This window comes from Xiphophorus hellerii, chromosome 1 (assembly GCF_003331165.1).
Source record: "Xiphophorus hellerii strain 12219 chromosome 1, Xiphophorus_hellerii-4.1, whole genome shotgun sequence".
Lineage (NCBI taxonomy): Eukaryota > Metazoa > Chordata > Actinopteri > Cyprinodontiformes > Poeciliidae > Xiphophorus > Xiphophorus hellerii.
Genome location: NC_045672.1, coordinates 13,603,198 through 13,714,177, shown reverse-complemented (window position 1 = coordinate 13,714,177; position 110,980 = coordinate 13,603,198). Strand labels below are relative to the sequence as shown.

The window sequence follows — 110,980 nt, the reverse complement described above, 5'->3', positions numbered from 1 at the left end:
CCTTCCTCCTTCAAAGCACCACGCTGCGTTAACTCTGATGGGACTTCCCTCCGCTTTAGGCGAGCTCCTGCGCCAGAAGCTTCTAAAATCTACTGCGGAGGAAACGTGACAGGCAGTTGTTTAATTAAATCTGTTTTGTGGCCTTAAAACAAATCCACAGTGCAGTGCTAGATTCCTGCGGTATCACCTTCAGTTTAGCTGTGAATCTGTAGAAAATGTGCAGAGAAGCCCAGATAGAAAAACCGGTAAAAAAATAAAAAATGGAAATGCTGCGTCTGAGCATAGAGACAGTGGACCGGTGGGGGGTTGGGGTGGGAGAGGCAGGAGTTGGCACACAAACAGAACAGCCTGTGTTGCAGCTTCACCACCTGGGCAGAGTCTTGGCACCGCATCAGACGGCGCCCTGCCGTCCTGGCAAAGCAGCGCCGCCGCGGGGCCCGACGCCCGCCTCTCCACGCCCTTCCTTTGGCCCGGCTCAAAGCTGCCACAAAATAGCTCCCTCTTTCAAAGCCTGAGGGGAACTGCAGGTGAGCACATGTGCAGAGGATTTACTTCCATCCATCACACACCACAACCGATTCAAACTTTTAATAATAAGAATGAAAAAAAGGACACAAGGCGCCACAATCTGGGGGTTCCTGAACATTTTCTGGGTCAATAAACTTACATTATGATCTTATTTGTTCTGTACACATGAAGCGATACAAAATTCTGAAGTGGAAAGTCCAAAAACACACAGTGAACCTCAACGTAACGAACTCGGAGGCTCAGTCTTCGTCAGACAGCTGCAGGTCTTCGACCACGTCTTCCTCTCCCTCTGCCAGTTTTATCAGAGCAGCAGAGGAGAGCGGCTGGGGAGCCGTGGAGGCTTCTTCATCCTCATCATCATCGGCTGGAATATAAATTAAGACATGTCCTTTAAAATCTCAACCCTGATACACAAAACCATCAATAACAGAAGGTAGGAGCTACATGGTGTGAGTTTGTATTGTTCAGTATTGCATTAAGAGTCATCTTAAGTCCCTTTATAAACTGTATTTTATTATTTTAATGTAAGGGTGGCCCGATCATCATTTCTCATCTCTGACTTAATCTATGCAAGTTAATACTGTTATTTCTTTTTATTATTCTGTATTTTGATTTCATTAATCTGACTAACAAAAATGAAGACTTTTTTGATGTTTTCTCTTTTCCCAAATTCATGTTCTTCACTACTCTGACAATAATTTTGCACATTTTCGTCTGTTTTTGACCCACTAGATGAAATTAATTTGAAGATCAGATGGAGATAACCTCAGTAAGGATTACTCAGGAAATAAACTAACCAACCAGCCTTCAGGCTCCTCTATTAACCACATTGTGTTAGCAGAGTTTTGATGTTCTTGGTTCTTTTGTAACCTCCCCAATGAGAAACTAAGGGACTCTTGGAGTAATTTTGGTAGAGCAACACTCATCAGAGGCTCATTGTTTCATTATTTGTGGCTAGTGGCTTTCACTGTGGTTTCCTGGAGTTCCAAAACCTTAAAAACAACCTTCCAAGCCCTTCAAACAGTTACTTTGTTTGCAACATTTTTTGAATTTTCTATACATCAGAGTATGAGGCGTCACTTTTTGATGAGCTCCAGTCTGCTTCATGATGTCAGACAGGTTTGTTTTAAGTTGTTTCTATAGATTTAGCAGTCATTATCTTCAGGCTGTTGTGAGTGAAATTTAAAACTCACTGTCCAAAAATGGTGATTAGCAACTATATTTAACAATGGAAAGATTTATATTTCCGCATATGTTCAGGTTGATTTGAACCGCGTTGTTCCGCTCAAACATCATCCTCATTTGGAAACCACAATTAGTGTTTTCTCAACTTTGTCTAATATTGAAAGTTGCTGATCAGAAAACATGCAAGTATGACAGATGAAAACTGAATAAATCTGTCCTTCACACTTATGTTTAATGCATAATGACATTAATAAAATCTTAAATTACACATAGAATTATTTTTGATTAAATGCAACAATATCCATGAGAATACAACAACATTTTAGTAATGTTTTTTTTTTTTTTTTTTTTTTAACAAACTAAGATTCTTAGTTTTTCTAATTGAAAGGATTCAGGGATCACAAACTGATCAGATTAGAATAATCCAGCACAGATTTGTCACAATCTAAGGTGATCCTAGCTGCAGAAAAGCTGTGATGAGCGTCTTTATTAGTCGACTGTCATCCCTAATCGGTTAATGATACAACTTCCTGTCTTACTTCAAAATAAAAGCATGTTTCAAAAACATTCACACCCTCCATATCAATGCTGAAAAACAGCAGCTGACCCTTACTTACTTCATCTGACTGGCATTTTGGCGGCAGCTAATCAGATATTCAGGAGACATTTTGCGAAATTTTTTTTTTTTTTTAATTGCATCTTTAGATGTTGTTGGACAACAAATGAAAACTGGCAAATAGCTCACAAAAACTATTATGCTTGTAACAGCAGTAAATGAAACTGTCAGACAGTGCTGTGTCATTTCATTCCTGAGACTTTCTCCCACTGATGTATATCAAAGCTATGGCTGCAGTGCCTCAGAAATGCTTTGCTAACGCCTGCTAGTATTGACACACCAATTATCCACACGTTCATTCCCTTTAATCTATTATTTTAGCAAGTTAGCATTTTCCTAGAACTCCAGCTCTAATTGGTTAGAGTGTAAATGAGGTTCACAGCAGCTCTTTACCCTGTAAAGTTTAAATGTTAGAAACGTTTTAAATAGCTTTAATAGCAATATAAAGCAGTGAAATAGATTTATCCTACTTGACTTTTTTCTTAAAATCTTATTCAGTTTTAATACTGAAAATGAAGCTCAGATTTGTTTCTCATTTGATATAATTTCTGTATTTGATACATTTAAAAGACAGATTTTCCTGTAAACTGTAAGGCCTGTCTCACAAGGCCTGTATCTTAATCAGGATTTAAGATACAGGTTCCAAAAATGAATTAAAAGACTAAAAATCTCGCATTTTTGCTGAATTATTACTAGAGGTGTGCCGATCGATTGGCCACCGATCATGATCGGCCGATTTCCATGAAAAAGTGTATGATCGGTGATTGCCGGTCACGGTCTCTTGTTGCCGATCACCTGCATCTCATTCACAGCCTGCGTGTGCAGCTCATCTCCTCTTTCCTTCACACTGCGCCACAGTAAGTCCTAAGCAATGTGGTGTGGAACTATAACGCTCTGAGAGCGAACGGGGTAGTTTGCGTGTTGCAGTGGAAATTTACCTCGGGGGTGAAGCACGTCAAAATGCGTCAACGCAACGTATCTAATGTGACATTTAAAAAACAAGCATTTGACGGAGTTTGTCTACATCGAGGCTCAACGCAGCAAAAAAGGACTTCCGGACCAGAGCGGCCAGTGAAGCAGCGCACAACTACCAACACTCAGCCGAATTAGAATCATGTCCGGAAAGCTAAACAAACAACCTGAAAAAATAATTTAAGTCTTTGAGCTGGCGGTGTAAGATGCCGGTTCTGCTCTCGTTGTTGAACTACCGCTACCGCTGGCAGTAATATTTCACAGACGTGGCGCCGTTTCTGCTCCACCTGCAGTGACCTCTCACACCGAACCTCTGCTTAAAGCTGCAGCACGTAACTTAAAAAAAGGAAAGATTTTAAATATATATTAAAACTTTTGTTGTCCTAACACAAGACAGATAATCTCTGAAAAAATAATAGGTCTCCTCTGCCTCCTCCTGTGTTCTGCAGAATTACTCCGCTTGGTCAGAAACAACCAATCAGAACCAGCACTAATCAGCTAGCCAGGCTCTCAGGAGGGATTGTTTATTTTGATGCAGACTGCGTTTGACTTCGAATGAATGTTTCCTTTTTTACTTGACCTTATTTGATATAGGTAGATTTATTTGAGTCATGTATAATTTATGGTACTGAGAGCCTTACTATTAAATATTATGTAACTGATTGCAGGTTTTTCAGTCCTATTGACTGAATAGCTGCTGTATTGTGCCTGCAAGTATTTTGCATGTTTTATGCCTAAATTAGGTGAATTTATTGTCAGATATTTTTTAAAATTTTGTCAGATCACATAGCACCATTTATACCTAAAGCAAAAAATTAACAGTCAATCCAGGCGATCGGCAGAGATCGGCCTCATTGGTGATCGGTATCGGCAGCAGAAAACTTGGTCGGAGCATCCCTAATTATTACATTAGTATTTATGTGTACTTAAGTAAATTTATTTTCATTGGTATTTAGTTCATTTCTAAAGATCAAACCCTCCTTTTGAAGAAGAATTTAAAATTAAACTCATGTTTCATTGCAGCGTAATCTCAAACCTAGAGAGTGGCCTTTAATTTAATTTCCATACGTTAGTTAAATTGGGAAAAGATTAACTTGCTAAGAAATCTTGTTTTGTAGGTGAAGATAATGTCAGAACCGTTTCTGTTCTACTGTCACAAATGTGAATATGTGTAGTTTGTTCAAGTGTACTGAGAATTAGAAAACAAAAAGCACTCCATGTGGGGTTTGGGTAAAGTCCCTCAGGTTCACTGTAAGGCATGGTGGAGGATCAGTGATGCTGTGGGCCCGTTTCTTCTCCAAATGCCCGGGAATTACCTTTAGAGATCCCAGTGGCACCATTGAGGTTTTTAAATTACCAACCTAAATAAAGATCTGGTAGAGTCATCATGGAGTTTTTCAGTAAAATATTGATGCAAAATTGGCCAAATCAGCAGAGAAAAGTCTCAGTTCTGGATCAAGTGTCATCTTGATGGATTAAATGGGGAGTAGTAGGAAATGGTACAGTCAATCGGACGACCAGTAACTGTGCATATTTGCCTAAAATGAACAAAAATCCTTTATTTTACACATTTATACTTGAAAGTTTAATCAAATTACTGAAATTACCATCAAATAACCAAAATAAAACCTTTATTTTTTTCGACACCGATACTATAACTGACCTGAGTCTTCCTCCTCTGACCCTTCCTCGTCGCTCCCGTCTGACAGGTCCTCATCTTCGTCTGATTCTTGGTTGCTCTTCTTACCTGCGAGAAAATAAGAGGCAGAAAAAGAAAACATCAAAGTGCGCTGATTTTTGTCTCGCGTTTCTTCCCTCAGATGCTCCTAAAGCTTGCACCGCCGCATCGCTGACGTCTGAGGACTTTGGAGACGCGGATATGTGGGCCAGGTATCAGAGGCAGCTGGAAGTGTCTATTTCCTCCTGAGATGGAGCTGAGAGTCGATTACAGGCGCCGCTGCCGCTGCTGCACAAACACCCATGACAGTTTACTACCGGCAATTTCAGACATCTCCTGCTCACGGCCTAAATATAGCAAATGAAGATAGCAGACAGGTTCCAGAGCTACAATCAGGACGGCAGTGTGTGTGTGTGTGAAGTTTGGAGTTCTTCTGAACTTGTCCTCAGAGGAGATTGTGTGTGTAGGTGTGTGGGGGTGCACGCGTGTGTGTTGTCTTGCCAAAGGGACAGAGCGGGGTCCACTGGCTTTGAAGTTGGAGACGTGATGAGAGGCTGACGGCGTGATGGAGAGAGAAGCAGCGCTGCTTCCTCTGCGTGGAGCTCCACACACACACACACACACACACGCAGAGAGATAAACAACGACTACTGAAGCATCAGGTAGTGCTCTGCTCCCGTCTGAATTAGAGACAACAAACGTGCGCTCACTCTTTGAGGCTCACACGCCGCACGCAGATTTCCGCAGCGCTGCCTCAGAGCTTTGCCCCCAGATGACCTGGATGACTTATAACCGCCACTGAATCATCAGTGCTCGCTTCCTCTCCCTCCCCCCACCGCTTCTCGCCAGACCCGGCCTGGACGGCGGAGTGGCGGCCGTGCGTTCAGAGGGAGCCGCCACCTCTGGCTGTTCCAGCAGGCTGCTTTGAATTAGAACCCCCTCCCTGCTGGGATGCAAGCCTGTACTTCCTGTTAGGGGGGAATTTCAGCTCATGCGTGTGCGTGAGCTCGCCAGCAGCGGCCCATCCGTTTGTGGGGGCTCTCCCTACAATGAAGTCCAGATGCATTTCAAAAAAAAAAAAAAGGAGAGAGAAAAAAAAAAAAGGAAAATTAAACCCTGCCACAACCTCCTCCTTTCCTCCAGAGGGATTTTTCTGGTTGGAGCACGTCCGAGCGCTATGCTAGGCTGTGGGAGAGAGGCTCCAGCTGCATGTGACCCGCCGACGACCCCGTGCGCTCAGATCGTACGGGGAGTTAAAAGGATGAGCCGCCTCCTGGTGGAGGGGCAGCGGACCAAAGCGTCTGATAAAGCAGAGGTTTTAATTTCCACAGGAACAGCCTGGGAGGACGTGCTTAGTAAACGGCGACACACGTGATCTGGACCATGGAACAAAATCTCAAGGCAGAGCAATCAGAGGCAGCCTCATCAACCTTTTAACTTTGCTTTCCAGCCTGGTGTGACAAAACACTGCCCCCTAGAGGCTGAGATTGGTACTCCCCCCGTCAGAGCAAGAAGTGGTGAGGCTTGTTCTGCATCGAGTTTTCAAAGTGGGACTTTCCTTACTTTTGATTTTGAGTCCTGTGTCGCTGTCGTCTGAGTCGCTGTCGGACTGGAACAGACCCTTGAATTCCTCCTTGTCCTCCGCCTTCCTCTCTTGGATCTTCCTGCGTTTGATCTCCGGCAGGTCCAGATCCTCCATCTTTACAAGACAACACATAAAAGACGATGGTGTTAACAAGGATATTGCTTCCAGTAAAGAGGCTCCGCCATTCAGCGTGACTGGTTTATGATTAATGCACAAGAGCAATTGTTGTGGGTAACAGTGAGGCTGATAGCAGAGACGAGCCAGAAGCCATTCATGATGACTGAGGCTGATGTGGGTGGGGCTTTTAACGGGATAATTACCCTCTCTTTGCCAGAGATCTCCAGCTGGATCTCCTTCTCCCTCAGCTTCTTCCACTGGCTGTAGTACCTGGAGAGGGGAGTCCCCTCCTGCTGGGTCTGCTTCTCCCAGGCCGCCTGACACAGAGCACACACATGGCGGACATATTGAGGCGTGGACGGGCACCAACAGAGGAAAACTACGCAGAGCCTCGCAGAAACTTTCTAAAGCTGTCAGCAGGTTCACTAAAGCCCTGAAATCCTCTTAAAATACATCGCCTTGAACTTTTTTGCATTTTTTTTTTAATTCATTCCCGTTTGAGTTTGATTCTCTGTAGAACTACTTTTCTCTTAAGTTACAGCTAATTTATTCTTTTTTTTCTATCAAGAGTTGCTCTAATATCCTGCCCATATCACGCTGTCAAAATAAGAATTGTTCTTTTTCCGCCACATCTGATATTTTACATGGAGGCCAGAGTAGCTTATTTCTAGTTTCATCTGCATGTTCTTCTAGAATCTAGAAGTCTAGATTATGGTTCTGAAGTCTTTAACATCCCAAAAGACATTTTTCCCCTCAGTCCGGTTGAATAAATCTTATTTAGAGCAGCAAATGGACACATGAAAAACACAAAAAAATCTTAGAATTTTTCATGGATACTTACTGTGAAGACATTTGTTATTTTCAATAACTACTGTTTTATTATTTCTGTCTTCAGGTTTTAAAATATTTAACAAGAACTTTTTCATGGATTGCTGATTGGGTATATTATATTTTTAAAAAGCACAATTTTAAACCTGAGGACAATAACAGCAGATCTAAAAAATATTACTGGTACTAGTAATGTCATTTTTATTATGAAAACATATGATTTTATTTAAAAAAAACAAAACAAAACAAAACAAATTGAAAATCTTAAAATCTGCATTTGTTATGCAGTTCAGTCATTTTTTTGATAATGGGACAAAACATATTAATGAACATAATCATGTAAATACATCAGATTATAGCCAAGTAGCTAATTTTAGACATATCTATTTTCAAAACACGAGTTGGTTCTTAGTTCATGGTTTGTGCAAAACTGCAAACAAAACAAGTCATTTCACGGCACTGTCATCTCGCTCCTTTCTAAATCAATCCTACGTACTAATGAGACTTTTAAAGGCAGTTGGACACAGCATCTTATTTAGGTGCATGAGAGTAAAGGTGAGCGATATGGACTTTTATCGCAGCATTTTGTGGTGCTATTGAGACAGTAGTAAAAGTGATAAGAACTTACTTATTTTTTTTAGGTAACTGCATGGCTGTGACTGCATGACAGTAATCATAGCCCCACAAATACTGCTACTAAAAAGCATACCAACTTGTAATATGCTTATTTTAGACACCAGTCATATAAGAGTGATTTTTATTACTACACTACATAGTAACTGCATTTAATCATATTTTAAAATTTATTGATACTCTCACTAAACAGTGGAGAACAGAGTAAAAATAATTCAGACAGCGCAGAACAATTTGGGGGATATTAAAAATAATTAATTGGACTTTATTGTGACAAGAAACTTATCACAATAAATGACAAAGATATGGTAAATCCCAACCCATATGGGAGTAAAATAGAGTAAAAATTAAAATGCATCCAGTTGTTTATATTTGTATAAAACCTGGAAAAACATTTTTCATTCCCTTTCCCCTCAACAATTACATAGTACTTTGTGTTAATGGTGGTAAGTGGTGTGAATACATTTGCGAGGCACGGTCTTAGTTTTAAAAGCACCTTCACACCCCAGAAGAAACAGAAGACCGACAGCAGAGGGATGAAAGGAGAGATCTTCTCCATCTCTTAAAGGTCTGCGTGGATGATATTGATTAGAACCAATCACATTATCCGACCGACAAACCCAATAGAGCGAGCAGACTGCAGTTTGGTTCAGCCTTAACACATTTATCACAATCTATGGCTATTAAACATGAGCGACACTGACATACATTGGGTTTTGATACACAAGCTAAACTATTTTCACAAAGTCCAGCGAGAACCCTGGATGGAAGCAGGGCATAATTAATTAGGCTCGCTCTCAGTTTGGGTGACATGTTAGTAAGCAGGGGGCCTGGCGCCCAGAGGGGGGCCGTGGCCTTTTCCACGGCGGCAGCAGTGGGGCTGTCCCCTCTCCTCCGCCAGTAGTGACACCTCCACTGCTGCCATGATGCCGGGGAGTCCACGCCATCGCGACAGCCTCCGCTGAGCTGAGATCCGAGGCGACAGGCGCTGGCACGGACACACACACGCACACACACACTCTCTTCCCCACAGCTAGGAACATCCACTCTTTGTTGCAATTCTCCTAAATATCAATGTGGCATCAACTCGAAGCCAAGTCACGTAAAAACATTCATGTATGAATTGATTTGTAATATAAAGCCATAAAACGAAAACAAACCAACTGATGCTCATTAATGCAGCCATGCTGCTACCTTAAAAGCCTTTAAGAGCTTTGAAATAACCGCAGGATGATTTCTCAGTTTAAAAAGCAAACTTTCCTGCATTAGCAGCCGCGATGCTCCTGCACCTCCTTCCTAAACTACAGCACCACCCAGAGGAAAAATCTAACTTAACCATCTGACTAAACCAGTTTAGACAATTGTTATATTCTAGTTATAGAAAACAAATTTAAATCTATCATTTTAGAGGACTTCAGTTTTATCAGTAACTACTACTACTAACAGATTTTGTTGCAAATTAAAGCCTTTTACGATTGTTAGTGATTTTATATTTTTTTTAAAAAAGCCAATTGTATGTGTGTGGAAGTCTGCTTGAAACATGAACACCTCTCAGGGCTATAAAAGTAAAACCACAGAGCTACTGACGCAGATCATATATGGTCAACAGCTCAGAGCCTTAAAACAACAAACGTGGTACGGAGATAATGAGGGACAGTGATCAAACCATTAAATCAGCAGCAACATTTCAACATGCAGTAACGTAGGCTCTAATGTGAGTCAGTCTGTGCGCCGTTTAGAACCTCAAAAGTAACATGTGTCATAGCCCAGCACTTAGTTCAAAGTCCGTTAAATGTGACAAATGGTTAAACCGAGGTGGCAAGCGGCTGATGAGAGATGAACTACTGAGGCACGCCGCAGCAGAATATGGTGAAATTACAAAGCATGATTTTTATCAATAGATCAAACCAAAAATTGCAAAATTCATTACAGATGCAGATGGATAAAAACTTGAGCTGTAAAGTGACTAGCATCACTCTGCAGATGCACCCAAGTTTTACAAGACATGAAACCTTTTTAGGAAAAAGACGTGAAGAACTGAGGCTTCGTCTGCACAAAACCAACGGCATTCAGTCATTTACACATCAGTCACTTTGGCTTAGACGTTCCTCACACTTCAGAGACAGCTGTAAGAGTGACACAATAACAGGACATTACAACAGTCACAGGTTTCTAGCAAGAAGTAACAATTAAAAGCCTCGAAGAAGGTCAAGAGTGAAAGAAGTACATGCCCTGGGGTTCCTGGGGATTACCTGAACCATAGCAGCAGGTACAAGTTAATTTGAGAAAAATAACACTTGTATCACTGGCTGGCTGTGCATTTAAGAGTTCATTTAAGATTCTTTTATTTGTTTTTAAAAGTTTACATGAACTTGACCCATTTTACCTCTGAACTGCTTAACCAAAACTCTCCAGCTCAGGTCAGCTCTGTACAGCACTTTGTCACAGCTATTGTTGTTTTAAAGTGCTTTATAAGTGAAGAAGTAGTACTGTTTGAAGTAGCATTCATTTCAGAGGTCAACGTTTCCAACATTAAGTAATTCCTCATAAAAACATTGTGTAGCCTCACAGATACACTGTATTTAGCTAAGCCAGTGGAGGGACCCTCAGCTGCTTCCTCCTAATTTAACGGGTCACGTTTTGGAAGCTGGCTGGCCGTTACGGATGATTTTAGATCAAAACAATGCGGAAAACTGGAAAATGGAGGCAGGCTAATCAATCAGATGGCAAATAAGTTGTGTCAATCTTATTGATTTCTTTATTATTATAGACTTTGGCTGAGCAAACACTGCCAATAACAAGGAGGTGTGTCTGTGCTCAGTTCAGACATAAAAGGGGCAGCCTATGTGACCTTACAGTCTCATTTCAATGCAACATCTATATGCAGGGCGTCCAGGCAGCGTCTGTGTACTGTTCGATTGGAGGTGTGCAATCAATCAGGTGGAGTTTGGTGAGCAATGAGCTGCTTGGCAGGACGTCTCAGAGCAGAAATATCTGTGATCATGAAACGTCTCCACCACCTATAGAGTCATAGAAGGAAAAAACGAGCTGCTCTGAAAATACCCTTTGACCCGCAAAAAACCCCCAGAAAAATTCTGATTCAGAAAAAAAAGCAAACAAGGGAAACAATCATATTGGATCATCTGCCACCGACTGCCCTGATTTAGAAAAAATGTTAATTTTCAACAGCAACAGAAAACAAAACATGTTGCAAAATTTTTATTATTAAGAGGCATAATCTTTAAACAGATTAACAGACACCAAACTAACCTACTGCCAGGGCTGACTGGTTATGGTAAAATTTATTCTGATTAATATTGATTTAATTATTATTTAAAACTGATTAGTAAGAGAGATTGGAGAAAAAAGTTGTTTGCTCCCAGCAATATCTTTTTGTTGAATCTTCCCTTAAAATGATTGATATTTAAATGTATATGTATATCACAAACAAACAAAACAGTCTTATGAAAATTAAGTGCAAACTTGAAAAGAAAAGAAAGTTCACAAACTAAGTTTTATGTATATGCCAAAAACAAGTAACTTAATGTTAACCACAACTAAACACATTTGTTTACATTTTAGTGCAGCTACTCAAAGATCCTATTTATGCATCTCCCTTCCGACTTATTTCACAAAATACAACAATTTTATGCACAAAAGTTCACAATATGAAAGACGTAAAAGTCAGAAGACAGTTAAAAAATAAAAACATACCGTACTAGTAAAGTGGCATATTAGAAGCTAATGTTAGTCATCTGAATGTGATCTGTTAAAATTATTTAGATCTGAAGAAGCAGTTGACCATTATTTAACATTAGCATGTTAGCGAGTGATAGGCTGTTTGTTAATTTTAGAACAAGAACTACTATAGACACAAAAGCAGAACTAGCAATGCCTGTTGGGCACTAAAAGAATTTAAAAGATCACAATCAGATGGTCTGTCTGTGGACTCAGTTTTAGTTTCTGTTACTTTTCTTTTTCCAACACGCCTTTCAAAAACTTCTTTTATTTCTGCTACTATGTGGGCTATTCTTTAACAGGTGTCTCTGTTTCAGTTCTGCTGGGTTTTTTTATTTTGCGTTCATCCTACGTGCTCCTATCATATGTGGCTTTTGTAAGAGTTTGGAGCCAAAATTGACTTTGGACAATAAATCAGAATCCTAAACGCCACGGTTGTTTGTGACCTTTAGAGGAAACAACAATGACATGATTTGCTGGTATTTTCATCAAATGTAATTTTTCCTACTTGAGCAGGATTTTTTGGTTTGATAGATGATGCTGACTTCACACATCCAAAAATATATTCTAAAGCACATTATGCTCAATTGAATGTGATATTTATAAATTATTGGGACTGAACTGGTCAAATTTCTTTCCTAAAATGCCTCACAACAAAAGCAGAGGGTGACTGAGACATCAAACAAATGTCTCATTGGATGAATGAGAGCCATTCTTCTGAGTGCGATTTAACCTCAGATAACCTTTTATTTTCTACATGAATATGAAAATTGATGCGACAGTTTTAATATCAACTTTCTAAAACGTGTTGAACTAAAATGTTTTAGTATTTTCTATCTTACTTGTATACCTGAAGCTTGTCTACCTTAGTTTAAAATTTTAAGCTCTGCAAAACTTTAACTACTTCGGTACAAAATACAATTTTAAGAAAATAAATCCTCTTCCTCCTACACCTCCTGCTGTACTCACCACGGCAGCAGAATCAGCCACTCCGAAGGCGGCCTTCTGTCTCCGTCCTGTGATATAGCTGCTGTTTTCCTGTATCTTCTCCAACAGCTGCCGCATCGGCTTGGAGTAATTGGCCACTTTGCATTCCTTCAGGAAAGCTTTCAGCTGCAGGGACATGGACGAGATGCATGAGGGAGGAAAAAAAAAAAAGGAACCAGCAGAAGAGATGATCCCGTCTACTGATGAGCCGCATTCAGGCAGAGAGTTTGTGATTGTTTCCCCTGAGGGAAGCAGATTTAGCCTTCGTGAATCTTACATACAGAACATAAACCGCTGTTGCGTTCTGCATCACTGCTTCTATGCTAAACTGAATGTGTTTAATTGTTGCCCTGTGGATCAGTGACGGTATAGCTGTGCAGATAAATATCGATAAATGGGTTTCAGATCTTGATTACCTGAACAATGGTGGGCAGGGCGAGCTCAGGGAAGCCAATAGAGTAGGCCTGAGTGTGAAAGTACTCAAGCATCAAGTCATACAGCTGGTCAATCAGCCCGTCCTGGAATTACAGAAGAAAAGATATTATATTTGTGCATAAAATTCAAAGTCTCAATGGCTTTCCAAGGGTTTTTCATAATTTACCTAGCAGCTTCTCTAATGCAAATGAACATAGCTGGCAGTCAATCAGTATTTTTATTTAATTTCAAGCCTTTACAAAACAAATCACAAAAGATAATATTTAGCAGTTCATAATATGCCATTATTGGCATACTGGTGTATAGATTATTAGCATTAGTGTCTATGCTAGTAAAAGCATATTGATAGTGAATGTTCACGATCCAACATTTGTATATTTACTGACATTAACTCTCAAGAGAATGTTAGTATTTTAGCCAATAACAGCTAACTGCTATTAGAGTAGTAAATAGATAATGCCAATCTTAATGTTAGCATTTAGATAAAAATAATCAATTTGAACATAGATAATATTTGCTATTGATAGCCATTGTGTTCATGTTAGAAGCTAAAGTAAAGGCAGACTGAACATGAACTGGTAAATGTGAACAGTTTATGAAGCAGACTGACCATTAGCAGCATATAAGCTGCTGCTAACAGTTGTAGAAAAACTTAAAGTTATCCAATTACTCAGATGGTCTGTCTGCCGTTACTTTAGCTTCTGATGTTTAAATTGCTTGTACTCTATTTCTTAAACCCTTTTTTTAAATTACTTTGTTCATCTTGATGCTATGTAAAGAAATCTTCAATAGGTGTGATTATTTAAGTTCTTCAGCAGTTTTCTGCAACATTTTTAGACTCTGCCACTCAATCTGCTTTAATTATACACCGACAGATTTCCGACATGTTTTGCTCCTCTAACATTTCTACTACTTTTAACTTTTGAACAAATGTTTCTTCGTCATCTCAGCTGCCTTCAGCACATCTGCTTACAATATTTAAGAACAACAGTAAATGTTCTACTTATTATGACCTACTTATAAAAGTCTGATGCATTTGAATTAGTATGACATGACATTAAGCTAGTAATACTAGGATTTTTAACCATAAAATCCAATGTGACTGCTGCCCAGACATTTAATTTGTTTGAAGCCATAGATTGAGGCATTATAGTAATACATTTGTTGATTGGTATTGAGGGCAAAAATCTACAAAATAAGCAAATGCTAACAGCTAACATAAATCAGTTTTCTTTGAATGGATTTTTCATTAGGAATGTAATTTCAGTAGTTATGGCTTCTAGTTTCGCGTGTTAGAGACTTCTGTTTTTGCTATTAAAAAGGTAAGCCACAGATTTTTCTACAAACCTCATACACAGAATACAGAAGAACAGGAAACAACCTGAATTAAAACAAGGACATTCACTTTCAAAAGTAGCAACTATAAACTGATCCAATGCTGTAAATTAACATTACTTTATCATAGCATAAGGCTAAAAAGATTAACAAAAACATTAATGTACGAGATTATTTATTTTACTAATTTTGTACATTTTTGTTTATTATTATTTCCTCAAAACCCAAAGATTTTAGAAGGCCCTGCATACAATGTGTAATACAAATAAATGATTATTATTAGTCTTGTCATGGAAATACAATAAAAAACCCTTCAAGCCTGCATGATCTAATGTGTTCTAAAGTTTTAGGCAGATCATTTCGGTTTGTTGTGAGTTTATGTGGCGGCAGCTAAGGTGACAGCAGTACAAACAGTCCTTGCGAGCGGAGAGCGTGGGGGATAATCTCAGAGAGCCGTGCCGCAATCCTCTTTGCTGCCGCGCTCAGCTTGGCAACCCGGGGACGGTTTTAGAGCCCTGACGAGGGGCTGTCAACGCTGCCCTCAATCCCCTCCTGAACACACCCCAGGCTGTGCGAACTACTCCTCTGATCAGCTGTTTCTTCTCAGAAGCAACCAGAAATAAACACCCTCTCCTCTTACCTTGTAGGCCTTCTCCATTAGGTTGACCTTGTTCAGCTTGAGGATCACTGCAAAGTTGATCGGTTTCTTGCTCATTCGACCCGGTTTCTTGTTGAAATCAACTTGCTGGAAGATCTAAAAACAGGAGGCATGATTATAAAATACATCTGCAGAGAGAAGAATGATGCAAGCACCAAGAGCAAACATCAATTATGCTTCACAAGTTCATTTTATTTTTTAAATAGTTGTTTCAGACTATGAATGAGAAGATTAGAGACATGTTATAACTCATTACATTATCCAACCAAGAAACCCAGAGGAAGTTCACGCAAATTTCATCCAATGGTCTACAACTGTCTTAAATCTCAGCATTATACTGATAATCTACTTTACTATAATGTAATGCAGGGACAAAACAAAAGCTGTGTTAATTATTTAATTACTACATGACAAACTTTCCAATAGGTAGTTTTAACGTATTAAACAGAATACTGATAAAACCCTGTTCAGTCACCAACCATGCTTTAAGAAAGTCCGTGTTTTCTAAATGGATATGCAATTGTAAAGTACGGATATTTCCCAAGTTGTGGAGGCTTAAAATGAAGTTCAAGTATATTTTTGACTTTATACCTTATAGTACACTCTGTGCTCATACAACTACAAGAGTCTGAATGCAGAGTGAATTGTGTGTTTGGGTTGCAGTCTCAAATCAGACTCCAGTGATCGCATGTTGATTTCATTGGAATTACTCTGTCTTAAAACAATTATGTGCAACTATGCAAATTCAAACATCATTAAATTGTTTACATATCTATATTATTAATCTAGCTTTCAGTTAATCTAGCTTGCAAATTCAAACATCACTAAATTGTTTACATATCTATATTATTAATCTAGCTTTCAGTTATTTTATTCTTAAAAAATAAAGGGTTAATTATAATTGATATACTTTCAGCGATAATATCGCAATTAAAATTCTCCCGAAGTTGTATGGTCCTATTACTGGCCTATGCCTTGATGCATAAATAGGGATAATCTTGTAATTCATTCACTTTTCTGTTTCATTTAAACCTACAGTGTTAGTCTAAGAACCTGCAACACGGTTTTCTCCTTAATGTGTTCTAGTCTTCAGAAAACATGAAGACTGTTATTTATTATTTGTCGCTCAAACCTCAGAGAAAACTAGAAATCAGTGTCAACTTGGAAAAGACTGATTGGTGCATTTCAAATATTGTTGTATTGATATAAAATGAAAAGACAGAAAATGTAATCTATACACTTTTTGAATCCATCAGAGTGTGCGACACACACCAAACAGCATTTTATTAGCTGTATGTGGACTGCTATAACAATAACCAGGCAACATGGGTTACTCAAAAGCGCCGGTGCTGTAGAGGCAATGCTTTTTTCTTAGTTTGCAAAAGTACATTGAAGCTAACGTGTGGGCTATTTGTCTACGAGCTTTAGCTTCCACATCTGCCCACAGTGTGCAAGTGAATTTCTGTTTTTTGAGAAACAAGCTATTTCTGACTCCCAGTGAGAGAGTGTATGTGTGTGTGTGTGTGTGTGTGTGTGGTCGTTAATACTCTCTGCGTGCGCAGCAGTGCAACGCTCCTGGCCGGTGCAGTCTGTACAAACATAGGATGTGGTGGCGGTCTGCGGGGGAGCCAGGGGGAAGTGGGAAGGCATGGGCCAACCCTGGTGCGATTCTACACACACACACACACACACACACAGCTACAGAAGCAGGAAGCTCCAAATCATACACCCCCCTCGGAGATACGAGAACACACACAGGCACAGGGGCACGGGAGGAAAAGGGGGAGTGCTTGTGCTGCTCTAATTAAAACTGCAGCAGCACACCTCAGCCTGCCTTTAACAAGAAGGGAACAGTGAGGGAGGAAAAAGAAACAACAAAAAACAAAAAAAAGAGAAACACAGGAAGTGTTGTGCGTCACAAATAAACACAGCTTGCTGCGGGGGGTTGCGAGGGGCCTTTGAGGGTGCGTTGGAGGGGGGGAATTGGGCCATAGGCAGAGGATGTGGTCTGCACAGCGCGTTAGGACCAGAGTGTGAACCACAACCGTGCCTGTGTCGCTTCGGTCAAACTGCTGGATGCACACAAACACGCATACGTAGAGCCAGCAGTGACCACTCCCTGGTGGGCCGAGCCTGTTGTTGTCGCCAGCGTGCTGCTCCCATCCAGAAAAACCACAACAAAGACTCGCTATGTGTGCAAACACTTTGCAAACTTTCAGACACAAGGCGAACCAGCGCATGTGAGCACGTGATTAACACCTGACCCAGAGAAAAAGCTGTCGGTTGGTGACCCCTGATTGGTCTGATAACAAAAGGTGCCTCGAGCGCAGCTCTGCTCCTCGACATGTTTCCTCCTGAGCTCCTTCGGTTGTAGCCGTTGAGACCAAGATGCACTTCACATGTCACTGATGTTTTTCCACAGCCAACCACCGACGGAACATTTCATCACATTTACCTTTTCACTGTTTCCACTTGAGACAGAAACAAGCGACGCACTATTGTTGGTTCAAGATCATTTACACCCTCTGAGGTGCTCACACTGGGTTCTGATGGTGAAAACCTGATTTCACAGTGCTGGAAGCAGACTTTCACTCTGAGGTTTGGGTGGTGATTCCTGGGTTTGGGGGGCTTACCTCGAGAAGAAAAGGCAGAACAGGCACAAAAGTGTTGGTGCTGCTAGAAAGCAAGGTGAGTGCTCTGCAGCAGTGCATCCTGAGAGGGTAATATCTGGACGTCGGCACCAGTCTGAAAGCAGAAAGAGCGGTCAGTGTCGCCACCTGCTGTTGGAAAAATGTGTAACAGGATGGATTCACCAGAATACTTAAATAATCAATAACTAATTTAGACATTTGGGTTGTAATCCCTGTATTTGGAGAGCTGAAACATAAAATAAACAACTTCAATCTGCCTCATATCCATTTTTATCCAATTTCAAAGCTTAAAAGTCCCTCTGGGGAAGTCAAAGCTTTGATGTTACTACTTTGCTAGTGCTGATATTTTTCTTAAATCAGAAAAGTTTAAAAGTTAAAATATTTACGAAAGAACACAAGGTAATGCCACTGAGCATTTTGCATTCTAAATCAGATTTGTTCTTTATTCTCCTTTTTGGAAGTCTAAAATTTTGATTTACCATTTGTCAATGAATTTACCCTTCATCAGAAAAACTAAAACAAAGTAGAACAAACGTGAATCTCAAGGTTTTTAAATCAAATCCAAGTAAGTAAGTACTACAATGTTAGCTGGTCTAGTTAGTTTATTTAAATGTTTACAGCACAATCCAAATGTGTGTTTAAAAAAAAAAAAAAAACTATATCCAGCAATGCATGCAAGCAATGTATTTTATTGAATCATTTTAAGTCCTCTAACTTCTGATTTTTTATGTCTTTTGTCTGGGTATTGATGCTGTGCAACATTCATGCACAGATTCCACACAAATATGTTTATTGCCTTCTGCCAGACACCACTACAGAAAATAAGCAGAAAGGATGCCTCCTAAAGCTCTGCCCACCAAAGCAATGCATTCTAATGATGGACCAAGAAAAATGGAAATAACTTGGTGGCAAACGCCACCTAGTGTTGAAAAGTGAAATTTCAGATGAGGGAAGTTGTAAAATTGTATTAGATTGAAATTTTGTAAAACTTACTTTTGTCTTGCATTTTATTTTTTAACTAAAGGATATATAGCTTTAAAAAATAAAAATACCAACGCTTGGTGTTTTTATCAGGCATCGTTTCCATAACAGGAACCACTTTAATCCAGTGATTTCCATACTTGCATAACCAGTGATGCATGCTTTAATTCACGCTGAATTTAAATCTTTTGAAATGTTTACAAGAAAACAAACTCTAATAAACCCTTACTAACCAACCACCAAGTATGGTTTGTTTTCTGGTCCTCTGTAAAAACAATGTATTACATTGTCTTATCAAAAATTGAATATGGCAAAACCTGTAGAGAACCACAAACTCAGAATGTGTCAAAGTGCTTTGTGTGTATAACTAAGTTCTCTCAGTTTTGAAAAATGTACCATTTTTCCACAAATTTTATGTCTTAAAAGATAAAATGTCTTCACAGAGTATTCTGAAGCTCTTTAGAATATTAATGGTAAACGTATAAAATATTGATATTATGAGAGAGTATGATTAAAGAATTAACATTTTGTAGGTTAGCTTCGCAAAATATTTTAAGAAGCTAGCCTACTGACAACAGGTTAAAAACTGACCATTACTCAGAAAATTACATTATTCTGAGTAATACTGGAAGTAAAATTATTCAAACAAAGTAACATAAGAGCAGTTAACATTTCACTGTATAGTAAACATTACAATGAAACAAGATTCGAGTGATTCCTTTGATTATAACTTTTTGGATTATCCAACACATACTCAAAGCTGAATACTCACTTGATGGTGCCAAGTATGACTTGGCAAAGAGGGTAGATGAGCGGTTGGAGAACGTCACTGGGATACAAGGTGCTGAGGACCCGACACCACAGATACAGACAGTGAATAAACTGCCAGTTATACACCGCCTGATGGGCCTCCTAAAATAAATAAATAAATAAGTAAATACAACCAATGCCATACTTGTACACAGAAAGGATTTTTTTACTGTATTTGCTGTGGTAAAAAAAAGGGCAGGCTGAAATGTTTGTTGTTTTTTTTTACTTGCCTGTTAGAAACTAAAAATCAGATAATTTCCCAATCAATGAATGCAATACTTAAAGGCTACACTGACAATCTTCAGTGTGGAAGGTATTACTGAGTGCTGGAGAATTAAGTTTAGAAGATCAAAAGGTCTAACAAGCTATTTAAAAGAAAACTATTTTGTATGCAGGCATGTAGGTTGTTCATTCAGTCTACTACCTTAAAACAAGAAGATAAACAGGGCGACTGGATGATGTAGGGGAAGCGCAGAGGAACATATTTAATAACAGTTTTGAGCTTTATTCGTTGTATGATCTGATCAATTCCTTTTTGCTCCCTTGCCAATATCTATAATATTGACAAGAGCATAATATTGATATTATTCTATTTATATTATTAGAATATAAATAATATTTATGTTATTCTGAACTTTATAATATTTCAGATACAACCTGTTTTAATATCACTTAAATGTTTTAAAACGATATTCTATCAACAAAACCTGGTCTGGTAGGAAAATATAACAGCCCCCCATGTCTTTTATAATATATTTCACAAAATGCGGTTAGAAATGTATTGTATCTTATAATATTTGTAGAAACAAGCAAACAGGTATAGCTGCATCTCTAAGATCGCAACAATTACAAAAACATAAATGGTGAAAATGATCATGAACAATTAAAAGTAACGTGATGTCTTTCACAAATGTTTAAAATAAATCTTTATTTCTTTGAGAAAGTGGGGCTTGAACCAACCAACCTTCTTCTTCATGGTCATGGCGTTTCTGAGGTGAATGGCCAGCTGTCGGATGTAGACGAAGGCCTGCTGATAGGCGGCATGAGTGTCCAAGGCGTACATCTCTGTCAGAGTTCTTTGCATGAAGTTAATCATGGGAAGCGCATTGGGAGATGTGAACTTGCAGTTTTGCACATAGGAAATGTACATTTGCTGCAAAGAGGAAGAAAACTAACATGAAAAGAAGAAGTTTCTGCAGAAAACGACCTAAAACTCAATCCTGGCAAGATGGGAAATGTGGATTTATTGGTATAACAAAAGCTTGAGTCAACTTCTGTTGCTTACCTTTAAAATTATATTCAGATACGCCTCCTGTTTGTGTCTGCATGATCTTGTTGAGGGCCAGAAAGGAAAGAACCCGACTCGTTTCCTCCCCTGTGCTCCACTGCTTTAGAAGTTGCTGTAGACCAAACACAACTGGTTAAGAAACTGACCATGAGCCACTCTTTACTGTAACGAATCCGAGTTAAAGCTCAACCTTTAACAGATGCCGACACTGTTTGGGCAGACACAGGTAATACGGTACAAGCTGGTTGACGTGCTTCAGGACAGCAGTGATGACGGTGGTTTCTGTCAGGCAGGATAACAACTGCAGTCGGAGGAATGGGAAAGAAAACCAACAATTAGCAGGATGATAGAAAATGCATTCTCTGTTTTACTCTGCATTCAACCATATCAACCAAACCTGAACTACTCCACCCAGATACATCTTGATGTCACTCAGATTCCGCTGCCATCTTGGACTAGATGAAGGAAGCACCAATCTGAAAACAAAACAGGAATCAATCCAGGAATCAGAGCAATCTTTGTAAAGCTAAACAATAAGTAGTGAGATCTGCAGATGTTTGGGTAACTTCATACTTCTTCTGATCTTTGTTGGGCTTCACGTTGAGCAGCTTCTGCAGCGCCAGGTGAAGCTCTCTGATACAGAGCAGGATCAACGCATTGAACACTGCAGGGATGAAAGAAGGAAATGTCAAGATATTTGCATGGACTGCTTAGAATTATTTTAAGTCAGCAAAACGAAAAATAAATTGTCTAATTTCACAACACTTTCCTAGGCAACCTAACCACTCAAAGTCCTTCGCATGAGAGCCACATTCACCCAGTTCCACTTGCTAATTGGGTGCACATTCAGACGCCGAGCCGCAGATCAGTAGGCAATTTGGGGCCAACATGTGACAGGGGAAAACTGGAATCGAACTCACAACAGTTCAACTGCAAGTCAAATCACAACCCTGTATGTTCCTTATTCCTATGTTTGTTATGCTAAAGGAAACTGCATCCATTAAAACCTGCATGCACAAACACGTAGTTTATCAGTATTAGTCCTAAAGATGGTGTTATAACCTGTGATCTGGCTCTGATCCATTCTTTTCTTGAATTTGCAAAGTGTAAGCAAATGTAAAGTCACTCCTGTTGGATTCTGGACATCTTCTTTCAGGAGTTTGATCATACAAAGAAAGTCATCATGAGCGATACTTTTTCCCTCAGAGCTGCATGGAAACTCAGTGGAGCAAGCCGTCACCACTCTCTAGCAAAACAGCCATCTTTTGAAATGTTACTTTTCATAACTTTCTAATATGATAATATAAGAAGCCACAACAAATTATGCAGAACAGAAATGCTGTGAACAGAAACCAACATGATTTAATATGTGGAGATAGAATCCCTCTGTTGTTACAAGCACAGGCTGCATTCGCTAGGTGAGAACCTACCTGAACTGTCAGCCACCTTGTAGCGACACTGAACCCCTCCTTCCCCCTTCGTCGTGGCAACGGCAGCCTTAAAGGCCTGTGTGACCTCTCTGAAGAGGCGAGGAGTGGGCTCTTTCCTCAAAGCAGCTCTCCACTCTTCAATCATTTTGTCTGTGACTTTGATGGACTCCGCTGCCTTTTTGGTCTTCTTCGAAGGTGTATCTTCTTCATCGTCATCCTCCTCAGAGGCAGCTTCCTACATGGAAAACATGAAAGTCTCAACATCTTTAATTTCACACGTTTCTTACAGATACGCACAAACCACAGGCCGGCTTACCTCCAGTTTAGATGGTACTTTGTGGTACTTATTTCCATCATCCTCCTCTTCGGAGCTGTCCGTGTCATCAAAATTGAGCAGCGATTGGTCGTTCTCCTCCAGAAACTTGTAGAACTCCGGGTCTTTGTTCTTTAACCGGGACAGCTGCTCCTTATGCTCGGAGGCTTTACCCTTCTTTTCATTTCTGCTCCTAACATGATACAGAAACAGATCTACATTGGAGAGGTTTGTTCACAGCAATGATGTGCAGCACCTTAAGAAAGTATTGATATCCCTTGGACCTTTTTACATTTAGTCATAATTCATTATTGTGGTGACATCTGACCAAAGCATCTTCTTCCACGTGTTTGCTGTGTTGTCTATGATTGCAGCCAGCTGCTAATGTAGCTTCTACAGGTTTCGTTTGAAAATGGCTTTCTTCCTGCCTTACTATTAGTTGGTACATTCTTACGGATCACATAAGTAACAGTTGTCCTATGAATAGATTCTTATTCCATTTATTAATTAATGAACTCCTGAAGACACCAGGATTAGATTTTATGTAGTAATATCAGAGTAAAGTGGGTTGTAAATGAAGTCTGCAAATGTAATTATAAAACGTTTGCAGACTACATTTGTAATCATTTTAAAACACAGGGGTCAAACTCCAGTCCTGGAGAGCCACTGCCCTGCAACTTTTAGATGTGCCTCTGCTGCACCACACCTGAATAGAATAATTAGGTCATTAGCAGGACTCTGGAGAACTGATCTACACAAGAAGGAGGTAATTAAGTCATTTCATTCCAGTGTTTTGTACCTGTGGCACATCTAAAAACTGCAGGACAGCCTGCCCTTGAGGACTGGAGTTTGACACCCCTGTTTTAAAACCATTATTGCTTCTCCTTCTACACGACAATATTGCACTGTCACATGGATACAATAAAACAGACTAATATTTGTGTTTACAACAACTACTCACATCGGAGGCTCTGCTTTCTTCTTTTTCTTCTGTTTTGGAGTCTCTTCTTCAGATTCATCTTCCTCTGGAGAATCAAATCCTGAGACCAGGAATTCGTCCACATTGAGGTCTTCTAATTTCCTGGAGCAGATATAAGGTTAATAAACTTGAGTCAGAAACTCTCACACGTGCGTGAATAAGACATGCAGTGTAAAGCAACGAGAAATATGTTAGGAAGTTTGAATGTCTATTTGATAATTAGCCAAATGTATGTGCTAAAACTGTTGTAAATAACATCAGATATAAAGTGTGCTAGCATGTCCGCCCTAAGCTAACTGCGTGGATGGCTAAAATATAACCAAACTGAATTCAATTCGTTCTAATAAACTCCCCAGTGATTTAAAACTATTTAACCTTTAAATTACAACAGGTGCCGAAAGATGAACAGTTTAATTTACGAGTCGCAATAAATAAACCTCTAACAAACCTTTTCTGTTTCGCTGCCATGCTGGATTAAAAAAAACGTGACGCCGGTGTGACTCAGAACTGCAGTACCCATAATCCTCCGGTGCTCGGGGAATGGAAGCGCTCCCTAACATTGAGCCGCTGGGTGAATTGGATAGAAGTGGGGACGAAAGCGGAGCTGAGTGACTTTTCCTCTTGAAATGATGTTGAAAGCATTTTCGGTGGTGAGAGGGGAATTATTCCGGCCTGGATGTGGTGCATACCGCAACCTTTACACTATTTGCCAAAACAAACAATGAGCTTTCCTATTTTTTATTGTATTGAAATCTATCTGATATTAGATAAATAAGTATTATTAGACTGATTGGGGAAGCAGTTAACAGGGGACATGCTATAAATGCAACTGCCTGAAATTAATTGGATTCTTTGTGAAAGTACCAACAAATTTATGGTGGTGCCTTAACGGCTACGCTAATTAATTCACTTTGTTCAGGACTTAACACATATTTTCATATCTTGGTAACCAAACAACTCTGTTGTGAAATATCAAAGTAGTCAAGTGGGAGTCCTCCGATCTCCCCAAGCAGGATGGTGTATGCAGGACGTAAGCCTCGCCCCCCGCTTAACTCGCAGGTTGAAAAATGGTGCGCACCCACAGAATTGATTTTATGTTTCTCGTGTGCGGGTTTCATTACTTGTAATTCTAACTCACTTAATATAGTTATCCCCAAAAATTAAATGCTCTCAGTGTGACACTGGTAGGTACAGTGACTTGAAAAAAAAAACCGAAAGATAAAGTTCTTTCAAAAATGATGACTTAATTTGGAAAACAAAAACTAATCCAAGTGTTGACGTCAACCTTGATATTCAACAGCCAGAGCTCCGCGTCCGCACACAAGAGTGTTTTGATGCTGCACGTGAGGTTTAAATGAAATAATCCCAAACTGGGAGACTAGTTTTGCTTCTCACTTTCTATTTATCCGTTGCTTTACATGACCACAAACCTGGGCAAGCTTACGAACCGACAGAAATCAGCGCTGTCACATCGACACCGGAGGCGGCTGCGGGTGAGGGACTGCCTGCTTTATTTCTCGATCTAACCGTTGTCAAACTAAGGCAATGCTAGTTTAGCTAGCTAGCACACACTGTAACAATAGGTTTTGGATTAAATACTTCGTAAGTTGATGCTGATGTTTCAACCTAGAAAAAGAATGATATAAAATGTCTAACGCTTGTGCTAAAACAGCTTAACGTTACATATATAAATATTAAATCGCCTGAGCTAGTTGGTGGACGTTTGATTTTTGTCTGGGCCAACCGAAATGACCAACCTCTCAACAATAACACGGCTGTGGCAAACCCCGCCCTTTCGCGACAGCGTGGAAGTGTTTACCAAACGCACTTCCTGATCAGACCAAACAAAAGGTGGCTTTTAAGACTGTCTGTTATGTTATCTTTTCACGACCACATTCTTTGTGTTGGGTTACCAGTTACACGTATGATAGGACTTCATTAGGGTCACTTTATTACTGCGGCTTTACACTGAGGCAGCCTGAGCAGTTGCGCCATTGGCACTCTGAGCTGAAGTGGCTCCACCTTAACAAACCGATGTCTGCTTTCATGCAGTTCTTTTTTTGCATTGACGTCAGTGCATACAGCACAAAACAGGGGCTTTCTTCATATTTCCTATGCTGCTGTGGTCAGAATATGGACAGAACAGCCAGACGATGGTACCGATCTTAAGGCAGCCTGACTGCGACAGTTGGTGATCTTCTCTCCCATCACTTCGAAGAGGACACAGTGTCCAAGGATACCCGCAACACGACCACCGGTAAAGAAATTGGACATCCATTCTTTCCTGCAGCTGCAGCTGATGGGTGCTCCTGTTCAAAATAGATGTAGTGGAGGTTGAGGGTTGCTCAGATTTCACTCAAGAAAAACTCTTCTGCTACAAGACATTTGTTTTCGACAGGGTCAAGCAGGATGTCAGCCAGAGACAGAAAGGAAGAAAGGATGATCAGCTCTTATAGTTTTAACTGTGATTCCAGTGCTGTCACATCAGGCTCAGCCTCCTGTGTGTGCACGTCTCAGTTTGCAGCAGTATTCCCTCTGGAGCCTCAGAGGGGATTGTCTCCTGATTGTGGAATACAGTTGGTGTTTCTGTGGTCTATTGTGTCTTGGAAAAAATGGGATCAGGAGCTGGTCGCCAGGCAGCTGTGATGACATTTGAGATGTCGGTGGGACACTGGAGAGTGTGCAGTTGGGAGAGCTGGTGGATATTGTCAAGGTGCAGCAACAACTGTAGACTTGTGTTTACCTTGTATGTGAAACGTGGACTTCAGACTGGTCAATATTCCTTCAGGAAGGAGATTGTGGGGGTTGTGAATTTGCTCTGATATTCTTAGCGTGTTTCTTGAGCAAAAATCCCCTTTATATTCACTGACATGTCAACTGAAATCTATTTAAAAAGGGATCTTTCAAAACGGTTGTAATGCTGTCTATATAAAGGCAAAGGAAAAAGCCTGAACAGACATTTAAAAAGAAATAAAATAAAAATACCCACACAATTCTTAAATATGTGTAAATGTGCAAAATCCTTGATCAGCTCCTTAGCTGATCAAGGATTTTAACTTGGAGCAAGTTATTTTAACTTGGAGCAAGAGACTATCCAACTGAAGTGAAATCTAAAAGGTACATAGATAGCTCAGAGCTTGACCGTTTGCATGTCAGAAATAAAATCTTAAAGTTAATCCTGTGCAGACAGGAATGAGATTTTCCTGCTTTCTCATCCAAGTTAACAGTTTACCGATAAGATGGACCTACTGGAGCTTTGATAAGGATGGCTGGCTAATTCCAGTGTTCAAAGAACTGTACAAATCAAGTCTAAAGGTAATAAAATCACAAATCACCATTTTGAGGTCACTAAATGACAAGAAGCGTTTTATCTGAGATAAAGGCCTTGGTTTACAGAAACTTTTTCTAAAGGTTAAAATCAAGTTTAGATGTTAGCAAGCAAACAAAACACAGTACAAGAGAAAGAGAACTGTTAGACTTGCATATCGACCTGAGGGTTGTGATTGTTTCTTTAAGATGGAGCCAAAGGAGAGTTTGTGGAGTGTGAATGTTATGGGCCCAAGAAGAGAGCCTTGAGGCACTGTTCAAAAACGCAAAGAAGAGAGGACACACTCACCAAGCTCACAGATGGGAGTGCAACTATTTAGCTTCTAGTATTCGTGTCAAAAGTGGTTGTGAGGTATTAAAGCAGAAGAACAATAATACAACCAGAATCTAACATTCTGGTTATATGAACCAGAATGTTAGATTTGGACCTTTTAAAACGTCCGCTTCCTAAGTTGTGAAACTGAAACTCCCTCAAAGTGTTATGCGCATTTAAAATGAACTGAAGTTAAATGAACCTCGTGTATCTTGATAAAGGATTTTACAAAACCCACCGCAGGGGTGATTGAAGTGGCAAGCCAAGTGTTCTGCTATTATGTGTGCACAGCATTGTTTGGGCCATGAAGTAAATTTCCTGCCATTTGTTTTTTTCTTTGTGTTTCTATCTATGCCTTATGACTAGTGGAAGAAGGTATGTGAGGGACATTTACATTTGGGACCCGGCGAATAGACTGAGTGACTTAGGAAGGAGGTCTTTCATTTGTTTTCTACCAGTTGTTAGTTTTGGGCATGTTGGCCTCTAAAAAAACAAACAAACACATGAATCGGTCTGTGCTCATTAACTTGTATTCTAAGATTTGTTTTTTCTTTTCTTGCATCAGTTAATGTATTTGATGGAAGTTTGTGTCAGATTGTCGTTTTTGAATGCAACAGAAAAAGAAGGAAGAATAAGATTGTCACTATCTATGCATCAAAGTATATGTCTTTAATATTTATCTCATTTATCTCTGATGCACTTAAAGAGTGCATCAGAGTTGGTTGGTACATTTATTGGAAAAAAATGATTGCGTATAAAATATTAAATAGGGAATAAAATTGTATTTTACTATATTTCACCAGTCAATCACTGATAACACCCAAGGAAGTGAATGTTGATCGACTGGTGTATCTCTAATCAATTTTGAACACACTGATATTGCAATAGCAATGTATTGTGGAGCCTTACTGTGTTGTACTCCGTTTTCTATGATTATGGCAGCTCTGATGCTTCCTGTGTGTTTCCTTAAGATTCAACAAACACGTTTTCACATTTTCATACATTTTGCCTCGGAATCAATCAGAAGAAATTGTAAATAGTAAAAAAAAAAATTTTAAAAATCAAATAATTTCATTTAAGATTATTTAAGGTATAAAAACCTTTGACACTTCAGCTGTCAAAGTAGAATCTAATTAGACTTGACTCTGTCATAAAATCACGTCAGCACTTTGCGTCCAGCTGCACTTTGTTGTCGTACTTTTGTTTCTGCCATGCTGGTCGGGCCTCCTGTCACCGCTGACAAGATGGCTTCCACCACCGTGACGATATTTATGATGAAGGCTTAGGACACCTGTCAAAGCACCTGCCTCCATGCAGACAAGCTAATCCCTCAAGACTCGAGGAATCAAACAAGTAAGGAACTAATTAGACTTTTTTTTTACGTTTCAGTTGCCCAGTGTGCGGCCCAAACACAAACCCACCACGGCAGCGCCAGGCATCATGATGGAGGGGGGCATGCAGCTGCTCAACCGCGATGGGCACAGCATCTCGCACAACTCGAAGCGGCACTATCACGACTCGTTCGTCTCCATGAACAGGATGCGACAGCGCGGCCTGCTGTGCGACATCGTGCTTCATGTCTCCAACAAGGAAATCAAGGCGCACAAAGTGGTGCTGGCGTCCTGCAGCCCTTACTTCCATGCCATGTTTACCAGTGAGTTGACCAGATCATCTACTTTAATGCTCTACTTTAAAAAAAGTATTTAAAACTCTTGAAACCATTTTCACCTTTTTTTGTACAAATTAAAATGTGAATTGGGCAGTGTGCTTTTGTATTTAGTCCCCTTTATTCTGACGTCCTTCAATAAAATCCAGGGCATTTAATCAGTGAATAGAGTCCCCAAGCGACTAAATGAATCTCAGTATAAATCCAGCTGTTTTGTGAACATTATTATGAAGACTAGGAAGCACAGCAGATTGGTCACGGAGAAAGTTGTGGAGAAACTTAAAGCAAAAAAACAAAACGTCAAGCTTTGAACAATCCTCATGGAGGATTGCTCAGCCCTTCATTGTAACATGAATACAACTCCTCAGCCATGCTCTGCTCTCGCCTCGGCAGACACAATTTGAGTTTTGATGCAAACAACAACAAGAAATGTTTCCAAAGTCACACAGGTGAGAGGACAGTTGAACGCACGCAGCAACAAAGTCAAGAAGTTGTGTTTACTGACCTGTTGTCATAGTGGAAACACTGATACAAATAAAGACAAATCTCATTTGCAATTTATTTTCTACAAGTTCACATGCAGAGCCTGTTTGTGTGGAATTTTGTTTCGCACGTGACAATTTCACTCACAAGCTCAAATTGATTTTACGCCCATGTGACGATGTTGCCAGTAAATATTTAGCCGTGCAAGTTGAGATGTTTTGCTCTGCAACCTCTCGTATCGTGATGCACAGCTCTTCACATCCAAAATATAAGCACGGATATTTTGAAACATATCCATCTCCATATGGAAAAATGGGAAAAGATTGGATAGTTTATTGGCATGCAAAGCTTATACAAACAAACCACTAGCATCTACTATTGACTCAAAAGGGCTGATTACTAATGCAATAACATTTTTTATTTTTTTTAAGTAGGCTTCAAAAATTTTTATTCCTCTTCACAATTATGCACTATTGTGTGTTAGACCATTATATAAGATCCGAATAAAACACATTTAAGCTTATGGTCGTAACATCATAAAATATTGGAAAGTGTAAGGGATATAAATACTTTTGAGGCCCTGTTTTGTCTGAAATCTATCAAGGTCAGTCTTAGGAAGGCCGAGACAGCATACGCTCTGACTGCAAACGTCAAGCATTTCCTCTTGTTGTCGAGTTGAAGCCCCAACATCCTTTGCAGCTCATCGTTTCCTCAGCCCTGTTCCTGTCTGAGGTGCAGGTGGTCAGACGAGTTGCTCTTCAGACGTCGACTTCTACACCTCAAACTGCTTTGCAGGAGCTCCTGCGTATTTCTGCTGTTTATGTTGAACAAATTAGCAAAAAAATAAGTCTCTTGTCATAACATCTTATTAAATAGATGGGAGGAAATGAACGGTGCTTACATTTAGCAGCAGGGTTGTGTACGTTAGCAGATGCCATGCTTCAACATGACTGAAGAGGGAAGGGATTTTTATCGGGAAGTTTGAGGAGTAATGACTTGCTGGCCGCTGCTTGGCTGATTTGGTTCTGTGTGGGCGTGCAGATGAGATGTCCGAGAGCCGGCAGACTCACGTGACCCTCCATGACATTGACCCTCAGGCTTTGGAGCAGCTTATCCAATACGCCTACACGGCGGAGATCGTAGTCGGGGAAGGTAATGTGCAGGTGAGGTTGAGATTTTCATAAATTTTGGGCCAAATTGAACATGCAAATATAAAACCAGATATTACTCTTTTTTTTTTCCCACTTGTAAATTGCCTTGTTTCTAGACCTTGCTTCCAGCAGCGAGCCTGCTGCAGCTCAACGGGGTGAGGGACGCGTGCTGCAAGTTCCTCCTCAGTCAGCTGGACCCCTCCAACTGCCTGGGCATCCGAGGCTTCGCAGACACGCACTCCTGCAGCGACCTGCTCAAGTCGGCGCACAAGTACGTGCTGCAGCACTTTGTGGAAGTGTCCAAGACAGAGGAGTTCATGCTGCTGCCGCTGAAACAGGTGGGTGGGCTGCTGCCTGTCTCTGGCTCCCGCTGTGCGCTCTGCTGACTCATCCTGATGAATTTTAATAGCGGTTTTTCTCACTGTGGGGCCGTGAAGCTGCCTACCTTTCCTGTGTTTTTCTATGCGCCGGTAGTCGAATTGGAACATGTTATATAAAGTATTCCCATTTTTTTATTCAACATTTTTAAAGAAACATTGAAGCCAAAAACTTTATTGTATTTTATGTGATAGAACATAAAGAAACGCCCTGTGAAGTGCAGTTACAGCCATAGTGTAGAGCATCTGTCGATCAATTTTCAAGACTTGCTGCAGATTCTTAATCAAATTTAGATCTGAACTTTAACTGGGCCATTCTAACTCTAAAATAAGTGTTAATCTATAGCATTTGATGGCAGCTTTAGTTGTATTTAGGTATGTTTTGCTTCTAACAGGTTTTCTTCCATGATTGTCACATATTTAGCTCTATCCATGTTCCCACCAACTCTGAGCAGCTTTCCTGTCCCTGTTGAGATGTAGCATTTTCACAGCATGATGCGGCCACCACCATGCTTCCCTGTGGAGTTATGTTTTCAGGGATGGGGATAGCTGTGTGTCTCTGGTGGGACTGGCCTTGAATGAATGGCTGTGGGTGGGACATTCTGTAAAAAGCCTCTTTCCTCCCTGTGTTTTCTGTTGACTCCTTTCCTCCTGTGGTATTATCATTCCTCAGGGCTTGTTGTCCAGTTTATCTGCTACATCAGCTCAGCTGAAGCACCACTTACTCCTGTTTGGGCTCAGCTGCAGCAGTGCTGCTGCTTCAGTCCTGGAAGTGGTAATTAGGTAAAGCCAGTGACATTTTCACAGCTGCTCTACTGTTTATAGAGCAAACAACCACGTTTACGCCTCTTGCATATCAATGAGGGTTTCTATTCTGGCTCCAGTATGTTATTATCACCAGTTTAGTCCAATTTTAAAAGAGATTTATCCACCAATTTATTAGCTGTACTTATAAGTCCTTCAAGAACAGAGATAGATATGAAGGATATACAAGTTATCAACTTTGCAGCTAATCTGATTCTCAGATTAGCTGGTTAACTTGCAAAGCTGCAAATTGGTTTCATTTATCAGCCTGAGCTCCTCTGAAGCCTTTTCTTATTGGACGAACCAATACATTATTATTTATGCTGTTCCAGTGGTAAAATATACAAGGAGTCCTGCTTTAAATTAATATTTGGGTGTTAATAGGTAATAACACAATTAACACGTTAACTGACCAAAGACAAAGAAGGTTTAGTGAATAGAAATAAATGCAGTGCAAGTTTCATTAATATGTGCGGTAAACGGCAGGATGACCTGACACAGTCCGCCTAAATATGAGAAACATTTTGGGCCAAGGGCCTTTGATGGACTGGTGACCTGTCCTGGTTTCTGATGGACTCCAGCTTCCACTGTGACCCAGAGGAGGATGAAACAAGTGCAGAAAATACATGAAGGGTTTTAAGAGAAAAGACCAGACTCCTCTTATTTACTGTGCTAATTGTTGTCATTTAAAGCACTGCATGGCTGTGGTATAATCACATTGGCCCTTATTTGTGTATACAGTGGCTGAAAAATACCTCAAGTGGGAATTATTTTTCCATACAGGTGCAAAATGATTAGGTTTCATTTCATAATGGCAAATATATGATTAATGATTTATCTTTATCATTGGACTTTGGAAGACCAGAGGGGCCAATGGCATAAATGTGCCATCGGCCCCTCATTTAAGGAGGAAAACCTGGAAGCCATGACAATACAGCTACTTTCCACAACCTTTCAGATGCCATATTGGTGGAAGCGCATCTTCAAACTCAGCCCATTGTGGAACACTAATTCAGGAGTGGTAAAGGGGAAATGGCTCTGCTTTGGATCAGGTGGGGTAATTCTGCTCTATGTACCAGAGAAAAAGTGTAGGATGTCCTTTGTAATCTGCAGGATATTGTACTACATATGTCAGTTTTCAAACTTCAAAATTCTTACTATTAAATATGTGTATTTAATTATTGCAAGTACACTATTAAAGCAAGATCTTACTCATTTGCAAAGACGTTTTCTTTATTTATATGAGGACTGGCACTGTTCCTATTTTAAAGGTCATTTAAAAGTTTTTGGACAAATTAAATAAAATGTGGCATGATTGTTGGGATTTGTCAGCTAACAGCATACTGTTTGAATTTAGCTGCTGTAACTGTTTAAAAGAAGCCTAAATAGACCAATTATAATATAAGAGGAGTTTGTTTCTGCTTTAATGAGGATGGTCTTACAAAATGGGGCTGTCCTTACTGCACCTTCCCTTCAGTTTAAAAGGTGCATCTTTACGTTATAAACAAATTATTCCTTATCAGTTCTGCTTAAATCACTTGAATTAATTGTCTGGAGATTCTTATGATTTTGTCCGAACTGCTGATGATGCTAAACTCTATTCCACTGGATTTTATTTGTATGTTGTGTTTTCTATCTCCAATCTTTGTTGTTGTTTTTTTCTGTAATGTGTTGAGAGCAAAAAGCTCAGCACCAATGTCATTAGATTTAGAAGGATCTTCAAAAATGTTTGGTAAAATTTCAAATTTTTCTAAGGAAAAAAAAAAAGTCAGATGACAGTGGCTTAAAAACACACAGCTGCAGATACCGTTCCCCATTATCTCCATGGTTTCTGCAGCAGTGAAGCGATGACGCTAAGCCTCACCATGTTTCAGCTCTTCAAAGGCCTCAAACTGAATCTGCTTTTACTGTGTGGGCGCACGCCTTTAAAGCACCAACAGTTAAACTACATTAAAGCAGATTAAAGATATACAGTTTTCTTCAGACCCTTTCTTCTCTTCCCTGTGGCTTTTTCCTTTATTCTGTCCACAGCTGGTCCAAATCTGCACCAGATCTGGGTGTATATCCTCTCCGCTCTGAAAGACTCGAAGCTCACAGGGCTGTGAAATATGCCCCATATTTTTTTTATGTTGTGTGAGGGGGAAATCAAGAAGGCATGACAGGATTGTGACTAGTCAGCTTAGTTGATGGCTCACTGATTTAACATCACATGCATGACATTTTGAAGCGTGATGGCTGTGTCTTAATGTCTGCTGAAACTCATGTCGTTCATGCTTATTGCATTCCTTACCGCCAGTAAGAGGACGGTTACTGCTAATTATTTATTTGTAGAGTTTTTCTTCTTTAGTAAATTCATGTGATGCAGTATGTGCATGCAGAGGCAGTGGTGACTGCAGGGTGGGGCCTGGGCTGTCTCTCTCTCTAACTCTATGGATTAGAAGAGGCTGTGTTCCTCAGCGGCAGCAAAGTGTCGCTGTGGCCAGGAAAGACGACGGCTGGCCGCTCCTTTCCCCTGCAGCCCGGCCAGCTTAGCGCTGACCTGGGAACAGTGCCAGCCAGCCACTCAGACTGCTGCGTTTGTTTTTATGTGCTTGAATAATGGCAGCTTTAAATATATCGCGGTGACGACACAGAGACCATGACATAAAAACAGAAAGGTTTATGTGTGTGCGAGTTTAAGTGGATTTAATCTGGACCGATTCTATTTTGGTGGCATTTTGAAATGAAGACGAGGGGGAAGGAAGAGACGATAAAAAAAAATCCACCTGTTTAACATTTCAACAGCATTTATTAAAGGAAAGACAAAAGAAAATACTCAGTTGAGATCAATATGTAATCTTTGTCCTACTGCAAAAAACTAAACTAAGTTGAACACACCATCCACATGATGAGACATGTTGGTGGCAGTGTCATGCTGTGGGGATACTCTTCTTTGGCAGGGACAGGGAAGCTGGTTTGAGTTGGTGAGACAATGGACATCAAGTTAAAATATTCAGATCAGCTTTATATTAGTAAATTTATAACATAAATCACTGTTTTACAAACTAATAATAATATACAACTATTACCCAAAAAGTAAGAGGCTGAAGCAAACACCTCTACTTACCCAACCTATGCAATCGGGGCTTTAAGGGAATGAGGGCTATTTTTAATTTTATTGCTATTTTTTTTTAACTAGAAAGAATGCCCCTTTGGGTTGTGGTGAAGCTGAATTTTACTTGTCATGTTTCTTCAGGTGCTTGACCTGATCTCCAGTGATAATCTGAATGTGCCGTCAGAGGAGGAGGTGTACCGCGCCGTCCTGACCTGGGTGAAACATGACATAGACGGACGCAGGCAGCATGTGCCTTGGGTAAGTCAGGATGAAAACGCATCCGATTTTTATTCCCGCCCCCCTCCTCAATCACCTCTGCTGTGTCTCACCAGCTGATGAAGTGCGTGCGGCTGCCTCTGCTGAGGCGAGACTTCCTGATGAGCAACGTCGATACGGAGCTGCTGGTACGTCACCACTCGGAGTGCAAAGATCTTCTGATCGAGGCTCTGAAGTACCACCTGATGCCCGAGCAGAGGGGGGTCCTGAGCAACAGCCGGACGCGCCCTCGGCGCTGTGAGGGGGCCAGCCCTGTGCTCTTTGCCGTCGGTCAGTGTGCCCCTGAAGGTACCCGTCAGGGTACATTTGGAAAATGCATCTGGATTTTTTTTTTTCTTGCATATTTAATGCATTTACAAAATTGAACTTCTGTTGCAGGCGGAGGCAGCCTTTTCGCCATCCACGGAGACTGCGAGGCGTACGACACCAGGACAGACCGCTGGCACATGGTGGCATCCATGTCTACCAGGCGCGCACGAGTCGGTGTGGCAGCCATCGGGAACAGACTCTATGCTGTCGGAGGGTGAGTGATAACACCCACTGAGGTGACCTTTAATAAAACATGAACTGGTGCCAGGAAATAGAAGACTTGTGGACTAATCTTTAGTGCGCAGCTTAAGCGGAGGTCATTCCTAACCCTGACTGAAACACCTGTCTGTATGTTTTCTGGCTCTAACTGCTCTGCTGAACATAGGCGATCCCCGTCTTATCACAGATCCACAGATCAACACACTGTTATCTCAAGGTCTAAAAATGTCAGTCTTGTTTATTCAACGCTTTGACTTTTTACTCAGACTTGTGCTTAAATAAAAATAAAGACAGACCATGTCTTTATTTGTTTGTCCTGGAATCTGATTATAACCATCTAGTTTCCTTTACCTTTGAGGTCTGCCTCTTTGCAACCTATAGGCAGTAAGCAAAATTTCCTCAGAGTGAATGCAGGAAACCACGCTGATATTCTGTGACAAACCTTTCTCTTAAGGTACGATGGCACCTCAGACCTCGCAACTGTGGAGTCCTATGATCCCATCACCAACTCCTGGCAGCCGGAGGTTTCCATGGGAACGAGGCGGAGTTGTCTGGGTGTAGCTGTTCTGCATGGCCTGCTGTATGCTGCTGGGGGTTATGATGGCGCCTCCTGTCTGAACAGGTAAAAACAAACTTAGATTTAGACAAACATAGCTCCTTGATATTTTAAATCCACAGTTTATGTCCCTCGAAGTTTTCTTACAACCACAAACTCCAAGGTATTAAAGTCGTATGTCTGTGGAAGAAAAAAAAAAGAGATGACTTTCAAAATTAGTTCTGTTTTGATACCCCCTACATAAAATCTGTGAAACATGGTGGTGGCTACATCATGATGTGGCGAGGCTTTTCTTCTAGTCAGATGAGACCAGGCTTATGTTTTCTGGCTTACAAACAAAAAGTTGGGTGTGGTGGAAAGTTTCCGTTTTCACATAACAACCCCAAGCATACAACCAGAGCTACAAGGCTGGCCTATTTTCATATCGCTGTGTGGCCGACGTTCAACACAGGACATCACCTTGAAGGATGCCACCCTCAGAGTAAAATATGGTGCTGTCAGTGACATGCTGTGGTGATGCTACTTCAGAATATTTGCCCAATATGACTAAGCTTAAGCTATTTTGCAAAAAGGAATCGCCTCACTGGGAATCCTATAAAACAAAAATGTGAAAAACTGCAAGGAGGTTGTCTGAATGGTTATGGCAGGACATTGTGAATTTAATCTTATGTGTTTCTTCTGTGTGGACCTGATGTTAGACTGCCAGAGTAATTTTAGTAAACGCGGATCTTCTTCTCTCTTGTAGCGCGGAGCGTTACGACCCTCTGACCAGTACATGGACATCAATTGCAGCGATGAGTACCAGAAGGAGATACGTTCGAGTTGCAACTCTGGGTGGGAAGAGAGATTTAAACAGCTGATCTATTGCATGTTTATATCCACTGATTTTATTTTGGTCAGAGATACAGAGGGAGTTGCTGCCTTGGTATTTCTCTGCTAATATTTACGTACCGCGCTTACTCCCTGTTCTCCCTCCAGACGGCAGCTTGTATGCGGTGGGAGGCTACGACAGCTCCTCACATCTGGCAACGGTGGAGAAATACGACCCGCAGGTAAACTGCTCAAAAATTTATCCTCAGAAATGTTGGCTGCTTTAGTTTCACTAAATCTTCCAGTCGAAAACATATCACGTCAGCTAGATCCGCAGTGCAGACCCGTCGGTAATTCTTAGCGTCTCATTTGGACACGCAGAGCAACACGTGGACCGCCATCGCCAACATGCTGAGCCGGCGCAGCAGCGCGGGAGTGGCTGTGCTGGACGGCATGCTGTACGTGGCCGGAGGCAACGACGGCACCAGCTGCCTGAACTCGGTGGAGCGCTTCAACCCGAAGACAAACACCTGGGAAGGAGTCGCCCCCATGAACATACGCAGGTCAGAAAGCAGCAGTGCAAACACTGCGGGTGATGTCACGTCTAAAAACTGGAAGAAACCCAAAACGTATACATCACGGACAAACAGTAGGAGCCACGGCACTTAAAATATCTGCAGCATTAGTTATTTTAAGCAACAACCATCAACTAAAATAAGTAGCATAAAAATAATAGACATTTATTTGGGATATTCTACAGATTAGGGCAAAATAGAATTAATCAATGAAGCACAACATGGATATAAAATGTGAAATAAGTGCACAACGAGGAAGAAATGTAGTGAAGAACTCTGGAAGGTTCTGCTTTGGATGACAATGACAACATTTTTCAACCGGTTACAATGTACAACACTGAAACACTTCCTGCATCAGCTGGGACGCTTCTTCATTTTTAGCTCCTTTCACAGTCTTGTGCAGGGCAGCTTTGTCAGCCATATTGCAGCAGGAAAACCACGCTGACCCACCGTCGTTGCTTTAAATATTACAAAGTCAGACATTTATAAAGCTAAACGCCGTGTTTTTTAGTTTCTCTTTCTCTAAGTTGTTTTTGGCTCTATACTGCAACGTTGAAAGAATGTGGGAGAGACGATGAATAACCTGGATTGCTTTCAGGAAAGCTAATTAAATGAGACACACCCTAACCGGCTGAACCATCAGGATGACCCAGTTCTGCCTCCTGCTTTAGCAGTAGGAGGCAACGACACCCTGAATGGGCATTAAAATTTTATCCTTCAAACAAAAAGCTGCAGAAAACTCTTCAGTCATTCTAATCCAATAAATATTTTAGTCTTCTGTAAATAACGATTGACCAATAGTTTGGGGACAAAATTTTAAGGGAGTGTGTTGGAAATGTGTAGGGAATCAATTAGGAACAGAATAGAATAGCAAACCGCAAATAATTTATTCATGGATAAATTGAATGAGCAGTCATGAAGAAGTTCTATGAAATTCTAACAAGTTTATGAAATAAATAGATATTTTCGGTTCTGATGGTGTCTGCTGTCTCTCACAGAAAAGCTTGGGTTTGTTTAGGTTTACAGCTCCGATGAGTCTCTGTCTTCCTTTGATGGGAAATGGTAAAAACAGATTAATGTCGTCTCAGAATGTAGTCATCTTTTTCAGAGTCGGCCAGTGTACAGTTCATGTCTTTTGAGAGAAGACGGCGGTATGTTAACACTTGCTGCATGTTTTTTCTGTTTGGTGAAGGGCAGCTAGAAAACTACACTGTTCAGTAGGTCAGACCTCTCTCCATCACAGATTGGTAAACGTTTACCTGCAAGGGAGGTTAACTTCCTGAGGAAGTAATATATTTGTTGGGCTTGTTGCAACTGGTGAGTGGCTATGGTTCAGCAGAGATTACTGAAGTCAATGGCAGGGGGGTGCTTTCCTGTGTTAAACGTGTGGGGGTGTGAAGGCTTGAAGCTTACCATTATGTAATGGAGGAGTTCTTTTGTGATCATTTTTAAAAATCTAAAGGTTTTCTTGACAGGTAAAGTGATTTATTCATCTGCTTTTTGTAGCGTGTCCAGCAGAAAATCCTGGAGTTTCCTCTACTCAAACCAAAGGATTTCAGTCTTTTCATGTCTTCTTTTCTCTTCTGTCCTCCTCCAGGCATAAACATCGAATGACATCCCTTTCAGAAAAAGTCAACCTTTTCTCATGTCTTTAAAAATTAACAGTGGCAGAACAGGCTCGTGTGCACACGCTTCCAGCAGCGTGTTGACTCCGATCTGCCTCGTGGTGGAACATTTAGACCCAGCAGCCTTTGTGGGCACAGCAGCATATTCACTTGTTCCTACACAAACACAAAGGCTCACTCCTGGATGTGAGAGAACGAAAACCCGATAACAGCCCATGAATAACTCATGTTCGTCTCTGAGGGGTTTTTCTTATTTAGTTCCTGTCAGTCTCCATTTACGCTATAGAAAACATCCCACTGCATTGATATGTCAATGTGTGTAAAAGACACAATGTTTAAAAAAATCATGTCCAAAATACACCTAATATGTATTTCACTGTGATTTTCAAGTGGTAAACCAACACATAATAGGATACATTTAGGAGGTGGAAGGAAATTATATATCTCGGATTCAACACTTGAAAAGTGTTGTATTCTTCTCCTCTGAGCCTGTTGGACCACTTCTTGCTATTATCATGGCTGCAAGCTTTTTGGGAGGTATATTCTTACCAGCTTTTGCATATTTAGAGACTGGTGACTATTAATTTTTGCAAAAATGGTTCAAGCTCAGTCAGACTGGATAAATTCTTCTGTGAACATAAATTTTCAACTCTTGCCAAAAACTGTCAGCTAGATTTAGGTTTAGGCTTTGACAAAAAATGAGTTCCACTCATACTCAGAATAGATCTGGAAAAATTTAAGAAAAACATGAATTATTTCTTCCACCTCCTACTGTTGCATTGCTTTGTGTTTATCTAGAGAGCATGTGTCAAAGTCAATTCTCAGGGGCCAAAACCGGCCCGCCATACGTTTTCATGTGGCCTCCAAGGTCACATAAATCTGACCTTCAAGATAATAGTTGTGTTCTAAAATATTTTATAGATCAAATCAAAGCAATTTTTTCTGTGTACTTCCAAACTACAGTTATGTGAAACATGCTTATTATTATTATTATTATTATTTAATTTGAAGAACTTATCATTGAACATAGAGAAAACTATTTATTAATATTTTAAGTTTAATAGGTAGTTCTGTCAATACATTCTACTGCAGCTGGCCCTTTAAGAATATTTGTGATCTTGATATGACCTGAAATGAAAATGAGTTTGACGCCCCTGATATATATCATAAAATGTGGTTGGGAAGTGACAAGCTGTACTACAGTCTATGGGAGCATGCCACGATACGAAGACTGAGCAATATGGAGCTGTAATAAAAAATTCTTCCTGATGGAAGATCTACATATTGTAATATTTCTTAATATTCTAATTTTCTTAGGAGCACTCACGACCTGGTGTCTATGGACGGGTGGCTATACGCGGTGGGAGGCAACGACGGCAGCTCCAGCCTTAACTCAATCGAGAAGTACAACCCGCGGAGCAACAAGTGGGTTGCGGCCTCCTGCATGTTCACTCGGCGCAGCAGCGTCGGCGTGGCGGTACTCGAGCTCCTGAACTTCCCGCCGCCTTCCTCGCCCACCCTCTCAGTGTCCTCCACCAGCCTTTGACACGGGGTCACCGTTTGGCTGACTTCGGCCGCCGCTGCTACAGCCCAGACTGGATCTGGGAAGAGACGCAACTGTTCAGTGTGAGATGAGGAGGAGGGACTACTGGGAGCGCCGGGGAGAGGGAGAACTGAAGGCACGCCGCGTGAATGAGGCCTCTTTATTTGGTACGGTACACTCCAGAATTATTAGCAAACTTGGTTAAAATGCTAACCAGACATGGTTTACATAGCAACTAAAGATGGTAAGTAATTATAAAAAATACTTTATTATATGATAATAAAAAATATTATATAATATATCTTATTAAATAATAAAGAACTATTAATATTATTAAATTATGATAATTTTAGTTTTGATTTTTTTAGGTTTTTTTTTAAACTAATAATTACTCCCTATTATTCATTTTTCCTTTCTTTTTTTTTCCCGCCATGTTGCTGTTGGCTCTGAACTGCACCGTATCTAGTCTGGATTCCTCAGAGTCTCTCCAGAATATCAAAACCATACCCTTCAAAACTTATTTCTTAAAAAAATATATTAAAATGTCATTTAAAAAAAAAGGTGTGCCCACCATGATAAGTGTTTGACACACATATCGTAAAACAAGGTAGGCACTTTATTCTGTAATGTGTGCTGTAAACTTTTGGTTTGATGTCGTAGTTCCCTGCAAAACTTTTTCTTTCATGTCAAGAGTTTTTCACAATGATATATATATATATATATATATAAACAAACTGAATGATTTTACTTTTGGAATGTAGCTTTTTTCAGTGGTCGTACCATGCATGACTACGTATCGACACAGAAACCCTTCCACCCCAAAAGATGAGAAATGTAGTTGTAGTTCTGCTGTGCCACGCTAGGTGGCAGTAACGGGCAATGTTTAAAAGCGCCGCAAGAAAGCATGGACATAAACAACAAGCTAGGCCCTCAGAACCGCGAATGGGTTTGGATCTTTATTTATATAAAAGAACGAATAATACAGAAGTAGATGTATTTATAAAATCTAATATATTCAGTTTTAAAGACGCTCAGAGAAAGAAACAGATCCAAGCGATGACTATTTAAGAGTGTTTTAAATATATTTATTTAACGTGTGACGTGCATGTCATGAATGGAAATGACAAAGAAGAATGTCTTAGTCTGAGAGAGGTTTGTCTGGGTTTAGACTATGAGAGGACTGCTTGCTGTGTTATGATGTGCGGCGATTAATTTGCATTTCTAAATGTTTATTCACTGCCACATGAACCTGGACCTCACTGTACATCTAATAGCATTTATTGTGTTTGCCGAAATTATTTTTCAAAAACACATTGAGGTGCATTATTTTCCCCTCAAGATGGACAGACTTGGCTGGTGGATGCCATCCTATTCCACTTATTTAAATTGAGCCCTATCTATTTTAACTGTGGTTAATATAAGTTGAGCTTTGTTTAAACAGTTAAAATAAAAAATGCATTACTATTGCATAAATATCCCAAGGAAAATCTACCTTGTCAAACTGATCTACTCACAATGAATCATTTTGGCCTTTTCATAAGTAATAGTTGAGTTCAGCTCATGTGTAGTGCAGTGATATCATTCCAGACTTCTAAGAAGTTGCCTTTTCTCCTTATTTTGAAGGATTTATTTATCCGTTTAGTTTTTTTCTCTCTCTTTCTAAAACTACCTTCAGTTTCATTAAAGTGTGCAAAGGTGTATGAGGTAGAAATTGAGCTCTGATGGCCTTATAAAAATGTGACTACTCTGTAAAGTGATAAGATGACAAGCTGCACAAATTCACATAAGACTAAAAACCTCCATTCTCTGGATTGAAATGTACATATATTGCTTAGTTTCTGAGTTCTGTTTGTGAAATGTCAATGTGACTGTAGCCTCTCTTTTTTTTTAAGTTTGTGGTTGGTGTTGTGATACGTGTTTATTTATATGTTTGTTATTTATGACAGACTTTAATATGTTGAATTTTGCACTATTGCGAAGTGGAGCAATACAATACACTCAAAAATGGAAATAAAGACGTTTTCAGATGTGGCAACCGTCCTGATGTGCTTCACTAAAACTGCAAATAAAGCAACAGGCTTCTGTGGAACCTGTTTGCAACTGTGCATGGGAAGAGCAGCTGGATTTCCTTGAAAATGCTCTTACACACATACACACACACACACAGTAAAGGTTGAGCTGCAGAGCGAGGTCGTTGCTAGGTTCACTGTACACATTTCCTTGGTAGGTTTCCAACATACTCGTCTATCACAGTGATTTAAACAGACAGCTGAACACTCTCACTTTCCCCTTCCTGACCTCAGTCACATGGCATTCACACCTGTGGCTGCCCCTAGAAACTCTCGGCCGGATCGTCTGTAACGCCGCAAAACCCAAACATCCAGACGGCAAAAGTGTAAGACTGCAAGTTTTTCACTGGGAAAAACTAATTTAGTCATCCGTTCAGATTATTTACTAAAAAGAACGCATGTTGATGCAACAAATGCATTCCAAATGACTGATGCCACCCCAGAGGTCTTTGAAGTAAACGTGAAGCTCAAGGTTTTTTTTTGTTTTGTTTTGTTTTGTTTTTACTTTAAGTATGCCTTGGCTATTTGCCAAATAGCTAATCTTCTAAAACAAGAAATGTGGGTGAAAGTTAGATTCATGCATTCGAATATAAACAGTCTTCTAAACAATACACTTCTTTGAATCAGCAAATGGTAAGAGAAAGAGTTTAGATGCCCATTCAATATGTATAATGGGCATCTGAACACTCAGATAATTTTTGTACAGAACAACTGTGGGGCATTATTTTTAGAAATTTTGGACAATTACATAAAAAAAAAAAGTCTATCAAGAAAGTAGGATTTTTTTTTACATGCATGTCAGAAACAGAGAGTTAAACCTGTGTGCAAATCTACCACAAAAATAGTGAAGTCATGTGAGATTTGTGAATAGGGCTGATAAATGTGGAATTTTATTACGCCGATTCAGGAGAAGTTCATACATGTGGAGGAAGGTGGTCTGGTCAGATGAGACCAGGATTGAACGTTTTGCCCTACATGCAAAACATTGTTTGTGGACTAAATCTACCACTGTACCTTATCTTACACACACCCTCACCTTCTGTAAACACAGTGATGGTGGGATCATGCTGGAGGGAAGCAGTTTCTCAGGTCGGATGTGGCCAGAATTGTATTTTTCTTGCCTACATATAAAATGCGGTGTGGTGTTACATTCATCTTCCAATAGGATACTACCTTGAATCTCCACCCAGCGCTACAGGGGGAGGTTAAAGAATATCCTTGTTTTGGAATGGCCTAGTCAAAGTTCAGACCTACAACCAATTGAGAGTTTATGACAAAGTTTGAAAATTGATGTTCAAAGATGCTCTCTGTGCGGTTTGATTTAGTTTGAGGTATTTTTCAAAGAGAAAAGCAAAGAAAAATATATATATATATAGTCTGTAGATCTGCAAAGCTGGTGGGGATAAATATAAAGAAACTTACGTTTAACAGCAGAGAAAGGCAGTTTTTAAAAGTACCAAGTTAAAAAATATATTTTAAATGTCCCCCTTCTTCCACTTCTTATTTATACGCCATTTTGTGTGGCTTTTAACCCTTTCATCGTCCTAGAAATATTTGTGGTTGTAACCTGGCAAAATGTGAAAAGGTTTAACGTTTGAATACTTTTGCAAAGGTCCGTCTTATATTTTTTGATATGAGAATTTCCTTTTCAGTGAAAATCAGTACAGGACTTTCTATGTAACATATAGTTTCCCACAAAATCAGCCTCACAGATGTGTCATACTGAAGCTTTAAAGACTTCTATTTCTCAAAACAAGCCTGATTGATTTGATCACCGTAATGGATTTTATCAAAAGGTTTGCCAACATAAGACTGAAGCGCCCCTTCAATATACGATCCACCGCTTGTATCATAATTTAATCAGCTGCTGAGTGTCTCTACCAGTGGCTCATCTCCTCGGCTCTCTGGATGCTAATGAGGTTACAGCTTGTCTAGACCAATGTTCTCCCTCTGAAAGAGCTGCTGCAGCTTATCTGCCACAACCTCCTTTTTCTCACCTGGTGTCCCCGTCTGCAGGCCCTAATCAGGCTGTGAGGTTGGAGCTGTCTGCATGCCGACAATGCCTTGTCACCATGACACTTTCTCAAGCACTGGATAGAAACTTTAGTAAGTTGCAGTTCAATAAAATCTACTTTCAATGCAAACCGAGGGCAATTTGCTGGCGAGCAGAGCTCAAATTCCTCAGCAGATGACGATTATGTTTTACGAGATGATTTAGAAAACATTCGAATAAAACTATTCATAGTCTAGTTTTCTTTTTTTTTTTCGTTAGACCTAACTATAAAGTCACCTGAAATGAATTCTTGTATCATAATCGTTTTTTTTAATTAGTGCTGAGCTTGTTTTTGGAAGGATTTCCTGCTTCTTTTTTCCAGTCTCTGTTTCCTCGTAGATCTAGTTTTTTCCACCTGACAGATCTGGCTTTATTCATCAAGATGTTTTTATAAGTGCCACACCTGCTTTAATCTTCTGATTACCCCCATCATCCTTCCATTACTCCAACTTCCTCCAGCAGTATTTCACTACCTGTCATTATTCTTGTCGTGTGCACGGTTGCTCCCATGGTAGTGCTGCGGGTGGAGTTTCGTATCACACGTGCATTTTTACCATTTGGTTTGATGATATGCAGAGGTAGATAGTGTCTAAACCAAGACTGAAAGAACCAATTTAACTTTTTTCTATATAGTAAAAGCAAATTTTAAAGGCCTATAGTTTCCAACTGCTTTCTTGCCTCACAGTATTTAAGAGGATGGTAAGGAAAGAAAAAGGCTTTAAAAGAATTTTATATCCTGAAGTATCATTTGTCCCATTCAATTTATTTCTCGGTATTATAAGGGGTGTTGGTAATTGTGATGTAGCTGATTTTGTGAGAAATAATTACTTCTTAAAGTGAACCATCCTGAACCTTCACTGAATAAACTAAATACAGCATAACGATGGATTTTAAGGCTTTTTGTACATCTTTGCCAAAGATATCAATAAGCATGACACTGTAGTGTCGTTCCTCTTTAAATATGACTGATAATGATAAAGGAGATCAGATGCTTATTTACTTTAGAATATATTTTAATGCTAATCAAAGGTGTTTGCTGAAAGGTGTCTAAGCCAAAGTTAGTTTCAGTTGCACCTGTTGTATTTTCGTTTAGTTAATTTTCAAAAGACAATTGATTTTTGCACATTTCTATTTCTGACAAATCTATTGTTCTGTAGTAGATAATATTTGCCAGCAAGTAAAAGCGGCTTCATGCTCACTCATCCTTTTGTTTGTTTTGATCGTGTCCATGAGCAGAATGTGGGAAAGGATCAGAAACTGATACTGAATCAGACTAATCATCCCTTCAAAGCAAATCTGGGGTCTAATTACGCTTTTCTTTGTGGTTGTTTTCTGTGAGAACTTTAGCACCTGAGCCTCTCAGATGGACGCCTGATGTTTGGGTTCACATATCCAGACTCCGTTTTAGTGGCCTGAGGTGTCACTTCAGCACTAATGCAGTTACCCGCTGAGTCTGGAAAAACACAGCCGAGTAATTTCTCAGGGAGAGACAAAGTTCAGCTCACCACACACGGAGAAGGGGATCCAATAGAATGAGAAATGTTCCACCATTAGCAAGTCTAAAGCTTTCAGTGAAATGTGGTTCACATAAAAAAATTTTAAAAATGAAGTAAATCCAAATTTACTTTATGGCATACAAACAAGATAAATAAGTTTTTCAAATGGCTGTTGGTGCAAGCTAGTTGTTGCTGTTTGCAAATGAGTCAAGGGTTTTCCTTCCCAGTGAAAAATGAGGGACAAATATTAAGATTGATCAGTGTAGTCGCTATCTGCAGTCAGTATCTTACCATTGTTGCCATCAGTGTCGTCTCAGTTTGGAGAAACAGATTAGTAGTCGTCGAGCTAGTAGCAGTCAGAAGGAGCACAGCTGAAAAGAAGATTGATACAATCATGAATTCAATCTCAAAAGATGACTATCTGATGAAAAAGCAGGATAGTGTTCATTTGAAAAAATTTTTTGTTTGTTTTTGTGTGAATTCTTAATGTTTTTATTCAACCTTTCTTAAAATTGAGACATTGGCATACAATTCCTGAGTATTTGGTAGAAAGTACCTATAAACCGTGTGACCTGGGTAAACTTTTGGATATCCTTCCATAAGCTCCTCGCATTAGTTTGCTGCAATTTTTGCCGATTGTTTCTGATCTGGTTTAACTGATTCAGGTTTGTTGACTGCATTGATCCCACAGGTTCTCCGATATGCCCACACCTTTTCTATGGGACTGAAAACACATCTTACACCAACAACAACAGTTCACCTCTGGGAGACAGAGCACAGATGAGGCTGCATATAATATCCAGAGCAGACGAATGTGGCACCTGCAAGCATTTTGAAATGATCAGGGATAAACTAGGCTTGCAAAGTTTCACAATTCCTCTTCTGGATTTCTTTTGCTTTTCTCTTGATGTCACACAAGGAAGCAGTGTAGGTTAAAACATCCACAGATGAACCTCCATGCAATTAAAATGTTGTGAAATCACATGTTTACAGTGTACAGAGCTATGAAATCATCATCTGGGCTTTCCCAAACTATTTACAGGCTTGATGACCTAGTGTATGTAAAGTCTTTTTCCAAAAGCCTTTATGTAATTATTCAGGCATTTAGCAAATAGTACTGCCGTAATCTCTTCGAACTAAAACAAGATTCTGCTTGCTGACCACAAATTCATAGAATATCACTTCAGAAATTGTAATTATGCTTTTAACTTCAAAAATCAAGCAGCTTGCATTATCTAACATAAGGTTGTAGGTACAATAGTTGCAACGTACCACAATTGTATTCAGCGCTATGCTAACAACACCTGAAAAGGCAGTAATAATGCTAAATTAAACATACTAATGTAGGGAAGTATTGTTACGTTCTCTCTGTATTCACAAGTTGGATTTTCCGGGGTAAGCAGTCAGAAAAACCCGCACCGGCGCCACCGGGCCCTATGACCAACTGGACTGGTATCCAATATGGCTGCATGTGGACAGAATGCATAGAACATTGCTTGTTATTAACTTTATTAAATGAATTAATGGCTTGTAACCAGTGACACACATAGTCAATACATAATCACTTCATATTTGAATGCAAAAAAATGGAAGGAATACATTGTTGTGATGTATTGATAAAGTCGTTGGCAACAAAACAAATACCGGATCCCACTGTTCCGATCTGCGAGTAGTACAACAAGCTCAGCTTCGGTGGGACATCTGCCTACCCACTTTTACTTCGAAGCACAGCCTCTGGATGTGATTCCTTGGAAAATAAATATTCCACGCAGAGGAAAGATTCAACTGAAACTGATTGGGTATCATCATTACCCCATACCGGGTGGTTTCTTTTTATATGATGAGCTCACGGAGACATGAGTCACTGTTTTCTCTTTTTTATGGTTTGGTGGGGAGATGTCTTGCTGTTTTTTTTTTTTTTTCTTCCTTCTTTTGAACAGGCGGAACAGAAACGTGTGTTAATGTCTGCTCAGCATGTCTGCTGAATTTCATCACTGGCTGAGTTTCGCTTACAGGTAATCTTCAAATTAGCCAATCAAATTAGAGGATTAAGTTCCAACAAGGACTCAACGATCAGGGGCTTCAGTTCTGCTATTTTCAGCATGGTGTTTTTATGTCGGATTACTGTTGCCAATGTGTTTCTATAAACTATAACCAGGAAAGTACATGTTCATGCCTTGTTTACATTTAAGAAGAGGTTATTTAAGAAATGTGCAAAATCACAGCAACATCTTAAGCTCAAAATGAAGGACAACACACATGAAAACTAAAAAAGAAATGTATCCAAAGCATTTTCTTTTCTTTCTTGTTTACTACAACTGCAGCTACCGCACAGGTCTGTTTTTGAACTGTGAGATTATAATAAGTGCAGATAATACACCTAATAATGCTACCATTGTAATGTTGCCAGAGCGTCGCATTGAGGTTTTTAAAAGCCTCAAACTGAAATGGAAAATATTCAGGTGGATACGTTGAAGACACATTCATGGTTTTCTTTCTTTTCCCATGATAACGGGTTGCGGTTGGCAAGCGGGATTGGAAACATTTCTCATGAATCACAGCAATGCTTTGATGGCATTCCAAACACAATGCCTGTCGATGCTTTGTGTGACAAAATATTTAGGAATCAGTTTCTAATTAAAAGGTACAACATTCAAAGTTACTTTTTTTCCTCTTTTTTTACCCCACACAAAAACTGACTGATCTTAGTAACTCTGAAATCCATGATCATCAAACTAATAACATAACACAAGTATAACCTGGGTAAATACAAAAAGCAATTTTCAACATAATTTTTTTTTTTTTTATGAGAGAAGAAAACTTCTTGACACACCTGGCTTAATGAGAAAAAAAAACTATTGGCTCCTTAACCCTAACAACTGAATGTGCCAGCAGCAACTTTCATCAAACATTTGTAATTCATGGAAACAAGCCTTTTACATCACTGTCAAGAAATTTAACTTCACTCGTCTTTGCAGACTTGCTTTAAATCAAGCCATATTGGAGGGTCTTTAAACAGCCTATTACAGACCATGGTAGAGTATCTCATGAAGTCTAGACTTTGGATAGACCCCTACAACAGTTTTGCTATTCAGAAGGGAATTGGCTGGTGTGCTTCAGATCCTTTACCTTTTTCATAACCCAAACATGCTTGATGATAAGATCCTGTACTGACGGCTGGATGTTCTTAAGAATTTTCTTCTAGAAAGCAGAATTCATGGTTCCATCGATTACAGCAAGTTGTCCAAGGCCTGAAGCAGCAAAGCATCTGAGGCCCATCATGCTACCACCGCTATGTTTGACTGCATGATGTCTTTTCCTAGAATGACTGTATGCTGATGAGGGAATTCAGCTAATTGATTTCAGGTGTGTTGAAGCAGAGATGCATCTTAAAGTTGCAGGAGAGCAACTCTCAAGATCTGGACTTGGGCACTCATTGTCTACAAATGGTTTCTTTTTCCAGGCCTGTATTTATCTTTATTTATCAAAAGGTCATCAGTCAGGAAAAAAAAAAGAAAAATCAGGAAGTTAAAAATAAAACTTATCTTATATACAGCTCAGATAACTTTTGACTAACAAATAGGATTTTAAAAAAAAAGTGATCTGGACCTGATAAAGATGCTCCTGTCAACACCCTCCTTGTCTGTTGGAGCCTCAGGTGCATCAATTTTCAGCCGGCAACAGGTTGAACTGGTTGAAATTAACTGACAAACCGCAGCATGCATTGCTGCTGCATGACAAAAATGCAGCAGCTCACCAAAGAACAGTGACCTAAACACTGAGCAAAGCAAACATGACCATGACCGTTTGACTGATGTGATCAGTGAAATTACTTTAACATTGTCCATTTAAGGAGGTAGCTCTCCAAAAAATAACATTTTCTGTTGTGAGTCATCAGTGAAGCAAACTGGAATCTATTAGTGGAGAAAATGAGGGAAGTAAAAGAGCTAATCTGTTAAAATAGATTAATATTCCATAATGTTGTCTGTTTTCATCCAGTTCCATGAGTAGGAAATAATTAGGCTGGACAAAAAACAGTTGATTTAGGAAATAGTGTTGATTGTTTTTCTTGTGTGTCAAATTTGTATTTCATTAAGTAAAAAGCTGCCCACATGCAAACAAACTGAATGTACTTTCATCTTGATGAAATTTCTGACCTTTTGAGTGTTTAAGATCACACATTTCTCTCTCTCTGGACTTTAAAACAAAAACATATTTCATATCTGCCAGTCTCACGAACAGTATTAGACTGAATATATTTAAAGTACTCATACTCCCTGAACTGAACTGTACTATATTTTATCACATTCAAGCAACAAGTTTCAAAGTAACTCTTGGGGGGGGTTTATGTTATAGACAAACACAAAATGATGAAAAATTGACAATGATCTACATTTAATTTTTTTTTTAAATAATCTGAAAAATGTGTAATATGTTTATTATCACCCCTCTTTACTCTGATGCTCCTGAATAAAATCCAGTGAAACTATTTGTATTAAAAAATCAACTAGATGGGTAAACAAACAGCTCCATGGAGACCAGACAGGTCCAGGAGAAAGTTGTACATACTTTTATGCAGAGTGAGGTTATTAAACTGCTTAAGCATTTAGCATTTCAGGTTTAACACCTCTGAAAAAAAAATAAACCTGGGAACTTAGAACTATAACAATATCACTTCTTGTGAGACACCATTAACCTCAGAAGCAGCCAGGAAACCTGTGGTAACTTTAGATTAGCTGCAACTCAGGTGGGAAATTTTGTTGATAGGAAACCAAATAACTGCGCACTCCATAAACATGGCTATTATGAAAAGCTTAGAAGAATAAAGGCAATATCCTTGTATCCCTTTATTTCTATTTCACTGTTACATTCTGTCGTAAAACACACAGAAATTTGTGCTTGTAATGTGACAAAATATAAAGAAGTTCGTGGGAGTGCAAACATATTTATGAGGCACATCTTCAGGGGAAAACAAAATGCCCTGAAGTAGAACGAAACTCCCCAGATACTCAGTTCCAAAATGACACTTGTGTGATGAAGGCCGGTAATAAATAGAAAGCCCAAGTGTGTATGTGTTTTCATGTCTGGTCATGCCATTGGTAAGTCCCTCTATTCACCCCTTTGATTGACACACACCAACAAGTGAACTCCTGGTAGCACTGAGCGCCCGACAATAAGCTCCATTTGGCTCATGGAAGGTGTGAAATGGCTCACTTCTGCCCGAGTCCCCCTTGCCTTTGTTGTGGGGGCTGATTTTAGCAGACAGAGGCAGCTTCACAGGGAGTGAGAATCCTTCTGCTTATTCACCAGGCAGCCAGCCTGTGACACAGCCCTGAACTCCACCCCCTTTTACGCACAACACTCACACACTCTGACTTCATCAACGCTCTCCCTGCCCAGCCCTCACACAGAACAAGTCTGACTTTTGCAGGGAGCACAAGGTTCTCTCTGGACGCCGCTCCTCCATCACAGACGGGACAGTACAATTTATTTAAATTTTTTTTTGTCTTCAGAGCAGCGCTAAGCCCCACAGGTCAGAGCAGCATGGGGAGCAGCATTTCATGTGTCCCCCAACATAACTTCAGGTACTCCAGCAAGAGTTTCATTCGCAGAAACAGGTAAGAAGAGCTCACCTCATCCAGGTTTTCCAAACTTGCGTTGCTGTATTCTCCCAGCACATGTCATGCTTTGTTATTTTAGACTCAGTATTTCAGCTGGGAGGAATTCTTGGTATCTGTCGAGAGTTTGAGCTGAAGGTTGTGAATGTTACCAGGCTTGGTTGTGGATCAGGTGGTGATACTGGATGGACACCAAGTCGTGCCCGTGCACAAGTGTCAATGATCCAGTTACCATTCTTTTTGCTTCTGAGGTAACCTCTCAGCTGTCAGTAAATCTAGTTTTCTTTAAGAGAACATAGAACTTGACCTTATTTATTAATGAAAAATTATAATAACGTAAAATTTAAGTTTTGTTGCGCCACTAACATATGATAACTCCTTGTGGGAAGTGACCTACTCTGATGACTTTAGACTTGGACACATAAGTGGATTATATTTTGTTTTCTATATAGTTTCCTGTACCCTCCTTGGAATAAATGCCTGGGCATGTCCCAACTCTGCAGTTGTCACATCTGATTGTGATTAGCTTATTGTGGATGCTAGTTTTTAATCCACTGAGTGGATTTGATCTTAAAAGATCTGATTTACCCCATTTTAGATAAATAATAATCATTTAAAAAGCAGAAAAGGTTGTAGCTCAACAAGTGAAACTGGAACAGCGAGCTTCTAAACGGGATTCATGTTTCCTGTAGCCTTCTCTCTCTTTGTGACATTGTATCAGGTGAGGCTCAGGTATTCCCCAAAGAAAATGAGGACGAGCTCTGCTGAATGCCACAGCAGTGACTTGGGGAATGTTGGGTGTGCAAAACGATTACCTGTCTATTATTTACAATGCATACCTCTTTCGCTTTACAACTGCAAGATTGCATGACAATGTGAGGCTTTCATACTTTCCTTTGTGTGCGAGTCAATTCAAAATAAAAAGAGATCTTCAAAAAAGGAACACTATCACTCTCTTGACACCCATGAATGATTAATTCTGGATGTGGACTTCCTGAATAGACAGACCTTGGTTCCCAACACGCAAACAAAAGGCTGCGTTGTTGCACGGCGAGGACACTGGCACACATGTGCACAGATAAGCAGATAAAGTACGAACTGACACCGTAAAAAAGTAGCACCAGTTCTATCTCTGCAGCGAGCGTGCTTCCTTATAAAAGTGTGACAGTAATGGTAACAGATGAACCGCATGCAAAACAAAGGGGGGCCACTGAGTGCTGATTTTCCTATGCATATGCTCACCATCAGAGGCACAAGACCTGATTGTCCTTTTAAATGGCTGTCGTTGATGGAGTAAATGCAATGGAAGTGACTTTGATCAACTTGTAAAAAAAACCAAAAAAAAAAACACTGATTAGCGGTCATTAATCTGCAGCAAAGCTTTAACCGGATATAATCTGTTTTTTATTTACATGTATTCTCTCCACCAAGAGCAGGAAATTATCTTTCCCAACTGTGAACAATAGAAATCCACTTCAGCCATTATGGAGTTCAGACGATTATTTTTGCACAAAAAAAAATGATTCTGGAGTTGACATTTTAACTTCCTTGCAGACTTTGATGTGAAGTTACCTTAATCCATTTTGGGTCTATGTGTTTGTTAGTCACAGTTAGTGCATATTCCACACTTACCCAGGATTGCATCAGAAGAGCGTCAGCGCCATCTACTGGTTGGAGTTATGCAAAATTCTGTGTAATTTTTCAAATGTTCCAACTAGACAGAAAAACAAATTTTCTATATATATTGCAAAATATTTCAGTAATTATTTATTTGCAATTAGCATGATTAGCGAAGTTAGCATCGGAAAACAGCATATCTGAGTTTTCCGTTGAGCAGGTGTTCGCAAAGTTTTCACCTTCAAACTTGCAAAAAACTTTAAGACACTTCCAAGTCTGGCTATAATCATGACAATGACGGTGTATTACATTGCGATAAAATGGCACCATAAGCAGGATCCACAGCTAATGTTTCTTTTATCTTTTGTTAAAACAACGTAGCTGTACTCTGTTCTGGCTTCCTGTTTTCTGCTGCTTGCTCTCTCTCACTTTCCTGCAGCTTGAGTTTTATTTGAAACAGCTTGTTCCATCTTCGTGCTTCCTCTTACACAATCTACAAGTACATATCAATACTGAAATTAGCTAACTTTATGAGTCTAATTACTCAGTAACCACACTCAAACCAGGAGTATTGTTACAGTGACTAGATATGCTGCTTTCACTGGTAGGAAAAAGATTTGATCTTCGAGAGTACAACACGCCAGACAATCTGAAGATCAACCAAGTGATCAGCCAATTTTTCTGTGAATCTCTAATCATGGTAAACATCTAATTGTGAGCATTAACAAATTAATGCTTGTCTCTCATGCAGCAGTCGTCTGTTTCGCAAGAAGAATCCCCAAGAGGGACAGGAGAAATCCAACAGCATCATAAATATCTTGTGCACGGTCACTCCAAGGAAGGTAAGAAACTCCTTCATCTCCCCTGACACAGCGATAACAAAGCAATAAATCATCCATTCGACATGAAAAAATGCTCTACATACAAACATTCCTCAGTGATCTTACCCCAACTTTTACTATTAAAACAGTTTCTGGATGTTTATGTTTCTGTGACTGGTTGCAGGAAATGTCTCCTAAAGATCTACAGACGATAGAGAATATAAAATGGGACCCTCCTTTCGCCTATGACCCGGCCAGTGGGTGGAAGAAGAGCAGCATCAATGTGAAGAATTTCGGACGGATGATTCACAGCTCCAAAGTTCGTTTCCGTTTCCTGCACTGCCAGGTGAGCGGAACAAAATCATTTAGCAATGACTGCATGATGAAATGTCAGGAAAGCAACAATAAAAGAAAAACAAACATTACCTCTAGCTCCTCAATGCGGTTTGTGACATTGACCGAACCCAGAATGACACATCATCCCAGTCATCCGTTCGAAGCCTGGGAAATCCAAATCTGAACAAAACACGGGGAAAGTAACAGGCTTGCTCTACAGTTTCTGAGACCACACTTTGGTTTTGACGTGGTGGCTGGCTGTGAATAATCCACTCGGTTTCAATCAAACAAGATTGCAAGCCTGTGTTTGGACATGCTCTCATCTGCCACAGTTGTGAAACCTCCTCAACACAGTTAGAACCTCAGGGTAGAGAGAGTTGTTCTGATCACAGGGGCTGATAGAGGACATGCCGGCTCCCTGCGGTGGGAAATGTGATTTTTCAGAGCTGTGTCACAACAACATTGTCAGAAGCGTAGGACCAAAGATTGATTAAAGGAATAGCGTCACAATGGCAAAAGAACACAATGTATTTTAACAAATCACACACATACAGAGAAATGTCCAACTTGAACATTTTGTGAGTCATCCAATGCTGAATGAACTAACTGTACCATTTTTTTGGTTGAATTTTTGCATATTATGATTCATTTAAAACATTTCTCTCTCATCCTACGTTTTAAATTGACCAATTAATGGCTTTCCAACTCCTCTGCAGGACATACACGACTGCTACCTGGATCTCTTTGAATCACATCTTCATTTTGTCTCCAACAACACAACTGGGCTAACCTATCAGGTGAGGACTTTTCAAATACACAGTGACACACTGTCTCAGCTATGTCTATCTTTTTAACTTTTACAAGTTTGATTTTATGAATTCATAAATTTTGATGCGTACACCAGCTTGGCTACCAGCACGTTGTTGGTAAACAGAAAGTATGATTAAGTTACTTCAGCTGTCTCGTAAAGCGATTGCGGCCATTAATCATCCGCTTACTGTGCATGCTGGGAAGTCAACCCCCTGCCAAAGAGAGACAGCTACGCACCTGCGTGCGGCGTTAGTCAGACTGCAGACAAGCTCAGAAAGAAGACAAGCAGGGATTCATCACTGATTTACACAGGCTGACCTCAGTAACATGGTGATTTGTCCCTTAATGTTATAAAAATCTGATCTGAATGACATCATAAACAGAGCAGGGGAATGTAGTCACACAGTGGCTTTCAAACTGTGGTACCAGAACCACTGCTGCTGCTTGGGCTACCCTTAGTTTTACTCAGTGGAAAATGTGTACTTAAGTGCAAGATAAACCCAAATCTATTGTTTTGTACCAGAAACAAGCTTTTGTCACTATTCACCTGGGTTACATTTACCTTTGAAGTTGGAACATGGATCTGGGAATAACCTCAAACACAATCACGTTTCAGTTCCGAGTTAAAAAGCTGTTTAGTTTCTGAATGTTTCGCCGACTTAGTTAACCACTGTTAGAATCACAGGCTGAAACAATACATCTGTCCACATTTTATATATTGTATACTACGGTGCATGAACATTTTGTCAAAAGTTGAAATAAATTTTTACTGCATCTATCTTACAAGGTTTGCACGCTGAATTTTGAAATTGGAAGAGGTGAAAATCTTTTCTGTGCCACATACCAGCTTCTAAAGACTTTTCAGATTTTTCCCCCCAACTTCCAAACTTTGAAAATTAAACATCTAAATAAATCTGGAGCCCCTAGTTACGCTGTAGCCTTCCACCAATCCTGCATTGCCAGCTTCAAGTCCTCCTACTGTAGCTCCTACTGATATATTCTATGTGGTGGTAATTGGAAAACATTGTATTTACTGTGGTGGTTTTTCTAGAAAGTTTGAGAAGCACCCTGACAAAAGCAGAAACATCTTTGTCCATTTTTGTTTAACATCTATGATGATAATGAGGCTTTATTTTGAATATGTTAAAATTATTATCATTAGCAGTATTAGCATTGTTCTATTTGTAAGCCAAAATACACAAAGCATGCATGCACTCATGCATTTTCATCCAGTTGTATATAAATGGTGGTTTAGAACAGCCAATCAACGCCCTTCTTTCTCCCTATACTTTTCAGAAAATTTATTTTTTACCACTTGTTAACTGGGTCATGCTTCAGCATTGTTTCATTTTCACACAGTCACCCCACCTGCATAAATGCAGAATGTGTCTGGTAGCTGCTTGTTTGTGGCTTTGTGTCTAAGATATTCTCGTTACTGTTGCACAGGGAACTCTACCATTGAAGGAGCTTTCTATCTGCAACCTGCAGCAGAACTGTAATCACAGCCAACCAGAGGAATATGCCTTCCAAATAAACGGTAAGTTTGTCTTTGTGAGAAACAATCCAGGCAGTTGTTGGCACAGAGCGCTGGTATGTTATAATCATCGGTTGTGTTTTATTGGTTATCACTCTCAATAAAAATACAGAGGGTTTAGAAGTTACAGTGAGATTTCAACATCTTTTCTTTTTGTTTTTTGGTTTAAAACACACTATTTTCAGGTTTCAGCCTCTCCCGTTTTATCCTGTTTCAGTGATTGAAAGGTGCCGCGACCCTCCTCACCTCTCCACCTCCAGTCAAACTCCAGACTAACTAGAGCCAGGACCCCTTCACCCATCGGTCAGGCGAGGGCGGGGGGTAAACTGGTCTTAAAAGCCTTGCTTGTTAGACAACAGGTGCACCTCAGTCAGCCCAGCTGTCGTGCTGAAAAGCCCGGCTACCGCTCTTAACCTTGTCACTTCACATGATCTATGACACAGTCCAAAAACTGCAGATCAATATCTGCTGGAAATATAAATTTGCTGCTTTTCTTTTGAGAAAACGAGCAAACAAAAACCCCTTTGGGATAATCTTCCTCAGTCGTGACAGTGTAAGGTTTCTGTTATTGTAGCTCCTTATCATTTCCATCTGTCTAAAGTCTTTGCTGTCAAAATATACAAACTCTTTGGTGTTCCTTTTATCGTAAATTAGCCCTGCAGTTTCTCAGATCAGACTTTCCACATTCCAGTGTTATGTTTCAGCACTCATATTCTTTGGTATGAACCCTTTTTCTTGCCATTTGGGAGGCCTCACTGACAGGAAACATGAAGAAGGAAGTAAGGATAAGTTCTGAGTCAAAGGAAAGATATGACGTAGAGTTGCTCCACGAGATGAATGTTGGCTTGTTAGAAGGTGACGAAGCAAACGCAACTCTGGAGGATGTTGAAGAGTTCCCGGAAGACCCTGCATAGTTTAAATTAACGTGGCTGTGAAAGTCGGCTAATGATGGATAATTGCTTGTAACAACAGCTTATAACTTCTGTAAACTAACCGATGGTTTAAATACACACATCTTGCTGGAATTTAGTATAAAAAAAACCTTTAAGAGAGTGAAACAGTTCAAGTTTTGCCAGTAAAAGCCCTTAATTTAAAGCCAGTAAAAGAAAAACAACTCCCAGCCAAGCTACTGCTTATCTCGGAGCGGTCAACGTTCAGAGGTTCGGTTCCAGACTATTAAGAGTACAAAGCCACAGGCTGAAATGAAACAAAATATCTCTGGTGGTTATCTGTGGTATGTGCAGTTCTGATAGGTAGAGGGGGATTGCAGATTGGATCATCCTGGCCCTGTTTGCCCCCTCTGGGTAAGAGCAGTCTGTGGGAGGCAGCTCTTGCTCCAATCTTTAAAATACCAAACACAGCAGGTCAACGGGGCCTTCAGGAGGTTACATGTGGTCTGCATGTGTTAACTTTTCCTGTATTTGTTGCGTAACCTGCAGTAAACAAAGTTGGAGAGTGATTTCCTTCTTGTTTATGCTAACGTGACTGAAAGACACACCTGAATGACTCGTTTTCTTTTCAATCCCGTCCCTCAGGTGTCAGCCTGAATCCCATCATCGTCTACTGCGCCAGTCAAGACGAAATGGACATGTGGTTTGGCCTCCTCAAGGAGAGCATCGAGCAGAATGGAGGCACTGCCATCCAACCCGAAAATTACACCAGAGTGAGAGTAAGCCACAGAAGAAAAAAGTTACTTTTCCTTCTGGATATTATTTCCGAATTCAAAGGCATTGCTTGACTGTATATTTTAATCTACCTCAGCTTTTGTTTCCAGCCACTCCTGATGAAACAGGATGTGTGAGTGTGCAAATACAGTGAGTCACTTAAGGACGCTGCTGGATTTCCTTGAAGTCCTGCATAACAGGGAGAGGCTTGGACCGCATTACGACCTACTTTAAACTGAATGGGGTTGAAATGCTGACCCCAACCTCACAGGAGGTTGATGAAACACGCAAGCCTGGATGTGTCATAAGAGAACAAAACAACAAAAGTAAAGCACCATATAGTATTATCAGCATCCTTGGTAAAGACATGTAAAAGGCTTAAAAAATAGTATTAAGTTGCAAAGAGCACAATAAGTGCAGTCGGCTCACAGGTAGCAGACCTTATTTTAGCCAGCTGACTGGTAGTGAGCAGCAACAGTTGTTAGAGGGGCACAACACAGCCTGAAAATATGTCTGTTACTTGTGTACTTTCACTAGCATCTCATTAAAAAACACTTAAAATCTTGGAATTAAAATTATGAAAAATTTGTGTTATTTCAAACTGCTGCATTTTACAAATTTGGTTTATCCTGATACGTGCAAATGGTCCATACCGAGCAACAACATAATTGCTACTCATCTAAACTTGCCCATAAAAGAAATAACCAAAACATTTAAAAACTTGAAGTGTCACAAAGAACTTTGTTTTGCTGCAATGTACCATGGACAGAAAGGTTAGGGGGTTAAAAGAAACCCTCCCAAACTCACTCACTTAAAGTAAAGTGAGTTTATTTTAAAATTAATTTATTTTAAACACATCTCACCAGTGCAGTAGATGTTTAAAAAGGCTTTGAATTTAAGGCATTTTCTATTCCAAGAATAGAAATCAGATCATGATCATTCACGCTTGATAATCCCGCTTCAATTTCTGGTTCTGCAGCTAAACCAGAACAAATCTGAAGGAAGAGAGGAGCTGAGGAACTCCATCAACAGAGAGCCCATCTATGAGTGGGAGGGCTCTCAGAGGGACAGCCTGGGCCCCATCGCCTACGTCACCAAAGTCCGACTGCAGCACCTGCCCTGCCAGGTATGACTCTACCGTTCCTTATCAGGAGTGAATCACTCGCATGTTTCTGGAAACACACGGTGAAGAACAGCTGAGTGCAATTTGTGACACAAATACTGTATGTTTCCAAAGTGTGGGAATTTCTTCTCACGCTGAATAAAAGCAGGATAACATCAGCTCTGAAGACAGGTGACTCATAGTTTTCAAATTGCGCAACACTCTGCATTACCTCAACACAATGCAAAGGGTGAATTAAAAGGGAGTCCATATTTTTCCTTCAGCCTAAATATGCACCATGCAGTTCCTTAGAAGTGCACCTCAGAGTTGGCAGCATTTAACCTGATAGCAAGACCTATCGGTGAGGAGAATCAGATAAGAGCTCTATAAACATTGCTACAGCAGCTTCGCACAGCAGCTAATCAAAGCAGAAGTTCTGACACGTCTGGCATGAATATATCCGTTAATTCTTCATGGGAAGCAGCGGCAGCTCTATTGATGTGATTTAGGGCCTGGGCGTGAGATAGGCATTTGCTCGGCTCACAGAGCGACTCGACTCACCTCACAGCTGGAATGTCAGCTGTCTGTCCAGAGACACGCCCTCTCCAAGAGAGAGGAAACATAAACTCTGTCAGTCTGCCACACCTTTCAATGCCCCATGAACTGGTTCGACCTGAGATCTTACGGGGAACTTCTCAAACATAAAGCTTAATATTTGTTTTTGTTTGCACCGGATCTCACTGTCTTTTCTTTTCTGTAGTTCTCAGGGTTTTGCCTTCTTGCTTTGAGAATAATTTAGATACCCGTTTATCTTTCAGAACCGTAAGGATGTGGTTTAGACTTTTTTAAACCGAGTCCTGTTAAAATGTCATAGGCACCTAATGTTTTTTCTTGCAGAAGATAACTCTTTTGGCATCTTCATTTCGTAACAATCCTGGTTAGTTGTTCCCAGAAACTAAACGGTGGTCTGATAGGAGTCAAGTCCAAGATGGACTATCACTTTAAAACAAATCAAATATCCGAAATCTCCAGCAGCTTATGTCAACACTATCTTTTTTTTTAATCCCTAGACGTTCTAGAGGTTCTGTCAAAACAGTACAGGCATTTAATATCTTATGTGCAAAACAAAAAACATTTTTTTAGGATAAATCTGGATTAGTTGAGCTTGATGTAAAGTTGATTTCTGCCATAAAACAACTACAAAATGTTGTTTTATGACACCAGTTTATATATTTTAATGAAGTTTTTTAAAATAAATATTAGAGGTTAGAGAGATTTCACACACTTCATATTTACATGCAGTAAATAACTCCATTGGAGCCCTCATTTGGTATTAATCCAGATTAGCTGGTCCAAGCTAACGCTGAGACGCACCAAAGCCAAAGTTTATTTCTACTGCTTTAAAATAGTGAGCTAGAATGTCATAGCCATTAGCTTTTGTATGTAAGAGAACAACTGAATTATCTACTGTGTTAATGGTTTAACCTTTAAACAGAACCTTGAAACTACTGAAAGTTGAAAGTTGACTACCTGAAAAAATCATTGCCAAGAGAAAAGGAAAAAGTGCTTCATTACTACCATATCTTCACAGGAACAAAGTGACAGATTGCTGGTGATGTACCCTTCCACCCTGATCATCTTATCAGAGGAGAGCAACGGGCTCTTCTATAAGGTAATGTTCACCTCCTTATACTCTTCTACTTAAAGATTGTGCTCCTATTAGTCGATGTGTTTGCACAAAGGAGTTGTTCTAAAGTGTCCTTCTGATTACAGGGCAAGCTTCCACTCAACATGATTACAGTAACCACTCCCTGTCAGGACATTAAGCCCAACACCTTTATGATCGAAGGTAGGTGTGCTTAATCAGCAGCACTGGCACGTTGATAAGGGAACATTACAGTATATGTTTTATGCTAAGTGGCTAGCTCTTGAATTGTCTTGCGTCACAGAGCGTAACCTCTCAATGAATGAGAGGGGTTTTTTTTACGCTTGGTGAATAATGTTCTTGCTGTAGCACATTCCAGTGAGCAAGCAGACCGAATGACGGTCTTTGTTTCTCTGTCCGCTCTTCACAGGCAAGCTGATCAACCCCATAGTGGTGTCCTGTCTGGACAGAACAGAGTTCTGTGACTGGATCCAGCAGTTCAAAGCCGTTGACGTCCCTGTTCTCAGCCCTCCACCCCCCGTGTATGACATCATATACACGCCAACAAACAAAGAGGTGAGGGCTGCTCCCTGTCACACTCAGACAGGGATAGGGCAACATAATGTTGCTGTCTACAGCTGATGGTGAATTTAAAGAGCAAATACATCTGCTAAACTGGTAGAGCAGGAATAGAGCCATGTGGTGGGGAAACCATGGGCCCTAAAAACTATTTAGGGAAAATAATTCCATGATGTTTTTGTATTACTAGGTAGTAATACCTTGCATTCTTTCATCTCCAGCAAGCAACAAAGTTCGATAGATGGAGTGGAAACAGCCAAGGAAGAGCGGAGTCGCTCAAATACAGCCAGCCGCCAAGCGGGCGTGGGTCCTTGAACCTTCAGGTACCAGTTCATGAGGAAAACCTGATGTCTCCAGGATACTCTGAGCCTCTCTGTGTAAGTCAACCTTGTCCTGCTCATTCAAACAATAGATGCAGTAATTACTTGAAGTGAGCTTCTCTCCTTGGTATGTTTTGCAAAAGTCCAGATTAGCTTAGTTTCTATGGGCTGAAGCAAACATTATAGCCCAAGAGCAGCCAAAACCAGAGCAGATTTCTGTTCTCTTAAAACAGCTGCAATCCTAAAACATCATGGCAATTTATGAAAAACTATTTCATTAACCTTCAAAGTACCATCAAGGTTGCCTTCAATAGTTATTGTAGGGAAGCTTATGTCTATTTGCAGGGGAAGTGGAGAATGGAGGTGGTGTTTCACCGACGATCTTCCTGTTTTATGTTACTCTGAACAGAAAAGCCTACCTCTATTTCCTGCCTTTAAAGGTGCTTCTGCTTCTAGATCTGCCCCATGTATATATGAAAGCAGTTTTAGGGTTTATATAAAAGCGTCTAAATAAACCACAACAATACTTTTGATATTGTAGTTGTCTTAAGATGTTAGAGGTCCACTTTGGTCTTGGACCCTCTCAGGCTTTTTCTCAGCAAGCTCAACTAATCTGGATTCAATCTAAATGAAGAATCCAAGAGAGCCATCTGCTCCAGGTTAAATATTAATTGCTTGCTTGTAAAATCCTTAACTATCCCTTTTAAAGTTTTAAACTAATCAAACAAACAACAATTAATATGGTTGGAGTTAGTTGTCCTCGCGTTACCAGCACTCATTTCAGAGAACTGAGAGACACCTTTTATCAAATAAATGATTAAGCATGGGCTAAGCCCACAGTACTCCCCTCACTACTGTTCAGGTGGTGAGCCATAACACGGAAAACAAAACGACAAAATCACCTTCAGATGCACTTCTCAAAGTTCTGACTCAGCAGAAAAAGTTTGATTGTAAACTTCTGTGTTCTTTTGAAGTCCAGAGGCTTTCTGCATTATCAGGACCTCTGACCAAACTCCCCCAGACGTAGAGTTTGCATCCTCCCTGCCCGTCCAATTAGCTTAAAAAGAGGGCCGAGTGCCCAGAAGTAATGTTGCTGCTAAACTTTTGACCTTAACCACCACTCTTCCAATTAATTTGATGGAGATGTTTTTCTCTAACTCTCAAATGACTTTGTTAACCAAAAACAAACTATGACACCACAGAGTCAAGTCTATTGGGTGTCAAGAAAACTCGCATGGCTGACTTTCTATCCTGAATGTGACTCTTGCTCCCTACAGTACAGCTCCAGTCGCCCCTCCTCAATCGAGACGGCCCGACTGGGCAGCAGGACCAACAGCGTGTCCTCCCAGACCAGGCCAGACCGCGACCCGAGACCTTTGTCGCTGCGCTACTCCTCGCCGCAGCACAGGCTCCTACCTGCAGCCTGCAGAGAGCGCCCCGCTGTCTCAGCTCTACAGCACTCCCTACTCCGCCCTGCACCGTGTCAGCCCTCAGCGGCTGGAGAAAGCCCCGCTGGTCAAGGTAAGTCGGTCTGGCGTCGAGCTCGATAACCAAATATTCCCTTTGAGACTGTGGGCTCACTTTACATGCCATGTGTGCAGAAACTGAAATAGAAACAGTCGGTTGCAAGATTGTGGGAGGGTTCATCTTCTGGGGTTAACAGATGGGAAAAATACAGACCGGGGGTTGAAAGATCAATCGGTTTTATCATGCATATAATTTAACATCTATTATGATTCATAAACAAAGTGTTTTTACTACCCTTCTGCTTCAGATATTCGTCTGAGATTATCCAAAATGTTTATTTAAAAACATATTGCACCTGAGGAAATTGCATTGATTTTTGCTTCCTTAGCTCACATTTGATTCTGTTTGGATCAGTCTAACAGCTGGAGCACACCACAGACATCCCTCAACTACTCTCTGAGTGCCAGCCAACGCCACTCTGACCTGTGCGCCCTGCGTCAGCCCTTGTCTCCCTTGTACGATGAGCCTTGCACCCCAGAGATCTTCAGCCTCGAGGAGCCCAGGCCAGTGGTAAGTGGGTCAATGACACTGGATCTTTAGTTTCAGTTTACACCTGAACAGACTATCTGACATCAAGCAGTGCACACCAACAAACTCAAGGACATTGTTAGTGCTGGAACTGTTAACTCTGAAGGAAGTTTCACAAAAATAATGTAAAGCCAGATAAAATTGTTGGAAGCCTTGTTTCTAGAAGACAAGCCTTATTACAGGTACAGAAACGCATTTATTTCAAGTATTTTGATTTTTGTCTCTCTCTCTTTCAGCAGAAGAGCTGGAACAAACCAATCCAACACAACCATCAGGATGCCCATCTCCTTCCCTCGTCTTTCCAGCTACGCACTCCCCCCATGGGCAGACGCACAGGGAGAAACCTGGCCCTGGCCAACACCCAGGCGCAGGTTTCAGGCCTACATGTGGAAATGCCTCAAAGCCAAGCAGAGCAGAGAGCAGAGGCCGTGTCGAGGCTGAAGCTCCTGCCGATGCCAGGTCACGTCCAAGAGCAGGTGAGGCAGGAAACAGGTTCCACACTTCCCAGTTTGCTTCAGTTTCTGGAATGCTAGGCTTCAAAGAGAAATACCAGGGCACTATGAGGAAGTAGAGCTAGTTTATATACTTGTGCTGAAGGGGATATTTAAACAGATGCTGCAAGTGAAAGGCACGCTTTGGAACATGGTGATTGTTTGTTGATTTTTTTCTGTTTTCACATCTGCTGACAGATGCATCTCCCATCAAGCTCTGTGAGGAACGCTTCTCATGCGCCTTATGGCTACTCACTAGGTAAGAATTTATGAAAAACTCCTTTGTACTCATTGGTTTCTGTTTTAACTCCAGGGTTCAGGTGTGCTCATACAAAAGTCTTGATATCTCTTGAACTTTTACCCATTTTGTACAGTTGCACAGGCAAGCTTCAATTTATTGGGATTTTAAGTAACAGACAAACACAAAGTGAACCACAAATGCGAAGTGGGAGGAAAAGAGATGTGGATTTCTACATCACAAACAAATATAAGAAAAATGTCCAATGTATTGTACTCAGTCCCCTTTTTTGTTCGATGCTCTTAATTAAAATCGAGAAAATCAACTTTCAAAAAGCACCTATTAAAGACATAATGTCCGTTGGTGTTTATCTCAGTATAATTTCAGCAATTCTATGAAGGCCTCGGAGATACTTTGTAGTGGTATAATGATATCCGGAGAGGGGAGAAGACTCTGGGTAAACAGTATCCGATGGTGAAACGCGAATGACTTAACACCGGTAAAGCCCTGCCGGTTCGGTACGCTCACGTATCGGGCGAATTCGGCGATATTTCCAACCCGGACACACGCAGAATGTTTATCTGCGGAGGAGCCAAGAGAAACATTTTGTAAAAAGTGACACCAACACAAAACAGAGAGGACTCCCGGGTATTTTCTAATGTTGCTAAAGAAGCTACAACTGAGAAAGGAAAGTGGACCGTCACCGAACCACAACTTTCTGTCACCGTTTTCCCAGCAACAATAAGTTACGTAGCTGTTCTGCACTTTACTAAATTACTCACCTAAAACAACGTCAAGCTGAATATTATATTCCAGATTCTGAAGAAAAGTCCAAATAGATATCTGTAGCATCAGTTGACGAGATCCAAGAGTTCTACATGCTGCGTTCAGGTGCAGCTGGGAAACTAGGTTATCAAAATAGCAAAACAACTCTAAATTGATTTGAAAATGTTTTATTCTAAAATATGGACACAGTCTTATTTCAAAATGTCTAAACACTGACATTGACAGTGGTTATTTTGTTGTGTAATCTATCTACCTAAGCTTTGGTTACGCCTGCTTAAGCTTCTTTATGAAATGAAGAAAATCCAACCAAATCTCCGTCACTTCTATGCACGCCACTTTTCAAGTTTTTGAACATATAATCTAATTTACTTTCGAAGTAATTTTTGTTGTTGTTTTTAGTTATTTAAAAAATCCTCATACACCCTGATGTTGTTCCGTGATTAAAGGATACTAAGCCATGACCTTAAAACCAGGATAACAACCTGGTTCAAGGCTGGTCTATCACGTAAAATCTGTGGTAACAGCACAAAAGGTGAAAAGGGTCAAGAGGTGTGAATACTTTTGCAAGGCACTACATGCATACAATAAGTGCCTCTAATCGTGACAAGGATGCTGCAGTTTGAGGATTGGCTGGAGAAAACAGGCACAATAATTGGCACCCTTTAAATCTAGACCTCTGACAAATGTGATTTATGGAACTTAGACGCAACTAAATGGCTAATTTAACACTGGATACACTCTGGTTGAATTGTTTGAGCTCTTGCTTCTGTCAGCAATATGACAAATGGTTGAAAGGTTACAGAAGTGAAGGTGCATTGAGTGTGCAAAACGTGCCTCTGGAACGGGGCCTATTGGTGTGACGTCCCATGATTAAGAGGATCAACGTTCAGACAGGATATACATTTTCTTTGTGACTGACAGCACGCAACAGAACCGTCTGATAGGAATTTATTGCAAAGAGATTCTTTGGCAGGTTGTTGACATGTCATTTCATTTGTCAACTTGCATTTTTTTGTATTATTACAAGAGTAACAATGAGTTTGTTGCGGCATGCTACTCCTCAGGATTTACGCTGCGGTTGTAGTGTGAAACAAGACAAGGACACACCTACTCTGGGACTTTGTCCAAGTTCGTACAATCATGAAAAAGTTTCTTTGAAACTAATCACATGGAATTTTCTCTCACCTATAGATCCGCCATTCTTACCTCGAACCCATGGACCCAGATGACCAGGAAGTGGACTATGACAACATTTGGGAGTACGACGGTGAGACTGGGATGATTCAGCCGGTGTGTGGAATTTCAACACAGTGGACAGGATTAGACTTTGGGGCCCAGGGCCTTGGTCCCATGGCAACTCGGCAGAAATGGTGCTAAAACAAAACAAAAGGCCCGGCACTCGTCTGGACGTGCGCAAACATCAGATCACTATCACAGGGATAATAAAAGCCAACGGTTGTGGCCGGAGCATCTGCTGGTGTGTACAGTGTGGAGTAACAAATCTGAGGAAGTGCTTTGTCAGATGTCAGGAGAGTGGGAGAAAAAATAAGACACTGCAACGCATTTCACTTGTCTGGTTCATATGTAGCATTTAAGATGGGCACATACAGTGCATTGTATGTAACTTTATTATAATAATTATTATTATTTTATGTATTATTTAACTCCATCGTTGCTATTTCATTTGCATTATCTTTATGATTCTTTCATGTACTGTTTCATTTTGTTTCTAAATTAAATCAGTAAAAGCATTCCATTACAGCTTGACTTGTTACAAAGTATGTGATTATTTTTGTTTGTAAATGTTGTAAATTTAATAAGCCGCATTGTTAATGGAAAAAGATGTGGCTTGAACCGATTGTCCTAAAGGTGCTAACATTGTAAAAACTCATGCAATGTAAATGTGTGACTTTTCTATTTTTGTTTGGTGTGTTTTTTATTATTAATATTTGAAAAATAAAAGAGTGGAAAATATACCCACAAGTTTGTCTCTTTATTTCGAACATTTTTAGTCTGGCAAAGTTGTAGGATGATCTTTGAAATTATTTAGAAACTTGTTTTTTTTTTAAAACCGAGGTGAAAAATAAATGCTAAACATAAAACATAAAAAAAAAACTTGAAATGTAAACTTATAACAAAAAAAAGATTATATTTTATGAAAAAAATGCGTTCTTAATTATATTGTCAGATTCTAATATGTTCAGATTTCAGAGACAGATGTTCTTTAATAAGCATATTTGTTAACTTAGCTCTGGTTTTACATCTGGGATCATCCTTTGCATGTTACTATTGTGTATACCATTCCTCTCACACGGTGACTGCTGGTAAAGGCCGGTATAGAAAACAAACAAAGGGCTTAGTGTACAAAGAATGTTTCCCCCTTTTCATTACACTGTTTGTTCATCATAACCTAAAGCAGAGTCTTTAGTTAGTGTCATTTTCATTTCATTTTCATCATAAAAGTTCAGAGAAATTTCTAAAGAATGACAAGAAAATCAGCTTTTGTGAGCATTACGGTGACATGTGAGGGATGCTACGACTTGCACTAAGGTTTTTAAAACTCTTGATTCTGTATAGCTTACATTTATAACTTTGAAATCCTTATCGTTCCTAAGAAAGGTGACTCACCTTGATACATTTCTGCATCAAATATTATTCGTTAAAATTGCAATAAGCCATTCACATCCTTCCTCAGAATGATGGATTGCTACAGTCATTGACTTGAAGTCAGTTGTGGCTCCTCGATGAACTGATCTTGACTCAATTGTATTTTACTCAGGCAAGTCTAAATTGACTCAATTTCGACTTGCCTGTAGGATCATATTGGATTGATTTGATTATATTTCTTTTCAAAAAATAAATCAACTCTGGTAGTTGAATTACAAACGTTTCGAAGTAAATTCACTCACTTGAAACTAAATAGGTCAAAGTTTGGGTGGAACAAGTTTGCCATCTACTGGAGAGAAATTGTTTTCCTGAATACTGAGTGTGTCTGTTGGACTGTATAATTTAGTTAATTGAGTTAATTAGTATTTCAAACTCTAGAATTAGGTCTAAAAAATTTCCATTACAGATTTATTTTAGTTTTTTTGTCAATATTTGACATCGTCAGACAAATTTTAATCAGACAAAGATAACTTGTGACAATATAAAAAAAACTGTGTTTTAAATTACGATTTTTACAAGAACAGAAGGCAAAAAAAAAAAAATCACTGATATTGGATAGTCTAGAAAGGGTTACAAGGCAATTTCTAAGGCTTTGTTACTAAGGTGAGCCACAGTGAGAATCATTTCATTTTAAGTTTCTTCAGGAGTCCCATCCAGGTCACAGAAAAGCCCAGAATAACAGTCACAAGGGAGGAATTAGTTTTCCATGCGAGGCCAGGTTGAGTTGGAGGGCTTTTGTATAATTTGTTAGTTAAATTATAACTTAAAAACTGCTTTTTGTATATACTAGTATTATTTTTTTCTAATATTTACGTTTGTTTCACGATCTGAATTCATCAAAAAAAATGACTTGACAAGTGAGGATAGTCTTCTTAGAACAGGAGTCGCCCCCTAGTGTTTAAGCCGCGACATGTCTGAGTATTTCTTGAACAAGAACCAGAACACATATCAGACATACTTTTTTTCTTCTTTTAAATAAACCAGCGGCTCAGTGTGACATACACAGCAACAAGGACTTTACAGATGATCTACCAGGAACAAAATGCCCTTCAAGTAATTTATTACATGATTGATACTGGCACAAAATGCTGTTCTTAAAATAAAACATTCTTTTCCTTTCGGTAAACTATCATGTTTAATATAACATTGAACCCTGCTTCTACAAACTCAACAAGTAATTGGTGATGAGAATATTTTACATACTGGAATAAAAGCATCTGGTACATAAAATTCCCATTTAGGGTCAAAGACTTCCCCCTGAATCCCTGTTAAAGTGCCTCAAATTCACATTTATTTATCACACATTCATCTGTCATGTCATCTCAAGTCTGTCCAGCTCAGAGAAAACCTGCTGCTCATCTCCCGTCATTATTTACAAATTTCCCAAACCTTTTCTTTTTTTCTTACCTTTGGTCATTTTAAACCTCATGTGAATGCTCTCGGGTTTTAAGGGACGAAGAATTGAAAAAGTTTAACAAAAATGAAAACAATCTGAACCTGAAAATGAATGTCTAGAGAGGTCAATGAAACTCTTGTTTCTACTAAGGACTGATGTCCTTTAGATGCTCAAAGAGACGTACAGAAAATAGAAAATAGTTTAGATTGAGAAAGATCAAGAATCTGTTATGGCAGGATAGCGGGGCTTCGTCTCACTGGTTGCAGGCTCCACTTTGACGTACTTACGCAGGTATCTGATGGCAGACAGGGCACTCACATTTGCCAGGAGGACTAGAGAAAGGAGAAACCGAATGAGAGTCATGGCAATACTCACAGGAGATTGGAAATTTTCATTGTGGAGCTTGCTGTTGTGTATGTTTAAGGAAATCACAACATAGCCTAAGAGTGATACTGAAAGTCCTTACAGTCTCTCCTAAGCTGTATATTTTTCCATTTAATGTCAGAATAAAAAAAAAACCTTTAAGTTACAAAGCACTGTTTGCAAGCTCTCTCACTAAATTAAGGCTTATTGGTGCTTCACACAGTAGTAATACACCCACCGGCTTTCCAGGCATCACCAGCTTCAGGATTAGCAGTCTTCAGTACCCATGAAGCAAATGCAATACAAACCAAGCACAGATCCGACTGTTTCAGAGGCAGGAAGGGGGCATCTAACCCTGAAATAATAGGAATAATTTTAAATAAATGTACTATTTATGCACATGGGATTATAGAAAACTACTCATACTGCCAGGACAGGGCGTTGTTTTCAGCTGAGAAGTTCATAAAACCTGCACTAATGTCATAAAGATTAAACTAAACTGTTCAGCCAAAGATATAATTTTTTCATAAGAAAATGAATTAAAGGCAATTGCATTTTGAAAAAGTAGCTACCTACTCTAAGAGCAGGTAGCTCAACTTCCCCTCTAAGTATAAATCTCTGCGCTCTTGGCAGCTTAGAGGAGACTCTCATTGAGTGAAGCCGAGTTATCACGTAGGACCATGCCTCTTGGCTCTAGCATGGCGTTCTCTCAGTGTCATCTGACAGCTGGGGAAAGAGAATCTGACCTGGTCTCAAATGTTAGGGTAGAGTGGGTGACATTTCTACACCACAACCGCCAACATGTGAGACAAACAAAGAGAGACGGACTGAAAAGGTCAGATGAGTTACTATTGTGTTGTCCAGAAGACGGAACTAAATTTGATTCGGCTTAGGTTGCATGTACTCATAAACAGTTCTGGTGAGAAGTTTACAAACACTTCTCAGTGGCAATAATGGAGCATTAATTTCTTGCCCTTTGATGATTTATTTAAACTGTTCTCTTTCCAGACCTGTTGACCTGTTGGAAAAACTCAACTGTGACCAGGTTGTAACCATCGGTCCCAATTTGTCCCCCTACAGCTGGGAAAAAATGATTGAGAAGTTCAGGAAAGACCCAGGAAGCATCAAGGCTTGAGCCAATCTCAAAGCTAAAGCTGTTGGAAAACTGTGGTCATTGTCCATAGTTAAGATACTTTTAATTGTCTAAGGACTAAGAGGCTGCTAAACAAGAACAAAGCCCCTGTTTGAACATCAGCACCTTCAAACTGGACTGAACTTTGGAGCTGTCCACATGGACTGACCAAATAACTCACTGCATTTTGGAGAAAAGTCTGATTGTCAGATAAGACAAAAATGTAACTATTGCATTATAAACTGTATGTATTGCGTTGAATGTTTAGGGTTTTCTTCCACAAGTTTCTCACGATTGTCTGCTGGACGTTTAATCAGTTTCTCCTGTCATGACTGGTGTAACTTAGTTTAGTTTGTAGACCAACTTGCTCACACACTTTTCAGCTCTACCCACAATTATTATTTTTTGGGACCTAGATCAGGGCTTTGAGAAGGCCAGTCCAAACCGTTGACTCTGTTTCTGATGAGCCACTTTATAACTAATCTGGGTGTATGATTAGGGTCTTTCACCATTGGGATGACCCTGTTGACAAACTTCAATTTCCTGACTGATGTACTGAGATGCTGCTTCAAAATTTCCACACATTATTCTTTCCTAAGGATCCCTTCTATTGCACGAAATGCACCAGCCCTGTCTCATGACGCTGCCACCGCCTTACTTCACATTTGGGATGGTGTTCTCAAGTTACAAGCTTTTCTCTCCAAAAACTATGATTATTATGGCCAAAAACTTCAAATAAAAATGTCTCTGTTGTTATTTTGCCATATATCCAATAGGAATAAACAAAGTAATCCTAATTGAGCTGAAATGAGGAATATTTACTATATTTACCTCTTAACAAAAAATGTTAAGAGGTTTTAATTATTATTTTTTGAACGTTAATATCAGGCTAAACTGTAAATTTAACTTCGTAGTCTTATTACTGGATTCAAAATCATCCCTAAATGTATCTTTGTAATGGTACTAAAGAGTCCCTTCAGCCTAGAACAAATGTAAAAGGATATAATAAGCTTCCTCTTATATTAATTTTCTGTTACTGTTATTTCAATGTGTGTGTTTTGACCTGCTCAATAAATAAGCCATAATGTGCCCTAAAAACAATTTTTAATCATCCAATTTGTCCGTTAGGTTCGTTTGGTTACCTTGCTAAGCTTCGTTATCTATAAACTGGTTTCAATAATCATGTTGTGCCCCCTAGGCTATACTTTTGACCCCATAACCCTTCTTATCAAAATAAAGGAGGACATTGGTGCTGTTGCTCCCTAACCTACGGGTGCAGCATTTAAGTCTTGAGGCTCCTGTTCTTTTTGTTTAATGTGTACCTTAGGCAATTGAACTTCCTGTCACCTCAAGAAATATGTTTTTGAGGTTGAGGGTCCAACACACGTAGACGTTGTATGCAATAAAGTCATTTATGAAGTACTATTATGCAATTACAACAAATGGGTTTGTGGCAACCCTTAGCTATAAGAGCCTAATAAGTTTTTTTCCTTTTGTTTACTGTGTGCACTGTATATAATTTAGCTTACTTGGATCAGAAACAGTCACCTCCAACCCCTCGTATCGGCACGGCTGCAGTGCGAGCTGTCTGGAGATCCTTTCCTCCAGGTGGTACAGCAGTGGGTCGGGGAACATCACATCTGGGCTGCCCAGCGTGTTGACAGGAAAACCAATCTTCTGAAACTGATGACTGGAGCTCTGCCTCATGGGCACAAGCAAGTCTGTCCCCTCATCCTGGGATGCAGGAGCTGTGAAAGCTAACCTTCCTGAAGGAGAGTGAACTCAGAGAGAAGAGATTCTCTGTGATGTCGCTGTCTGTGAAGAAATTCTCGTACACATCTGTGGTAATCTGCCTGGAGTTGAGCTTATGGCTGAACCTGGTCACCACCTTCACTGGGCGGTAGTTTTCCTCTTCGTCAGATTCCCCAGATGAATCGTCAGATGAGGAGGATGCAAAGAAGTGTTCATAGGCCTCTGGGAACTGGAAGTTTCTGCAAGTTGAGCGAGAGTACGAGAATATAGGAACTGGCTTGCCTTTGTTTTTCTCTGCTGCTGTTAAGAGAGGGTTGAAGAAGCTCTCGTTGTCAAACTCCGAAAAGAAATGATCATATGTTTCAGGGACAGAATTTCCACTGGTGTAGTGTGTGGTTGTATCTTCTCTTGCTGGCTGGCTGGAAATTGACTGTTTTTCTCCAAAGAAGTACTGAAATATGTCTGTGAACGAGATCCTGTAGGTGTTTGTAGAGGACGAAGGTAACGTTGTGTCTTTCTTTGATGTACCACTCTCAGCAAAAAAGGTCAGGTTTTCTGTTTTTTGTTCTTCTAAGACTTGTAATCCATCGGCTTTGAATGTGTGGCTATACAAATCTGATTCCAAGGCTGCCAAATTGTGCACACTGACTGTTTTCGATATCTTTTTAAGGCATTTCTGAGGCCTCTCAGTGAGCACGGGTTGGGAATCAGTCTCACATTCCAACATCATGCTCTCTGGACCTGAATCTGGATTTTGACTGACTAGCACAGGATCACTCTGCCAGGTAACAGATCGTGAAGATGAGGAAACAACCTCACGGACCTCTTTGGTGGCTTCTTCTGGATTGGGCTCATCCTCTTCAGTAAAAATGCCTGAATCAACCACTGTTTCCTCGCTTTCTGTTACAGCTGGAAGTAAATCGTGTAGAACAGGTTTATCTGCATTTCGTAAACCCAATATGTCGTTTATCGTCAGGTTCTCCATCTCCCTCCAGAATGACGACATTGCAAACACAGAATTCGGCATCCTGCCAGGTTCATCCACATCTTTGGATGCAGTGACGACTTCCTTCTCTTTACACGCAAAGTCAGACTTTGATTCTTCTTGGCTTTTGGATCCATAAAATGTACGGTTTGCTTCCTGATCAGCCAAGAGGTTTGGCTGCTCTTTTTCTTCTTGAACAGATTCATGGTCATTAACAGCTGAACAAAAAACTGAAAACTTGTTTTCACTGGAAAGTGAAAGGGCTGGTTCAGAGTCCAGAGTGGGGCGACACGACAAGTGTGTGATATCTGGAGGAGTTGTTTGTAAGTTTTCATTTTGGGACGCTTCAGTTTCTGTCTGAATGTCCCTCGTCGAGTTTGAAATCGGTGACATTTGTACATTTTTGTGTTTCTCTGAGAAAATATTTGATGTTAGAACCTCTAAAGAATCTATTTGTTGTTCTATAGCTAAACCAGAAACACTTCCAGATAAGTAGCTTTCGTTAGCTGACTTATTAATGTGCTCTGATGTTAGATAAGTACTGATTACTTCATCCAAAGTCTGATCTTGGAATGCCCCTGGCTCAGAAGTGATCCCTCCAGTTGTGTAAACAGAAAAGGGAGTCTCTTCCAGTGTAGTGCCATTTTGATTTGTGTTCTGACCATCACTTTCCAGCTGTTCTTGACTTTCAAAGTCACTTTGACACACCGTGCGTTTCTCCAGACCAGAATTTCCAGCCTCCGCCGCCAGGGCAGACTTAGCAGTGGATAGGTTGCCGTTTTGGACGACTTCCATGGCAGGAGCACATGACTCTGCACACGGTAAACGGCTGACCGATTTGACCTCTGCTGTTGAATGTTTTGCATGTTGTTCATTTCTACAGTCACTGGCTGACACATTTCTTTCATCAGATGGAGGAAGATTGGCAGATTTCGCTTCCTGCCTCTGACCCTTTGACTTTTCTGTTTCCACTTTAGCAGCTGAAACTGGCAAGAAGGGATGATTTCCAATCAAACCGGGGGCTTCTGTAACCTGAAACTCACAGTTTGGTTTTGAATTTGCTGCATCATTAGTAGTGTCATCACTTTGACTCAGAGGGGGTTTGGGTGTGTGGTTGGTTAAATAATTGCTGCCTGTGCATGCTTTCTGTTGCAGTGATTGGTACTGATTGTCACTTGGGGAAACAGAGAGGGAGAGCTCAATTTTTATCTCCTGAGCAGAGAAATTCTCTGGGAACTTGATGGTGGCGGGATTCGGAGTGAGAACATACGTGAGATTTTTATGTTCTTTTAAATCGAGTGTCTCCGTCGACAGAAACAGTACGTCTTCCTTCTTTTACTGTCAAATGGTCCTCCTTTGAGTGCCTCTCACACGGATGTCCACCTTCACCTGCCTCCAGACTGAGTCGTCTCTTTCCGTCTCCGCTTCCTCCTCAGGGAGACTAACTGGGACCCCTCAGGAGACGATATCTTGTCTTCTCTGTAGCTCCACTTTGTGCAGAAACTTTCCGGACTTGTCAACGTATCTTGCTTGAAGTCGTCCATGCTTCTCCACATTTCCAATCTGCAGGGCTGAGCTCTTGAGTCTGAGCCAGCGACGCTCTCTGTTGAGTCATGGAGCGGATCGCGCCCCGCTACCTCATCGACCACACTGTCTGTGAAGTCGCCCTCTGTTATGTATAACTCTGTTTCAGGTGATTTGCAAAAGCTCGGTGGGGAGGTGCTGCAGGTTTCAGGTTCTGAGAAAAAGTTGGACTCGGCTGTATCTGTTTTCATTGTGTTGATAGTTCCAGATGGGGTCAACTAGGCCTCTGGCTCTCTTTGCCAAATGCTTTTTCCACTCCATCAGGCAGCGTGCTCCACTTAGCGCTGCCTTTTGGCAGAGCGCTTCCACTGACTTGGTGCTCCCCTTGATTTGCCTCTCTGTTGTTTCCAGCTCTCTCTAGGTCTGGCTCGGTCTCATTTAGACCTTTAAGCCTCTCAAGAAATATGTTGACAGACTGCAGGTGTATGTCCTCCTCACTGCCAGAGAGGACACTGTCAAATCCGCCGCTCTCTTTTGTCTCAAAGCGTCGCGCCACAGGAGGAGAGTCAGCCGCGCTTTAGGGGGCTGTCCACTGGGTGGCTGTTTACTGGGGAGCCCAGCGTTGGGTAAACTCTTCGAGCTCTCTGGGTGAGAAGAGTGTCATCAAAATCACTCATCCCAGAGTCATCCACATGTGCTATTGAAGGAGGAAGTAGGTCGCACTCCTCACACTCCGCAAAGAAGCACTCCCAGTCTCGGTCGCTGATCTCCAAGCTGTACTCAAAGTCATCCATCTGGCTCTGGGCTCAACAGAACCTGTGATGTAAAAGCATATTTGTTACTTTAAGATGATTTCGACATTTCTAGATGTACAATTGATACATATGTTTTAAAGCTGAAGTAGGTGACTTTTATTAAAAAATAAGCTTTTTTTTTACATATTTGTTAAAACTGTCACCTTGTTGTGACAGTAAAATATGATGCAGATAATTTCCTCCCTCTCCCTGTAGTCTTACTGCCACCTGCAGAAGCATACAGCCTGGTCAGAGACAGCCAATCAGATCCAGGAGGAGGGTCTTAGCGCTGTCAATCATGCTTGTGTATGCGCTGTACACACCCTCTTCCTTGTTCGTTGCTACGCTACAGCTCCTTCCGCACAATGGAGCCTGTCGTAAATGTGTAGGCTAGTTGGCATGGCCAAAGTTGACAGCAGACAAACACTTTTTTTCTGTTTGCCATTAGCATATTTATTTGTAGGTACATGAGTGTGATTGACAGCCATAAAACCCTCCTCCTGGCTCTGATCGGCTGTTTCTGACTGAACCATGTGTTTCTTCAGTTGGCAGTAGGAACACAAGAGCGATTATCTGTTTCATGTTCTACTGTGACAACATAATGAAAGTTTTATGAAATGTGTCATAAACATATTTTTAGAAAAGCTACATACTGCAGTTGTAACAAACACATTGCAAGTTTTTAAGTTCCAGTGCAAAGAAACTACTTTCATATCTTCAGCCTGAAGACAGAACAAGAAATGATCTGGACCCTTTCCTGAAAAAAATTTTCATATGTGACAGTAAACATCAGCTGACTTCAATTTATTAAAAATACAAAAGACTTTACAAACACTAAGTGTGCTATACTTACTACAGACACAAGGAGGGCAAGTCAAAGGTAAGAACCATTGGAAGTCTGTCTTTCTACAGTTTGAAGATCTTTTTATGAGTGGAAAACATTTAAGAAAGAATCTAATAAGCAGTGATTGATGATTTGGACTTGTCTTAGATATGTGGGTTGATTTTTTTTTAAAACAAATTATCTTTTAAAATGTAGAATGAATAAACCTACTAAAACAAAATAGATTTTCTTTTTCTAAAATATTTTAGCGTAGGGCTATGCTGCAGCAGTAACAGATGAAATCATTTTTACGTTTCTTTTACACATATTTACAAAATGTGCTGATAAATATGCAGGTTAGTTCAGTTTCAATTGAAGACATTTAGTAATGTACATAGAATGTTTTATGGTAGTTGTTTTTATTATCATTGTTATTATCATGCAGAAAGTAATTACTTTCTCTATTAGCGTTAAACTTGAATGTGACAAGGTTAACTAAACTGGTACACTAATACAGCCAGCAATAATAAAAAACAATCATATTATTTTATCTGAGTAGAATTTTGAAGCATTTGCTAATCATGCAAATAACATACTCAGAAATGTATCCTCTTTCAATGAGATTTATATAAATGAAAGTGTTATGAAAACAGGAAGTCCTTTTATACTTTTATTTTGGTTATTGAACACATACATTTCCACACTTCCACATGTTCCTACCTGTCCTGCTTCAGCTGTGACCTCGGTCCACACAGTTCAGAGGTGGAGGTAGACCCTGCAGAGCCATGTCATTTTCTCTCTGGTGGGCGTCTCCTCAGCAGCAGCAAGCAGTAGCAGCAAGCCCCATGATTTGTTAAAAATAGAGCGGTGCTTTAGATCACGTAATACACACAGTGTTCTTATAGGCAGCTGTGTCTGACAGAGGTATAACATTTCAGAACTTTAAATAGATTTTCCACTAGTAACGCATGTGGTTTTGAATGTAATTTTAGTGTGCTGACTTGTTGCTGACCTCTGAAATCCTATACTAATTCATTTTGGGAGATTTATTTTTTTTTTTTTTTTAATCACTTGCGCGCTATGATTTCTCATCTAAAGAGTTAAAATCCAGCAGAGGGAGCAGTAGCCTGTCAGTAACTGTAGAACTGCAGGATCATGTGAAAGTGTGTGTCAGTCAGCTGGTAACAAAGTGACGTGATGGTTGCAGAGTCCCTCCTAATGTTTCCAGATACAACCTGGGAATAAGAGAAAAGGAATGGCGGATTTGTTATAGCACAGGCAGAACGTCAAACAATTAGGTTTACATTGTTTATTCATCTTATTAAATGGTCAGATTAAGGCTTTACTTCTGAATGATATCTGGTGAGAGGTCAAATTCATCACTTAAAGGACAATGTTACATGTCATCACATTGTTAGGTGTAATGTAGTCATGCAATGGTATTTATATTCAAATACATTTGCTTCAGTCTGGCCTCTTTCCAACATTTTTGTGTTTCCTTAATCGCATAATGTTGATTTTGTTCATTTATTTGTTCATCAGATTTGAAGAAAGTTTATATTTGCTTAGCTCAAATGCATTTTTGTATTTAATTTTAACCGGCTTTCTTAATATTTGTTGCTTTAAGGCAGTTTTTAATAAAAACAGCAGACTTCATCATAAATAAAACATTATTTTACATGTTTTGTTTTCGGACTGTATGGTCGAAGCGGTTAACAGCATTGTTGCCTTACAAGAAGAAGGCCCTTAATAATGACTCAGCCGTGTTTGTTCTGTGCGTATTAATCGTTAAAAGATTTTGAAAACCAGCACATCATGACTCAATTTGAAGAAATGTTTAGAACAGATGGAGAATTAATCAATTCTCCCCAGATAGGTGGTCCACAATTCGTTGCCAGTTATCACAAACATTTGACAGCTAATGTTGCAAAGGGCGGTGCAATCAGCTTTTACTGTTGTACATGAGGTCAGACAGCTTTTTCCTTTAATTGATAAAACCGTCACCTGTGGGAAATGAGGGAGACTCTCAGTCTGATATACTAATTTAGAAACTTCCTGATGACATATCAAAAAACCAAAAGGATAATAGAGAAAACAACTAAAATAAAGATTAAAAAACATTGTTTTTAATAAAGTTATGTCCTTGGTTGAGAGTATCTCCAGCTCATTATGTGAGTACATGAATCATGTTTATGAGATGTCTGAATCGTTAGATTTAAGCTCATAAATAACCTAGTGAGTCGAGGCTGAAATGTCAGGGTTATTTCTCTGAGGAGGACGAGAGCCTTTGTTTACAGTCATCAGAGAGACACAAAGACGGCACTAATTCAGTTCTGATCTTATTGTGAGCTGTTAAGCTGCTGTTACCAGATGTATTATTCTCCTTAACTATTGTTAAACGTGTTGAATGATGCGAATGGATTACAGCTGATTATTTAAAAATTAACACATGACAGTTAATTCACTGTAACTTCACTCTTAGTTAAATCAGTCTTATTATTGCCACTCTGCTGCTGGTCAGGCTTCATGTTGAAAGCGTTGAAATTATTTCTTTTTTTTTTTTGTTTGCTTTTATAGGTTGAAACTACTACCCCATTCTGGCTGATTTTATTCACTTTAGTTATTTACGAGGAAACAGGCCCTCTAATTAGTAGAGCCACTGCTGGGCTGCCTGCCCAGGAGGGTATTTCCATTTATCAACACTGATAAAAAGGGACAAGCCAGAGCCTGTGTGTGTGGCCACTGCACCTGGGGCGGTGGGCTGCCTTGACATGGGTGTGATTCTGTCTCCATCAACAGGATTAGACTCTTATGAGTGAGTAAAGATTAGGATCTGTTCTGGCTTTTTTACAATGCTGCTAATGTGGCAGAATTTCAGCCCGATTGTTTACCATGTCAGGGACAGTAATTGAGCAGCAAACAAGAACCAGCAAACAGGGGGATTCAGCAGCGGCTCGCCGACGCCGTGTTTAAACAGAAAGGAGTTTGTACGGGGGTCCTGTTACCAAGCATCCTCTATTGGTGGCATCTGCTGCATGAAACTGGTCAGCAAAGTCTTCATTAGAGAAAATAATCAAATTTCAAAGATTTGGCCTCTGAATCTTTGGTGGTAAAGACAAAAAACACAACAGAAATGCAGATGGAGACGACAGTTTCTAGACAAATTACTGATATATGAAGCTTTCATTGCAGTTGCTTAGTTTGGCAGAAAAAGCATAGAAAAAAACCTTGAAATACTCTGATTTATCAAAGGAGAAAAATCATGTTAAACGCACTTATTTACATCTATGCTGAAAAGAATAGTCTTTTCCTTTCTCAAAGTTAGATCATACAGACAATCCACTTACATAATGTCTCAAGATTGTCCAGAATCTGGGGTTCTCTCTCCTGCTGTGTTCTCTCCACCTCATCCTCCAGGTTTTCAATAGGATTTAGATCTGCAGACTGTTGACACGCTGCAAAAGCACAAAATATTACCAAGCATTTTTGTCTAGTTTCTAGTGTAAATATCTACCTACACTTGAAATAAGATCAGACTAGCTGGCACGGAAATGTTCTGCAAGATAAGTCAATAATTCTTGAATATTGATAAAATAATGACCTTTTCCACTGTCCAATCTTCTTTCATAACAAGACATTTTCCCCGTGTTATCAGTGAAAACATTTCAAGGGGGACTAGAACTTTTTAAAATCAATATTCAGGAGTTGTTGGCTCTAAACAAGCTCCCACATCTCGTAGAAAAGTTCTTTGTAAGCTAATTTTACCTTATTTCAAGTCTATGTAGAGATTTACACTAGAAACTAGACAAAAATACTTGGTAAGATTTTGTTTTTTTGCAGTGAATTCAGTGATGGTAAATTATACCAGATTGCATTGAAAGCCTCTTAGTTTTGCAGTAATTACATTTCTTTGCTAGGTATTTAGTTGATTTTAGTCATTTTATTTTACTCTAGCATGCAGGAAGGCAGTGTGTGGCAGGAACTGTTAGCTAATAATGCTAATCCAGAAGTAAGTGTTTGTTGAGTTTTTTGATTAGCACTGCAGTACATAACACTCAGCACAAGATGGCGACACTCAACCACTGAACTGAGAGGCTTACTACAGGTTAAATAGCGCCTATTAGCCACAGAACAATCCTTAATATGATTATTCAAGCTTTGATTTTGTTGTATTTGTCCCAGCATCAAATTCATCGACTAACAGTGATATGCCATCAATGATGGACTTTATACCGACTATAATTCTAGGTTTTTAGCAAGTAGTACAAACATAAAACGCTTCATGTCAAACTGGAAATGAAATCGAGGATTATTAGTTGCACAATTTGCATAACTGTAACTCTTTGTGTTATTGCTGTAAACACAGAAACCTAGAGATGTATTTATGCAATGGAAAGTTCGAAATGAATGTGTGCAGCTTGACAATCACCAGGGGGATTTACTTGGAGGAGCTTGAGAAGCAGGAGTTTGACAAACACACAGCGGTTGTCACATGTTCACAACACATTGTTGTGGAAGTTTAATGTAAGGAAGTTTAGTCACTTCTAGAAACATGACAAACTGGCTGTGGGTATGCATGTTACAAGCAGAAAGGGCACAGAACCTCGTCAGCGGGCCATGCACCTATCAGGAATCGGGGTTAGTCATTTCTGTAGACCTCAGACAAGTAGAAGAAACTTCTATCTCACAACCGATGGAAAAGCATCCGCTGTTTTCTCCTCACCAGCTAAACTTCATCTGCTTTCATCTGGATGGGGGCAAAAAGAGACGCATCGCTCACACTGTTTCATAAGTTACTTTATTAACTTGTAAGGTCTTACACTTACACAGCCACTACCTTGTTCATGTTTTGTCATTTAATTGATCAGAATTTCGTTTCTTTTTCTGGGGAAAACTATGTGAATAAAGTGCTTTAAACATACTTTTCATTAAGTTGACATTTCTGCATTGAAATGTTTTTATTGGTCTAATGTAATATAACAATTTTATTTACTTTGTTTTCATTAGTTGTAAGCAGAAAATCATCATTGTTAGAAATAAAAGCTTGAAAACATCAGTCTGTGTGAATAATCTATAAAAAGAATTTCACAAAGTGAGCTGAATAACTGAAAACATTGAAGTTTGTCAATTATATTCCAATTTGTTCATTATGTCTCTATCAGTGTCCGTCCACATACACTTATGTGCCACTTGCCTCAATAAAATGCATCAAAGTTTGTGGTTATAATGTGATAAATATAAAAACGTTCAAGGTGCTGTATTTGTGGATGAATTAGCAAATCTTAAGTTTTAAATGATAGCATAAGTATAACCACCTCAATAAAACAAATCATTTTTTACGTGGCACTATTTTTTTTAAATGAAGCAGTTACTTCCTAGAGGCTTCAGGTGAGAATTAAAATCAAAGTAAATAGAATCAGCATTAAATTAGGACACCAATGTAAAAATATTTCATGTTTGTCCATCAATTTTCTGTTCACAGACAGACACCACTTCTTATTTCCCAGTTCTGTTTACGGTTTATATTTAACAATAAAATATTTTTTTTTACATTAATAGACATTTGAATTAGCATACGCTTTTATTTCTGCACTCTTCCTGACACATCTGATACTTGGGGTTTTTTATTGAATTTCTTTTAATATAGTCCTTTTCATACTTGCTCAACTTTTTTGGCCAGTTGCAGCTCCTCTGTGTTTGATCAGATGTTTGTGGATTGGTGGGGTCTTCGCCAGGTCCTTTTCTTTTCAAAAACTTGTCCATGTTAACATGTTTGCCTGCTATCTGTTTAGCACTATTATTTTCACGAAGCTAATGTCGGCGCAAGGCTAGTCAGGTTTGTTTACCAGTGCGTCATGGTCATGGCTATGCCAACCAATTAGAAAGAGATGCGTTATTTAAAAATATTATTTGTAAGCTTCATGTGAATGATTTTCATAATGCAGTTATACCCAGACAGGAATATTTTAATTATTTTTGATTCAATAAAATTATTTCATGTATAACTTCTTTTTTTTCCCTCCATCTTCCCGCGGCCCCCCTGGCGCCCCCTTGCGGCCCCACTTTGAAAACCACTGTGGTAGCGGGCTTCGTCTCCGTGAAACCGCGGCGGAAATCCCCTTCCGTGCACTGCCATACTCGGAACTTGCCTGGGCCCATAACCTGTTGGTTCTTCTGCAGCGGATCTCCTATTATTTCCACTGATGAAAGACACTTTGCGGACACATCTGCGCAGAATCGCGGTACCGCGGCTGCGCAAATGATCCATTTTCTGTGTTTTTAAGATCGTTAGTAAGTTCGGTTATTGAAGTAATCTGAAAACAACCCTGCCTGTTTTTACTGCTGCTGTGTGTCAGTCCTGTCTCAATCGCGCTACAACATGAAGAGCGTTTAGTGACTGGAGGATTCCTTCTCAGCCTCAGAGCCTCTAAAACATGGAAACTTTCACTTTTCCTCCTTTAAATTAGACATTATTTCTCTGAGCTGCACACAGCTGTTGACATACCTAGCAACGGTTGCTAAGCTGACTCAACCTGCCTGGATGGAATCTGGTCTGTTATGACATCACAGAGATATATATGACATCACAGAGTTATATCACAGATTTCAGACAGCAACTCTTTACTTCTGCTACTTTCTTTAAGAGACACAGCTGGAGTTTGGTGAGAGATTGAGATAGTTTGCGATTTAAACAAATAGTTGTCCTAGAGTTTGCTTTACATTGTAAATCCAAGAAACCATGAGCCACACAAAGAATCCAAAGCCTCATGCATTCCCAGTTTTTACCGGGGACACGATTGCGCCCATGATTAAAGAGTTTTTTTGGTCCATTTCATTGAAACAGACCCTGGATTTGGCCTTGGGGAAGCCTGATTGCGACACCAAGTCCTGCTTGAAGAAGCTGCTTGTAAACCTGGTGGATGAATGCTGTACCTTCATTCTCTGCAATATCTCTAAGCAGGGTATTAGAACCCGAGAGGTGGACACGATCTTGGGCAATGTGGTGCTAACAACATTTGCAGACACCCTTGAGATTACAGGGCAAGTTCATTGCAAGAGCTTTGACTATTTCAATGAGTTATTCCTGAAATATGTCAAAGAATCATTGAAATCTGCCTGCTCCACTCATGATCCAGAAACTTCTGTGGTCCTACCCATTTGTTGGTCGGACGCAATGGATTCAATCCTTCCACATGCACTCCGGCTGATAGAGGAACTGTTGGTATGTCGCTGTAAAGAACAGCGTCAGACAGAACGAAAAGCTGCTGAAGACCAGCAACAGAGAAAAGAAAACCCAGGTGCTTGCTCTGATGTTTTAAATTTCCAAGCTGAAGAGAAAGACACCACCAAAACTCCACAGAATAGTGAAACCGAAAAAGCTAAGACGTGCCATACCGACCGCTATGGGAGCAAGCAGTTTAATGTAAATCTGATATCAGACATCCTTGAGAAATTAGACTCTGAGGTGACAACAGACGGAGACATATGACAGCAATCCTGTTTCTGAAAACGAGGAATCAGACTTGAAGATGGTGGACTGAATTTATTTTGGAGGATCTTTCAAATTCCACTAATGAAGAGGATTTGATCTTGAATGAAAGGGAATCAGCTATAAAAATGGTGGATGAATTTATTTTGGAGGATCTTTCAACTTCCACTAATGAAGAGGATTTGATCTCTAATGAGAAGAAACGAGATATAAAGATGGTGGATGAATTTATTTCAGAGGAGTTTTCAGATCTGACAAAGGCAACTCATCTTACGTTGAAGGAAAATGAGTCAAGTCTGGAAATGATGGAAGACTTAATCTTTGAGGTGCTGCCAAAGGATAGGGAAGTGAAAAAGTCAATCTCTGACCAACACCATTTAGAGATCCCAGGTAATTTATTGGATGACCTTCCACCAACTGAAACCAAGAGTCTAGCGATCAAGCTGCTCCTCTTCCCATTGCACAACAGAACAACAAAGCAGATGGAGTCAAAATGAAGGAGAACCTTCAAAATTACAGCAAGGAACAAGGCAATAGGGATTTACCGCCACCAGAGGATGAAGAAACCACAGTTCCATCAGTGGAAAACTCAATTTCACAGGAATCGACCCACTCAAAATGCAGGCAGTTAGTTGATGCAGAGCAAGAGTCAGTGGTTACCACAAAGGTTGCTGAACCGCTGCCAGTCGCAGAGAAAGAGGATCAGAAGTCCTCCATCATGCTGCTTGTCAATGCAGTACTTATCAAGGCCATAACAAAATCAAGGATAACATGCAAGTACAATCACCTCCAAGACATCGTAGAGAGGTTGTCCGAGAAAATCTGTGCTGAGGTCAAGGTGCAAGATCTAAAGGACATTCAAAGTAGTCTGAACAATCTCAGCAAGGACATACTGAGAGCAGTCACAAAAAAATTAGGCTGCTCAAAAAAAGATGTTCTTTTACTGTTGGGTTTAAACTGTTCAACGATAGATGAGGACTTCATTTCCATTTGCAAAAAGAAAATAGTAAAACCAGCCAAAAAACCCAGCCTCATTCAACGTTTCTGGGCCTCTATAACCAAGACTCTTCCCAATAAATTGTAGAGGAATATGATTATAATAATAGTTAAAAATGATGTTGTTTGGTTGGTTCGCACTAATATATGTTTAAACCTAACAGAAATGGACTGTGTCAAATGGACTTGGTTAATCTGACCTAGAAGTCAGGAAGGAGTTCAGATTTGGAGAGACGTGGAATAACAATCACTTAAGAGAGGAAAGATGTTAGTTTAAAGCTGTTGTGCAAGAAAGTTCTGGCGCCCAACCTTTCAACTGTTCACTTGCAAAGGAACCGGGCCGGAGCAAAAGACTGGAGAAAGAACCTCTGTTTGGAAAGACATGAAACAAACAATATGACTAATAGTTCGTCTGAAGTGGAACAGATGTTGAGGTCAAGGCGACAAGATGTGAGCTTAGAAGTACGGCAAGTTTAGTAGTACCGCAAGAGGCCATGAGCTTAATAGTTTGGCAAGAGGACGTAAGCTTAGTAGTACGGCAAGAGGCCGTGAGTTTAGAAGTACGGCAAGAGGCCGTGAGTTTAGAAGTACGGCAAGAGGCCGTGATCTTAATAGTTTGGCAAGAGGACGTAGGCTTAGTAGTACGGCAAGAGGCCGTGAGTTTAGAAGTACGGCAAGAGGCCGTGAGTTTAGAAGTACGGCAAGAGGCCGTGATCTTAATAGTTTGGCAAGAGGACGTAGGCTTAGTAGTACGGCAAGAGGCCGTGAGTTTAGAAGTACGGCAAGAGGCCGTGATCTTAATAGTTTGGCAAGAGAACGTAGGCTTAGTAGTACGGCAAGAGGCCGTGAGTTTAGAAGTACGGCAAGAGGCCGTGATCTTAATAGTTTGGCAAGAGGACGTAAGCTTAGTAGTACGGCAAGAGGCCGTGAGTTTAGAAGTACGGCAAGATGCCGTGAGTTTAGAAGTACGGCAAGAGGCCGTGAGTTTAGAAGTACGGCAAGAGGCCGTGATCTTAATAGTTTGGCAAGAGGACGTAGGCTTAGTAGTACGGCAAGAGGCCGTGAGTTTAGAAGTACGGCAAGAGGCCGTGAGTTTAGAAGTACGGCAAGAGGCCGTGATCTTAATAGTTTGGCAAGAGGACGTAGGCTTAGTAGTACGGCAAGAGGCCGTGAGTTTAGAAGTACGGCAAGAGGCCGTGAGTTTAGAAGTACGGCAAAAGGCCGTGATCTTAATAGTTTGGCAAGAGGACGTAGGCTTAGTAGTACGGCAAGAGGCCGTGAGTTTAGAAGTACGGCAAGAGGCCGTGAGTTTAGAGTATGCAGTGTCATTCTCTGATGTATTTATAATCACTGTGAAGGACTGATGGGGATCGCTCCTTCCTGTTTTCCATTCGGCGTACGACCGCATCATCACGCAGCAGCCAGACTTTGGATACTTTTAAATCTGCAGACAGAAAACTGAATTCTTCTCTGGAACTTCAGGCAGTCAGTCCCACTTGTATGCACAACAGTTTGATCTGTTTCTTTTTTTGTTTTTATTTATTTGCTTTAAAGCAAAACAACAGAAATCATTGTAATGCCAGCCAGACTATGACGCTCTGTTCGTCAAGGCACATCTATGGCAGCAGACACATGACACTGACTGAGTGCCTGCGAGGTGTGAAATGTGACCATGTTCCATCTCCTTAGTTTATGAAAATTAAACCGTTAAGTTAATTTTGTTTCGATGATACAAGCTAAATTGAAGCTTTATTTTATTTCTGCAAGTTTACATTCAATCTGCCTTCCTCGCAAAAGCCTCTTCCTCTCTGTAGCGCGGCGTCTGTTGAGCTGTTTACTCTTAGTTAACCATATGGAGAGCGGTGAGAGGAATCTTTCTTCTCTTGCAGGGCTCTGCTGGTTAATAAGTTACTGGAGGACAAAGAGCTGACATGCCCAGCGCCACAAGCCAAGCGGTGGCCTTCCTTCCTTCAGCTCGGGTCGTTGGGGTTATCAGTGACAGGGGGAACAATAGGAAGTGGTGAGACCAATCAAGGCGCAGCACATCACTCGCCTCCCGCAAGCCTCCGTGTGAATGCTGCCGGGAAATAGAGCCGTCTGTCCACTGGCCTCGCTGATTGCACAAGCGCACGGATCTGTGGAGCTGTCAACACCACCACGAGCGAGTCACCTGTCATGAAGCGCTCTTTTGCCCTTCTCATTAGGTTGCTGGCAATCATCACCCGGTATCAACGTTTCCTCAGAAAGTCTCTACAGAAGCCCGCCGAGAAAAACCTAAACCACTGGGAGACGAAGGGTAGATGCCAGATTTTACTGTCAGGATAGAGAAATGACACAAAATCAACAATTTTACCACCTGCAGTGCCATGCAAAAATAATGATTACCTCTTAGACTTCTCATAAAGCACAGTGGTGACCAAACAACACCTGGCCGATCAGGTGTTAGATTGTTAACTGGACAGGAAAGGAGAGAGTATCAATTTAAAAAAGGTAAACCGTCAGATGTTTCATTTGTTAAACTTTTAAAACTATGTGTTGTTTTTGTTTGTTCATGATCATTGTCTAAGAATGTGAATCAACTGAATATGGAGATTCATAATTTTTCTTGTGACTCGTCTGCATCAGTGTGAGAGGAGAGTGTGGTGAGTGGGTCTCTCTCATGCCTCAGTAAAAGGTGTTAGGTTTTCCTGAACCATCTCTGTAGTTATGCTGCAACAGCAAAGCTTTCCCTTCAGCAGCTTTGGATGCTGAAGGGCAAACTTACCACTGTTCCACTCTATGCAACTTTCTTCTTCTACTAATTTTATTATTTGCTGCTATTTTAAGTGTTAACTTTAGGTTTTCTCTCTGTTTTATTTTCCCCATCTTAAATTGCGCTTGATATATTTTGTGTGAAAAAAGTGCAGATATCCTACTACTTGATTATGTGGAGTTCTGGATATCTACAAGTTGACATACTTCATTAGAATAACACAAACTGACCTGATCCTATGTGGTAAAAGTACTGTGAACATTTTGTTGGTGAGTTTCTCCAGACAGATCCAGAGTGACACACACACACACACACACGATCTGCTGAATCAGGAAGTCTCTTGTCTAGAACCTGCCTGACAACATGAAGTATGTCAAGGAAGATCTCAAAAAGCGTGAAGCATCTTCTCTCGATCTAAAGACGTTGAAGAACAGATGTGAAACAACATTATTTACTTCTATAAGTTTGGAAAGGATTACAGAGCAATTTCTAAGAGTGAACCACTCCAGTGAACCACAGAGAGAGCCACAATTCCCAAAGAGAAAAATCAGAAACAATGCCATCCATGCAGAGCTGAAAAGAGAAAACCACTGCTTAGCAAAAAAAGAACATAATTTAAACATTTACCAAAACACATCTTGATAATCTTTTGTGAAAACATTCTGTGGACAGACGAGATGAGTAGAACATTTCAGACAAGCATCATACAATCAAACATGGTCTTGTGGCATGACAGCCTGCTTTTGCTGCTTCATGGCAACCAGGAGAATGTACAGTGTCAGCTCACGAATTTATGCTATGATTATGTTTAGAGGGAAATTACTTTTTTTAATCAAAGGACTAGTTTAGTTTTGGTAGCTTTTAACCATTTGAAAACAGCATTTTTTAAAATTTAGTTTATTTTTGCCTGATATTAACTGATCAGGTTAATATCGGTTAACCTAATTGGTTAACCGATATTACCAGAACTGTAATGATGATACAGTTCTGTATCATAATTTGATGAAATGATGATACATTTCATCATCTTTGATGATACAGAACTGTAAGGGAGCAAACTGCATTTCACTGCACTTTAAATAAAAACTGAATGAAAAAAACAAAAATAAACCAACGAATAGGATAGAAACCAAGAATGCATTGCTTTGCCAACACACGTTTGTGTCATTTATTGTTTTGCAGTGAAAGCAGAGGGACAATGAAAAGATAAACTGATTTTAAGCTGAACAGTCAACAAATTAGTTAAAGGGGTCTCACGTGGACACAAAATAACAGGACACAATACATCAAGAGCATTTTTTGATCCGTTCAGAAAAGCTTCCACAATTTACTTCATAACACAACAAAGTTTAATTTCTGTTCAGATAAAAATGTGTATTTAGATTTAAACTGTGAGGTATTCATTTGCCTAGTAAGTAGTTATATTTCCTAAATAAAGAAATAAAACAACAGTGGAAGGAAAAATTTACCAACAGTTCATGAATTGAAAGTCTTGTGCTGATTTTTTATTTTGCACTTAGAGTGGAACAGACTGGCGATGGAAGAATTCAACTTACTGCACTTTTTTTAATTTTTAGAAATTCAGAAAGAAAAATTCCCTATCATCACTTTTACTTGGAAGTTAGAGTGATATGGAAATCCTGGAAAGCCCTAATCACATAACAAAGTTTAAAACCTAATTCTATTCTCTGATAGAGACAGACTTTGTACGAAATACAATAAATCTTGAAAGCAGAAAAGCAAATACAACGCCAGTATTTAGTGTATTTACTCTGTAAGATAAAGATGCAAATAGCTCCGTCTGTAGCTTGTAAATCACAACTGGACTGCAGCGCCTCATGGTGCAATGCATCAACTGGAGTGAAACACTGTGTGTGTGCGCGAGGGTGTGAATGTGTGTGTTTGTTGTACTCTGGTTGCCCTCTGGATCTGACTCAGCCGCAGTGGGTGTTGACCTCCTGTGGGCATGGGCCATCCCCTACAAGCAACCTCTGTGCAAACCTCCATGTATCTTGGTTTCTGTGCAGAATGCCTGAGGGAACAATTTCTCCAACCATGAATGAAAAGCATGTCTCTGATGGCCCGACTTGTTTGTCGCTTAACATTTAGTGATGACGCGTTGCTTCGACGCCGAATGTCCCATCTTGCGCTGACACTGGATGATATTAACTCCATTGCCACTGAGGTCTACAAGACTGTGGATAAAGTAGGACTCAAAAGATGGTTAAATTACCACAACCTGCCAGTCAGTGCTGGCCTTCACTACTTGAGTGCGTGTAAGGGTTTGCATTGAGGCCACAGCATTCATGCTACAATCCAGGAGGTCCCCGATAAGTGCTCTTGGGTCTGTTGGGGTCTCGGAGAATGCAGCTCTTTAAAAAAAAGACATCCTTCACTTATACAAGACCAGAGGCCAAACAGAGGGTCTGGGTAACAAGAGGCAAGTTGAAGCTATTTGCTTAGCTGTTGCCATAGCTGAAAGGGTAATAGGAAGCAATGGCCAATGTGCTCTTCATCTTAATAAGGTAGAATAAAGAAAGATGGTCATAGGTGGGCATTTTCCATGGCTCGCTTCTAAAATGCACAGTCATTAGGAGTTATAAAATGAAGAAAATGGGTTTTAGTGAATCTGTTTTTGATAGATTTGCTGCTGGAAGAAGATAAAGGTTAAATTTTGGTTCCACCATGGAGGTTGTTTTTTTTTGTCAGATGAAGATAACAATAGCCTCTGATAATATATGGAGTACGGTGAATGACTTAGAGTGGAGAAGTGTGGAGAAGTGTTGGGATTCTCAACTTCTAAGGAGGAAGCCATATAACAAAACTTGCCTTAGTGGGGGCACTGATTTTAATTAGATGCTGGCTGGGTGGGGAGGCTCACTGGGACCACTTTTAGTTTTCGCACACATTTGCTTTGGCATTATTTTGCAAAGCTCCATAGTGGTCGACCCATTGGAAAAAAGGCTGTGTCATGTTCCTTGCACTATTGTACAATGAACATGTACAATAAGACAAACAGATGTTGTTTTATCTCCAGATGCAGTGTGAAGATTGTGTGTGTGTTTTTCTTTATCTTGTGCTGCTGCTTGGTGTGACAGGTGCTGAGGACCTCAAGGTGCATGTCATCAGGAAGCAATCAGACGCCGAATAAAAGAGGAAGAGATCCATGTGACAGAAGCCAGACTGGTAAACTCACATTGAGGGACAAACAGACCTCAGTGTTCTCTGAATGCCATCATTTTTTTTCAAGTAAGACGTACCTCTGCCTATTTGACTATAATGTATTTAGATAGTTTAACAAAAAAAAAAGTTGATTTGGGCGGTAACTCATACTGCTACCGATTTGCTGACTGAGTTGCTGAGTTTCCAAGTTTTATTTGATCTCTTACGAATAAAAGAATAATTTTTTCATGTAAAAAAATGTCAACAGATGTTCTGTTTCTTGGTATTTAGGATTAGTGAGTTGGTTACCTAATTTTGTCCTTTGATATGTTTGTAATTGACATATTTTTGGTTTCGATCTTGATTTAGAAATGATTGTTAACAGTGCTATTAGAGTGCAATAACAAGTTAAGGAAAACAAATTACGTTTTCGGTCAGACATGAGAGATACCCTACAATTCAAAAGGTAACGATTTAAAAAAGGCCAGAGATGCACCTGGAGGGTTTTCCCCCCTCATCTTCTGTGATTGTTAAACCCCTGGAGATGTTTGGTGAAATAGAAACAGGGTTTTCAGTGGTTGTTGTCACTTTTTATTGTTTTATCAGAATGAAACAATGATATGAGTAGTGTCGCCTACAACATGTTTCTTAGAAAACAAAAAAAAACCAACTCTCAGGTTATCAGGTTAACCCTCAGGTTATCCTGAGGGTGAAGAGGAACTGCTTTTAAGGTTGCTCCCCAGAATCTGAGATAATGAGCTGCTGAAGAAAATGGGCCAACAAAAACCCCAAACTCGAGCCGCCTGCTTTACTTTTAATGTAACTACGGAGAGCGTGGCGTGCTGGGAGTCTATCCCCACCGCAGCCTTGGAACATGCCAGCTTGTCTTGGGAACTTCCAACAGCTGCTTCCCATCCCGTCCACTTCTTCAGCTCCCGCTGTGTTGTAATATAACCTTGGAAGAGGGGGTCGCAGGACTGCGAGAGGTTTCTGCTGTCAGCGGCTACATTATGGCCGAAGCTGCTGGACGGCTTCGTGATATTATTACTAAATGCTAGCTGCTGCCTTGAGGTTGCTGAGGTGAAATGCTCAGTTGCGGCGGGCGGGGAGCCGGGTGAGGCTCGGGATCTCACAGTGGGCCCCAGTTGATTAAAAGTGTTTCGGCACAGCGGTGAGCACTGCTGCCCAACTGCTTGGCGTGGGGAAACTAACAGCATCATATATTAAAACGATAAGCTGGGGCTGCTGAATGTTCCCACAACAATCAAAACATGGGAAAGGTCAGCATGTGGAGAAAGAGACAGACATCAGGAGATTGTTTTCATTTTGGCTACCGGATTGATGGAGCTAGTTGGATTTATTGAGTTCATATTAGCTAACAGGTCCGTGAGTGTTTTACTGAACCATAACATAAAGATAACATAAAGGATTTTGACTTTTTCAAAACCTTTCTAATGTTCACAGACTGGTGATTATTTGTGCTTTTTCCCCCCCCCCATTAATTTTAGCATCTAGTTTAGAATAACTTTTCAGTCAGTTTGTCAGGTATTTAGAGAAGCTAATTCATCTGTGCATCAAGTTGTGTATCCACATTTCATTCCAAAGCAAAACATGAAATAAAACTGGTGAAAGGGTTTTCACGTCACAGAAAGTGAGGAAAACGGAGTGATGGGATGCTCAAAAATGCCCAAGCTACAGAAGGACTGTGTGTGACAGTATGTGATTATGAAAAGAGTGGAAATTTAGCAGCTGACTAGTCATTTTATAAAGATGAATTACCACATCCTAAAGCAAACATCTTTACTGCAGCTGTTGTTTGAGCAAGTTTCCAACAAAAGACTAAGGTCCGAGAGACCGGGGTAGCTGTTAGTCCTGCTGGTCTGGAACCAAGACTTGTCAGGTAATGTGCAGTGTAGACAAGACCAGAACGCAGACAGGAACTCAGGATGGCAATGGAAGGCATATTTAATGGACAAAAAAACCCTGAAGATGTCAGGAAACGGAACATGCATTGAGAAAATGGAAGACCAGGAATAATCCAAAAGAAGAAAAAAATAATTAACAAATATGGTTGATCTGAGTTCATTACATGTGAAGACATTGTTGTTTTGCACAGTTGGATAAACCATCCTAATGTCTTGTAATCAGCCAGGTGAAAATTCATGACAGTATTGCACTTTATCAGACAGAACTATGTTAAACTGCAGACTCCTTATTGCTGTGGAACAGTTGACCCCTGAGTTGTACTAAAATGGCTGCCCATGTTGGCCAGGTCCCAGTGTGCAGACTTTCACTTCTTCCTTTGTTTATTGTCTAAGCTTCCACTCAGTTTCATAAAATTCAGTTTGGTTGTTTCTGCAACTCCACCGCCATGTGGAGTATGCAGGCCAAAGGTAACGTGAAAATGTTAGTTTGGTTTCTGACTGACTTGTCAGTTTCGAGTTGAGGTTTACAGTGGAGTCCTGATGTGACAAAATGTTGTGCGAATTACTTTACATCAAAGGAAACAAAGCAGTTATTGAGCAATTAAAACATGTGAGTTGTGAAGAAGCAGAGTGTCAGAGTGCTAGAGAGCAGACGAGATCAAAGCATCAAATGATCCCACGCAGATAAACAAAATGAAGTTAACCACGTGTGTGATATACAAAGCCAACAGAAGTACATATTCCAATATTTTATCACAAATAATGCTCAATAAAAAAAAATCTAGAGTAGATTTTAATGCACTTGAAATTCTGTCAAAGTGAGGTTTTCCATATAATCCTAAACGAATATAGCTGCAAAATTATTCAACAAAGAAAGTAAGCTTTTTAGATTCAGCCTTAAAAACTATGGTTTTCTTTCACTTTTGTTATGTTTCTGTGTCTCGGGGTATAAACCGCTGAGGACATGAGAATTTATAACTAATTAATGTATATAGATAAAAATGCCAAAATACAACTGAATTAAAAATCATAATTGTAAGATTGGAGTTATGGAGTTAAAGTATTTTTAAAGTCTAAGTGTTTTAAGATATCAGAAGGCGTTAGAGCTGACCTCAGCTTGGTTCCAATCTCAAACATGTTTTGCTTCAGCTTTGCTGCCCGGCGTTTGGCTCCGTCCATCTTGCAATCAGTACTTACCAGTTTTTCTCTGCCTGCTAAAGAACAGCATGTCCACAACATGATGCTGCCACCACCATGTTTCACCATTGAAATGGTGTTAGACATGATGTGTGGGGGTAGCTTTCCGCAGCTGGTGGTGTTTTGCAAATTGATCTGAAAGTCATATTTTAGTTTCAAGAGACCAAAGCAACGTCTTCCAAATGCAAATAGGACTTCGTATGGGCCTTACTTTTTTTTTCAAAGGTCTCTCTTCCAAAAGAGAGGAGTGTACGACTAACAGCTTTCATTTCATCAGGTCCTCCTGCATAAGCTGTAGATCTCTGTAGCTACAGTAGGTCTAATAGTTTCTTCTGTTATGATGCTCGCCTTGCTCAGCCTGGGCAGATATGTCTAATATTTGTAAAAGTGTCACAGTCTTTCCATTTTCAGTTGTTGATTGAGTGCAAATTTTTAAAAACACTAACTCTGCTTTAAACTCCTCCACAGCGTCATCCCTAAAGACCGTTTTTGTTCTGTAATGTTCCCCATCAAACCTCGTAGACCTTCACAGAAGAGCCAGATTAATACTGAGATAAAAATGACGTGCACCTGAACTCCGCTTCCTCAATAGGTAACTTCTGGGGAAAGTTACATCTTATTTTATCGGAGGATGTCACAGTAAAGAGGGCTGGATACAAATATATGCCGCACTTTTAATTTTTTATGTCCTTCCTCAAAATTATGCATTTCTTTGTGAAAAATACAATAGAATTTGTTAATATTGTGACAAAATGAAAAAACAAATTCAATAAATAATTTTGAAGGCCCTGTCAAGTGTGAATAGTTAAGTATAATTTCCAGTGGCCAATCTATTTATATCGTCTCCGTTCATGTTTAGTTGTTGTGAGTTACATGTAGATGAGCAGCAGCTGGAGAACCTATTGGAGGACTTCACTTGTGCCCATAAATCGACTCCCTCCTGAGTTTCCCCCAGGCTGTCGTGCGTCTTTTCCTGCTGTTTCACCTTCCCTTATATGACCATCGCCTGCTCTCCTGCAGTGAACCAACCTGCCATATAAAAAAAAAACCCCCTTTGTATGGAGAAAAGTGTTCCACAGGTTAGAGCAGCCTGAGGACGAGCTCTCCTGCTGGGCGAAGACAAACACACTTTGTCTTTTCTGTTGTGGAAAGCGTAGGTCCTCCCGTTAAAATTTAGCAAAAAAAGATTAAAAGTTGTTGATGTGTTTTAAGGCTCTTTGTGCACAAGGTGCAAACATTAATAGTACATTCAGTAGAAATGATATTGCTGCTTGCCTCCTTGTCTTTTGTCACCATAAGGCTGCAACCCAGTTGTGTCGAGCGAGGCGGCAGACATAGATGGCCACACTCTCAGGCACTTCCTGCTGCGTCTTGCTTTCAGTCTGGAGCTATTTCAGAGGTTATTGATGTGTCTGCCAACTGGGAGCTTTCTAAACAACCACCCTCCTGCAACAGGTTACAAGTCCAGCTTTCCGCTCATTAGGGTCTAATTGATTGTAATCTGGCCTTTGAGAAGTGCCGACCCACTATGGGGTTGTTCAGCACATGCGAGTGCCCCCACTGTCCCGTCTTCTTTTGCACCTCACTCACCAGCAGTTCCTGGAGCACAGACACAATTGGTCCCCTCACATGGAATCATTAAAGCGGGCGGGATAGCATGAGCTCTTTCATACATCGGGCCTCTGCGGACCAGCTTGAAACCAGGGACAGTATAGCCGCTCCACCTGCCCTGTGGGAGAGCCCCATCCTGGGCTGCCTATTGTTGGCCTCAGCCCTCGGCCGGCAGCCTGCGGCTCTGGCCGCATCGGCTTGATTTGTATGCCAGGGTTCTCCACTAAAGAGAGTCATGCAGGGGAGCCTGGTCAATATTGGTTTTGAGAGTTGGAGGAGAAATGTCAAAATGTTAAATTCTATTGACATCCCCCTACTGCTATTTGTTTCTATGGCAAAGAGCCTAGTGAGCCATTAGTGTAAACAGGGCTTTGTTTTAGAGATCAGCTTCCAGCAGGAGATTCGCTTCCAGCGAAACCTAGAGATAGTGGATCTGCTCTGGCTTGAAAGTGGCCGAGCTAAAGAGCTAAAGGATTGCATTTACAAAATAATGAAACAAATTTATTGGATTATTTTTAAGTTTAATAAAAATCCAGCATCAGCAAGCGTCTGCTGTTGGAACTGCTTCTTAGCATCTTATACATCTTATGATCTTTACAAATGCAGATTTTCCATGCATGTCATTGTTCAGAATGGTAAAAGTAAGGGACAGCTGTTTTACAGTTTCCTTCCTCTTCTCCTGAGCTCTATTTGGTCTCCTTCAGAAAAAAGCGATTCTTTATTTTAATCAATGCCAAGCCATAAACTTCTTATTCTGTATTGTTTCCCTCCCTTTTCCCATCCCCTCCCCCCCATTACTTTTCTCTTGCCTTCTAAACCCTAACTTTAACTTTATAGGGCGGTAGACTTTTGTGTTGGTTCAACCAGTCACTTCCTCCTCAGTGGAATCAGGGAGGGACAGGGAGCAACAATGAAGAACATTAAAGGACGCAGTAGTTTTAGCTTGCAAGCTTTTCTTGCAGATATTTTCTTTTAACATAAAACAAATATAAATGAGAAAATAAAATGAAGGTGAAAAAGTATATTTTAATATGAGTGGGGGTGATAAATATATGGAAAAGCAATGTTGCTAGCTCAGCGAGATGTATGAAGGAGTTGTGATTCATTTCTTCATTTCCGTCAGCACAATTATGTAATTTCAGTTTGATTGTTCTTTGGTTTACTGAAATGTTTTATGTCAGTTTAGATCAGTTACTGACAATACCTAAACTGATCAGTAACTATCACATCTGATGCCGAAGCAGCAACCCTTTGATTCAAATCAACGTCAGGCAAACAAACATGCTACAACTCCCCTAATAGAGGAGCTAATCTGTCCTGTTACCCAATAAATGAATATCACGTAGGAAGGAACAGAGGGCAGAGGGACACAGATTGGCTTTGGCAGTAAAAAGATAATCTTCATTGTTACTCTATAAGTAACAATGAAGAACATTTTCCAACCTGTTGTTAGAGTTTTGATCAATAAGGATAGAGTTTCAAAATATGCTCTAAATGCCACCGCTGCTCCAGGTCACTCAACTTCGTTTGTTTACATTAGCATCTGGAAATAAATAATGAAGCCTGTAAACATAAAGATATCACATAAAATGAATTGCCAAGTTTATGTGAAATGAGCCCAAAAAAACTTCCTCACAAAGCAAAACGGCTGCTAATGACACATACCTGCTTCATCATTAGTCAGCTGCTCAGTCAAAGAGGTTTACACACATCTTCATGTGCGAAACGTCTTCTTAATCACTTCTGGACTGACTTTGTGCGACATCATATTTACACCCCAGAGAAACAGACGATCATGGATTACTCCGTCGAAATTGCTGTAAAAATGTAAGGTATGAATTTTAGAAATGCCCGAGTTGCATTTATTTTTAGAGAACTTGTTAGTGCTACAATAACTGTACCACTTTTAAGTTCTGTTAAAAAATTCTCTAAATAAAGATGGGAGTTTTTTAGAAACTGTTTTTCTAAACTGTTTTTCTTCAGCGTGACGTCAAAAGCTCAAAGCTTTTTCAACCTTTGCGCTGAAAAAGCGCAAAGGTTGCAGTAGAGCCTTCCTCTCATATTGCATAGTGAAACTGCTACAAATTGTGAGAATTGAGTTTGACTCAAGTGTTGGTAGTAGCTCCTGTCAAAACCACATTGACTTCAGAGAAAGGCTTCTGCCACCACGGTGAGAGTGCACATGTCAAAGAAATTCAAAAGTCACGAAAGGAAGACGCATGCGGTCACGGCACGACCTCTAGATAATATTTGCTCATTGTGATTGCCTTTAACCGGCCCCCTTCTGGTGAGAGAATGGGCAAACATCTTCCTCTCCCATGTAGAGGTGCTGTAAAAAGGTGACGAACAAAAGAGGGGAAAAGAGCAGTCAAAAAAGTCAAAGAAAAGCAAGCTGAAAGCAACTTAAACAAGGGGGCGAGGGGTCCCACTGTTAGACTTCAACTGGTACTGACTGCAAACCAGCAAAACAGGGGAATAGAGAAAATGACACAAATAGGAAATATTTTTTAAATAAATACAAAAAAGATGCCACTGATATAAGAAAACAGTTTGGATTGCAAAGGATTAACACAAGTCAGGCAGTTTTGGGATGAAGCTGTGATCCTGCGTCAGGACGCTGTGGGACAAAAACCCCGATCCTCACACCTCTCTGTGAATGATCCCCTGAACAGTGGACATCCTCCCCACTGTGGTCCAAATGAACTCATTTGACGAGGCTTTCACTTTTATCTTGGCTCTCGTGAAAACTGCATTCTTCTGTTTTTTTTTGTTTTGTTTTTTTTACCAAGTTTTGCTAGAAAACGAATTGGCCCTGCTTCATTTAGTCCAGCTGAAAAGCTGTAAACTGAGACGACCTCAGTCATCTTGTAACGTTAGCTACTTTTACAAAGTGACATCATGAGAAAGCACCTGTTACTGCTTGCCCAGGAAACAGCTGCCCGCCTATTGTTGTTGTAGTTTTGGTTTATGGTCAACATGAACCTCTTAACAATGCCCCAGTGGGTGACAATGGCAGAGGCAGGAGATGGTGCGAAGGCCATGGAGTTTTAAATGAAGTGCAACATCAGCTATTTACTTTTTTTTAAATTAAGCTGTCAAATTGATGGTGAAGCAGTAAAGGAAGACGGAGGATTCGCCCACACCTTTTTGTCAGGCCCGTTACTAGTTACAGTTGTAGGATTGGGGAAGGATGTACAGTTTATTTAAGGACACACACAACAATACACACGTCTCTCTTCTGGCTAAACAATCTGGCAGAGTATTATTGTTCAAACTGTCAACGTTTCCACTCTTTAAGTTGATGATAATTTTCAACTAAGACATTTACATAAAACATTTGTTTCAGCATGACTAGCTAAAAACACTGAGCATAGTTTAAATGACTCAAGGAGTTTATTGACACCTTGTGGCGAAGTTGTAGAATGCAGTCACCTGAAACGTATACACAATAAGTTGTACACAAAACCTGTGAAAAAACTTAACATTCTGTAGAACCTATTTGTTTCTCTCCATGCTCCTGACATAAAGGGTCTTATTGCTTGTGTGATTGTGATTTTGTGTTGGTGTTGTCCCGCTATGTTGTCAAGACATACAAAACTCAGACATAAGGCCACTTTAGCAAGGCCAGTTTAATCGAACCTGGATGTTTTCTGATTGTGGGAGGAAGTCGAAGTTCAAGGACAGAACCCGCACTTACATGCAGAGGTAGAACATAATGAAGTCTGTCCAGAAAAATCCCTGCTGGGAGTTAATTCAATGACACTCCTGCCGCCCATGTTTCTTTATAGGCTGTTCAGCTGCTTCTAGAACATACACTGTCTCTGTTAAAAAACTAAGTTCACCAGTTAATTGTTCTGGTGTTTACCGGAACATAAATCTAACCTCAAATATATCAGACAATGTTATTATTTTTTTGTTATATTATTTTGTTTTATGCTCTGTAATTGTGTGGGCTGCCTTTGTAATTTGTGCACACGGTGATTTTTTTAGCATGTTGCACAGACATTTATAAAAATATGCGAGGATCCCAGCTATAGTGATCTCCCTATACAGAACAGGCAAATATAGCTAAGATTGTGAATGTACCAAAAATTCACAAGTGCCTTTTTGGCACCTATTCAGAATGCAGTGTGTGGTGGAAATCTAAGATTGCAAGTTACTTAGAACTCATTGTTCCACATGAGATAAAACATGTTATATAGCTGGGGGAGTTAGAGCCGAATGGTTCAGAAAACACATCACTTCAGCAAAACTCAAATTTTCAAAGTACCTCCAGACGTTTCATGACTGTTCACTGTCATGAAATTCAGATTGTTCTGGGAGAACTACCTCCACTTGATTTTATAAAGATGAAGCAAAGATCTATTGATTGTTTTGGCTGCTCTTGCTAATTCAATCATATTTAACTCTAGCTACCGGATTTCTTTTGAATATTTCTAAAATTAGCTCGGGAACTATCAGATGTATTTAAATCACTGTTTGAGAAGCATGGGTCTAGATCACATCATGGTCACGTGTTAAAGTCAAAGTCCAGCGATAGATGCTCTTGTTCCAATTTGATTGATTTCAGGCTATGTGGTAAAGAAAAATAAGCACACACCTCTAGAGAAATACACCTAAACACTTGCAGTTTTAGATGCAGCTCAATAAAGTTAAACTATTCTTATAGTGTTGGACATGGTGTCAGGTTTTTTTTTTTACCAAGTGACCCATTTAAGGCATATTTTAAAGCATATTGAGCTACCTTTAGATATCTGTCTCAGCTGCCTGTCCTGGCCTGAACACACACACCTGGCTGCTACTGACATACATTTCATGTAATAACCTGCGCAGACTAAAAGCCGGATGTTGTTTCGCCAAGGGCTTGCTCTCTTCCTTCCTAAAGGAGGCATTGTATGAGGTATTGGTAGCTGCAGCTAACAGACAAGATAATTTGTGAGGGAAAAATGTCCTTTAACGGACCATAAAGAGCAACCTGTGGCGGGACTGAGATCATTATGTGTTTAGTCATAATGCAATAAATTTTTTCAACAATGAACACACTGGGTGCCCATAAGCACTTCCTCGATTCATGCTTTGATGCTCTAGGTGAATCAGGAGCACAGTTTGCTTTAAAAATCTAAGCTTTGACAGCTGTTCAGCACGGGATTACATGTGTCTTCAGGCAGAAACCTGTGAGAAAAAAAATATTCACAGTGCCTTTTTCTGCAAACAATGAAGGAGCCGACCCACTAATCCGGTACCACAGGTGCACAAATACCTGTGCAAGCAGAGTTAATGCTGATAAAAGCTCATGAGCAGAGAGAGAAAAACAGAGCAGGCAAAAGTTCCCACACTTTGACTGTTTTGTTTCTCTGTGTCCTTTTTCTCCCTCCTGCCAAAATGCAAAGCAGCACGCCAGCCATGAATGAAAAACAAAGGCGGTGGGGCGGAGGGAGGTGAGGGGGCCTGAAAATGAATAGACAGGAGCAAAACCAACAAGGACTCGTGTAACTCACCTGTTGGTGAGAGTTCTTTTTTTTTTTTGTTTGTTTGCCGTTCTTTCAGACAGCGGGCGGCCCCTCCCTGAGGCCGCCTCGGTTCCCAGGTAGAGAGAGGCAAGTGATGGGAGGAGAGTTCCCATCACGCTCCCTAACAGTTCTCATCGCAGCTCATTGGCGCAAAGTTGCCTCATCGCTGAAACATGACACTCCTGCGGCGGTGTAGGCAGGTGTACAGAGCTGCAGGGCAGAGGGAGCAAGTGTGTGCCAGACACGAGGACAAAGAGACGTTCAAAGAGGAGGAGGAATGAGAAAGTTTCGCTCAGCTTTATCATACCGTCAGACGCAATGAGTATCACACACATAAGGTGTAGCTCAGCCTGTGTGTGTGTGTGTGTGTGGTTGCACCCAGTTTCTCTTTGTGTTCAGCAGCTGCTTCATCAGCCTGGAGTCAAGTGTACACAAACACAGGGTATTTTGCCAATACATAGGCAAATGAGCCTTTCTAATCAAATGATGGTGGTTTCCACAATCACATGGCTCAATGATATTTTTTCAGTTTTTTCGAGCTGATTTGTTTAGTGCATGTCATGTTTACAAGGAGTTGCTTTTTATTTTTATTATTATTTTTTTTTTACCTCATTTCTTGTTTCCCCTATAAACAGAAAACAGTTGGAATTTCCTCCCAAAAACTCCTGAGCAATTTTCTGGACTGCGTCTTCATCATCTGTTTTCTGCAAGTTTTAGGCATTTTCTGATTGTCACCAACTGTAACAGCCTTAGGCTCGTTGTTTGATATACATCCTCTCAAACTAGAATGTAGAAACACGTGCATGTGTATTCAGTGTATGGGAACTAGAACAAAATTGTTATTGTTTCTTTACATTTTCTGATCTCCTAAATGATAGGAAGACAGGCAGTTTCTTTGAGTAGTTAAGGAGCAATCTGTTGATGTCGTTATTATTCAAAATCTATGATATTGAAAGCTGCTTTTAGCCCCTAGTACATTTAAAAAAACATTCATAGAGACATGGCCGTTGCCCTTAGCTGGCAGGATGAGCAGGGAGACCATTGTGAGGTTGCCAGGGTGAGACTGGAGGAACTGCAGGGATCCAGAGCTCAGGTGGGACAACCTGCTGACAGGACAATAAGCGCTGAACTCTGTGAACTCTTCATAAAACAGTCAAATGCAAACTTTTCAGCTTCAAATGCAAAACCGGTGGAGAAATACAAAACTACTTGCAGCATACTTGCAAAAAAAGTGGAGTCTACAGTCCACTTTCCTGAATCCTGAGTAGAATTCAGGGTTTTTTTTTGTGAAAAAGATTTTACAATCATGAATCATTCTCTTTCCATTTCACAGTTATGCACTACTTTGTGTTTTTCTGTCACATGAAACCGAAATAAACAACAAAAATTTTAGCTTAAAGGTGACAATATGTAAAAAAAACAAGAAAAGAAAAGAAAAACTAAATTTAACAAAAGTTGTTTTGTGTTGACTTATTTTGTAAAACTTTGCCCCAATGTTAGGAACTTTCTGTTTGACAAGTTCCTCCTAACAAAAGAGTTGTGTTTTATTTTAATCCATCTTCTCAAATTTCCAAATACTTCTAGGAAATGTGCTTGAGGTTCAACAAGTCAGTTAAGCATTATCTCCGCCAAGGCTGGTGTTTGTATCTGAATTTAGAGCAGATACGCCGAGATATCAGTGAACTCGCTCTGCACCCGGGCATGCCACGAACCTCTGGGTAGCTTCCTGAAATCAGCTCTTATCACAGGATATCACTTCGGCGGCACACTGTGACAGCTGACTTCCTGGTACGGCTTTCAAGAGGGAATGTTTCCCATGGTCAGCACAGGCACGTCCTCACCTGGAATCGTTCTCGCCATCGCTTAAAACGTGCACAATGAAACGTTTACGTTGTGCTCCGCGTGTGCCAGCCAAGACGGTACACTTATATATTCTGACTCAGACGGTGTGGTGTTTGCCCTTCATGCGATTTCACTCATGATAGATGCTGCAGCATCATCACTGGGTTCTGCTGCTTTAGAATATTTTTGTTTTGCTCAAAGAGAAGTTGCTGAAATTAAAATCTGAACCAAAACCATTTTCTCTCTAAGGTGTAAACAGTCATGAATGTGAACGTGTGAGTGGGTGTGTACATGAAATATTTTGTGCAGGCGTGTGTGTGTGTGTGTGTGGAAGAGAGAGTGTGTAGCTTTGGCTTCTGCCTCTGTCAGTTAATGTGTGTCAGTCTGCAAGCGAGGCAATGGGCCCGGCTGCGTGCCTGCTGGAACAGGACGCGTGTGTGTGTGTGTGTACGTGCATTGCTGCTGACGGTAGCTGTCACTATCAGGCCCACACATCTCTGGCACTGTCTGTGTTGACACTCTGCCTGAGGGGGAACGAGCCTGCAGAGGTTGAGGAGAGCAGCGGTTTCCCACGGCTGCTGCTCTCGCTCTCGGCCCTGCCTCTGCATTCCAGGGCTGCCAGCGCTCTGTAAATGTTTGGACAGCCTTGAACAAATAACACACCTTGAAAGGCACAAGCACAGAGGCCTCTCTGCTGCTCCCCTGCACACTCCTTTTCTTCATCCACTTCCTTAAGCTCACACTGCGAACTCCTCCCCCCCCCCCCCCGGCCCCGAAAACCCACCCGGACCGCCGGTCGACCTGGACCCACCTGACCCGCTCCTGCCCTCCTCGGATTTATTCCCATCGCGCTCAAAGATACAAATAAACACGACCATGAGCTGTGTTGCTTCTGTAAAGGTGTGCACACAAATCTGCAGACACATCTCGTGTATGTGTAAGCATGCACACATGTGTAACCGGGTGGGTCATTAGTTTGAATAGTGTTTACATAAAATGGTTGTAAATTCCCACCCATGTGGGTCTTTGAATGCATCATGCCCCGTTTCCCCACCTTCACTTTGGTGTCGCAGCGGTGTTGGGCTTGTTAGTGTATATAGGCACCAGGTGTGCCCGCCAAAGTGAGGAGTCGGGTCCATTGTGGCAGCAGTTGGATCCGTCGGCTGGCGCCGTGCTCGTTGAGCTGCTGCACCAGGGTTTGCACATTTGTGGTAAATGGATTTTTGCCGTGACCTTTGTCTGGTTCTGGGTAATGTTGGGTCGCTTTTTATAATGTTGACACTGATCTTTCTAACTGCTTTTTAGGATTCATTTCAGTGGCTGTTTTTACTGTAAGCATTTGAAAGTAGCTGTTGGGTGGCTGATTAAGGTACCAACCTTTCATCTTACCTTATATGGCTTTATTATTGTCAGCAGACACCTTATTGTCGTTTTTGGTATTGCAGATTGCTGACATTGCATATTATGCTCTCACCAAGGTGCGATTCTTCTAGGTGCTCTCAGTTAAGGGGCTAAATAGGTCGTCCTCTAGAGCTGGAGGCGTAGCAAAGCACCACAGAACCAGAACCAGAGTTTATATTTCTTTTTTTCAATGAATTAGCCAATGGGAGATTTATTCTTTTTCTTTTGTGTAATATTATTTTGTGTGATTGATTTGTGTTTCTACTAGTTTGGTTTGCAGTTGTTTTTGTGTCTCAGATTGCTCCCAGTGCTAAATTAGGTCTTAAACTAGAATAATAAAGTATATTTTAATATTGTGAAAGGAAGTATAAATAAAATATATTTTTGTATGCTATTTCTGTTTCATCATTTTAAGCCAGACTTACTTAGGTATTTTTAATTGGGAGACCCTAGGCTACTTGAATATATTTGAGAAGTCTACCAGTTGGCTTTAGGGCCACGTCCTTGGGTACAATCCGGGTCCTTCTCCCCCGTGTTACACATGTCTGTTTTTTTTCTTTGAAAGGGAGGATCTTTGAGAGATTACGTTCAGTAGCTAAAAGAAGTATTTGAGATTTCTATCTCGTGTGACACATTGCGGAAATTAAAAGTAGCTTTGTTTTTATACCTTTTGGAGTCTATTTTTAAATTCAAACTAGCCATAACTTTATTTATGCATTGAACAGTCAAGGTAGTAGAAGGTATTATATATATTTTTGTTTTGGTTAAATATGTAAAAGTAGAGGATGTAGAGCAGGGGTGTCATACTCCAGTCCTCGAGGGCCGCTGTCCTGCAACTTTTAGATGTGCCTCTGCTGCACCACACCTGAATAGAATAATTAGGTCATTAGCCAGGCTCTGGAGGACTGATCTACACAAGGAGGAGGTAATTAAGCCATTTCATTCCAGCGTTTTGTACCTGTGGCACATCTAAAAACTGCAGGACACCGATCCTTGAGGACTGGAGTTTGACACCTGTGATGTAGAGAAACATAAAAAAGTATAAACACCACTTGGATCTTTCTACAATTATAACCAAAACCTTTTACATGACAGAACACAAAGCAGCGCATTCCATTGTGAAATGGAAAGAAAGCGATTCATGATAAAAAAATTTTTAACAATCAGAAACTAGAAATCACACAAAAAGATAAATAAATAGAAAAAGTAACACGAACAGCTAAATTCTGCTAAATTCTATACTTTTAGTGCCTCTTTTTACACCTGCAGGTCTTTTGAGGTTTGTCTCCACCAGCTTTACACGTCAAGAGGCTTTAACTTCTTTGGAGATTCTGACAAAAGAATAAGGTTTGCTCTACGTCTTTCCAATGCAGAGGGTTATGGTTGCTGTTTGCTGCCGTCAACAGGTTTTCTCCAGTCCTGTATGTACGGTTGTTTCGCCCATTTTCCCATCAGCTCTGAACTTCTTCACTGTCCTTCTTCAGGGAAGTGGAACCACAGCTGCCACCATAACGTTCCAACCTACCTGTTTTTATTTGATAATTATTTGCACTGGATTTTGTCTAAAGCATCCAAGTGACTGGGGATGATAACATATGCAAGCAACATTTGTGAGTTTTATTTGTGAGAAAACGTGAACTCCTGAATCATTGTCATTCTTTCTCACAATTTCTCACTAAGTTCTGTTGGTCTATTGCATAAGACTTGAATAAAACACGTAGATATTTGTAATTATAATGAGACAAAATGAGAAAAGATGTAAGAAGAAAGACACTATTTTCACATGTGAACGTGTCTCAATCTTTTATGCTCCTCCTAAAATTGATTTTTATTTCAATTTTACGTAAAATTGAAATAAAAACACTAATAAAGTAGGAATTGAATGATGACACTTTCATCTTTCTCTTGAGAAAAATGGGATGGCATGATGACTGATATGAATAAAGGCTATAGTTAAAATAACATTATTGATTTTATTGTTTTATTTTATCAAAATGAACCCAATGCACTTAAAAAAAACAGCTGAGTATAATTTTGATAACTATGAAATGCCTATAAGTTGCAATAACTGCTTGTTACTTTTGCCAAACAATAATGTTTAAGTTGTTTTTACTAAGAGTGAGCTGGTTAGAACTGCAGGCGTTAGAGTCTTGTTTTAATATAAAGGTGTTTGGAGTCTACGTGCACTCCAAACACCTCAAAGATTTTCAGACATTGTTGATTTGCGAACATGATTGTAGGTTCAACCACAAGGCGAAACTGCACTTGATAGCTGCTGCTTTCATTAGTATGGAAACACTAGTGGTTAAGATGCACTGGGAATCAAAGCACCCACGTTATAAGATAAGATAATTGCCTGAATAAATTGGCATGACCCTCCTTTATTCACAGTTGTGCGAACAGCCCCATTCATTGGGCACCGGGCCTGACGAACAACAGGAACATGACACAAGCAAGCCTGAAGTCGTCTGATTTCCCACACTGCTCCCAGTGCTGCTCCCTGAAGTTTGCCAGCAGCTGTGGGTTGTGGGCTTTCTTCCTCAAAGTGAATCCCACAAAACATAAAGGAGAACAACTTCCACTTCTCTGCCTAACTCATGCAGCAGCCGCTCAAACGCGCCTCTGTTTTCATTGTCGGGAAGCCTCGGGGTGCATATTTCTGTAATTTGCCCTTTTTGTGCTCAGCAGTTTTGCAGCTGTGATGACATTTGGGTGTCGCCCCCCTGTTTCTCACGATCTTTCTGCCAACGCTGCTCCGGCCACTGGTCGTCAGCCAAGGCGGAGGTCTGCGTCTCGGCCCCCACTCCTTATGTACACATGCGTACTGAGAGACGGCGCTTTGGAACATATACACTGCAGGAAAACCAGCTCAACCACCACTGGACTTTTACATACTTTGGCTGGTTTTCTAAGCTCTAGGTTTGTGGACAAAGGGTTTTCTTGGACAAAAAAAATTGTTGCAGTTTTTTTCTGTCTGTTGGAATGTGATTCTTTACCCAGACGTGAACTTGCATTGCATTGTCACAACTTACTGTGGTTTCAAAGGCAAACTTTGTCCTGTACCCATGATGTCTCAGGAACACATCAGGTGTTAAAATTACTAATATTCTAATTACAATAATAATCAACACAACTAAACTTAGTATTTTGTAACAGTCAGTTTATTTTCTTGCAAATGGCGTTCAAAACTGTACTACAGCACTTACACATTGCTTGAATTTTGGATTTGCTGTCACACAAATGTCACAACTTGACTGAAACTCCAGGTTCGTACTGTCGAGCACAGCCTCACTTTTGCAACGTTTTGTGCATGATAAAAAAACGAAACAAGAAAATGGTCTCAAAGCACGTCCATTTTCACACTGTAAGGAATGTTGCATGTTACACATGCTAAAAACCAGTTAAAAAGGGTGAGTTTTCTGTGTGTTTATTTAGGTTTCTGTGTTCAGTTGAGTGTCTTTGTTGTCCGGTCTACCCGTTGATTGATCCCATCTGTGTGCTGTTTCCTTGATTACTCCCTTGTGTATTTAATGCTACCTGTGTCTGTGTTTCCTCTTCTATTCTGTCCTGTCACATGTCATTGTCTTTGCCCTGTTTGCCAGTTGCTGAGCTCCTTGTATCTGCTCACACGTGCTGCCTGGATTTTTGTTTATTTCATCGTTAAACCATCATTTACCGTACTCTACTACCTGGGTCCACCGCGTCTATCCTCTCCAACTACACCACAAATCATGACAAAAAGTCAATCTTATGGCTCTGGCTTTCCAGAGTTGTCTTCTACTAACAATTTTATCTGCTATGTTATCTAGTGTTGTAAGAAAGACTGCAGTGATTCTTCAGCACTTCAAACTAATACTATTAAAGCAGCAATCCCCAACCCTGGTCATCAGGATCCACTCTCCTGCATGTTTTAAACATGTCCTTTCTCCAGCTCAGCTTATTTAAATGATTGCATTACCTCCAATTTGCGCAGAAGCCTGTTGATCGCCCATTTATTTGCACCGCTGGTATATCATCCTTCTTTGTCTTGCAGCAGCAATTAGCAAACATGTCTGCTGAGCTTATGCTACAAACTACTTCTCAGTCCAATGCTCCTAAGAAAGGCTGTAATGGAGGAATGTTGCAAAAGGCGGAGTGTCAGAAAGAGCAGGAGCTTCTTTAAGAGACACCAGTCCAATTTCAAGGTGTGAAAATACAAAGTCAAATTTCTTTGTTTCACATATCCTGCATTTTTATAGCAACTAGTACTTTATTGTGCTGTAAAGTGGCACCACTGGAAAATGCATAATTCTGCCCCTTTAAATAACTCAACTTGGTATTTTTGGGACCAGGAAGCCTGGAGATCCTAATAGAAAGATAAACTGTAAAATGTCAATTTATTCAATATAGCTACCTTTATGTCTTGTTTTCATCTCTGTAAATACACTCGGGCAATCATTTCACTGTTTGGATGACTATTGAGTATAACTATCAGCAGGATGACAGCAGCTCTGATGCTGACCTCACTCCTCTTCGCTCTCAGCTGTCCTCCAGGAAACCTCGCTCCAGCTGCTGGCCGTTACAGTAGGAATGCATCCCTGGGTCAGATGCCAGGAGTGTGGCGGCACATTAATGACAAAGTGACCATGGGTGAGTTATTAACATGGCACACTTGAATCCTTCCCATGCCCCTCGTTTATCCTTCTCTGCACCACCCACTCCGACAGCAGCTGCCGGACTCCGGGTTTCCCAGAGTCAGGAAGCTGTGTGTGTGTGTGTGGGTGTGTGTGTGTGTGGGGGGGTGCTTGAATGCGTGTATGTCACAGGGAGGGGATTTCATGGGGTCACGGTGTCCGATTAATTGGTCGGATATGCATACCAATGGTTCCTGTTTGGACTGCTCTGGTTTGGGGAGTCATCAAATCACTTGACACGGCAGGGGATTTCCCCGTCTGAGAAATACTGTAGATTCATCGACAGCGAACGACAAGCAGAAACGCACCAGGAAATCGGTTCATGCGCAATAAAACAAATAACTTTCATTTCAGAGAGACAGAAATTGTTTAATTTATTGGCTCTGGTTTGTGAGGGAGGCTGCACAAAAACCACGGCGTGTGATTCATTTCCTGGCTCCGCGGCATCAAAGGGGACCAAAGCTCCTGAGTGCCTTTGAAAACTTCAGAGGAACTCAAATAATTACTCTTCATGAACGGACTCTGTGTTGCGTCCCAGTTCCACGTAGAGTCCTCGTCCTCCCTACATAAAGCATATCGTTTATTGTTAAAGCTGGCTGGACCGGGACAATTTGAGGACTCCACTCTGGGCGTCCCCATATGAGACGGGAAGGGCTTGAGAGATTGTGGGCTGCAGTTTTTCCTCACAGGGTCCTCCCAACATATTCAGACAGGGAGCACCTGGGTGGAACATTTGGTCTTAATGATATGGCCAACAAAACAACCTAAATGATACTTGAAGGGTTTTTTTTCTTTTTTTTTTTTTTTTAAGAGATTGTCACTAATTACAACATAGGACAAAAAAATCAACCCGGCCCTCCCTTAATTGGCTCCTTTT

General features: G+C 40.3%; 4 protein-coding genes and 1 long non-coding RNA gene across 6 annotated transcripts; 2 read left to right on the top strand and 3 right to left on the bottom strand.

Annotated features, from left to right (window-relative positions):
- Positions 1-573: 573 nt before the first annotated feature.
- On the bottom strand, positions 574-24,332 carry noc2l (NOC2-like nucleolar associated transcriptional repressor). Its single transcript, XM_032572623.1, is given in 19 exon segments — positions 574-892; positions 4,965-5,048; positions 6,543-6,678; positions 6,885-6,998; positions 12,850-12,993; positions 13,284-13,385; positions 15,278-15,391; positions 17,929-18,040; positions 19,700-19,839; positions 20,702-20,890; positions 21,023-21,064; positions 21,066-21,137; positions 21,216-21,326; positions 21,423-21,501; positions 21,599-21,689; positions 22,456-22,690; positions 22,772-22,961; positions 23,730-23,849; positions 24,196-24,332. Coding segments are annotated over 19 exon segments (2,220 nt in total). The 5' UTR covers positions 24,216-24,332; the 3' UTR covers positions 574-767.
- A 680-nt stretch (positions 24,333-25,012) lies between these two features.
- On the top strand, positions 25,013-42,907 carry klhl17 (kelch-like family member 17). 2 transcript variants are annotated; one of them, XM_032572637.1, is made up of 12 exons: positions 25,013-25,240; positions 28,777-29,041; positions 30,578-30,699; positions 30,804-31,025; positions 35,104-35,220; positions 35,295-35,508; positions 35,617-35,761; positions 36,221-36,388; positions 37,068-37,156; positions 37,301-37,374; positions 37,514-37,695; positions 40,650-42,907. In XM_032572637.1, the coding sequence occupies exons 1-12, from the start codon at positions 25,166-25,168 to the stop codon at positions 40,876-40,878; spliced, it is 1,902 nt and encodes a 633-aa protein (XP_032428528.1). In that variant the 5' UTR covers positions 25,013-25,165; the 3' UTR covers positions 40,879-42,907. The 2 variants fall into 2 exon arrangements, with proteins under 2 accessions (XP_032428528.1, XP_032428537.1); XM_032572646.1 differs by lacking the exon at positions 25,013-25,240 and adding an exon at positions 25,627-26,004.
- On the bottom strand, positions 29,537-30,587 carry LOC116726114 (uncharacterized). The gene is made up of 2 exons (XR_004340545.1): positions 30,438-30,587; positions 29,537-30,350 (listed from the first exon to the last, which is right to left on the bottom strand). It is a non-coding gene; the product is annotated as an uncharacterized LOC116726114 (long non-coding RNA).
- Positions 42,908-51,890: 8,983 nt separating the features above from the next.
- Positions 51,891-68,085, top strand: plekhn1 (pleckstrin homology domain containing, family N member 1). Its single transcript, XM_032572577.1, is given in 18 exon segments — positions 51,891-52,111; positions 54,480-54,570; positions 54,734-54,895; positions 55,602-55,682; positions 57,142-57,232; positions 58,765-58,898; positions 59,873-60,019; positions 61,587-61,667; positions 61,769-61,844; positions 62,071-62,216; positions 62,441-62,596; positions 63,817-63,945; positions 63,947-64,060; positions 64,421-64,576; positions 64,831-65,070; positions 65,284-65,344; positions 65,546-65,547; positions 67,301-68,085. Coding segments are annotated over 18 exon segments (2,127 nt in total). The 5' UTR covers positions 51,891-52,037; the 3' UTR covers positions 67,487-68,085.
- A 1,555-nt stretch (positions 68,086-69,640) lies between these two features.
- perm1a (PPARGC1 and ESRR induced regulator, muscle 1a) lies at positions 69,641-78,394 on the bottom strand. The gene is made up of 4 exons (XM_032572573.1): positions 78,266-78,394; positions 73,197-76,744; positions 70,774-70,890; positions 69,641-70,504 (listed from the first exon to the last, which is right to left on the bottom strand). The coding sequence occupies exon 2, from the start codon at positions 75,197-75,199 to the stop codon at positions 73,397-73,399; it is 1,803 nt and encodes a 600-aa protein (XP_032428464.1). The 5' UTR covers positions 75,200-76,744; positions 78,266-78,394; the 3' UTR covers positions 69,641-70,504; positions 70,774-70,890; positions 73,197-73,396.
- Positions 78,395-110,980: the final 32,586 nt, after the last annotated feature.

Excerpts from the sequence above, each read along its gene's own strand:
- klhl17 (XM_032572637.1), top strand. The coding sequence starts at position 25,166 with ATGACCACAAACCTGGGCAAGCTTACGAACCGACAGAAATCAGCGCTG. Across the intron at positions 35,762-36,220 it reads AGACTCTATGCTGTCGGAGG|GTACGATGGCACCTCAGACC; the intron begins GTGAGTGATAAC and ends CTTTCTCTTAAG. Across the intron at positions 37,696-40,649 it reads GCCCCCATGAACATACGCAG|GAGCACTCACGACCTGGTGT; the intron begins GTCAGAAAGCAG and ends TAATTTTCTTAG.
- perm1a (XM_032572573.1), bottom strand. The coding sequence starts at position 75,199 with ATGGAAGTCGTCCAAAACGGCAACCTATCCACTGCTAAGTCTGCCCTG.